We start from the raw sequence: 144179 nt of genomic DNA, 5'->3' as shown, positions 1-144179 counted from the left end.
GATGGCTAGCTTCTTCCACAACAAATGCGCTTTTAAGGAGCAGTTTGCAGAGCTGCAAATGGGCCACTAACATAATTTACAGTGACATAATCATTGTGTTTACCGTCACCCCGGGCTAAATGAGTTTACAGTGATGCATGTTAAAAAAAAAGACATGTGAACTGCCACTAATGGTGGTATTCTTTCCTGATTGTCTCACTTAGGCTTAGATTTTAGATTGCCAGGAGAAGCACAGATGTGTGCAGTGATCAGAAGTAGAGCAAGCCACCACAGGGGGAGAGGGAGGGAATCGCACGTGACTGGTAGACTGCAGAGTATGTCTGCAAAGTCATCTGAGGTCGGTCAGTCTGTGTGATGAGATAAATGACGCAGAGTTAGGGCCCAGGCTGAGTACAACACAGTGATGCATAGGCCAAGGATTTGCGCTTTGCATAGCAGAACAGATAACAATTGAACCTTGGCTCTGTTTACAGACAAGAAAGCCACACAGAGAGTTTAAAGTGAGAAAGAAAAACTGGATTTATATCACTGCATTAAGCTACACAATTAGGCTACAGTACTGGCGGAGCTTCCACCTGGAGTCTGTAAGTGATAGAAATGACTTCTTGTGTTTCCCATACACATTTCTCGAGTCAGTGGAATCTATTCAGATAAAAAAATTGGGGTAAAAGTTGTGCCTCTGGCAAAGCCATTACTCCAACTTTCTTCTCCCCACCATCACCATGTAAGAATATATATATATATATATATATATATATATATATATATATATATATATATATATATATATATAGCTCAGGTAAGTAGTGGCACGACAGAAACTCGGAAAAAGGCTCAGATAGGTGATGACACTGACGAGTGTTACACAATAATCCAGCGAGGAAGCACTCTCAGCAGCCGCCTTAAGAAGTGAGTGAGGTGATTGTTTGCAGGTGTCCGAGCCAGGGGCTGGAGCCGTCATGACTCCGCCCCGGTAGAGCGCAGTGCGCGGAAGGGGAGAGAAGGAGATGCAGCACAACAAAAACACTTGTAGCCATACAGAGTCAGCCGAGAAGGCACAGGGTCATGACAGGGTACCATGCTTTTCCTGTCAGGGTCCTGGGACTAGGCGACCCAGGACCCCTGGGCAGTCATGGACCTGTGTTATTATTATGTATTGTTGGTGTTGCTTCCCCTTCTCTGTGCTTGTACATATGTGTGTGTGTGGGTGGCTGTGTGTCTGAGTACTTGTTTATAGGCGCCGTCAGGCCTGGGGGGTGTGGCCCTGCTAGGGGACTGGCCACACCCGAAGCCACACACCTGCTGCTGATCAGGCCTCGTCGGGGGAGCTACTTAAGAGAGTCTTGGAGCTCCCACCGACGTGGGATCATTGCTTGGGACTCCACGTTAGTTACCCAGTTTAGGTTTTGGTCGTGTCGTGTCGTGTCGTGTCGTGTCGTGTCGTGTCGTGTCGTGTCGTGTCGTGTCGTGTCGTGTCGTGTCGTGTCGTGTCGTGTCGTGTCGTGTCGTGTCGTGTATGCCTGCCATTGCTCAGTGTCCTGACTGCTGCCGCTATTGTTTCCCGCAGGAGGAGCGTGGAAGGCTTAAGGAGCAGCGAGCACCGGGAGTGCAGACACGGGAGCAGAGAACACTTGGAGGACACGACACGGGAGTCTGGGGAAAAACACGGGGATTTATTGTTGTTTGATATCACCCTCTGTAAATAAACGCACTGCTTGAACTTTGAGCTCCGCGCCTGGGTCCTCCTTCCCCACACCCCCACGGTTTGCCATGCCATACCGTGACAGAATGATCCCGCCAACCACCATGGACCCAGCAAACTCAGGAGTTGCCACGGAGGAGAGATCGCTCGCGCAGCTATGGGATTACTGCCGGAGCGTAGTCCAGGCCGTAAATCCACACAGGAGACACATACAGGTAGTGTTCCTTGACAATCACCTCACATCCACTACCTTCACCACGAACATTCTGGACATTAACAAACTTAGGCACCTGGTCACTAGTTTAAGGGAGAGCTCGAGTTTTGAACTATTTGGCTTGGGTGGTCCGAGAATGGACAGTTCGGCTGCTCTCCTAGAGACTCTAGCCGCTTGGTTTTTCACGCGTCGGCGGAGGGCTTTCCCGTCGCGGCACAATCGTTTGATCCGCCATTACAGAAGGCATGCCGCACTCAACACCACCATTCCATTACGCCTCAACCCACTCCTGCGGTTTCAGCCCGGTCAGCTGGCAACGGACCGACAGCGCTCATTACCGCAGTGAGTAAACCCGAATCATTTTTGTCTATTAATCATGTCATTGAAAATCAAAACCCAGATGAACAGCAGAAGACTGTTTCCTTACACCCGGCCCCGCCTTCACGGAGGAGAAGGCGTCCTCGCAAGCAGCGTTCAACCACATCTACACTCACTCCTGTGCTGGTCGAAGACTCAGGACCAGCGGCTCTGGACGCCACAGTGAGTAAAATGGACTCTGCCGGTGTTATAAATTCCCTTCCTGTAAACATGAAAATAGAAACTGTTTGCTGTACCTCCAAAGACTCAGAAAATATTCCCTCTGGGACTGTAAGCTGGGAGCTAGGGAGTTCTGAGCATACAGACCCAAATGACTTTTTGGCTCAGTCTGGCCGCATGGAGACTGAGGTTCTCCCCAGGGCTTCCCCAGAGACCGAACTGGAGGTCTCAGTTGCCTCTGGACCCCTGGAATTTGTTGAGCCAGCTGTAACATTTTCATCCTCTCCACCCTTCATAGTAGCCATCTCACCCTCACCTCAGCCTGCTGCCCAGCTGGTAGCTCAGTCTTCAGTCCAGTCAGCCTCTCACCTTCATCCTCAGTTGGAGGTCGATATGCCGGCCGGACCACCTCTGCCATCATTTCACCCATCTGTCCCTGCATCGCTGTCCAGTCTACCGGGAGTAGCTGCCACACCATCGTCGCCTCCGGATCATCCATCTGTGGCTGAAGCGCAGCCGTCAACTCATCCGCCTGCAGTCGCCCCTCAGCCGTCTTCTTCACCGGCCGCTACGTCGCCACCCGCACCTGCCCTGCCCGTGCGGGAGCTCGCGCTGCCGGAGCAGGAGCCCGGCGAGCCGGAGGAGCTCGCGCTGCCGGAGCAGGAGCCCGGCGAGCCGGAGGAGCTCGCGCTGCCGGAGCAGGAGCCCGGCGAGCCGGAGGAGCTCGCGCTGCCAGCCGAGGAGGAGCTCAGCGAGCCGGAGCTCAGCGAGCCGCCAGCCGAGGAGGAGCTCAGCGAGCGGGAGCCGGTGCTCAGCGGACCTCCACGTCTAGCGCGGCCTCCACGCGATCTACGTCCAGTGCGTCCACGTCAGCGACCGGCGCGTCATAGACCATGTGCCACGCCTCGCTGTTGCTCACCGGAGCAGCGACGTTGCCATCGGACCCGGGGCAGGCCGCCGGAGCCGTTCCGCCGCCGCCACCGGACTCGTGGCAGGCCGCCGGAGGAGCAGCGCCGCCGCCGCCACCGGACCCGTGGCAGGCCACCGGAACCGTTCCGCTGCCGCCACTGGACCCGTGGCAGGCTGCCGGAGCAGCAGTGCCGCCCCAACTGGAGCAGTGGCAGGCCCCCAGAACTGTTTTGCTGCTGCTGCCGGACCCGTGGCCGTCCGCCGGAGCTGCGACGTCGGTGGTTTTTGCTTGTTTTGGTTCCACTCTCCTGGAGGACTATGATGTTGAGAGCTCTGCCTGCCGCCTACACTGCTGCTCTAGTGAGGTGGGGACACTGGTTCATAACAAAACCCAACTCTTTCCACAGCTCACTAGCATCGGAGTTCTCACCTGCCTGGTCCTGGAGCTGTGCTGAAACAAAGGAGAAAGGTATGTTTGAACAGAAAATGTCCTCATCCTCGTCCAAAGCGAGATGTTCCAACCTCCCTCAGAGGATTTGCTGAGTAACTCCTTATTAGCCTTGAGTGAATCAGATATCACAGCTTTGCAGTTGATAGCTATGGTGAGCTAGGATGACTTGGCTAGTATGGTGGCTAGCGCTTGTGCTACTTGGCTTGGTGACTGTGTGTAACTAAGACAGTTAGCTTGGTCTGCTAGCTGTTATGCTAGGTGAGTGGTGGAAGCTCACAGTCTCCAACCTGCTTAAGCTAGCACTCACATTAGCAGTCAGAAGTGGCGCTGTCACTTGGTGCTCGCTCGCTCGCTCTACGGTAGAGTATCACTTCCTGTTCCTGCTCAAACACAGTGGTGTTTCTGAGTAGCTTATTTGCTTAGCAATTTAATTAACAACTTTTAAATACATTCTTCTTTCATAGTATAATCTTCACGTCCTTCACCCGAAGCACACTTTCTGTGTACACACTACCTAATTTATAGCCAAAGTATTCACTCACTGTCTCTGTACTGTTTCGCTAGCTTAGCTTAGCTCATAGCCGACTCGTTAGCACCATGGCTACTTCACCTGTCCCTCCTGCACTTTCTTGCTCATTGTGTCAGATGTTTAGTTACTCCTCGGCCTCCTTTAGCAGTAATGATATCTGTAACAAATGTAGCATATTTGCAGCTCTGGAGGCCAGGATTACTGAATTGGAGACTCGGCTTCGCACCCTTCATTCACCCGTAGCTAGCCGGGCCCCTGTAGCTGGTGCAGCTGAAGATAGCGTAGGTCCCCGGCAGACCCCAAGCAGCTGGGGAAAGAGGGCGGCTGGGTCACGGTGAGGAGGAAGCATAGTCCTAAACAGAAGCCCCAGGTACACCACCAACCCGTTCATGTGTCTAACCGTTTTTCCCCACTCGGCGACACACCCGCCGGGGGTCAAACTCTGGTAATTGGCGATTCTGTTCTCAGACATGTGAAGCTAGAGACACCGGCAACCATAGTCAATTGTCTTCCAGGGGCCAGAGCAGGCGACATTGAAGGAAATTTAAAACTGCTGGCTAAGGGTAAACGTAAATTCAGTAAAATCATAATTCACGTCGGCAGTAATGACACCCGGTTACGCCAATCGGAGGTCACTAAAATCAATATTGAATCGGTGTGCAACTTTGCCAAAACAATGTCGGACTCTGTAGTTTTCTCTGGTCCCCCTCCCCAATCAGACCAGGAGTGACATGTTTAGCCGCATGTTCTCCTTAAATTGCTGGCTGTCTGAGTGGTGTCCCAGAAACAATGTGGGCTTCATAGATAATTGGCAAACCTTCTGGAGGAAACCTGGTCTTGTTAGGAGAGACGGCATCCATCCCACTTTGGATGGAGCAGCTCTCATTTCTAGAAATATGGACAAATTTATTAAACCCCCCAAAATATGACTATCCAGAGTTGGGACCAGGAAGCAGAGTTGCAGTCTTAATGCCTCTCTGCAGCTTCTCTCCTCCTGCTACCCCCCCAAAAACCCATCTCCATAGAGACTGTGTCAGCTTCCAAAAAGACAAAAAACAAACTAAAAACCAGCAACAAACACCTTAAACATAAACAATTACAAAGAAAGAACAATACAGTATCCACATCTGAACCAAAGAGTAGAACAGTGAAATGTGGATTATTGAATATTAGGTCTCTCTCCTCCAAGTCTCTGTTAGTACATGACTTAATAATTGATCAACAAATTGATTTACTCTGCCTTACAGAAACCTGGTTGCAGCAGGATTATTATGTTAGTTTAAATGAATCAACACCCCCGAGTCATTCTAACTACCAGAAATCTCGAAGCACAGGCCGAGGGGGCGGTGTGGCAGCAATTTTTCACACCAGCCTATTAATTAATGAAAGACCAAGACAGACTTTTAATTCATTTGAAAGCCTGATGCTTAACATTGTCCACTCCAGCTGTGAAACTCAGAAACCAGTCTTACTTGTTATCATCTATCGTCCACCTGGGCCTTACACAGAGTTTCTGTCTGATTTCTCAGACTTTATATCTAATTTAGTTCTGAGCTCAGATAAAATAATTATTGTAGGTGATTTTAACATCCATGTAGATGCTAAAAATAACAGCCTCAACATGGCATTTAGTCTGTTATTAGACTCAATTGGTTTCTCTCAAAATGTAAAAGAACCCACCCACCACTTTAATCACACTCTAGACCTTGTTTTAACATATGGCATAGAAACTGAACATTTAACAGTGTTTCCTGAAAACCCTCTCCTGTCTGATCATTTCCTGATAACATTTACATTTACAATAATTGATTACACAGCGGTGGAGAGTAGACTTTATCAAAGTAGATGTCTTTCTGAAAGCGCTGTAACTAAGTTTAAGAATATAATCCACCCACTGTTATCATCTCCAATGCCCTGTACCAACACAGAGCAGAGCAGCTATCTGAACGCTACCCCAACAGAGGTCGATTATCTTGTTAATAATTTCACCTCCTCACTACGTACGACTCTGGATACTGTAGCTCCAGTGAAAACTAAGGTCTCTAATCAGAAGTACCTGACTCTGTGGTATAATTCTCAAACACGTACCCTAAAGCAGATGACTCGTAATCTGGAGAGGAAATGGCGTGTTACAAATTTAGAGGATCATCATTTAGCCTGGAGAAATAGTTTGCTGCTTTATAAGAAAGCCCTCCGCAAAGCCAGAACATCTTACTATTCATCACTGATTGAAGAAAATAAGAACAACCCCAGGTTTCTCTTCAGCACTGTAGCCAGGCTGACAAAAAGTCAGAGCTCTTTTGAGCCAACCATCCCCTTAACATTAACTAGTAATGACTTCATGAACTTCTTCACAAATAAAATGTTTATCATTAGAGAAAAAATTACCAGTAATCATCCCACAGATGTAATATTATCTACAGTTACTCTTAGTACCATTGATATTAAGTTAGACTCTTTGTCTCTAATTGATCTTTCTGAGTTAACTTCAATAATTACTTCCTCCAAGCCATCAACGTGTCTTTTAGACTCCATTCCTACAAAACTGCTCAAGGAAGTCCTACCATTAATTAATTCTTCGATCTTAAATATGATCAACCTATCTCTAATAATCGGCTATGTACCACAGGCCTTCAAGCTGGCTGTAGTTAAACCTTTACTCAAAAAGCCATCTCTAGACCCAGCAGTCTTAGCTAATTATAGGCCAATCTCCAACCTTCCTTTCATATCAAAAATCCTTGAAAGAGTAGTTGTCAAACAGCTAACAGATCATCTGCAGAGGAATGGTTTATTTGAAGAGTTTCAGTCAGGTTTCAGAGCTCATCACAGCACAGAAACAGCTTTAGTGAAGGTTACAAATGATCTTCTTATGGCCTCTCACAGTGGACTCATCTCTGTGCTTGTCCTGCTAGACCTTAGTGCAGCATTCGATACTGTCGACCATAATATCCTATTAGAGCGATTAGAACATGCTGTAGGTATTACAGGTACTGCACTGCAGTGGTTTGTATCATATCTATCTAATAGACTCCAATTTGTGCATGTAAATGGGGAGTCCTCTTCACACACTGAGGTTAATTATGGAGTTCCACAGGGTTCAGTGCTAGGACCAATTCTGTTTACATGCTTCCCTTAGGCAGCATCATTAGAAGACATAGCATACATTTTCACTGCTATGCTGATGACACCCAGCTCTATCTGTCCATGAAGCCAGATAACACACACCAATTAGTTAAACTGCAGGAATGTCTTAAAGACATAAAGACCTGGATGGCCGCTAACTTTCTGCTTCTTAATTCAGATAAAACTGAGGTTATTGTACTCGGCCCTGAAAATCTTAGAAATATGATATCTAACCAGATTCTTACTCTGGATGGCATTACCTTGGCCTCCAGTAACGCTGTGAGGAACCTTGGAGTCATTTTTGACCAGGACATGTCCTTCAACGCACATATTAAACAAATATGTAAGACTGCTTTCTTCCATTTGCGCAACATCTCTAAAATTAGAAATATCCTGTCTCAGAGTGACGCTGAAAAACTAGTTCATGCATTTATTACTTCCAGGCTGGACTACTGTAATTCATTATTATCAGGATGTCCAAAAAACTCACTGAAAAGCCTTCAGCTAATCCAAAATGCTGCAGCAAGAGTACTGACAGGGACTAGAAAGAGAGAGCATATTTCTCCTGTTTTGGCTTCCCTTCATTGGCTTCCTGTTAAATCCAGAATTGAATTCAAAATCCTGCTCCTCACATACAAGGTCTTAAATAATCAGTCCCCATCTTATCTTAATGATCTTGTAGTACCATATCACCCTATTAGAGCACTTCGCTCTCGCTCTGCAGGCCTACTTGTTGTTCCTAGAGTATTTAAAAGTAGAATGGGAGGCAGAGCCTTCAGTTTTCAGGCCCCTCTTCTGTGGAACCAGCTTCCAGTTTGGATTCGGGAGACAGACACTATCTCTACTTTTAAGATTAGGCTTAAAACTTTCCTTTTTGCTAAAGCATATAGTTAGGGCTGGACCAGGTGACCCTGAATCCTCCCTTAGTTTTTCCTTTCCAGTCACCTTTCTCACTCACTATGTATTAACAGACCTCTCTGCATTGAATCATATCTGTTATTAACCTCTGTCGCTCTTCCACAGCATGTCTTTTATCCCGTCTTCCTTCTCTCACCCCAACCGGTCGCAGCAGATGGCTGCCCCTCCCTATGCCTGGTTCTGCCGGAGGTTTCTTCCTGTTAAAAGGGAGTTTTTCCTTGCCACTGTCGCCAAAGTGCTTGCTCATAGGGGGGTCATATGATTGTTGGGTTTTTCTCTGTATCTATGAAGCGCCTTGAGGTGATTTATGTTGTGATTTGGCGCTATATAAATAAAATTGAACTGAATTGAATGGAAGACTCAAGGTTTCTAAGAAGCAAGAAGAGGAATGTGAATGATGGGTGATGCTGCGTCACACCCTTTTATAGGGAGGAAGGTGGCCCCTCCTTGAAGCAGGCATCATGCTGGCAGCCAGTAATGGCTGGAGTAATAATATAGAGGCTTCTGTGGACAAAGAGAGTGTGAGAGAGTGTTCCCCAAACCAACACACCGAAGGGAATGTTTAAAAGAAAGCATCATTATCTGCTTTGTTTTATTTTGCACAAACATACACACACAAACACACTCTCAGTGGCGGTCCTAGCCTGTTTGGCGCCCCCGGGCGCACAGAAGCACGTTCAGTGAGAGACTGAGATTACCCATGATGCACCACTGACCTATCTTCCATTGGTTTTAATTTTGCACTCCAGTATGAACACCCATCCCTTTCGACAGGTTGTGTGAGACTTTAAATTATCAAACTGTAAATTATAAATTTTAAATTGTTATTGATCCCTTTACCCCTAGTCCTAAAATGTATATTTATTTTCTTACTCTTCTTATATTTATTGTTTGTTTACTTGCACTGCTGTAACTGGAGCCTCGTCGTCTTGTCTCTCTATATACTGGACTGTATGTAGCGGAGATGACAATAAAGTTTACAGCAGCAAGCAGGCGCACCGAGGGCTCTCGCACTCACTTTTCGCATACAGAATTTCGAAAAAACATTGGTGCAAATTATAACTCTGTATCATAATGTCTGGTGTTTTCGTGTTTGTTGGTTTTTTATTTTGTTTTATTTTGCAAGTTGGTTATTAGATGCTGCTCCAGCCAGTCAGTGACTCCCCCGCCGCCCCGCCCTCTCCTCCCTGTGCTGCAAGCAGCAGGCGCACTTCACAAACGGAGGGCGCCCTTACTCCCGGCAAATGTGTGATAGAAAGCCGATCGGTGCCTATGCCATTCACAAAATGCGCTGGCTGACGTCGGGGCAGCATGAGTACGAGCAAAAAAAATTTTTTTGCCGATGCCCGTGATGCCGCCTCCCACCACAATGCCGCCCGGGGCAACAGCCCGTGTCACCTGTATCAAAAACCGCTACTGAACACACTTATTAAATGAGAAATAAGAAATGAAAGATGGCCTTTCCATCCCCACAGGATAAAACAGTAACCTTTAATCTGGACCACAACCCTGTCTGTTTCTACTGGCGACCAGACATGTCCTCTGGTATCAGCTTAGTCGGGAATGTTCTCCCAAAACAACTCAACCAATCACTTATTACTGGTCTGACTGCTCTTCCTGAAGTTACTGAGCTTTCTCTAAATCAAGTGAATTTAGTCTTTAAGTAGATAGTGGTTACCAACAAGGCCCCATGCACACTAATATTTTTAGTTTACCTCACCTTTAAAAACCTCTTGACTTCACTGAGACAATGTAGCTGCATTTTCAAGGACAGTGGGTTCTCAGCAGAGGCTGAAGCCTCCACAGGCTAAATCGAACACATTGTAATTACAGCATGCCCTTCATATTGCACTTTTTTTTTAAAAATGGCCTTGCTGCTGACATTATTTCATGGTTGCACTTCCTTCACAGAGAGAATGCCCTTCACAGAGAAACATGCTTTGGTTTTTCCCAGTGTAATGATTTCTATGCTCAAGATATCTCTTAAGTAACTGTAATTAGGATTAATATTAACGGTAATGACTACAAGCATTACTGCTGTAAGGTAAATTGCAATGTTTTTCATATAAGAATATAATTCTTTTTTAAATGTCTGTTGCAGATCTGAAAATTAGGTAAAAACTCCAAATGAACAACACATAGCACATTAGACTGTGGCATTATTTTATCAAAATTGAGCTAGAATGCAAAAACAGTGCATGAAAAATAAATTACACCCTCACTGATCCCAAAAGAAATAAATTTTCTTGATGAATTGATTCTCAGCAAGTGTAAGTACCTTTGTGAAAGTAGAAGTTTTGCAGTTTGCTCATTTGGAGCAACTAGGTGTGTGTTAAGACAATGCCAAGGTGGTAAGTCATTTGCAATGATCTTAAAGCAATTGCTGCTGCCCATCAAGCTGCCCATCAAGGGTTATAATTGCATTTCCAAACAATATGAAGTCTAATCTATGAGAGTTTATTCACAAGTAGAAAACATTTAGAGAGTTGCCAATTTTCCCAGGACTGTCATTTTCGGTTAAGTCATCCTAAGGCCAGAATCTGCAATGCTCAGAAAAAAATTATATGTCTCAGACACTACAGGCCTCAGCTAGTACTTTAACGCGTTAAATGTTAAAGTTCAAGACTGAACAAATACAGCTTGTCTCGAAGGGTTGCCAGTATAAATAAAATTTAAAAAAACCTCTTCTCTTTAAATTAAAAAAAACATGAAAGCATGATTTATGTTTGCAAGGCTGCATCTAAACAAATGAAAACAATGTGCTTAGACGAGACCAAAGTGGAGCTACATGGCATGTTTGCCAAAAAGCAAACACAGCTCACCCGAAACCCTGGCTGATTGTGACCCACACCCGTTTTCACACCTTGGTTCATGTGATTAGGTAGAGGATCATCATGGGGTCCTTTTGTCCATCTTTGGGGGGATACTCCCACGCCGACTCTCCACCATTTGACCCTAGAACTGAAGAAGCTTCTCAGATGAGAGGTGAAATGTCTTCAAGCAACCTAAAGAAGTCCAGACCCTTTTCTTTCCAAGTTCCTTAGACAGCATATCAGGACAAACACCCCATGCCAACTCTCAGCATGGTGGTGGAGGAGTGATGATTTGTGCTTGTTTTACACGGGACATTGGCACTTTGCAGTCAATGAATCAAACTCGCCTGTATACCAAAGTATTCTTGAGTCAAACGTGAAGCCATCTGATCAAATCTGGGTCATCCAACAAGACAATGATCCCAAGCACAGCAGCGATTCAACAACAGAATGGCTGAAAAAGAAAAGAATCAAGTTTGTGCCCGAGTCCAAGTGCAGACCTCCCCCTGATTGAAATGCTCTCTTTTTAATGACTGTAGTTATTACCTTAAAGGAATTGTTTATTTATTTATTTTTAGTTTAATGAACTAAGATTGCTTTCTTACTAAGACTTAACCAAGAAGGTCAAGAGCATTCTCACAACTTTTGACTTGAAGCAAGGGGCAACTTCAACCCTATAATTTTGCTCAGGGACTAGTACTTTAGAGCTCACTAAGCCACAAAGATCTTAGTTATAGTGCTTGTAGACATATTTTTGAACTTGGATACAGCCAAGCCAGCTTTTGCCCCTTCCTGCTTTTGCTAAATTAGTTAAATTGCATCCAGGCCTCCTGACTTCAGTTTCCTGCTAAATAAACAGCCATTAAAGTGGCATCAATCTTCTTATTTGGTCTCATCAAGACAGCAGATCAAAAAAATTTAAAGTATTATTTAATGCCGCAATAACTTTAAGTTCAATTTTTTTTTAAAAACACAGTAAATTACAAAAGGTGCGGTTTTCATTTCGCTCTAATAAATGTGAAAAAACATACTTGTATGCGTTGAATTACTTTTAAGGCAGCTTGATTTAGAAACTGTGGCAAGTAATGTTACAGCTGAAGAGGATTTTCAAGTGTCTTGAGAGCTGAAGAACGTGTTCTCTCAACGTCATTTTTTCATTTTTATTTTTGGCACAATGGCCAAATGTGCTAATTATCTTTTTCTACCATCAGAGGAGGTTAGGCAAAGACCAGAAGAGGGATGATGGCTTAGATAACATCATTCTCACTCTAAAGATCTTGATAGGGGGCTTTTTTAGGGGAAATTGTGGCTACTTTCCCTTTTTTTGTAAAAATGGTGACCACTTCATGCCTCACTTGTCATAGTCAGAGAGTGAGGAATAAAAAGTGTGAAATTCATTGCACAAAACCCCACCGATCACACTTAAAGCCACACTAATTAGTAAATCATGCCCCATTACCATGTAATTACCCACAATATTGTGGTTACTCCTTTATTACTTCACTACATGCTGCTGTTTTAAACTCAGCTCATCACCACTGCCTGTACTTAAGCACACACACACACACACACACACACACACACACACACACAAACACAAACTTATATCAGCAGGTTAATTAGAATGATTGATATCATCATAGGTATGACAGAAGGTTTATTTGCATGGGAAATGAGGGAAATGTAGCCTTTATTAAAAGTCTACATCTTTGCCACAGGAGGCCTCCTAATTGCTGTCTGAGACATACTGCAATTTCCACCCAATTTACTTCTGGCAGGCATAGTGTATAGGGCACTCTTTGCTGCATGCCCACAATGCCAAGCAGCCTGCTCTATTTCATGTCACTGTAGCATAAAACTGTATAATGTACAGTGTCATTGAATCTTGTTTAGTGCCTGACAGTAAAACAATAAGCACTACAGTACCTCGTGTGTTCTTAATTATATACAGATGTGAACAGAAGTTTGCATACACTCATGTGTCACAGTAATTTGGGGCTTTTAATGATTTCTTTGAACTGTTGTTTTTCCAGGGAGGAATGACTTAATGACTTCAAAAGAAAACAAGAATTGGGCGCACGAGTGTGTGTGTGTGTGTGTGTGTGTGTGTGTGTGTGTGTGTGTGTGTGTGTGTGTGTGTGTGTGTGTGTGTGTGTGTGTGTGCATGTGTGTGTGCATGTTTTGTGTGTAAAATAAAGACTTGGTATTATGTAGCTGTCCTCTCTGACTCAAAGGAATACTCTGTCTCCAAGGTGACACTTTTACATTGTAGTCATGGACACAACCATCTGTCATTCTATGCATGACATGCTGAGAAATCAACAAACCAAAGAGGTGTTGCATGTTAGTATGGAACAAGCCAAACTATGTCCAAACGCAGCATGGCACAAAGACAATGATGGCAACTCTTATATGAAAAAAGTTAAAAACCTAGTGTCCGGTGGAAAAAAAAGTTGCTGACTGACTAAATATCCCTGCGCTTAAATGGCTTGACATCTGCTGTGGAAGTTGTGTTATTGTTTTTTATTTTATCAATGGGAACCACGGGCCCCTTGTAGAAATTTATTCTATGGTTCTGGCTCTAGAAGGCCACATGGTGCATGGTGTGAGGTGAATGATAAGCATGTCCCCTTGGCTTGATGATATGATATTCCCAGCTGGGTCGCCACAGTTTTGCTTCGTCCTTCTTACAGCTCTGACTGCGAGTTATTGAGCTTGGGCCCTCCAGCTGTTTAGAGTGCTATATTTCAAGTAATTGAGTCATGGGATACGAGAGCTGCAAAGTAAGAGAGAGTGAGCGAGTGTTTGTGTAGTAGATGTTTTGACTGACATGTCAAAGGTAATTGAGTCATAGGTAAGAGGGAGTGAAGCTGCCAGCTGTCAGTCTCTTACAGGCTGAAAGCAGCACTCACCATCACCTAAAGAGACAAGGTGTAGGTGTGTACGTGCGTGTGTGCGTGCATTTGTGTATGTGTGTGCACTCATCCACTATGCATTCTGCTGCATAGATACAATAAGCACCTCTAGCAGGTAGGGTCAATGCCAATGACATGGCTACTACACTAGTTAGATTCTGGTGTAGTAGATTTCCCTTTTTATTATTCAGTCTGAATAATGAATGGAGTTTGAACATGGTCATAATCTTAAAGTCAATCTGTTCAAGCTGGGGAAAAAAACAGTTTCTCATTTGTAAGTCTGGACGATTCAGTTCAAAGAGCACTTTCCTTTGTAAATCCTTATTTAAAAATGAGCACAGCATTTTACTAAGGAAAAAATGAAATAAAAAAATACTAAACACAAATGTTTTTAATTTTTATATGTTGCTCATTGTTATGACATAAATAACACTACAGCAACAAACCAACTAATCCATCCATAAATTCAAAGAAACTGCTGACTTGCAGAACAGGTCATGGGCAGTTACACAGCATGTGGACACTACTTCACAACCATTTTCTCCTCAACAGCCTCCACAGTGCGACTTTAAAGTTTCAGCAAATACTTGTGTCAGCACCTCTTACTCCAGTAATAATTAATACACTGTAATCGACAATGAGCTTTCATGTGCTGGCTGTATTTTTGGTGTATTCTTTTATGAGAAGATTTGCATAGCTTATGAAGCCGCTGCTGACTCGAACAACACGGAATCAAATCAGCAAACCCCAAGGAGAGAGGTGAACAGCCTACAGCTGTGCTGGTCTGCACATAATCTGTCTCCTCCAAGGTCACACTGAGTATCACCAACGAATCAATACCAATGGGCAACTCAGAATGGAAATATTAACATATACTATTAAAATTAGAAACCCCTTTGCAGCACAACTTCCACTGTGTTTGTATTTTCTAATTAGTTTTATAGATCACCATGAAATTTGAAAGTCACAAGCACGTATGACATGCAACATCACCAAGGTCCAAGTCAAATTCTCAGTTATTTTAACTTTTGTTGTTTTGTTGGCTTTAACTAAAAAAGCAGCTTAAGGCAGCAAGGTTGAGCTGTTCTTTCTTTGAGGGATTTTTTTTCAAGGACAGTCCCTTCAGCAGCCACAGCAGTGTTATGTTTCTCACACCTACAAGTGACCCATTTTTCGAAGCTTTGAGATGTGTCAGTTTTGACTCCACCAACACATAAAAACTGTTCTTTATAGTCTGCTGTTGAGATCACAGCAGTAGGCTCTCATACATTTTCAAGTTATAAGAGACTCGTTCTTGGGAACTGAATAGATTAAAACAATCTGTAACTTTGAGATCATGTTTTAAAAGAATGTAACTTGTTAGTGGATAGCCTATATCACGGTCTAAAATATGCATAGAAATTATAATTTCCTGCAATAGTTTTGTGTCATTAATGAAAAGCAAGTCACAATACTCTGCCATTTTGTGAATCTGAGGTTATTTTATTTCAATCTAACGAGTCAGTCAATAGTAATCGTTTTTCTTTCTTCTTCTTTTCTTTCTGTCTGCTCCCTTTAGTGGTCATCACAGTGGATCATCTGCCTCCATCTCATCTATCCCTAACTGCTAACAAGGAAAACCTTAGCATCTCCGTCTCCTTTCTTCAAATTATATATCATAGCAGGCCTCACTACCATCTTGTAAACCTTCCCTCTGACTCTTGCTGTTATTCTTCTGACACAAATCACCCCAAGCAATGGTCTCGGTCAGCTCTACCCTGCCTAGATTCTCTTCTTCACTGCTCTTGTGCACTGTATGTTGCTTTGGATGGTTGAACCCAGGCATCTGAAATTGTTCACCCTCACTAGTCCCTGCAACATCACTATTACGCGATCTCCTCTTATTCACACACAAGTATTCTGACTTGATTCTACTGACTTTCATTAATCTTCTCTTCAAAGGATACCTCCACTTCTCCAAGTAATCTTCCAGACGTTTCCTACTCTCATTACTGATCACAGTGTCATCAGCAAACATCATAGTCCACAGAGACTCCTGCCTGTCCTCATCTGTCGACCTGTAAATACCATGGCAAACAAGAACAGGCTCTGTTGTCCCACCCCTCACCCTGAACTCAACTCTAACTCCTACCACATACCTTACAACTATTTCACTATTCTCATACATGACTTTATTCTCTGTCACTTCTGACTTCGTTTTTATTACTATTAGTAGTAGTAGTAATAATAATAATAATAATAATAATAATAATAATAATAATAAAAACTAAAATTAAAAATGTAAATAAAGTAAACAAGTAACAACGCTGCATCGGTCATTGAAGTTTGCTTTTAGGCCCTGGGACGCTGTATATTCTATCTAATAGCAACACCTGGTGGGTGAAAATTAAATAGCACACGCAGAGGCGTGAGCTCGGCCAATACATCGTATTTAATATTCTGCACGTCCTTACTACGGCGGCGTGCCATACATTACACGCTTTAAGTATCACCTGATCGATGCTTAAATTAGCACTTGAAATACTTTAGTGCTTTGTCACGCTGAAACGCAGTTTATTTTGATGTGTGAGGACTGCAGCTTTACAGGAACCCATTTTCTTATTCTAAGCTCTACACGGAACTGAAAAAGGTTACACCAGTAATGCTAACCAGCTGTGCAGCTAGTGTCACCGGTGTTGTCGCTGACAGCCTGTCACTCACCTTGCTGCTGTAACTATAATCTTGTTAGTAGATACAGAGTTGAATGACAGTGGCTGTGTTGCCTGTGCGTTAGTGTTTTACTAAAATTTCGTGGAGCTGAGACGCTGAAAATGAGAGAAGGGTAAGTAGATGGCTCCGTAGCTAACATTGACGAGTTAGCTAGGTGGCTAACTTAAAAAGCTACATATAAGACTGCTAACAGCACTAGCAAGGTAAGGACAGCTTAGTAGTTAGCATTTCAGTTACTCATCTAACTCGGCTGCAGTGAGTGGTCATTTAATGGGGTTAAACTCGTTTGTATAGCCAGCAAATTCAAAGCATGGTGTGTCAGTCGTGACTGATTTGACAGCTTCTTTTGACAGGCCAAAAAAATACTGAGTGATGACTGGCTGCTCTTAACGATCGACGATCAGTTAAATTAGATACCAACTGCCAAAGCCCTGCTAACACCAGTCGTATGAGCTTTTCACCAGGCTGACAGCAGCTGTCAACGCTTTTCCTTGTGGGTGGGGTCGAGATATTTTTTTTCCCTTCGTAAGATTTCCATCTTCATCTTTTCAGCATACATTACCTTAATTTCCCGTACTAACCTCAGCAGTGCACACATCTTACCGCCACCTGATAAGCCAGTATATTCACCAGGGTTTGGTTCCCATCACCTTTCGGTTGGCTGAGCACACCCGATTCCTCCTATAGGTTGCTGATATAGCAGGAGGCGGAAAACAGACCCACTGCAGTCAAACACATTATCCAGTGATGTTTTACTATTACTGTTATTATAAAAACGATACAGTCCTGGTTTAAGTATATGAATGTTTTTAGACAGAATACATAGGGGTCCTTCCATGTCAACTAACCAAATGGCACGAGCTTTGACTTATGATAGTGAAATAAAATTGTGATAAAATGTATTTTCATCATGTTTTGTGCTTCATTATTTCTAAAGCTCAAGACTGTAGTTCATACATATTTTAGCCTTGTGCATGAGACACACAATGTTGATTAAAATATCGGAATATATGGTTGCTGTTGTAGGGACACGTGTCCTTTTTTATTTGTAACCCTTCTTTTAATGCTTAATTTAATTGATTGTCTGATTTCAAAATTTTTTTTGTACAGAATAGGTTTTTGAACAAAGCTTCATGAATGCCTGCAATAATTTAATGAACACTAACTGGTGTTTAATTCTTTTATTAGGTGGGATAACATAGTCTTCATTACTTCCCAGTATTGGTACATGAGCAGTCTGTTCAGTTTTGCATCAGTATTTTTTTATGAAGTAGGCTGATAACTGTTATGGATATTGTGCATGATTATATACTGATGCAAGAACTTCTGTATTTGATGCAAGAACTTCTGTATTTGATGCAAGAACTTCTGTATTTGATGCAATTACCTGCCAAATCATCTTTGGTTCCCTGTGTTTTTTGGTTGTTTCATTAATGTTTTTGTTTGGTTTTTATTGGTTTGTTGCAGAGTGTGTGGCCTGTGATTCAGCTCTTGTGTAGCCATGGAGAAGCCGTGGAGGTTGTGGGGGGCAATGGAGCGTTGCACCCTCACTCTGGTGTCCTGGTCCTGGGGTGCCTGTCGTGTCTCCCTTTTGGCCCTTATCCTCACCTTCCATCTATATGGAGGATTTTTTCTCCTCGCTCTCATCTTAGCATCTGTGGCAGGCATCCTCTACAAATTTCAGGATGTTCTCCTCTATTTTCCTGACCAGCCTTCCTCCTCTCGCCTTTATGTTCCCATGCCAACAGGAATCCCACATGAGAATGTGTATATTCGTACTAAGGACGGTGTCAAGCTCAACCTCATCCTGCTTCGTTACACAGGAGGGGACACATCTCCTGGAGTCACTGCTGGAAATCAAAGCTGCCCCACTTCTTCTGCTCCCCCTACGATCCTTTATTTCCATGGTAATGCAGGTAATATTGGTCACAGGGTGCCAAACGCCCTGTTAATGTTGGTCAATCTGAAAGCTAACGTGGTGCTGGTGGACTACCGTGGTTATGGAAAAAGTGAGGGTGAGCCCAGCGAGGATGGGCTCTACCTTGATGCCGAGGCCACGTTGGACTATGTCATGACCCGCCCTGATCTAGACAAAACAAAGGTGGTACTCTTTGGTCGCTCACTAGGAGGTGCCGTGGCTGTTCGATTGGCATCAGTCAACCCTCATAGAGTAGCAGCCATTATTGTTGAAAACACCTTCCTCAGCATCCCCCATATGGCAGCAACGCTCTTCTCCTTCTTGCCCATGCGCCTGCTCCCCTTGTGGTGCTATAGGAATAAGTTCCTGTCCTATAGACAGGTGGCGCTGTGCCGCATGCCTTCGCTGTTTGTGTCTGGTCTGTCTGATCAGCTCATCCCACCAGTTATGATGAAACAACTGTACGAGCTGTCTCCTGCACGGACTAAGCGCCTGGCTATCTTTCCAGAGGGCACGCACAACGACACGTGGCAGTGTCAGGGCTATTTTGCTGCTTTGGAGCAGTTCATTAAAGACCTGCTGAAGAGCCATGCCCACGAGGAGAGCGCTCAGCCTTCAGCTAGCGTCACCATTATCTAAAAAAGAAAAAAAAAAGTCAGGGACTGACTGTTCATGGGCTTGAGTGGACTGATTGGGAAAGCTTCACTGATTATTTGGAAGAATGTACATTTTTTTAATCCTTTTGTGTGGGGTTTTATTTTATTTCACTCTTTTTACCTTTCTGTAAATTTAACATGTCAAAATATTTTCACTGTTTCAAGGTTCTAAGAGAGGGTAAGAATGTCCTCCTGAGTTTGTTTGCACATATGTATGCATGTATTTTTGACATTTTTTAACGAATGAAGCCAGATCATACATGTCACAACACAGAAGACTTTGCTCTAGTAAGTCTGCTCGAATGAATTAAAGTCAGTGAAACAGCTTCTCTTGTTACTGCGTCCATATAGGGGCCTATGGTGTTTCAGTGAAAACTGATTGTTACTGCAGTTAAAATTTCAGTTCATCTGATAAACTGAGCTAGGCCTGATAATGCAGTCTAGGCCTTCAGTGTAAATATATTTAATTTTCTAAATTGCACTTTTCTTTTTAAACTTACCCAAGTGTTTAATTATATGAGCTAACATCTTCTGAGCAATACTTTGAGCAGTGTACTTTTTTCCTCTCCCTCTTTAAGCGTTAATCTGATGTATGTGCAACAGATTGGCATAGAAGGATATTGTTGTGATTACTGTCTATACACATACACCCTTTGAACTTTACTTTTAAAAGTAGCAGAAAGCTTCCTGTTGAATAATTATATTCAGCCACAAGTGTTTGCTGAGATGAAGTGGTCAGGAAGATGAAATGACATGTTTGATACTTCTGCCTGTCAAAAATAACTTATGGACCTCTTATTTCCTGTCTAGCTGCTTCTGTTTCATTGTGATTAAGATAATCTACACGCTGTTCTCCCTGGTTAAAATGTAATGCGCACACAAGAAAAGGTCTTTGTTTTTAATTGGGCTTTAGGGGTTATTATGCAACATTGGCTTCTATAGTTTATGGTAAGAACCTTTTACAGCAAGTTACATTAGTGTGTTATATATCTGTGCACCGAAGGAGTCATCGGTTGGTGTAATGGTCTTGCCCCTGCTGACCGCTGGAACACAATAGGGAAAAATTACATAGTTCTCATTTTGTGCAAAAAAGTATTCAGAAGATTTGCAGATATTATGAGTCCTCAGTAGTCTAAGCAAGAGAAATTTAGTGTGTAATTTCCCAAAGTTAATACTGCAAATCAACAAGAAACTGCAGTCCAGCAAATTCTAATAGGGGGATTTTGAGGGCAGAAATTAACTTTTGAAGATTAATGAAATTCTAAGAATTATTTTTTAACAAAGACTGAGGAATGTGAACTTGCCCTATACCTCTCACCCTTTAGTCACACCATGTGAGATTTCTGGGAGGCATTACAGACATGACGAATGATTACCAAGAAAGATAGTTCCTAAAAATTTACTGTACAGCATTTGGCCATTTGAATACTGAATTGAAATCATTTTAGGGAGCAAAAAACAAACCAAAACACAGAAACTGTTTTTTAAAGAAGAGGTGTATTTAGGAATGAGGTGTAAGCTTTTTTCTTAGCTTTTATCATCAGCATTGTAATTGTTAATTGGAAGATTCTGTCACCCCATGCTTATTTGCAAAACGGCTTTACTCACTTGGAGGGCTTTTAATGAGCTAATTAACCTTTCCTGCATGTCTTCCATGGGATGGAGCGGAGCTCGACAATTAAAACGCTATTATCAGCTCTTGCTTTCTAAATGCAGCACGCGGCAGTGCAGTGGTATCAAAGCCATTTGAACAAGCTCAACAGATCTCCTTAGCCATATTTAATACTGTTTGAGACGTATGCTAAACAAAATCTGACAATGCCAGAAGACCAAATTTGTGCATCACTGTAACTTGACAAATGATCGAAATCCTACTATGAATGTAAATGGTGGTCTTAAGTGAACATGCTTTATAGAAATCGTGTATTGCTGGTCTTTTCTTCCTTTTTCTTTGACTTATTTTACTGGCGGCACTGAACATTTTGGGACATTTTTGTATTATATCAAATCCATATGCTGAGTTAATGCACATTGTGCATACAACCATGTGAGTATACACTCTTTTGGCTCCACTAGCTTTGTTTTACACTTCTGCTGTGACTTAGAATTGCACCATCCCATCATTCGAGAGAAGATTGCGGAACTTGTTGTCATTCACTTGATTTACCATTTTGTAGCCTGGTAGGAAGCAAATTTAATAATAAATGGGATATTGAGTCTTCATCCTAGCCAAATGTGCTTTTACAGTCTAACACCCTGTGGATGAAAACAAATAAAATTGAATGTCTTTTAAGTTTTTATAGAAAATCATTGGCCGATCAGATGCGACAGTGCACTGTGGGACTTTTTTTTTTTTCTTTATGTGAATCTATTCGGAAGAAATGCTGGCGAAAATGTTGCCATAACTCAGAATTGGTACGTTGCATTTTAAAGCTGGCATGTAATAACATCGAGTCTTGGCAAATTTGTGTGGAAATGAACATGCACAGTCTCGACATACTTTGTGTATATCTGCCACAACCGCTCCGCTTCTGTATGCTCTGAAGAAAAACTGATGATTTACAGACAAACATCTGAATGAGTCATCTTTTGACTTCTGAGTACAGGGCGGTCAGTTTGAGCAATTTTTTCCATTTTCCAGTTGTTTCTTTACGATTTTTAAACAATGTCGACAACTTCTTTTGTAAGCACACATTTTCACTTTCTATTTTCTGTACTGTAACATGCAATAAATTGATACATTAAAATCTTTTTTGTGGTTTGAGTTGGAGTTTGTGTGTGTCTGCGTGTGTGTGTGCTTTGTTATTCAGGGTGCTAAAACAAGTAACTTCACACTTCTGAGAATAACAGTTTTGTATGTTTTGCCATCTTGTGTTGCTGTTCACAGATGAATTTATTCACTTCCTTATTTTAGTGTGCATCTAATTCTGAAATAACGGTGGCATTATACGGTATTATTTTCACTTCTCAGTCTTAAATCACTTTACCTGTTTCGCACCTTGGCTGTTTTCCATTTTGCTGCCAGGTTCCATTCTTGTGCCCACTCGCGTGTCAATTTTTATTGTGTGGAAGAAGACGTGTGTTTTGTGATGTGAAAACCGAGGAGTGAGAGAGAGATTTGTCAAGGCTTCTGGTCAGGCAGGAAGCTGAGTGTGGTTAGCTTAGCGGAACAATAGAGGGGAAGCTCTTTACCATTTTTTTTGTAAAGTATTTATCCTGCGTAGTCCCTCAGACTGCACTGGATCTGGCTTCTTAAGGACAAAAGTGAGAGTTAAGGAAATCAATCTTGCTTGCAGACGGGAGTTACAGTACTACTGGAGATACTAGAGAACATTTGATAACAAAAGCAAACATCCGCCATTCCAAATACAGTAAGAAGAGAGGGAGAGGATAGTTCAGGCGTGAAACTGGTCATGTGGCAAGTGTGAGCTCGCTCTGGAGATTGTATGGGTCCTGCAATGGCAGTTTTGGCAGGTCTTAAGCCTGGCTCTGGACAAGGGGATAGTGAAAGAATGCTGTCCTGGCCAGTTTTCCTGTTGATGCTGGCCGCTCTCAGCTCATCTTTTCTTTCAGCTTTGTCTCTGTACCAGCTGGTAGCCCTCAGAGCTGAAATAGAGCAACTTCAATCAGATGTCTCTTGTGGGAGAGAAGAGGGACAACCCAGCGCAGACAGATTGCAGGTGAGAGAACACTAGTCCACCCCCCACATGGGAACGACAGCAAGCACCCCACCTGCACAAGGTTACGAAGATGTGCAAAATATTGTATTTTAATTGCAGTTACTGTTTTTCTAAGAGCTATATCATGTCTGTGCAGGTGGAGATTCCAAACAACATCAAAGATGTTGCTCGTCAGCCCGAGTGTCCACCTGCCTTCATCCAAAGACGACGAAGGAGAACGGTGTCTGGAGCAGAAGTGTTAAGTAAGACATAGAGGGTGCACTTGAGACTTACAGTTATTGTTCACGCATGAGATATTTGCAAAAATGTACGTTTTGTTTTTTCAACTCTGTTGCCTGATTAGAAAAAAGAAAAATAACACACACTTTTATTACTGGTACTATGCGTAGTGTATAATTTTCTGTACCATTGTTAACCCGTGTTTAATTGTGCATAGAGGTTTCTTTCTTTCTTTTTTTTTGGTGGGCAGGGGGGTGGAGGGTGTTAAATCCCGCCACACTAAGTTCCCCAGACACACTGTTTACTTTAACATACCAATGACCACGTTTTCTTAACAATCCCAAAAAATCTCATGTGGTCAGATATTGCTGTTAGTTGATTAATGTGCATAGTATAAGGCCAAATTTATTGAGCTGTTGGGCACCGGTGATGCACTTTTGCCCAAAAATGGGAGAGAAAAAAATGAAGGATAAGAACGAACAAGAGTAACGGTTAAGGAACAAGCTTTGTTGAGACAGAAAAGAAACAACTTTTAAAAATAGTTTCCTCTTGTGTTTGCTCGCAGTTTCTCAGTCTTTCCTGCAGATGCTGGCAAACGACAGCAGAAAAAACTACGTGAAAGGTACAAGATGTTAGACCATAACTGTGACATTTTGTTTTGATTTGTCTGTTTATTTAACTTACCTCTGGTTTGTATTTACCTCTTGTTTCATATTGAGATCTTTTGGTCTTTGCAAACTAATCAGAGCCATTGTTACAAAGTCAGAATTTAGACTTAAGCTGTATGAGGTCTACAGTAACTAAGTGACTCACAAATATGGTGACTGTTACAAAAGATGTATCTTTATGTGCTGTGGGGCATTTTCCATAATGATGTTATGTTTTGGTTTAGAAATTTTAAGAGATACGTACACAGGCATCCCTTGGCAGCCTGGGTTAAAGAGAGGCACTGCCCTGGAGGCCGAAGGTGACCGCATTTTAGTCCGAGAGGAGGGCTTCTATTATGTGTACAGTCAGGTATGTCCTTTTTTGAAATTGTCATTCCATGATTTTGCCACAGGGGGGTGCTGCCAGTCCGTTTCCAAATCATCAGATATTATTTTCCCCCTTACAAACGGTGCAGAAAAAAGGGTGTGCTCAATCTAAACATGCAGCTGGTTGAGAGACCTTGAACAAAGGTCAGATAAAGAAGAGAATATATAAATTATGCGTGCATAATAAATTAGGCGGTGCTGTAGCACCAATGCCCCCACCACACCCCGTGGTTTTAACCTGGTGGTTCTGATGTGCACAGGTCTTCTACAGGGACAACACCTTTGCAATGGGTCACGTGGTGTTCCGGTGGAAGGCAAATGTTGTTGGAAACGAGCCTCAGTATGTGTCCCTGTTCCGCTGCATCCAAAACATGAACCCTGTCCAATCGTTCAACACCTGCTACACAGGAGGTGAATCTGTGTTATTGTATTTGCCCAGATATGTTCTTCCTTTAAACAACAGTTCTTGTGGAGGTTAATCAACCCACTTCCTCTTTTGTCAAGCTGTCAAGCATTTGTTTGTGTGTTTGTGTATGCATGTTGGTGCTTCAGTTTAAGGAGTGCGTAATAATGGAAAATACCAATTCAAGGTCTGATGCAGACATTTACATCCCTCAGGTATTGTGAAACTGGAGGCTGGGGACTACTTGGAGCTTCTGATCCCCCGGGCCACAGCAGATGTGTCCCTGAGTGGAGATTCCACCTTTCTGGGTGCTCTCAAACTGGCTTAAACTGTGCCACCTCACATCGGACCCAAGGGGAGACGTTAAAGCCATGAAGTGCCAGAGATGGGGGAATGGCAGCAACATGCTACATTTCTTGGTGACCTTGACTGACTTGGTGTTGTGACAAAAACACAGGAAGCAGCCATTTCACCACTGGCTGAATGATGTACTGTGCAACTTCTAGCTTGTTAAGCCTGAGCAGACACAAGAGAGACAGAGGGTTAAGGGTTAAGGTCTGTCCTTTTTATTATGTTCATGCATTATATTCATTTGTGCCATACATATATACATTGTAAGAAACTGTTAGAATCAAGTAAGCTTTCTTCAGATAGTCGCACACGTGGCAAGGACCAAATATTAATCACATAATCTTTCATTTAGCAGCAGCCACATTACTGCATAACTCAGATGGTTCTTCTTATATGCTTTATTAGTCCAGATATAAAGACATAAGCCAGCATGACTCACTTGATATGAATATTCAGATGCAATAAAGTGACAATTCTTTCACAAGACATTCTGAGTGGAGGCTGATGTTCCATCAATAACCACAAGAAGGAAAGAGTTGTGTATGTGTGTGTGTGTGTGTGTGTGTGTGTGTGTGTGTGTGTGTGTGTGTGTGTGTGTGTGTGTGTGTGTGTCAGAACAAAAGCAAAGAGAGAAATAAGGTTGATCAGGAGCAGCAATACCCTATTTTTAGCCTGAGGCAAAACTCTAGGCAGATGATGTCTTCATTTTCAAAGGAAGTGATCAATGAATTTGCCATGCACGAATGCATGAAAGCCCAGGAGAAAATAGTGACACTTTTTCAGTGTATTCTTCAGTCTAGATTTTGTATAAGCTAGAGATGGAGTGAACGTTATACCCGAGAGTGTGTTCTTATATATTCTGGACAATATTAATACATTCGCAGTTTTAATTACAGTACATTATGTGAATTTTTTATGCCATAAATCATGCAGTATTATCAGTACTTTACACACTGTATAGGATCAGAGGGATTGTTTAGTTTTAATCTTTACTGACTGTCAGTGGTTTTGTATTATAATTGTCATATCAAAGGTAAAAAATAAACAATTAGTCACAAAAAAGGTTTTCTCTTACATGAGTTTTTCGTGCAATATAACATATCAGGAAAACACAGATTTGTACACGGGAAAGGAAAATGTTAAGCAAAACGCCACACAACTTAACATGATTTTGCCATGACATGATATGATATAAAATTATAACATATAGCTCAAGTATTTCCCACAATTTCCTTGTATTCAAAACACAATTCATTAACAGGAAAATCTGGCTTCTATCTGGCTGCCAGGAAACCCATATGAAAACAGTGACAGTCAAAAAAATGTTTTTGTTCCACAACTATTTAATGGTAAGCCCAGTTTAAGTAAACTATTTAAACTGTTGATTTTAGACAAGACACACACCACTGTTTACATTGGTTGCTGAGCGGAGCAGGCAAACAGTTCAGCTTCCTGGGTTTCAGGATGTATGGTTACCAGGGTTCCCTGGTAACCATACACCTCTCCCTGCGGTGAATAAATCTGAGAAATGACTCAGATTAATGTAACCAGCTAACTTGGAACGTTATAATTCTGGTGATAATAAATTTACTAAGGGAGGTGAAAGGCCTGAGTCTGGAAGTGTGGTCAGAGGGTGATTAAAACCGCCAAGGACATCATTTGCACCGGTCTGCAGAGCATCAGCAATACTGAACCCAACCACAGCTTTTTCACCTGCTGCCACCTGGGAAGCACCGTAGATGTAGCCACTGCAGGACATTTTATTTTCTCATCTTCATACTTCTCTTTAATACTTTGCTATTTATTAAATACAGTTAATATTTTTAATGACTAAATTATTATTCATGTTTATTTTATGTGTTTTGCCAATACCATAAATGGTAAATGGACAGGTATTCATATAGTGCTTTTTACGACAAGCCTCATTCAGTCATACATACGTAAGCACCTTGTCCAGCATTACACAAATACTCACACAGATGCATTTGAATGTGAATGTGTGAATGCTAATGTGTTGACATGCAGACTAGAGTAGCCAGGGACTGAACAATCGACCCGACCCGCTCTACCTCCTCAGCCAGAGCTGCCTCAAATAAAGGGCCTGCATCTTCTACCTTGTTTTAAAACCTCCTGACATAATGGCAGTTAAAATGAAATATGAATCTTCAAACTGTAGAGGTTGATTTTTTTTAGTATTTTGGATTTCTCTTTATCTGCGATATTCTTTCTATGTAAACTGGCCATCTGTCAGTCGTGGCAAAGAGTAAGACAAAGCCCAGTGGGTGGTCACTTCTTCAACAGGCATTCTGCCCTTGGAGCCCGTTTGACAAGCACTGAAATCAAAAGTGGGGGAGGGAAGAAGTCTAAAATAGAAGTCTTGAGACGCTGGATGTTAAATTCACTCAAAGATCCCAAATATGTATCACTGCAAGAGTACATGGAAGAGAGACCTTGAAGTTGAAATGCACAAGGAGAGTGGGTCAGGTCAGAGAACCGGAGCCATTGAAGTCAGAGAAGCTCTTTGATGATGCGGTAAACAGAGCGGGCGGCTGGGCAAACATCAATTGAGAAAAAGAGGGGGGGGGGTTAGAGAAGAGGGAAGAGTGGAGCAAAGACCTCTGCTATAAATGTGTCAAGCATGATGCTCCTCCCTCTGGGTCAAAAATGTCTTCGTGCGGTGCCATGGTGACGAATTGTGTCTTGGCGGAAACTGATGTCATTTTGGGCTCCGCTTTCAAAAGAGAAACCAGTGTCTGACCGGAGAATGAGGAAATGAGACCTGCTGTGCGCTCATGCTGGCACTGTGTGTAGTTCACACACCCGTGCACTCACGGTGCGTGTATACAGTGTTTAAAGATGCACAAAGCAGATATTCCGAAACGTCTGTAAAATCATATTTTAAAGAGCGTCTTAAAGAAATAAAGATGAAAAACAGCTCTACAAATGACCTTTTTACCTGTTCTGCTTTATTCAACAGCTATAAGGCACATTATCTACTCTGACAGAGAAGTAAGATTACTTAAAGGAGCGCTGTTATACTAACAGTGGGTAAATTCCAAGAAGTCTTCAGTTTCAATTCATTTATTTTCTCATTTCTCCAATTCTATCCCTTGTGGGTTTCACTATCTCTTTGTTCCCATCTGTACTTCCCTTGCTTTCCTTCTCTCTCTCTCCCTGTTTGGTACCTTTGGGACAGGTGAGACAGATGACAGGGAGTAAAGGTGATCCCTGAATCCTGATTATAAAACCGAGCATGCCTCGTTTCACTAACATGCTTGCACAGGCATCAGAGTTTGCAGACAGACATTCACTTTTGCAGAGCATTGACTCTCACTGTGTACATATGTAGATCTGTTGCCCTCCCACAAATACTAATGAAATGTGCACTGCTCATATTAGCTCACAGCAGCTAAATGTGCTATATGTTTGTTTCGTGTACATACTTATGTAGAATTTGGAGATTACTTCGATCTGCTGCTGTCAGCCCAGAGTAATCAGGCTGATCCAGAGCCCTCCAGCTGAACTGGCAGAGGCAGTGCATGGATTTGCATGGATTTGGTTTATCAACAAACAGGATTGCACCATCCGTTACTCTACATCCTAAACACCGTGCTCTGTGCTCGCCATTCAATATAGTTTGGGGGTTTTTTGGATTCAGTTAGATGTCAATTGTTTCTGATTTGAAAAACGTGACTGACCAAGCCGAATAAGAGGTTTATCTGTTTTTAACATTGCAAACATGTGATTGGGTTTAAAAATGCTCTCCCTCTCTCCCCTGTCCACATGAGATCTGCAAATATAAGCTGATCTATAATTCATATATTCCTGCCGAAAAATCAAACCATCACAAAACAGCAATCTGCATGGGTACAAGGCAAGTTTGAGCAGATTTGAAAGTTGTCTCCGTTCAAGCTCTTCCTATTGAATCTTTTATTTTTCCAGGCATTTTTCTCAGGGACATGAGCTTATTGCAGAAGAGAGCAAAGCACATCAGATGGATGATGAGAAAGGGGGAGAAAGATTATGGCTTGCCACAACTCTGCTGCTTCCCCCTCTCTCTTTCCTTCTTTCTCCATCTTCTTCACCGCTCCAAGCCCGGGCTTTGGATGACACACAGCCCGCAACATTTGTTTAAACACACACACACACACACACACACACACACACACACACACACACACACACACACACACACACACACACACACACACTTAGAAGCTATTGGACAAAAAGGAATAATTTGTATATACTGTAAATAAAAAATATTTGCTAATTTTACCTGAATACACCATCAGTTCAACAGTTGATATAAGAGAATAACTGACTTTACAATTAGTCATTTATTTATTTATTTTTACACTTTTTTTGTTCCCTCACTTTCTCGTGGCTTCTGGGGGCTTGGCTTTATTTCACCAATTCTTGGTATTATACTGTTTACATGTTTTTGAGTCTGCCAGTAGTTGCAAGTACTTTTATTTTGTTGTGATTGATTTTCAGTAGCAGGCACAATGTTAAATATTTTCACCATCTTGGTTAGTGATTCAGCGTGAGATCATTTTCTAATTTGCACCGCAGACCGCTCAGCATTGTTTGTTCTTGTTTATTAACCAAAGTCCTGGAGAAATACTGAAATTTTGACCTGATGATAGAAAAATAGAACACAAGTATGTATTTCATGAAATCCATCCGATGCGTGTGGAGATTCATTCTAGTACTCATTCTGGTGCTGATGAGGAAGAGCAACAGGCACTGATACCCTGTGAGAAAAAGGCGACGTTAGGTGAGAAGGCACATACTATTTACGAGCTGTCCTCATTGTTAGGCATATGTGCTTACGTTCCTTTTTGGCATGCAAACACACACACATACATACACATGCACAAGCAAAAGACGGGCGTAACGGAGTGGTGTGTACAAAGTCCACTGTCACCCATTCCTACCATCTGCTCATGGGCTTGTGATAAGCAGTTGTAATTAGAGATTTAAACTCCTGTCTTCCTCTCTTTCTGTTTTCCCTCTCTTACACAAAACCAAACTCATAAATCTCTCCCTTTCACTCTCTCTCCCTGACTTATGCTCACTCTCCCTTTCAGTTTTTCCCCTATATTCACCCAAGCAAGCACCCCCCCCCCCCCCCCCCCCATCCACCCGCTCTCCTTTTAACTCTCTCTCCCCCTCTCTCACTCAGATGGGATGTGAGTGGAGGATTTTAGCCTATTGGTGTAGATGTAGAGAGAGATGGGAGTTGAGTTCTCTCTGGCTTTCTCTCGCTGAGTGTTTCAGATCTCTGCAGCTGAGACCAAATTGTCTCTGGATTTTATTTGCTATCTGCACAGAACCACAGGGAGAAGCTACACTGAGGTACAGCGCTAAATGTCTATTGCTTTTCGTGTGTTGTGTTGTTTAGTGACTTCAGAGCTCCTCTGTCTCGGTCGGTCACATAAGGCCCGATGGCATACTGTTGGGTCACCGGCAAATATTTGGATGAATCAAAACTATGATTGTGAATAATTTGCCCTTTGCATGAATGGAATTTCCTAAGCGTACAAGTAATCTACAAAGGGTAAAATGCCTGCTATAGTTTGATTTGACTTAGATGTTTATACATATTTTGAGTTTCTTTTTGCTTGTAGGTATTGCCTTTGTTTGCTGTCTGTAGATCGGCCTTTGTTTCTATTCATTTTTTTTTTTGTCCCTCTTGTATGCTGTTGTTTGCCTGGAGATGTTCCATGTGTGCTAACTGACAGAGCAGAAAAAGGGAAACAGGTTTGTTGGCTTGTCAGCTGCAAACACAAACACGCAGCCCTCCAAAAAACCTTTAGGGTACTGAATGTCAACTGGGGATTGCCCCAGTTTCAGATGACCTTGGGCGACTTTCACCTAAGCTCTATGTGGTTGTGTGATGTGTACAATCAGAGCCTCTGTGTAAATATTTACAGAAAGTGAGGAAAAAAATCAGGAAAGAAAAGAGGACTATAGAGGACTGGACAGCCAGGAAAAATAGGGGTGACAATGGGTGGTGAATAGATTTTATGGAGTGTAAAGCCTTTTCTTGGTGTGACATAAGATAGCTCAGTATCCGACAAGATGATGACTCTGGCTGTGTAGAATAAAAAAACTGCTTTTGTTTCTCTGGAGCTCACAGATGGTCTTATTCAGACTGAGAGTCTACACACCCCAGTGTGTGTGTGTGTGTGTGTGTGTGTTTGTGAGAGAGAGAGAGAGAGAGAGAGAGAGAGAGAGAGAGAGAGAGAGAGAGAGAGAGAGAGAAAGAGAAAAGACTGAGTGCATGCGGGTTAAACTTGTTGGTGTTAAACCCTTGGGATGATATGATTCAGAGCTGTTACTAATAAACACAGTGTAAGAAAATCACTCGTGATGTACAAGGAGGTCCACTTGTTTTAGTCACAGCGTCCCTTTCAACAAGCTGTATCTGTGTCTGTGTGCTATTCCCATCTGTCCTGTTGCTCAGCCAGACTGTGGGCCTCTCTGTCTGGCAGTATCAGAGGTATCATTCTCTTTAAACTCAAAAGACTGTCTCCACCACGTTACTTTAACAGTACCATTTTTCCAGCAGTTATATTCCAGACTCTCTTTTTTTGCTGCTTCTTTTCTTTTCTCTGTGGAGCATTACTAAATGCTGTGTAATCCGCACAAGGGCGCCCAGTTGCCTGTCCTGTGGTCAGCTGTTGAGCCACATGGTCTCAAGACTTAGTCACCACCCTCCCTGATAATTATAGGTTGATTTATGAGCTCGAGGAGGATGATGATGAAGAGCAGGAGAGGGTGGTGGCTGAGCAAAGACCTTTTGCTGCAAGCGAGGTTTTTGATGGATTTGCTGCTATCAGAACTCCAGTGGTGCTCAAAGAATATACAAACCACCAACTGTTTCACTCATGTAAAGTAGCCCACCAGCTGTGTTGCAATGCTGAAGCCCCATGGCTTTGACAAGATTTAAATGACACCTTTTTTGTATGATTAAGGGGCGAACCACCTTTCAAGAGAGCTCTAGGAGAGAGTGTCTGGTTCTGAAAGTCAACGTTATATAAAATGGAGAAAGGTAAAGGTAAAAGATGATGCCACCACTTAGATATCTTTTTCCTCCATCTAATAAATGAATTCAGAACTAGAGAGTCTCACTATTTCCTCACAGCACGAAGGCCCTGAGTTTGACTCCACCAAGGAGGTGGGGCCTTTTTGTGTGGAACTGACAACAACTGTTCCCTCTGAGTCTGCACGGATTCTCTCCATGTCCCAACTTCCTCCCACAGTCCAAAGACATGCATGGGGTTAGGTTGACCAAAGCCTGAATGGGAGCTTGAATGGTTGTTTGTCTTTCCATGTTAGCCCTGCAACAGACTGGTTATCTGTTTAGGGTCTGCTTGGCCTCTTGTCCTGTAACAGCTGGCGTAGGCTCCGGCACAAATTTGACCCTTGAACTGGATAAGTGAGAAGGGATGGATGGATAGATGGATGGAAGGATGGATGAGTGAAACTCTGTCTTTCAACACCTCCAACTGTGAGATGGGATGATTAAACATCTTTGTCTATATTTTTTGTGCCTGTCCACCAGCTGATATCTTCATAGTTTGGAACTGCACGGTTATCACGCTCACTGAAATTCCTTGGCGTTACTCTGACAGAAAGCCTCCAAGCCTCCTTTTGAAAAACAAACAAACAAAAAAAAAAATCTTCACAGACATTGAATAGATAGATGAATTTCATGCGCCTGAGGTCAGAGGAAAGAAGGCTGACTGGGCAGGCAAAAGAGGGGGTAGAGGGGGTTCATCTGGGAATGCCATGGATTAAATTGGACTGCTGCCAGCTGTAATCCAGAGCAACTGCGCTATTTATTTGAATTATGAGTTGAGATGGAAATGTGCAATATTAGGAGTGTGCTGTAAAGAAAAGGACTGTTGACTAACATTATCAGGATTGAAAAGATTCCTGATCTATGATAATTATTTCATTATTTGTTTGTTTCTTTTGTTTGAACAACAGTAAATTCACCAAATTCCTGTATTTTCAGATTAATGACAGTTAAAAAAAAGAAATAGAGTTATTGCCCTCTCCCTTGCCAAAGCTTTACTCCAGCTATGAAACCTTGGTTGTATTCGGGTGTGCTATAATAATAGCAGCTAATAAATCCAATCAGAAATCACATTTTTCATGTTTTTGGTACTCGGCACAAATTTCCTAAAGAATTGGAAGCAAAATTTTTGGGGAAAAGTGCTTTATTCTTCATCTTATAGATCATGAGCCTGAATTGGAAAATAAGCTTGAGAATGGGATGAAACCGTCTGAAAACTGCTATTCTTATGATTAAAACCCATGGGATTGGACAGCTGCTTCAAACAGCAGCTAAAGTTAATGACAGGTGGTGAAAAGCACTCGTGGCATCAGCAGCAGCAAAAGCGTGTTTTTAGGAGAGGAATTCCTGCAGCAAGCTTTGGATTGGATCCAAACCTTTTGTCTGAGATTTTCCCCCATCTGATGAAACAATATCATCAAAGCAGTCTGCATGGGTTCAATGCTAAACAGGTGCAGCAGCTGACACAAAGGTTGACTAAGCCCTAAGGAGATGGAGGCTGTCCTCTATGTGATCTCACTTTATATAGAAGACTTCCTCACAGTAACACATGCTGCTGGTATGTGACTGGTGGCCTTGCAGACTTTGTTTCACTTCCTATAATTGGACACTGTGTCATAAAGGGACATCAGTGTCAGGGTCGATGTCTGGGCTTGCCAGGACTTGCTTTTGCTACATGTATTTATGAATTGCCTTTCATCAGCTGATCGAGTGATGAGGGTAGGATAGCTTTATCTTATGTGAAAACCACAGTTAACACTGCTGGATTCCCCCCCCCACAGAGAGAAAAGAACAACACATAAGTAGCCTGCAGATACTTTAATGTTATGAAGGTAATTTAGGAATGGGAGCTGAGATCGCTCGATTGTGTAACATGGCTTGGATGGTGCAGAGGGAGGATGATGAATGCATTTCTCAGCAGGAAGAAACAAGTAGGATGGAAAGAGAGGCTGCGAGAACAGCTCATGAAGTAGCTGTTTCGCTCGCCTGTCTGAAAATTGTTTGAAGGCAGGTGCGTAAAATGTGGCTACTCCATTTCTGCCATCATATGGACAAGTGGACCCTCTGCCGTTGCACATAAATAATTGTCCACCTACCAGGTTCTTTTGCCTGTAGCTACAGTGGCTGATATTAGAGCGCTGAGTGTGAGTGCATCAGCAGAGCCATGCTAATGATTTGAACAGGATTGGTTAAGTATTCCCTTTAAAAACGCCGCTTTGATCTATTCAAGGAGCCATGGGGGGAGTTTTTGCTGAGATGAAAGATAATGTCTAGCTGTGATGTTTGCGTGTCTGATTTCAAACATGTCATCACTCACATTTAACCTTAATCAAATTAAGGCATTAGCTAATGAGGCATGATGCCCCATTTGACAATGCTACAATACACTCCTACTTCCATCACGCTGATCTCCTGAAGATCCTCGTTAGACTGTTGTCCACAGAATGAAAGATCGAGGATTATCGACAGAAGTGAGGCAAAAGAAGTGAGGCAAAAAGCAGAGTGTGTGACCTAAATTCTTGAGAAAAAGGATCACTTACAGCAAAGCTGGAGTGAAATGAAGGAGAGAGGATTTGAGGTGAAGGATAATGTGTTTGGTAAAAAGAAAGTGTGGAGGAAAGGGTGATAAAAGATCCCAGTTAGTGTTATCATAATATCTGTTCATTTCTGCAGGTACAGATAAGAGGTCTGAAATGAAGGAAAACGTCTCTGTAAAGCAATGTCTCATACCATAATGTGGAAGAAATTGCTTCGGGATCATGCACATACTCCCAGAGTGTTTGTGTTAGTGCGTGTGTGTTTTAAAAGTGTGTTTTTTTATTTTTTATTTTATTGATCTTGTAATTGCATCCCTTTGTATAACTACCAATCCAAAATGTAACAACCTCTAAATCGTTCCCACCTGCCTTCTTTGTTTTTACTTTGTCTCCATGTTATAACTCCCTTACTCTCTCTTACATTTTCCAGTTGACCTTACACCAGACTACAGAGTGTGTAATTTAATTAAAGCCATAGTCGTACACGATCTGTGGCAGGAGGTGATAATAGGTAGTGCAATAAAGGATTTTAAGTACAAGCTAAGTGTTAGAAGTTCATATCATTGCCTATGTAGCCTTAGACTGAACAGCACAGGCTGGTATAGGGAAGTGATAACATTTTGTGATCACTGAGACAGTGGAATATTAAAAAGAAAACATTTCAGAGAGACTGATTAGAGGAACATTTTGCGACTTTGTGAGGGTGTCTAATCTTGTCACATGAAACACATGATAACTATTAATTAAGTAAATTAATTAAATCAGCTCATTTTTCTTGTCCCTGTTTAAGCAGTTCATTATGAAAAAAGAAATGGATTCAAATCCCTGCAAGAAAAGTCTATCTGTCACACAGCACTTGCATTCAAAGGTGTTGACCTTTATAGTAATTGGAAAACAAACTAAAATCATGTAGTCACGCTTTATGTATTACTAAAATTAGGGATAATTAAAAATAGGATTTGTTTAAATCTTTCTTCAGATAAGTCATATGGTCTAATTTCAAATCAGCATTTAAGACTTTCAAGCTACATTACATTACAGACATATGTAGCATAAGCTAATAATAACACCATTGTTAAAACTACTATGATGGAGAAAAATTGCTATGCCTTTTTATGCCATTAGCATAAAAAAATCTTTATATTGCTTTAGTCATTGGTTGCTTACTTTAGACTTTAGATTCAAGATTTTTCAAATGTTCATTGGAAATAGTGCTAACTAGCTAATTGCATGAACAACCACAATATTGGAGGTTTGCTATTTTTCTAAAACTTCCTGAGATGTTGTTTATCCAAAATACTTAATTTGCAGCTTCTTGGGCTTTCAGCATCACAACCTCAGAACAATTACATTTATAAGTGAAAACAAGTGTGGTCATGACTACAATTTTTTAATTTTTGTTAAGGTAAGGCAACTGGAACATTTATAATACCATGGCATCACTTGTAGCTAGGTGCTAACTTTGTCAACATAGCTAAATTCATTCTTTACCATTAAATTAGGAGTGATGGGATGTAACTGGGTGATAATGAAGTTAAACAGCAGTTTTTTTGTCTTTGTGCTAAAACTTCTGTACTGTTATTAACAAAGTCTTGGGATGATTGACAATATTGCTCTAAAAAGACAGCTAGCTTTCTAGCCTTACTTAGCCAGTTTGAGGAAATATTAAATTGGATCAACAGCAATGAGTTGTTGTGCAATATGTAAACCTTCATTTTAATGTCTTGCCCTCACTTAATGTAGGCTTATAGTATGCTTTCTGCATATGTATGTGTAAAATACAAATTCTTATTGTGCCACCTCTCAGGGTAATGGATCAGTCAATTTGTAATTTAGGTTAATTATGACAATAATTACTTTAATAAGCTCAAACAGTAGGTACTGTATTGGTGTTTGGGTAAGACCCCCATTAATTATATGAGCAGCGACTCAGAGATTAAGAGTGACAGACTAGGACTGATGCTGACAGATGGAGAGATTATCCAGGAGGAAAGCACAGGAAGCTAATTAAAAACAGCTGATGTGTGAAGATATGCAACAAAGTGGAGATCTCCCCTTTCAGAGGTACCCTCCTCTCTCTGTATCTACTTTAAGCTTTTCTATTTTTCTTGGTATTATAATTACTTTTCCCCATGTTGCTGTCTGCTTTGTCTTTCTCATGATTACAGCCTTTTCAGTGACTGTAGATGTATGATTTTTTTTTTAACCATTACTGTCTCTGACTTTTAACTCCTTCCTTCTTATATGTGTTGTTGTTACATACCTTTCAGTGGCTCTCCCAGTTCTGCAGGTGAGAATTAAAGCATGTGTGCTTGGAGATGAAGGAAGATAGATTTAGAATATTAAATCAGCAGCATGGTGGGTAGGTGAGTAGAACCTAACAGTGAAATGGCTAAAATAAGGCTGTAATGGACATGTGGAAATTGTGAAAAGATGCTTTGAGAAAAAAACAAATGTTAACAAGGGGAAAATCCAAGGTCACTGTGGGGATTATTGCCAGTGCAGCTCTGTAGTAATGATGGTGATAGCCCTTAACTATTCATCACCACCACATTACAGGACTAAGTGTTTGGGTTTATGTGTGTGAGCACATTAAGGGGTTTCAGACACACCTGTGTGTGAGCATTTAACCTCCATTATATTTTTTCGGTGTGTCTGGCTCCAAAAACACAGCTCATGTCGTTCTGTTTTGTCTCCTTTGTCTGGCAGTTGGCTTTGTAGCCGGTTTCTGTCTTTATGGGTCTCCTTGGCAAACTATCCCTGTTTGGCCACAAACTCATCGGGGCACACTACATGAAGCAAATCCAGGCGCCTCCCCTCTCCTTGTCCCTCCTCCTCATTTGTCAGAGCAGCATAGTGGGGAATAGAAAGAAGGGGTGGATGATTGTGAGGCTAGGGGTGTAACTGCACCCCTCAGATGGAGTGAGTGGGCTGGGCTCAGCGAGGTCTGGAGAGGGGGAGGGACACAGAGGGAGATAGAAAGACAGATGTAAAAGAATGATCAGCTCCAAGCGGCATAGTTACCATGGCTACGGGGAAGGGGAAGAGGATGAATGAATGACATCACAGTGGCGGGGAGGTGAGAGAGTGTGAAATTGATTTGGAGCACGGGCAGGCTGCTCTCGTAGGGTTTTCGTCAGGCGGACACATTTCTCTCGCCTGCGTGCCGTGGTGTCTCCTGTGGACGAGCTCTCACTGGTGAGACTCTGCTTTTTCTCTCCTTCTAACACTTCTTGTTCATGAGCCTGATGGTGAGTGTGATTTTTGTTTTGATAACAGTATTCAGGTACTACAGCACAGAATGAGAACACGCATGCATGCGTTAAGGAGCATGGGTGTCATGTGTGTCTTTGGGAATGAAAGGAAATGCATATGGTGTGCCATGCAGTTGTCGTGGGTCTAAATATACCACGAGACACTTAGTTTAGTGTGTTATTATGGCTGGGAATGAACAGCTGATTGTGCAAGAAAGATTTCAGTGTAGCGTAAGATTTCCGTGCTGTCATGAGATCTATTTGATTACAGATTTTCACACTTTAAAGCTGTTGAGACTGCATCTGTTGTCATCTTGTTGCTGATGCTTTCAGCTGTTATGTCATTTTCATTTAGTTCCTTAAGGTCACTTCTTTGTTGCCTCTGTTTTTAGCAGCGTGAACGAGATGTTCAGAAGCCAAACCTGGTTTCTGTTCAGAAAGCACCTCAGCGACGGAGCTGTGGAGCTTTTCCACCAATGGAGAGTGAACTTGACTCTTAATTTATGGGTGGTCTTTCTTAGCAGTGCACCAATGTGCTGCGAGTCCGTTGGCAAAGCTGGCTTTGTGATTAATGAGGAAGTTGACCTGTATTGACCCCTGAGAGACAAACAGACAGAGTTGAAGGGCAGGGGCTGGAGGTCACAGTAAAGTCAATCAAAGTCCTTGCTCAGTTTCTCTTCCTGTTGGTCAGCATCCAGAATGGTGACATATAACAGATTACATTAGTGATCAAAGGATCAACATTAAGTGATTTTGAAAGCATAATCCATTATCCACGCACACTGGTCCACAATTTTGTTGTAATATGCGTAGTCCAGATGGTTTGTTTCACATCTTTTCAGCTGTTACGTGTGTGCTGTCTATTCTTGTCTGGAGAGAATATGCAAAGAGGTACAGTGCATTAGCAATGATCCTTAACAGATAGTATTGTATAATTCAGCCACTGAATGTAATAGTTTAGAAGCAAAAGGAAGAATACTGTACTTAGTTATAAAAACAGCAGGAAAGGCTGAATTCCCCAGACAATATGCCTGTCCGGCATCAGCACTGTTGTTAGGCTCAGGGCATCAATTATGAATAAAGAGAGGATGAATATACATGAGGCTCTTTCAGACAGTTTAATGTGAAACTGATAAAACTGTCACTGGGATATGCAGACAACTATACCGTAGATGTGGGTCACACTGTGTTTCTATGTGTTAAAGATGAAATGATATAAACATTTCAAATCACAGTTATAGTGACCAAAAGGATCGTGGTTATTAACGCAGTCACGGTGTGGTTTGAATGTGTCGGATAAGTTTAATGTTTTTTACGAAACCAAAAAGTTTCCTCGGTTCAGGTCTGTGCAGTTTATTTTGTGTATTTTGTGTCATTCTGTAGGACATCTGAAAGTGCGAGATGGACCCTTCAGCCCATTTATTCAAAATCTATTTTTAACAAAAGAAACAACTGAGCAACCACAGAACAAAAGAGCAAAGCAAACAAAACAAACACTTCTCTAAATCAAAACATGGAAATCCATACGCTTCAAAAACATGTTTTCATAAAGAGAAAAAAGAGAATCGCATGTGTGAAAGCCACATCGTCTTTTACAGTGTTGCAGTCTGCCTTTGCCTTCATGCCAAATTCCTTTGATGTTTTTACAAACACAGCGAGACAGTGTTTTTTAGCCTCTTATAGAATATGAACCTTTATTGTTTTCCATTTATTTTTTATTTTCTTTAGCATGTGCATTAACACCATCTACGCTTTTACATAAAGAGTTGTTAAGACACACACTGTAGGTAAATGATGGATGTAGCTTGTGCATCTAAAAAGTCAAGGTACTGAGGATACAGCTTAAACCTTCATACTTTCTAAAGGCCAGCAGGTGGCATCTCTGCTAACTGGAAAAAGAAGACAGAATCAATCAAGATTGTGAGGATCTAAAATGTTGGGCTCAAATGAATGGGTGACATCATGGTGACTAGATGGACCTCATTTATATACAGTCTATAGGCTCACCGGATGGGAGTAGCTAGTATGGATGTTAAGGTGCTCCACTGCAGACAGTATACAGTTGTGCTGTCAGTCTCTTTTAGGTCATTTTAAAAGTTCACCTGAGTGAGTGTGAGGCTGCCGGCATTCTGGAAAGCATCACCTGAGACAGAATGCTTGCCCATGAAGGATGTCCAATCACTCGCTCTGAACACAAAACTGCCCGGTAGCAAAACAGTACCTAAGATAGTGCTTTTGTTTCAGTGTTGTGAGCAGATAATCTGAAGTCAGATCTAGGCCATCCCACTCTGTTACTGCATGTTTTCTTGTGTCACTTACACAGTGTCTTTAGGTTTTTTTCAATACCTTGCTCCTAACTTTGGGTCTTCTCTGTTTATGACTACTACAAAGAAGTAAGAGTATGGTGGTTGCTTAGCAACATGAAGAGTTGTGCCTATACTGTACCTGGGTGATATAAGCATATTTATTGTGTAGCCTGCAGTCTACAGTTCCTCGTTGGGTTTAGCTTTGGAGAGAAATCAGATTACTGGATAACTCTGACATATTGTTAGTTTATGTTGTGGGAAGCTGCAGATGACTGACTGCTGACAGTAATCCTGGAACCTACACAGTGAGCTTAAAATAAAATTACACCTACAAACTTGGTAATGCAGTATTAGCTTATCAGCATGGTGGTGGCATGTCTCCATAATAATATTAGAAATAATAATAAGTTATCATGTCATCATTTAAAATATGATTGATTTATTAGATATATGATGCTTCTTCTTGCATTCATTTTACTTGGATAGCGGCAAAAGCAGCAAAGTTGGTGGGATTTGGTTCTTTCACAGGATTCTGTGTAGTGCAGCGGAGCTGTTTGTGCAATGAAAACAGACAATTTCTTGATCAAAATGTAATTTTTTGTGTGTGTGTCTTTTTTGTTTATCCTTAATGACAAAAAGTGAATCAACCAGTACTTTTTCTTTATCGTCTTTACTGACAGAATTACAGTATGTAACGCTATTGTGTTGTGTCGGCTGATCGGTTAACAGAGACAAATAACGAGTTTTTGTGGAGCATCATGATTGCTGCAGCATATTTATGTGATCATACTGACATATTTACATAGTGACTTGGACAGTTCTCTTATAAACTGACTCACTCTGTCTCTCTCTTTGTCATATAATCTCTGTTCCACACATTTGTATGTTCCACACAAAAGGCCTGTTCACTGCAGGAGCTTCTGTAAAAGCTCCTGCAGTGAACAGGCCTTTTGTGTTCTTCTCAAGATTTACAAAGATTTGAATACTACTGTATTTAATCCATCTCAGTTGGCTACTCTAACTTGTGTGTGAATGGGTGTGTTAGAAGCACAACACACAAATATAGCTGCACAGATTTCTTCTCATTACTTTTATGGTAGACTTACAGCTTCCATTTAAGCTGTTTTGCAAGAGTAGAGTGAAATGCAAAATTTGTTAACAAACATGGAAATGGTTCAAGAAGCAACTTGATTAGATTTGCATTAAACTGGTGAAGCTTCCGGACTATAATTATGCTGTGGTTGTTAATAGTGCAATCACACTAGGGGAAACAGTGGTTGGAGAATGCAGTAAGACCCAACTTTTTGAAGCTGTGAGCCATGAACTTGCTGCCTCTGAAATGGTTGCTTCAAAGATCTGTGGACGCTCACAGTCAGCTGCAATAAAACGACAACAAGCTATGGTATCATTGTGCTATCAGTTAGAGATGAGTTACATGCAATCTGTATGCAATACAGGCAAAACAGGTCGCCTTCCAACAGCTGACCTGTGTGATCGCTCAGAGTTTGTGTATGTCACATGTTCAGCCTCTGGGTGACCAGCTGGTCAACGCAACTACCTGTAATCGGTCACCAATACCAAAAACGTTTGATGCAATCAGGCAACCATTGATTTTCCTTATATACAAGAAGGTTGCTGTCCTATTTACAATCTATTTTCCTATTGTGCCTGCAACACAATAGTATCCATGTTATTATTCCCTGTATTTCATTGGAATCACAGCTGTCTTTTTCCATCTCCTTTTTTTACTTCTACACTCCTGCTGTCAGTTTAAAGTCAGTTACGTAACATGAAATTATGATATAATTATAAAAGACTTCAACTGGAGTGAACAAAAGGTGCGGTCTTTTTAGAAATGGACTCCTTTCCTTCAATCTGATCGCATCTCAAAGTGACAGCCTGTCACTTTTTCAGTAAAAGTCTGTTTTGTAAAATGTGTTTGTTTACTTAAAGTAGTCGCATGATGCATGTGATGTAGCGTCGGCCAGTGCGTTAATATATATCCTGGAGGTTTGTGTGTGTAGCCCTACCCGCTCTGTATCATTGCCAAAAAACAGCTGGTCAAGCGTTGTTGTGCATGCGCAGTAGAGTGTGCACAGTGTGTGTGTTTGTGCACATTCGCTCAGATACACAGCAGGCATCTTATGGAACATTAGTACTTCAATTTAAACAGCTGTGTGTAGCATGATAACATAAAGCTGAATGGTGATGTAGATTAGTAGATGAAGCCAACTGCGCGTGAGTCACTGTGAGTCACTCACACAGTGTTGTGTGTAAGACGCCAGTCACTCATTCAGCTGGGAAAGATTGAGAGCAGGTGAGAGTAGGATGCTGTTTCTTCACTAAGTGCTGCTTGACTTGGAGCTGTTCACATGTTTGCTTGTACTTTTCTTTTATTTGTCTGGTTATTGATTGTCTCTTGCCGAAGCTTTGTGTTCCCGCGTTTGTTTGTTGTGCCAGCTGCTTGGCGCTGGGAGGATAAACAAAGTCAGAGCGAGAACTGGACTCTCTTCCAGTTTTAGGGATTGCGTAGTGGGGGAGAGGAGGGAAAGGGAGGGATTTAGAGAGAGACTCATAATTACAGGCAGAAAGCGAAGCCTGCACGAGAGGAGAGAATCTAACTCATAAGTTATTAATTGTTATAGCTCTCATCTGTCTCTGCCTTTGTCATGTACTAATTTATGTAATTTGTCTTTCAAGTCCTCCTCACTCTGACAGTTTTTTCCCTCGCCTTTCTCATGTTTCTCTCTCGTTCTTTCTTTCTTCTTCTGGCCAGCAGTGATAATGAACTGTATCAGTCTTTCAGCAATCAACGGACTAGATGATGCTGAAGTGATTACTGCAGTCTTTTGTCATTTGTTGACTCTTAAACTGTGAAATTACAAACAATCCTGTTTACATGGCTGCCACTTTAGTCCAGCCAACCTATGCCTCAACGTCAAAATGAAAAATAGCTGCATGAATCTTCATCAACCACTTAATCAGAATTTTCTTTTGTCTTGATTGTCAGTTTCTTTGGCGAGAGAATTACACTTTCAGAGTGGGGAGCTTTTTACCATATTTGAGGGCGTATCGAGCTGACTGATCTCCCAAACAGATCGTGTTTGTCTTTATAACTGCCTACAGTCACGATACAACTGTAGCTGAATAATAAATTAATTGGGATGACACACGTGATTGGCAGGGAGCTCCAAAGCAGATTGCAGGTCTTGTCACACTGGTGGGTGACCGTTTCAGATCTTTGAAACAAACAAGTCGTCATACGGGTTTGAACATTACTATAAACATTTTATTTAATGGCTGATTCATGTAATCACTCAGAAAATGCCTGAATTTTGGTGTTGACAGCAAAGCAAAGCATTTTTATGTGCCTTCCTTTGAAGAAAAAAATTGCTTTTTGCTTTTTATTTTTATTTTTTTACAAAAAATGTTTCCATTTTCAAAACTGTTTCATCTATGATTTCTTTTCTTTCTGGCAAAAAATAAGTTGCTCTTCTATACAAAACCAGCTGATTAGTCACTAGCAGGTGAAAATCAAAAGGTTTGTTATTTTGCATCGTATACCTGTGTGTTCATAAAATACTCCAGCAAAACAATTCAGAAAACAAGATTCAGCATAGTGTGATCCAGCAACTGAACACAACAGGCATTATTTTGTTTGTGCTTGTTAGTTTAAAAATGAATGGGTCAAAGATGAAATTGCCTGCCATGTCTGAAGCCCATAAATCTGATTTATAAGAACATGCAATTCTGCAGTTGTGACTGTTAGGTCAGTGCCTGGGAGCTGCTGAAGCTCACAGGCTCAGCATAGCTTGTTAACACCTGTCTGTTATTGAGTCACCCTGGCATAGCTGACTGGTACTGGGACTGATACCATTTTACCTTCATCTGTTCGACCTCTGTTCATCATTGTATATTCAATTTGTTTTCCACTAATGCACTGTGACAGGCCGCAATGTCCTTGAAATAATTGATGCAACCTTTTATTTCACTGATGCATAGTAACAAACTATCCAATGAAACAAAGTGGTGCTTTAGTAAGACTAGTAACAGGACAAATGAGAGAGGATAATGCTGTTTGACCTCTTTTCTGTATTTATAGGTAGTTTCTCTGTGATCTGCAGCATTGTGCAGAGAAATGCTTAAATCTTCCCCCTGCAGGCAGCAATCCACCTTAGAATTAACTAACATTGATGCTATGTTATTAACTGGTATTAAGAATATTAGATAGTCTGCCATTTAATTTAAACCTGGCTTGAGCTGCTACTGTGTAATGATCAGATTGCACAATTATTCAGTTTAGAAGGTGATTCAAAAAGATTTAACACATAATGTGTGTGGCTTAGGAAATATTAGTGTAGTTATTAGTTCAGTAATTTGTCAGTTGTATTAGTGTAGCTGTTTGCATTGCCAATGAATATACGTTGACCTTTTTGATTACATTTGAGTGTAAATTGGCATGTACTCTGTCAACACCAATATTGATACTAATACTAATCTTACCATAAAACCTGCATAAAAAATATAATTCTGACAGCAGATTGTAAGAGTACACACAGAATACAGAGAGAAAAATATAGAAAGCTTGGGCAGTATGTTAAAAATTGTCTACTGGCCACCATCAACAACAGACAGTTGCAGTTTTTTGATACATGTGCAGTGCCACCCACTCCCGCATGCATGCACATGCATGAATGAGCTTGCCGCAAAAAAATAAATAAAAATAAACTCACATACTTGGGATTATTTTTGTATTAGACCACACAAACGTGATAGACTGAGGCACCAGATGGTAAACCCTGACAACATTTGGTCGCTGAAGAGAAAAGTGTGAAAAATGTGTACTCCCAGATTGGCTGGCCAGAAGTTACTGGAAGTTGCTGGTTGATGCTGAGTAAAATCAGTCACAGAGAGGGTCCTGCACCAAAAACTTCTTTGTGATTGCTTTGGCCACTAGCAGAATGCTCGAGTCACCTGTAATTTGCTGGGAAGAGGCCAACTTGTCCACAAACACTTTCTAACTGAGTAGAAGTGAAACTTGAAAAAAACGGTTACCGGAAAAAGAGCCTTTTCACTTTCAAAGGAAAGGTTGCACCTATTGAAACATGCTGGCTTTAGCAGTAAGCAGCTCTAAATTTGAAGGTAGAAATTCTCAGATTCCAGTTTGTGACACACTTTCTCAGGTTTCGCTACCTCTTTGTGGTGGTTGTAGACAGATCTTCCGTTAAAACTATGGGTGACTACAGCAGTCTGTTAGCAAGCAAAGCAGTGGGGAGTATAGCAACCACTCACAACTAGTGGGGAATAATTGTTTTTCCCTAGGGACCAGTGGTTGCCAGGAGGTCACCAACCAGTCTCTAGGAACTAGATGAAGAACACCTTGAAGCTTCTGAATGAACAAACAGATGGGGTTAACAAATATCATTAAGCTAATGGTGATGCGCACCAAGTTAGCAGCTAGCTTGTCTATTATGGATTGAGCTAGCTTCTTAGCTCAATCCATAATAGTCTCAATCAGTGTCTCCACTGTCGTTCTCCACAACCTAAAGGAAGAATCTTGCTCCAGTATTCATCAATTGTGCTCTACAAGTTAATTATTTTTCATGCCCTCACAGCACAAGTCGGCAATGGGCTCGACCAATTGTCATGAACAATTATGACCAAACCTAATATAGAGGATTTTAAATTGAATCCTGAATGAAGAAAGTACTGTCAGTAGCACAATTACCATAAATTAAAAATGATACCAATGTAAGAAAAACAGGACAGATTAGCAAAATGATAATAACACTTTGTGCAGTGAAAAAAATCAACAAAACAGAACAAAAAAATATGATTGCAAGGTGTTAAACAGATCATTTAAAAAAATACACGAAATAGCAAATTATGTTTGGTGTATGTTTACTTGAGCACCTTGTGTCAATAGCATGATACAATATATGGGATTGTAAGTAGCTGGAACGGATTTACACAAATAAATCTATCAAATGGAAATGAGAAATACTGAATTCACAGTCTCCTTTAATATATAATACCTCAAGTGCTAAGTGCCTTTGGCTTTGCCTTTATTAGGAACCTTTCCTGCACCTTGGATCCGTCACCACTGAACTCAGTTGAAGAGATCACACTTAAGAACAAATGTACTCACTCTCTAGGATGTCAAGCACAAAATTCATGGTGGTAACACAGTTGCAGCATTGATTGACAGCTGAGGGTGATGATGGCAGAGTGACCGCTGTGTCAAAGTGAATGAAATTTATGATCTGTGCATCAAACGCTGCCTTAGTGAAAACCTGTCAGTGCTGCACAGAAGAAGAAGAGAGCCTCAGTCTCTACCAGAAACAGCATGTGCTACACTGTGAGTGACTTTGAAACAATAAAGACATAGATAGTGCCAAGAAAACAGATTGTGGATAGTTACACAAGTGACTGCAGCCGTGCTTTCCTTTGACAGAGATTTAGATGGCTGTTATATACAATGGAGTCCTTACATCTGTTGTTTTTATCTCTTTTCTTCACTCTATCTCGCTGCTTACTTGTGGCTGCAGAGAGATAGAAATTATCATTACGTGTCAACAATTTATTGTCCTGTCTCTGTTGCCACAGACTTCCCTTCTAGGGTGATGTCTCACTTTGAAACTCTGTTTTACAGTACCTCATGTTCCAGTTTTCCAGCAAGCCACCGCTTTCTGATATGGCATCTTAAGTCTCTATTACTGCAGGCGCAGATAACATGCGCCATTAATGCTTAAAGACATTTAGATGGGAACGCATGACATTCCCCTGTCAGAATGTACTGTTGTGCGATCTCCATTTCAAAAGTGATAATGGGATAGTCATTGTGTTATCCCAAAAACACTTTACTACTTGACTTGCAAGTGCAGTAAAGATGTGAATTTGTCTGTTGTCTCTGTGTTTGTGTGCAAACACATGTAGCAGTACGATTGAATTACTCTGCATAGTGCAGTCTTTGCACACACTTGAACACAGGCACCTGATTTTACTCCGGTAGTTGTTGTAGTAGTTGCTCAAGCTGTACTTTGCATACGATGCAGCGAGCAGTTGCTTTGACCTGATTTCCTATGACAGGAATTACTCGAGTATCCAGTCTGACACACATACACACAAATCTAACTCCCAGTGTGTCTTTTCTTTTCCCCCAGTCTCTTTCAAGTTTGCTCTGTTACTCCTCACTGTTCGCCACCAACGCGGAGTGAACCTCACCTGCTTCTCACGTGCTTTAATCCCATCTCTGCTCGCTCATATTTGACAGCGATTGTGCCTCAAAATCTCACACGGGAAAATCAGCATGCTATTCAGGCTGTAGATGTGTAAGCGCCACGCCACAGATTTCTAAAACGTGCGTCGCAATCCAGATTGATTCACACACTGCACACCCTGTTAACCTCTACTACTATCATCCATTTTTTTTTAAGTGTGTTTCAGCTTCTCTCTGTTCTTGTTCTCGCTGTGTCTCTTCTTCCTCCTTCTTTCTCACATTCCCATCCTGCACAAATCCCTTTTTAACACAAAGCTTAGTAAATGCAAATCAGCCTTAAAGGACAAAATCATAGAGATCGCCCTACAGACACACATAGTTCATATTGCACCATGCCCTGTGGTTTGTTGCTGCATGATAAGTGCATTATAGTGGCGTCTAAACGTACTGCGCTCAAGCTCCAACGTTCTATAAACTATCTTTATCGGTAGTAAATTTGAGGCTAGTTTAAGACCGCTGATGAACACTTAACCTGTCACCACACCAAAAGCCGCACTGCAGCAGCTTCGCCTCTCTTTCTCTCTATGTCTTTAGCTGTCCTATCAAATTTAACACTCCCCTCTCTTTTTGCCTCTTGCTTATTTTTCTTTCTCTTGCTCCCCCTGCTGTGTCTGCAATTCTTCAGTTTAATCAAACAGCCCTCCTCACAATCTGTCTGTCTCGCTCTCTCTGCGTTATATCTATAATATAGCTCAATGGATCCTTTCTTGCCGCCTTTTTTTTTTTTTTTTTGGGCTGAGAAGGTAGAGGATAGTCCAAAGAAGCGTGCATCTGTATGAGTCACTGCATATGTGTGTGTGTGAAGAAAACCAGGAGGGGGGTGTGTAAGGAGGCGAAGAGCATTGCGTCATTGGGGGTGTGTTGAACAGGAGGTGGGCTGAGCCGGCTGCCAGTCAGTGACGCCAGTGGAGCACGTGTGTTGGCTATGGCTGGGAAGACGTTGTGCAGTGGTTATCCGGCTGTAGGCGAGAAGAGCTAGAACCAGCCGCAGCTCCGTGTTGCCGAAGGGGTGACCGAGAGAGTGCATGTCTGTGTGTGTGTGTGTGTGTGTGTGAGAGTGTGTGTGAGAAAGCGAGAGATGAACTGTATGCATGTAGATGCTGCATGAGCTGCAACCGGAGCTGCTACTGGTGGTGGTGAATAATGCAGACAGGGGAACAGAGTTTGGATAGCATGCAGTGAGCCAGATTAATAATGTATCGTGCCGGTTATGAGCTCTGCTTTAGTTAGTTTTTCTGGAACCTGTAGCTGCCTACCATCTGCCTGCTTTCCTCACTCACTGACTCCCCCGCATACCTTTCTGCCTGCCTGCCTTCCTACCTGACTGTTGGACTGTCTGACTTGCTCAGAAAATGTCTCACTACCATTTCATCAAATGTTGTAAGTAGCCATTCAGCAGTTCTATATTTATGCATGCAAGTAGACTTGTCAGCCATGGGTGTGTGTCTGTTGCATTAGCACTTACTGTATGTTCAAGCTGCCATACTGTATGAGTTCACATGCTTAAGAATTCTGGTCATTTGCTGCAGACGCAGCAGCGGTGTGGTCTAAACTTCAAATGGGTATTTGTGCCCCCCCGTGTGTGTGTGTGTGTGTGTGTGTGTGTGTGTTCGTGCAGTAAGTGGGTGTGTGAGCTTGCTGCAGAGAGCTGCTGCAGATGAGTGAAGTTGACCAGTGAATGCGGCAGGTAGCAGCAAAACGAAGGAAAGGAAGATGAAGTAAAGCCACAAAGATGCAGCTCCCACGAGTGTCTGGCATATTCACATCACACTAACAGACTCACAGAGAGAAAGTGGTTTCAAGGAGAGAAAGACAGATGGAGAGAAAACTGATGGTGGTTTAGAGGAGCACGGGAGAGAGGGAGGGGATGGCATTATTGGGAAATGGATGGAAGGAGTGACATAAGGAATGTGGCCAAATTTTGAGTGATAGATGCAAATATTTGAGAGGCAACAGCAATGAAGACCGGAAAAAGGGAGAATATAGGAGGAAAGATAATTGAGTGCTATGATAGAGGTGATGCAGGCTGTCAAAGTCTCTCCTTCACTCTAAGAACCCACCTCACCTCTTAATCATCCACATCCCCTCTCCTACATATCCTGCATATTTATGGTGTCTGCAGCTTATAGACACCATAAATGTGAGTTTGTGTGCATTTAACTGTATATGTGTATGTGTGGTATTTTGCAATTTACAACCTCCTGCAATGGTGTTTGTGTTATTAGCCAAAGCCTGCTGGAGCCTGCATGGGATGCTCTACATTTAATCAATAACTGATAGCTTGGAGATGGGATGGCAGAAGAAGAAAGCTCGCGCTTTCTTTCCCTGTCTCTCTCTCTCTCTCTCTCTGCATATCCACTTAATCCATATCCCAGATTCATTCAGACCCATTTCCGATTAGTCCTTTCCTGGTCTGATGTATTTGTCCACAACCATTCATCACATAGTAGCAAGAGTCAGTGTATCTTGTTATTTTGACCACTTAGTGCAGAAGTTATGTCCTAATATTTGAAAATAAATTGCAGGTTATTAAAAGGTGATGTGATGTGCATGAAATTTTATGTGGAAAGTGAGGTGCACCTTACTAGAAGCTGAACAAAAATGTTCAGTTTCTAGTGATATACTCTCCTCGTATTTAGCCTATTTTTATACCCATCTATCTTACATGCTTTGTACACCTACAGTTCATGTGTGGGCTGTCTGCCCTAATATGTCATCTTATTTGTTGTCTGTCATGGACTGGGAGTTTATGGATTTGTGTGACTGTAACCTTGAATGTATGCTTAATAGATGATGTATTGGGGTGACAAAGAGTGTGGACAAAGAGGATACAACCAAGGAACAAGCAGTAGGAACAGTGAGGACAGAGACTGAGGCAAGAAACAGTCAGCTGATCAGAAAACGATAATCTATATTATTGGGGGGGGGTATTAAAAAGTTCAAGTTATTGAACAAAATATCAGTATGATCTAGATGTGACTGTTGCTGCATTTGTTTTTATTTTACGTAAAAATGATTAATTGTTGTAATCAAGGAAATAACATGCCACTTCTTCTCCTGGGTTTGGACTGAAAAGTATTCTGAGGTGTGCGCATGTGTATGTGCAGGTGTGATGCACTACACGTGTCTGGTCTTGATGGTCTGTTTCATCTTTTTCTTCTTCTTTTTGATCTTCAACTCTGCAGTGAATGAAATAGATACGATGACACAATACACACCAGTCAAATTAAAGGAAAAAACCCTTAATCCTTGAACGCCTACAGCAAGGTCATCCTCTGATATGTCGTAGGAGGTATTTTGATGACACTGTTAAGATTCACGTGTATCTTTCCTGGGTAGAGTCACTATAAATTAATGCAAGATTGCTCAAATTGATCCCTTTTAACCTATCATGAAGCATTCCTTTCCTGATGGTAGTGGTCTCTCTCAAAATTATAATGCCCCCCCTTCCGTAGATCATGAAGGATCACTGATTGGAGAAATAAGTATAAAGTTAATATGAATCACATACTGTCTTCACAGCCAATACCTCTCAGCCAAATTGAAGATCTATGTGAGACTTTAGATGAACGACCATCATGTGAGGGGATATCCTTTGGCAGAGTGATGTTTAATTCCCCACGGAAGAGATATAGAGACTCACTGAATTAATGTCATGTTGCAATTAAGCTCCTCTGTAGGCATGTGGTAACCCAACACCTTATTAAAACAATTTATGATGGTTTTTCCTTTAATTTGTCACGTGTGCATATAAGAACAGGAGAAAAATAAGGCAACAACTGTGGGACTGAGAATGCAAGACTGTGGAGACACATTGTCGTATATTATTAGAAAAAGCAGTAGGTTGAGTGTGTTTCTGTGTTTCAACCGTTAGCCAAGTTCCCAAAATAAAATACAGTTGAAGCACCTGGCATGAGCAGTATAATAATGACCCCCACCCACCACTCCCGTCTGGAACTTGAATACAAAAGAACGCTTTTTTTACATGTCTGTCCAGAGCAGATGGCACTGATGTATTGTGAAGGAAGTGTGTGTGTGTGTGTGTGTGTGGGGGGGGGGGGGGGGGGGGGGGGGGGGGCAGGTGTTCAAATGAATGTGTAGATGTATATCAAACAAAAACAAACAAAAAAAGCACACAGAAGCATCTTTTTGTCTGCTAGGACGTCTTTGTTTCTGCCTGATAAAAATCCGAACACACCCCAGCCCCTTCAAATGACAGCTTCTGGTATACTCTAAAAAGTAACAGCAATGTACTTACGCCTCGACAGTTAAGGACTTCTTTTATTGTTAGGTTGCTTTTCACTGTTGAAAGAAAAGCCCCAGTTTACAGTCTCAGAAAGTTGGCTCTAGTGCCAAGATTCTCAGGTGGTAGTGCAAGTGCTGGACTGGGGAACAAATGTGCATAGCTCTTATGCATATTACACTTATATGAGATAACTTGCAACACTCTCTAATGTGTAAAAACAATGGAAAACTAACATCACAGATACAAAGTAAGAAACAGACAGAAAACACCCTGGGACAGAAATAAACAATAATGTGTGTCTGATACTGTTATTTCCTCTGACGGTAAAGTGTGACCAGTCACAGTCTGGAGCTCTGGAAAAATAAGATATTTAAGACCTGATAAAGTTGTGACAAAGAAACAGAAGGTGTTGGAAAGCATGCAGTGCTTTAAAAGTGCCCTGCTAACAGTATTTTTCACCTGCTGAAAACACTGATGTGTGCTCAGTCACCCTAAAAGAGAAGCAGACAGATGACGGAGAAAAAGAGTGCTACATCAGTGAACAGACAAAAATACTCAAAGTAAGAGAGAACTAAATCAAAAGTGGGCAAAGAAGAAAAAAAAACAAGCACAATAAAAGAAGAGCAGTTTGAGAAATGTAAGGAGTGGGATATAACATGCCCAAAGAGACATAAGTTAGTGAGTCATTGTCTGTGCAAAGACTATCTTGTCTTCATGTTTTGCTTGTCCTCTGGGCTGACTATGACCTGAATTTGTCATATTATCAGTGCTGTCATGACAGTTCGTCTTCTGTTTGCACTTTAACTTACTTTGTAACAAATTATTATTCCTAAAAGTGTTAGCATCTTTTGATTTTTTATATTTCTACATGAGCTCTTTTGGTCTTCCAAGGCTTGGCCCTCCTGCTGTAGAGTCCCACTACTTTACATCACCCAAGCAGACCAGAATAAGTTTCGCAGCTGCCTTGTGATGAGATCTGTTTGGCTACGTTCCACTGAGAGGCAGATAGATTATGCACAGTCAGAAGAATTGATACACTCTGTTAGGACAGAAAAAAAACAACACATAAAATATTGTGGTGTCTCACACAACCCACCCCAGGGCTAAACAATGAGCAAATATCCTTCACAGCTGGGATGCTAAACGACTGCCTGCACACAACTGGGCAAAATGCTGACACAAACAAAAAAGGATGCAGCTTGGTTTAAAAAAATGTTTTTAACAGCGTAAATCAAGATGCCATCATTCCCAAATTATTAAAACTGTTAACTAACTGAAAATTACCTGAGAAAATCATGTAGTCATTAAATGCCCGCAAAGGTCAGGGCAGGAAGATTGGAAAGGTCGTGTAATGAAAACAAATAAAAGAAATTAGACTAATTAGTAAAATGATTGGCTATAAAAAGAAAGCGCATCCCAGAGAGGCTGATAGTTTCAGAAGTAACGACTGGGAGGCTTTTACCACTTTGTGAAAGAGTGAGTGGGAAAATTGTTCAGCAATTTCAGAATACTTTTTTAAATTTAAAATCAGCAAAGAATTTATTCTTTTATGTGCAAAGTTTAGAGCTGTACTAAACAAAATAATCACACTTGCTCTGCACTAATTGTTTGGTGTATGGAGTGCAGCATATTTTCTAGAATTATTGTCCTCAGTGAATTATAAATAAGCATAAAAAGCAGCTCTTGATTTGTTTCTTACATTTTATTTTTGCTTTTGTGCCTTAAGGCAAAGCTTCACAGATCTTTTTTATGTTTTTCTCTTCTTTGTTAAGCACATTAAGTTTACATAATAAAATGTGCTTTATAAATAAAATTGCTATAAAAAGCTGATATTTAGAGAACACATTACCGCTTCAACACACCTGAGGACATGGATGCTTCTTATCTGAGACATGTTTAATAAATGAATAAATAAGATCTCAGTGTGCTAACTACTTTTTTTTTTTTTTTTTTTTAAATGTAAGGCATTCTGGATAATAACTTTCTTCAAATTTATTCTGAACAAGTAAAATTCATAAGAGAACATCTGTGATGTTTGGAAGTGAAATGTTTTGAATCTCCATTCACCCTCATTACTTTTTAAAGGGTGTGTTTGTGGTTTAACTTTCCTCTCGCTGGGGTGTTGATGATTTCTCCAAAATGATTGAGTAGCAAAGTAAGCTAAGACCAAAATACACATATTTAATGTAGGGCACAATTTTCTTTGGTTCACTATCTTGGTGAACAAAGCTGAAGAACTCAGCTGACACTGTTTTGTTGCTGTGAGTATTTACAGTTATTACATGAAGATATCCTCCACTATGACCCAATGCTATCGCGTTACATCTCTTTAAGCTCATTATGTTAGACTGAAAACAAGATCACAGGCCAGATCCGATCACTGAGCACCTGCCCATATTCATGTGTTATCCAAAAATAGAACTACATCAGCTGGTGATTCAGCATAAGAGCTGCTGAGGAAACAAGCAATAAAGCAATAACAAATTCTGCTATTCCCCCTGTGATATCACTTTCCCTTCCAATGAGGGAGACAGCTTGGTCTGTGTAGCAGCTGCTACTGATAGACACTGGAGTTTGTACAGCTGTGGCCGGATGAACGTGTCAAAAAAAGGAAAAAAAAAAAGATTACTAGAACAAATCAAGGTGAAAATATGACAGTTGAAAAATGACAGTTCTGCTGCACACTGATGATATGTTCATACTTTTCAGCGATGAACTGTGAAAAGGTTTATACTTGACATTTTGGCCGAAAACGCACCCACACAGAGTGCTTCTTTGACATGATATGATTGAGTCAGCGTACACTCTTTGCTAAAGCTGAACAAATGTAAACATTGCATACGTTTGACCTAGCAGTCTATATCGAGCTGGCCAAGTACAAAGCTGTGAAGCCGTGTGGGTGATAAATCCTCGACTGCTTTTGATAAAGTGTTGTCTCCTTATCTGAGTAACACCGGCTATTTTCTGACCAAGGCTCGTTTGCATATCATCCAAAAAAATCAACAAGTCGAGCCTGAGACCACAGACCTAATAATAAATCTGGGTATCCACGCAAATCTCTGCTTGTCAGGAACAAGACTTAAAGTAAATGACATGTACGGCTGCATCTTTAGGTAAATTTGTTTCTGTTTTTAATCAGAGAGCATTTTCTTATTTACTGTGTAAACTATCATGGCAGACTTACCAATGTGGGGCCCATGTGGGCACTTTTGTGTGGGGTGTCTGGGGCCCTCCACAGTGGGCCCACACCAGCACCAATAGGACATGTTTAGCGGGATAGTGTTTTCACTCATTCACCAGGTTGTCCTCCTCACTGAAGCATGGACAGCTTGCATTCAAAACTTGAATAAAAACAAATCTTATGTAAAAAAAAAGACAAATGACACAACATAATTTTTTTGAGATAAAACATTACTAATGTTATTTTGCTGTTTCTGGCTTTCTCTCTTTGTCTCTAGGTTGCTTCCAGCTATGTAACGTCTTTCGCCAGAACATGGAGATAGACCAGTGTCTGCTGGAGTCTCTTCCCATTGGCCAGCGCCAAAGGCTGGTCAGGAGGATGCGCTGTGAACAAATAAGGGCGTACTATGAGAGAGAAAAGAGCCTTCAGCGCCAGCAAGGTGGAGTCAAGGTTCGAGCCCTGCCCACGCACCGCAAGAAGCACCACGTTCGCTTCAGGCCTGCCGATATTATACAGGATGCCATCATTCATCATAACGACAAAGAAGGTGTGTGTTCGGATTTTTCTGCGAGTGGGCGTGTCTGCTTCTGGTTAACACGAGGGTGACAAGAGGGTAGCAGAGATGGCAATACCTGATTTTGAGAGCAAAGTGTTGAAAACAATCCCACCTACATATGCTGTTCAGTGACACTGACAGAGAGCTAGATGACATAAGAATGTTCTTCAACAGATAAAGAAAGAACATGTGATACGGCTGTTTGATTGGCTGATAGTTAATAGTCCATTAAAGCATTTAAAAATGGTTAAAAACACTTTCTTGTGTTCTTCACAATGAACACACCCGAAACTCCGGCTGATTGGGACCCACGCCCAGTTTCCCACCTTGGCTCAGGCGATTAGAGGATCATCAGGGGGTCCTTTTGTCCCTCTGTGGGGGGTCACTCCCACTAGGTTTATATCTGGGACTCTCCACCATTTGACCTTAGAACTGAAGAAGCTTCTCGGATGAGAGGTGAAACGTCTTCAAGCAACTTAAAGAAGTCCAGACGCTTTTCTTTGCAAGCTCCTTTGACTACGATGACCTGGATGACTGAGAACCTTCACAGACTTTCTTGTGGCTTCAGAATGACTGTGATTTTACTGATGTCGGCGAAAAGCGCCGTTGTCTGCCCTCCTGTGTCGGTTTCTATGTCTGAGAATGTTTCTTTGTTCCTGTCTGTGTGTGTGTTTATTTATCTGTTACCAGCCAGAGAAAAAGGAGTCTGCAAGCTTTCCTCAGACAATAAAAACACACTAACTTCTGATGCTGACATCATTCTGTCACAAAACAAGCCTCTTGAAATTTAAAGGGTATTCACATTTTACTCCAAAAGGCACATCTTTTTGTCCAACCTTACCATTTTTCTTTTTGTCTATGACAGTCACTTGCCAGTCACCGACACATCTGTCTGAGCATATCTCCGTCAGTCCTTCCGGCAGACTTTGCAGGTCACTGTGTTAATCTCTGCTCCCTGGCTGCCAGTAAGATTCAGCTGGGGTATGTGGGAGCAGCTGGTGTGCCACTGCTAAAGCCAACCTGAAAACAGGGTTCACTGGCTTGGCATGGATCGCATACTCCTCTGCCTAATCACCTAAGCCCCACCATGATGCTCAAGCGGTACCAGGCCGCCGTTTGTCTTGCTATGTGAGGGCTTTGTGACCATTTGGTGCTCAAAACAAGAACTGGCTCCAAATGAAACAAAATAGTAGATTCATGCAGAGGCGTCTGTAGATAAGGGAACACTTCATATCTTTATCTTTGAAGAAAAATACTGCCTTAAAGATTCATCAGCTGTTCTTTTTATGCTAGCTTGTCTGGTTCTTTTGGGTCAGTGCCTCTGCGTAAGGATCTGTCCAAACCACTTAGAGTTTACACTTGGAAGTTGGATCCATCAGCACTCAGTACTGTATATCCTGACAATGCCTCTTCTTTAGTATTCTTCAGTGGTGCTGGTGCTCGAAGTGATACGTTTTTCTCACTATCTCTGCTCGTGTTAGCCTTTTTTGTAAAGAGAGATAGGATTTGCTTCTGGCCAGGACTGTCCCAGAGTAATGTGGGAACATATTTGGCACTGGCAAACTTAAACTTAGGGTTAGAAATTAGCAATAGCTATGAACTCTGTGTGCCGCACATCAGTTTCATGCTCTATACTGGAACTATGGCTATGTGTATCATGCCTGGCTGATTTCCAAAAAGCTGTTGTTGGGGTTTAAACACAGTCACTATTTAAGCAGTAGATCATATACTGTATGACTTCCAAAAAGAGCCAATATTTTAATTATGTTATGCTTTCAGCATTACGATTAAGCTATCATTTCATGGATCCCTTCTAGAGTAAGCTCAAGTGATATACTTGTTAAAGATACACTTGTATCTTTAAAATGTCTGTTATCTTGAATACATTTAAATATCTCAACTTAATTTGTCAGCGCCGTCTGCTTCAGACGGTGATGATTATTGAAAAATAATTAAAGATGTTTAGGTGGCTCTTTAAGAAGCTGTGACTGAAAAAGACACAAAAAGAGAGATTAACAAATAAGACTCAGCCTTAACTAAAAAATAAAATTAAAAAAATCGAGGCACGAGGTGCTGAAACTTTGTCTGCTGACACGACAGCCAGATAATAAGAGATGCACACACAGTCTACACACACGCAGTCACAAAAGGATTTTGTTTTTCTTATCATTCGTCTTGTACAGGAAGTAAGATGAGGGAGAGAGAAGAGGGAAGGGCAAACACACTGAGAAAAGGGAACATTGGAAAATGGATGAAGCTAAATAACAGCAGCAAAGATGCTTTTGGATTACGAAGGATATCGCAGGGTTAAGGTTAGATATAGCACGGACACACAGCTCTAGCTGTAGATCTGAGAATACTGCACGTCATCTTCGTTCACGGGTTTATCTGTCATATGCAAACATCTGGCTCGCTTGTGTTTTGACATTTGGTGAAACTGCTTCTTTTTTTTTTAAACCAATCATCAGAATGTGAAGCTGTTGCTCTCGTAACCATGGAACCTACTATTAATATTTACCATGTCTTAACTCTCCAAAAATGCTATTTAATGACATTTTGTGCTGGTTTCTCCAACTTTGGTTATCAAATCTTGAGAGGTTTTTGGTACCTCTTTTTGATTGGTACAATTCCAAAACTCATCTTAAGACACCTGTGGACTGTATCCGCATCTTTCTTTGAAGCACTTTCTTTAAAAACCGAAATCTCATGAGCTCCAGTTTTGCACTGTGCACCCCATTCATATATCAGATCTTACACAGAAAATCACCAGTACTTTGTTGTGTTAGAACAATTTGCTGTTTTCTAATGATTATTGTTGTTTTGCATGCATGTGTATGTGTGAAGCCTGCAGCTCTGCTTTAGAACATCCATTCTTTAGACCAGTACTGTTTAATGGCTTGTCATTTAAGACATTCATAGCCTCATGATCCTTTAGTGTCTCTTGTATCCTGGCCTTTTTAGCTGCCGCAGACCTCGGGTCAAACCTACTTTTCTCCTGCTGGCAGTAAAGATTACCTGTATTATGCAACCGTATGCATTCACAGTCCCCTCAGTGGGGACTCCAACTCAAGTCAGAAATATTGTTATTTGGATCGGTCTCTGCACCAGTGGGCGAGCGTGTTTCCCCTGTGCCTGTGCTGCGTGTCTGTTCAGTGTGCACTATATGGAAGTGTAATTACTGTGTGAAGTGTGTCTGAATGGCCATCTTTCATTACTGATCAATGTGTATAGATCCATCCTGCAGGCACAGCACAGGGACTCATAGTGCAATCACTTCTCCACAGTGAGGAAGTCGGGAAAGTGGAGGTAATAAAAGCTTCCAGTCATGTGGAGTGTTTTGGAGCACTCCTTAGAAACATATCACACCTAAAGTACTAAACACCATGCGTTTATATCAGTGAAGCAAAAGCTTCAATACAAAGTTTAAGGAATCCACTTGACACTGCCCACGAAATACATTTTAACTCAAAGGAATTCTCTGTTATATCCATAATCATAACTATATCCATCTGTTATCATTAGATACTGTGTGGCGGATGTGCTGGACCACAGTTGAAGTCACTGTGATGTGTAGTGTAGTCTTATGGGAAGTTTCAGACACTTAGCTCTGTTCTGTTAGCCTTCCATCTATATATACTCTCCCCTAGGTGGTGAAACTTAACCAAAGGGGAAGAAAAATAAGTAAATATGTTAGGGATGGTAGGGAACATCACTTGATATCTCCCTCAGTGCACCACACTGGGATTAAAAGGGTGTCAGACATCTGTCATGTTTTTGACAGAACAAGGCCTAGGCCCACAGAGCTGATAGAAAAAGAAGCCCTTTTTTTGCCATCCTTCATAAATGTGCTTTAATGACAACTTTTGTCATATTGCAATGAAACTTTACACTGGAATTCATACTTCTCCGACCTTCTAATATTAAATGTATACTTCATTTGATGAGTCATGAGTGTCCAGACAGGTAAAATGAGCAAAGGATGTGAATGTTATGAAGTCATTTCTTACAGTTGTGCTCGGTTTGAAGATGGAATTTAATTTAGATGTTTTTTTTCTACGTTTGAGTATTTTAATTAAAATTACACAAAGGAAGAGAAGTACACATAATGACAGTTTCCCCTAAAATGGCCGGCTGTAAAACCGGATTAAAATGCATTCACATTCAATTTGCGGTCCCACTTTCCCTTTCCTGTCACAAATAAGCAATTTCAGTTTTTCTTTTTTTTCTTTTTGCAGGCATGATTTTACGAGGAGAATTCCAGTGCTTCATTGTAGAAAAAAGAAAGCGAGATAAAATATGCACCAGCACCATTTGTCTGAGAGTTGTCTTTTAGAGTAATGTGTTTCTTTCACTGGAGGACGCAACTTAAACAAAGTTGCAAGTCAACATTTATGGAGGGGTTTTGTCTATTAAATACTTCAAATACTGTGAGCGTGCATTGCCCCCCTTTGGTGGCATTTATTACATGGTTACAGAAGCTGAATTCCATTACATGGCCTTTTCTGGGGATAAGTAGGCAGTGGTTCCCTGTTCCCTCTTACAAGACTCATTATCTATTTGAAAACTCTACACTTGTGTTTTTCCATCATGAATGAAACAAAGGAGGAATGAAAAACTCATTTCAAAAACATGGGGCAGTGAGGTGAGACGGCCCCCCGTTTGTGATCATGACTCTGTGATAAGGACCCAAGAGACAGACGCATTTATAAGAGTAAGGGATTTGAACGTAATCTCATATAGGGCTGCCAAGGAATGATAGTTTACATGAGAAGAATGTGTCTGGTTGCCATACGAAGAAAATTGGCAATGCTGATGTAAGTGGCACATTATGGAGCGCACATTACAGAGATTTGATCAGATTCATAGAATGTCAGGGTACAGCAAGAGAAAGAAGAGCCACAGAATTGAAAAGAGAGCCATGAGAAAAGTACATCCAACCTTGCACTGTATCTGCACAACAGTCAGCGTGGGGCATTGTATCTATTTCAAGCAGTTCCAGTTCAACAATATGTAAATCTAATTTTCCTGAGTGGAGAACTGCTTTTTTAACAGTGAACTGCACATACTTTGCAATATACTGTGTAGGCAAAAGGTCCTGAAGGTGCTGAACACAAGCATGAGTTAATATCTAAATGAAAGCATGGATTTTCAGGAGAGTTACTGATTAACTTCATGTACAGTTTTATGTATTGGATGTAGCTGTATTTATAATATCTTACTGTAGGGATGTAACTGTGAAGTATTTTTTCCATGGAAGAAGAAGAAGGCCAATAAGATGTCACAGGTTTGGCTTTTAAGAATCTGAGTAGTTATCAAGGTCATAATGCTCTATTCATGTCCACCTGTCAATCTGTAGCTAATTTAGATTTCTCTCTCATCTTTCTCTTCTCTCTCCGTCGTGCTTACTCTTTTTCTATCAGGTCCTATGTGGTTGCCATGGAAACTGCACATACGTCTTGAACAGCTGTTTTGTGGTTGTCCAGAAAAGATAGTTGACTTTAGTTTTTGCGCACTCTTCATTTCACTGCCTGATTGAAGGGTGGCACACTTACATACACCGACTCACATATAAAAATTAATAAATATATAAAGACAGTTAATGTTGTGGCTGTGCTGTGAGATAAATATATAGCTGCCACAACTCCAGGGTTCCTTTTGCATTTTAGTTACGTGATAATGTGGCATCACCTCATAATGTAAAACAGCTCGTCGTTAGTAGCTTTAAGACAAACAGTGTCATGCATCCCTTTTGCTATTGACTTGACAAATGGCTTTCTCCTTTTGTAGTTGAAATCCCATTACCTTATTGGGATTATAGAGTTATCAAGAACTAATTTAGTCTGTCAAGCCATGATTTAAACTATGGATTCACACTGTTTCATCTTTCTTCAATAAACTTTGCTTGTGTTAATCGTTACTTCTGTGTATGCAGGACTTTGACAGATCCTTTGTAAAGATGATTCCATAGGAACAAACAGGGGATAAAATTCAATACATTCAGGTTTTTTTGGAAGCTCATGGTATTAAATTTGACTTTCCCCTGCCTACTGTTTCTGCACTTAGTTATTGTAAAGACTTAGTGACACAAAGAGGGAATGTTGCACTAAAAAGACTCAAACTTTGGGTGACACCTACCTGAGCTGTCTAAATCAGGCTTCTGAAGTTCTGTATAAACTTTATCTGAACTTTGGATTATACCATGTTTATGCTGAGAACAAAGTCTTGGGATTTTGTTTGCTATTGTCTTCCATTATTTGACGTACGTTAGACAGGGATAATTGGATGCCCCTAGTTTGACTTGACAGGAATATTGCCTACAGGAAGCAAAACTTGTTTCAGTGTTCATAGATAGATAGATAGATACTTTATTGATCCTACAAGGGAAATTGTTGTGTTACAGCAGCATTATAAAGTATAAAGTATAAAAATAGTACAGTCTGCAATAAACATCAGTTAAGTTAAAGTGCCAAAGGCACCTGGTAAGAGCCTTATGCTATGGAGATAAATACAGCAATGATCAAAAGCAAAAAAAATGTACAAATGAAGTTAGTTAAAAAAAAACAGCGAAAGTAAGACTGACATTGTAAGAAAGCAGTGCAAATTACAATAATAAATAATAACTGTTATCTTAATCTAAGCTACATAAAGGTATAATACAAAATATGTTTGGGATCATAAGACACACAAAGCATTTTTAAATGAAAGCCTTCAATATTAGTGATATTTAGCATAGCTGGCAGCTTTACTACTAATGCACACAACAGATGGACACGCGTGCAACAGTACTATTGATTCCCGATGGCCATATTGTCAGACAAACATTTTTTCCCCATTTGCTACTTGATGACATTATGAACCACTTGACCCTTGACCTGTCTGCAGCTGTGGGCCATAAAATCCAGGCAGGTTGAATGAAAGCTCCTTACTAACTAACTCCATCAGTTGGGTCATTTTAAAACCCGAGTTTATCCTAACCAGGAAAATATACCAACCTTCAATATACCAACTTTTACCATTTGTGAATCACAAGATGCTTTACATTCTTAAAAACTGCCCTTCTGAGTTCACTGATGAGTTGTGATATATTGTTTAATAGACAAGAAAGCAGGAACATTATCAATTCCCCCGTAACTAATTCAGCTTTAGATGTACTTTAATTGATGTTTTACAGTCTTGTGTCTCCACAGCATATGGAGACTTGAGGAGATAATTATGCTGATTGGATCCAGCACTGGTCTGTTTATTACTCATCCACCACTTAAATGCTATTAAGCACTGCAGCCATGAGAAGAATGGAAAAACATTCTTTGTATAATGTCTGGCTTGCTTGATATGTGTGCATGTGCCTCTACAATGATAGGCCAACCAAGTGATTAGTGAATATCCTCTTCTTCCATCTCACCCTTTCCCCTTTCTTATACCAACACATGAACCCTCTGCACACCAACCCCCTGCATGTCCTCCTGCGTTACATCCATCAACCTTTCCTGCAGTCGTCTTTTCCTCCTTTCTGACGACTCCATGGGCAAAATGCTTTTCTCAATATATCCACTATCCCTGCTCTGTATGTGTCCCAAATGATCTCAGCCTTTAACTTTGTCTTCAAACTGCTCAGCCTAAGTTGTCACTCTCATATACTCATTTCTAATCTTGTTTTCAGGTCTGCCATGTCCAAACCATACATCATATTACGTTAGATTGATAAATGTTTAAATTATTGAGATTTTTTTTTACTTTGCTTAATATCTGAAGATAATTCTGAATTTTTATTGCCAACCAGCTCATTGTTAATTGTTCCCTGATTTCTGATGTGGTGTTTTAGTTCGTTAACATATACTGTAGTTGTGGATGGTGTGTAAATGCACGATGCACACTTCAAACAGTTATCTGTGTTTATAAAATACACATATTTATTGCAGGTGAATCCATTTGCAATGCTAGTAAATTTTAAGACAGTAATGTTTAACAGATCCTTTCCTTTAGATTTTAGCAAAAACTTTAAAGTGTAATATTTTGCCATGGCTCTGTGTGGATGTTCATGTATGTGCTAATGCAACAGACTGTATGCGTTTGTGTATGTGGCATATGTGGTGGGATTGTGTGACAGTGTTGGTATAAGGTCTTCCTCGGTTCAGTCAGCAGCCGTCTAGTGCTGTCAGTGTCACTGAATTCACATGTGTCCAAACTACAGCGCTCCACCTGCCTTTCTTTTTGACTATCAGTCTCTATTCATCTGTCGCACACCCCAGTGTCCTGTCGCTCTCGCTCTGTCACTGTGTGCTGCTACGTTCACATTTATTTCTTTAAAAACACATCAAATTTATAGCAAAATCTTAGGACCCTGCTTATCTGTGTTAACCATGTCTGCTTATCTGTTTATGTCTGACTGTGTCAGCTTGTTTGTAATGGTTTATGTTTCCTTTAGTCGATCTGTGTCAGTGTGTTATTGGGTTGCGTGGCTCGCTGTTGCCCCAGCAGCAGGTCAGAAAACAGGGGTTACCAAACATGCACGCACAACTTAACACTGATCCGCACTGACGTAACAAGGACAGTCAGAGGACACTCACTCGACACACATCGGTTTTGATAGTGATGCCTGTGTTTGCGTATGTGTCTACTGTGCTTGCCTTAAGCACGCTGCCTGTCCTCGCAAACAGCAGGTGCTAACATATGGATGTTTGGTGTGTTGCAGTGTTGCGCCTCCTGAAAGAAGGTGTTGACCCCAACACTCCCATTTCCTCTGGGGGATCCTTGCTACACTTGGTAAGATATGTCCCTAACAGGAAGTGGCATTTTTTACACTCACATTCATCTTCCCTGGAATTCCTGCATTTCTAATGCACAGATTTAAAAAATCAGGACATTGTTATGTGTCCTCACAGAATGATATTGTCACTCATATAAATGTAACATGTTTATACTTATAACCGTTGTCCATGCCTTTATTTTTGCAAAAATGTATTACATTCCTCCGTGACAGTGGCAAAATTTTATTTACTACTGCTGGACATTTTTCCATATTTACAACTTATTAGTGTATGTGCACTGAACCACTCCTGTGGTTCCAATAAATCTAACAATACAGGGAGTGCAGAATTATTAGGCAAGTTGTATTTTTGAGGAATAATGTTATTATTGAACAACAACCATGTTCTCAATGAACCCAAAAACTCATTAATATCAAAGCTGAATGTTTTTGGAAGTAGTTTTTAGTTTGTTTTTAGTTTTAGCTATTTTAGGGGGATATCTGTGTGTGCAGGTGACTATTACTGTGCATAATTATTAGGCAACTTAACAAAAAACAAATATATACCCATTTCAATTATTGATTTTTACCAGTGAAACCAATATAACATCTCCACATTCACAAATATACATTTCTGACATTCAAAAACAAAACAAAAACCAATCAGCGACCAATATAGCCACCTTTCTTTGCAAGGACACTCAAAAGCCTGCCATCCATGGATTCTGTCGGTGTTTTGATCTGTTCACCATCAACATTGCATGCAGCAGCAACCACAGCCTCCCAGACACTGTTCAGAGAGGTGTACTGTTTTCCCTCCTTGTAAATCTCACATTTGATGATGGACCACAGGTTCTCAATGGGGTTCAGATCAGGTGAACAAGGAGGCCATGTCATTAGTTTTTCTTCTTTTATACCCTTTCTTGCCAGCCACGCTGTGGAGTACTTGGACGCGTGTGATGGAGCATTGTCCTGCATGAAAATCATGTTTTTCTTGAAGGATGCAAACTTCTTCCTGTACCACTGCTTGAAGAAGGTGTCTTCCAGAAACTGGCAGTAGGACTGGGAGTTGAGCTTGACTCCATCCTCAACCTGAAAAGGCCCCACAAGCTCATCTTTGATGATACCAGCCCAAACCAGTACTCCACCTCCACCTTGCTGGCGTCTGAGTCGGACTGGAGCTCTCTGCCCTTTACCTTAGAAAAATCAGTCTTGAGATATTTCTTGGCCCAGTCTTGACGTTTCAGCTTGTGTGTCTTGTTCAGTGGTGGTCGTCTTTCAGCCTTTCTTACCATGGCCATGTCTCTGAGTATTGCACACCTTGTGCTTTTGGGCACTCCAGTGATGTTGCAGCTCTGAAATATGGCCAAACTGGTGGCATCTTGGCAGCTGCACGCTTGACTTTTCTCAGTTCATGGGCAGTTATTTTGCGCCTTGGTTTTTCCACACGCTTCTTGCGACCCTGTTGACTATTTTGAATGAAACGCTTGATTGTTCGATGATCACGCTTCAGAAGCTTTGTAATTTTGAGACTGCTGCATCCCTCTGCAAGATATCTCACTATTTGTGACTTTTCTGAGCCTGTCAAGTCCTTCTTTTGACCCATTTTGCCAAAGGAAAGGACGTTGCCTAATAATTATGCACACCTGATATAGGGTGTTGATGTCATTAGACCACACCCCTTCTCATTACAGAGATGCACATCACCTAATATGCTTAATTGGTAGTAGGCTTTCGAGCCTATACAGCTTGGAGTAAGACAACATGCATGAAGAGGATGATGTGGACAAAATACTCATTTGCCTAATAATTCTGCACTCCCTGTACTGTAATTTCCTTCTTTTTGCATTCTGCAGTGTGCCCGCCATGACAATGTCTTTGCAGCAGAACTTCTGATTGAACGAGGCTTGAGCGTCAACCTGCAGGACGAAGACCTGTGGACAGCCCTACATGTAGCCTGTGTGTGTGACCATGCTGATATGGTGCTGCTGCTGCTGGTGGTGAGAAACACACATTAAAACATGACCATGCAGTATATTGGAAGGAAAAAAGAAAACATACAGAGACATTCAAGGACACACGTTTTGGCTGTAGTTGTAATTTTCTGGTTGATCTTTGCAATTCCAAGTGTGTCAGCTACAAATTAGATTAGTGTGTTGGACCTGGTTGGTACTCACGCTTCATTTAGAAGTAGCTTTGAACTACTGGCTCACATTAGTCATCAAGAATTTTCTGTCCAAGTGGAGCATCTTCCATTGATGAGGGGTTTTGTGTGGCTGAGGATCTGAAACAGAGCTTTTTATTCTTTCACAAATCCAGTTGAATCTCCGAAAATTAGGATATTTGGAATTCGGCATTTGCATCATATCAAAGAGAGACTATTCTGTGGAGAATGTCTTGACAAGAGCCCTGGTTGTACTGATTAGGTCCATAATGAGAGCAGTGCCAGCTGTAAGGGAGGGCATGCACATGAAGCCCAGTCACTGAGTGGGCTGAGTTTGCTGCGCTGGTGTTGATTAGACGCAGAGAGGGTTGCATGTGGTGTAGAACTGTGTAGAATCCAGTGGATTCTGGTTCTGCTGATTGGGTCCTGAGTGATTGGTGTTTCCTGTCTGTGGGAAAGGGAAGAGATTTTCCTGGGAGGAATGTATACGTTTGAAGTATTTCCCAGGAAAAAAGAATACAGATAATTAATAGTGTTTGTGTATTTGCGTGCATTTAATATCCCTACAAGCATGTGGGGTGCCTAGTTTGCTTAGGGAGGGTGTCCTGTATGTATCTCAAATGCACTTTAATGCAGTGACTTGTGTTTTCGGGGGCTTTCATGATGGGCAATGCCATGGGAGAGAAAGAGAGAGAGACAGAGATTGATTCTGTACTTTTCCCGTTCGCTATCAGGAAAGAACTAGTTCCTCATAAATTGGGCCATATTGACGCATAACTCTGCTCTGTTGGAAGAGAACAGGGGAAGAGGGAAGAAAAAGGAAGAACATTTGTTAGAAATTAAAAACTATGAGAAGTTCAGACATTTTTACAGCTTACCAACACAAAGTACAGTAAAGACTTGAGCCGTCCCTCATTTCTTTATATTTTGCTCGGAAAATGGGTGCAGAAATTTATTGAAATATTAAGACACAAGGGATCACAGTAAATTAAACAAACATTGACTTTGTGTGATTTTAGCTTGAGCATTATTATTTGGTGTTATGTGTATTTTGTTCTTGTAAATTTCTTTGTCAGGTCTTTTCTGGAATTCTTAAGTGCATTCAGACACTGTTCATCTGCTGCAGACTGGTTTTTAGACCTGCAACCTATTTTGTCCTCAACTTGTCCTCTGATTTTTTTAATTTATCACTGGTTAAAAAATACTATTTTATGCTCTTCAAATGTTGTTATATTTGAAATTTTTTGTAGATTCAGTTAAAGAAACAGGAATAAACGATGTTGTTTTTGCAACAGGTTTCTAGTAATAAAGTATATAATAATAATAATATTTAAAATGAGTTCTTTGGTAAGCTGTCTGTTATGTGTAGACACATGAGTTAGGTTGCTTTTTATGCTTAGTAGTGTTAAGTGGTGTAATAAGCCAGAAAAAAAACATTCCTCTGAAAATGGTACAAGGATTGGGCTGAAATTGAGTGAAAAAGCAGCCAATGTCCAAAGAAAAACCTTGAAAGACCTTCAGAAAACCTGGAGAAATGCTCAGGACCACTGGAACCCAAAGAAGAAATGAGGGCTAGCTCAAGACTTTTGCACAGTACTGTATTTGGCTTTGCTTGTGCTTTCTGTGAGTGTTTCCCTGCGCATGCTCGTGACAACATTTGGGTGAAAGGAAGAAAACACTTTCCAACATTTGAGTTTTCAAAATGGTGCAAATTTCCTTGGGGTGAATTTTTCACTTCATAGTAAGACAAACGCTCGAGTTTCTTTTTTCTGCTATGAACAGCAAGGGAGTATAATTTCTGAAAGGAGAACCCAAGCTCTTTCAGTCTACCATGGCAAAAATAGCTTTAGTCCAACAGTATTTCCGATAGAGATCCAATATCCCTTTTCTTCTGTTTATTCATTTTGACACCCAACTCCTTCACCGCAGACTCTTGCCAATTTCCAGTCTTTCTGCTCTGTTGTCAGGCTGTTCCCTCGTCAGAGCTCTAATTGCAAGCTCTTCCCTGTGAATGTAACGGCTTTATTTAACAATGGCCTCACTCGAGGAGCTCGACTGGCACCCTTATCTTTGATTGGCACAAGAAGGAATAATGTTGCTAGTATATACTAATCTATTGTCTCCACTCCATCATCTCTTTTGCTATTTCCCTCCTTTTGTCCTCTGTTTCCCTGTCCTTGATTTCCAGTTCCTTCTCAGAGCAACAGAGTGCTTTTTTTGCTGACAGAGATGTTACCAAGCTTGTCATGTGGAAAAGTAGAGGGATGGGGGGAATGATTAGAAATATGAGTGAATTCCTTTTCTGCATCCGGATTGGCAGTAATGTTAATTCTCTTATCTCCTCCCTCCAAACAGCAGGAGAGCGAGCGATTTCTAAGCTCTGTCATTCCCAGCCCATTTCCAAACCCCTTCCAGAAACCATTGACACTCCAGTTCTGGTAAATGTTTGTTATTGACACCCTAGTAGGATTAACTCGCAGTTCAGAGTGGAAAATGCTACAGCTATATTTCCCAAAATGTATAAAATGGGAATAAAGATTCAAATATTTGCAGATCTTTAAAACCCTTTGTTTAATTGTAAATAGGACAGAGGCTAAAATTCATATTTCAGTTGCTCAGCAGTTTAGAGGCTTCTTTTTTGCACTTTTTGTTCCATCCCAACCAAATGTTTTCAGCAAGTAACAGGAGTTGATTGCAGGCAGGTCCTTTTAGAACCCAAGCTCTTTAACTATGAAGCCATGTGACTGGTATACATTTAGACAGGCCTGTCCTGACACAGGTGTCGTCGAGATGGCAGCATCTGTGAAAGCACGATTGGTGCCTTCACAGACATGCAACATACACTAACACACCCCCAGTGTCACTGGAAATGTTGGAATTTCTGTGAAAGTCAGATTGTTCCTCTTGTCTTTAGTCTGGAGGCTCTGTTTTGGTTCCTGTCAAAGTTTCTACCTTTTGAAACAAAACCACTTCTGTTTTTTTTTCCTTTTATTTTCTCATTTTCTGTGAAATGCTACACAGCAAAATCTCCAGTGTTAATTTAACACTGGAGATTTTGCTGTGTAGCTTTCAGTCTTGTGCTAGGAGAGGAATGGAATCACGTGATCGACTGGAAGCAGTTTCTCTTGCAAAATGTAATTTCCTGTCTTACTGCTCAAAATCCAGCACGGGTACAGTCGTTGAATTAACCCACTTTCCATGCTTGTAAATAATGAATTTAGAACTTGTGAACTCCGAGTCCTTTGAAGTCAGACGTTTAACAGCAAGCCTCTGGCTGCACTGAACTTCACTTGACATCAGTTGAAATCACTCTCTCTGCCTCTCTGCTAATAATGCAGTGTCTAGGCTACATAAATTGTCAGAAGAACAGCTGTAGACAGCTGTATTGATTAAGACAGAAGCTTACTGGTCTGTCAGACATACGTTGGACTGATGCCTCATCGTATGCGAGCTGTCAGTGCTGGTTAGCTTTTCACACCGAAGGTGTCCAGCTCAGCAGTAACTACCCCAGGGACAGCTTTCAACACACATTTACTAGTTGTTATTGATTTTTAGCAGTCACTGTGTTTAACAACTGCCATTATGAACCACAGGGAGTTTGGCATTAACAGATTTCCATCTCTGGGATGTCTTTGGTGGATCCATCATAATGGTGCTGGCTTGTGTGGGGCTCACAACTCAACTTTATAACTCCTTTGCACTACGCTTGACTGCCAGACAACACAAACCCATTTATATCTGTCAGCAATTATCATGTGTGATTTATGTCACTGGATTGGTGGTGCCTAGTGCTCCTGCTTCATAATCTGTGTCTGTTGGCTGAGGTCTGTGTGCCATAATACCTTTTTTTGTTCCTAAATGACAGTTGGTTGTTATTGTTAGAACTTGTACAGCTAAACCAGCATTTTTACATTCATACAATGAGTTTCTCTGCTGATTTCCTTCTTGTGATTGTTTCACTCTCGGATGAAAAGCCCTGTCTTATAACAGTATCAGGTGCAGGATTATGTCCTGCTTGTGCAGTTTTAACCTTCTCAGAATGGGCAGCAACATATTTCCACAATTTTGTTGTACATGTACAGTGACAGTAAAGGGCTGTTCTATTCTCTTATTCTATATGTTTAAATGTTTTTTCTGGATGCTTTTTGTAGAGGTGTATAGGTGTGGATGTTTAGAGAGGACATAATGTATCTGTCTGTCAGGTAATAACTTCATTCTGCTGCACATCTATTTACCGCTACTGAATCTTGATGGTAAACGTGTGGATTAGCACACTTCTCCTCCCACTGTGTAATACTCACATGCATGCTAAGAGAGGCACCATGAGAACTCCTTTCAGGTTTATTAGGACGTTTTGCAGATTACCACTGGGTGCAAAGCACCATAAGTGTTTGAGGGAGTGAGGGTGGAGTGTGTGTTTGTGTAGTTGCTGTGTGGGTTTGGCAGAGGGGGGATAATTGTGCCCCCTTAATGCGCACTCCCACTCTGACTTACTCGTCATCATCTCATATCTTGCTCTTCTCAAGCTGTGTTTCACATTGTGATAAGGCTTTTTTTTTTCATGAATAGTCATGAAGCACCAGCTGATAGTTAATGTTAATTAATTCTCTTTGTTAACCCCCAGCTCACCCTCATAAGTGAGCAAAAAGAGCTCCCACTGGACAGCACAGATGGATGCACAATGAAGCTGTGGATCTCACTGGAACACATTTCAGATCAGTCAAAACTGAATTCAGTGTCCCTGAATCAGAAATGTTCCCTTTTCATTTTATTTATTTCTTTTAATAAAATACGTCTGTTATTTGTAAGACAACTGGACAGATAAAGTTTATTTCGAAGTTTGTTTTTTCTCATGATTTTGCTGATTGGTTTTCAGAGCACTAAGGTTAACAGCTTTCGTGCAGTTCAGTAAGCTTGCTCCCTCTTTGCATTTTCAGTTTTCTTTTCTTTCCCCAGCCCCTCCATCGCTGCCTGCCTGAGGACTAGACCATAAATCTCTTTGCCACACTCCAAACAGGTCGTTAGAAATCTATTAACTATAAATATTAAACAAGGACCGTCAGTTAGTCTCTCATCCCTATTGTCAGATCTCGTCCTTCTCTGAGAGCTACATTGACTTGCTTTTTTATGTTTTAGTCAAACAGCAGGAAGCATTTTATGGTTGGATGCTGACAACTGGCAATTACTAAAAAAAAAAAAGAAAAGAAGACAGCGGGAAGGCCCTGTCAGCGTCACTGTAACTAGAGTACATATTGCTCAGCTTGCACACCTTTGTGGTTTACAGGTTAAGAGGTGCATTTTTGGTGGGGAATTTCCTTTCAAGAGAAACAATAAACCATAGAGTGAACACTGATTGTTGACGACTGTCATCAGGCAATCATTAAAGGTTCCAGAGGGAGGCCTCTTGTGTTATCTTATGCTCTGACAGCATCCCTGTTGAATGAACACATATTAATCTTGTCACACACACACACTGACCTGTGTGATCCCAGGCAGTGTTAACCAATGCACCCACTTTTTACTGCCCCCCCAGGCAGTGATTTAATAATGGCTTTAATTCAGTGTATTGTCTGTTAGCATCTCCATGGCGCTGCTCAGGTATATCCCTCTGGGAAGCCAAGATAATTACTCCCAATTTATCATCTCTTCAAGTCTGATGAATGGCTCAGGGTACATGCTTAAACAGAGTTTGCTCGTAAATTATTTTTCTTGTCTTTTTTCTGTCCTGCGTTTGGAAGGCTGGAGTGAACGTTTTGCTTCAGGACATCAATGGAAACATTCCTCTGGACTACGCCATTGAGGGGACGGAGACCAGCTACATCCTCCGAAAACACTTGGAGGAAAACGGTAAAGTTGGTATTTAATGTGTGTTAACTCTTCCCAAACAAATCCAAAGGCTCACTTCTGTTATGTCACACCCTTTTTTCAAAGAGAAAAAAAAATCCTAATGACTACATTTGTCTTGCTTGGGACGTATTTGGATGTTATGTTATACCTGCAGCTAAACATGAGTTGCTCTGTGTGTGTACTTGTGCATGAAGGTGAGGCACACCCACAGGCATAATTGTGGTATATCGTGAATGGGGCACTAGTCTCTTAAAAAAGGTGAAGGTTAACAGCAAAGTAGGAAATGAAAGAGACAGAGGCGCAGGGAGAGGAAAGCGGTATAGGCAGAGACGCATGAGGGCAGAAGGAGAAGAAAATATATAGAAAAAAATATCGAGAGACATGCAGAGAATGAAGAACGGGAATCATGCTGACAAAGCTGGATAGAAACAGATGATGACAATGATTGAGGGTTTTCCCTCACCCATCTGCCACACATGAGGCTGCGCTGAATAACATGACAAATGCAAGCTTGTGAGTGGAGACGGCGAACTCATCGAGCTCAGACCACCCTGCACATGGGCGCACATCCAGCCTCTGAGTCTTTTGAGTCTGCTTCTGTCTGTCAGCCCCTGTGGTGATCCCCCCCCCCCCACCGCGCCAACCTGCAGCACCTCTGACCCTCCCCCATCAACCCAACCCGCCACCACCCATCCACCACACCACACCGCCCAATCGCATTTGGTTTTGCCACCATAAAACATACTTTTTCTCACACAGCCTCGCTCAGCCTCTGTTGCTATAGCAACCTGGCTGCATGCGCTCTCACCCCATCAAGTTTGCGTGGTTATAGGAGAACGACAGACTTTCCGTGTGTGTCTGCATCAGGATATTTTTTGTACTCCGCCATGCCATCGGTTTCTTTAAAAATCGTCTAGCTCATTCTCACTGTTCTCGTTAAGTCACTGACGGTTTAATCCACCACTGGATTCCCACAGTTTCTGGCAAGCTGTGGATTTTTTTTACTATCAGTATGTCTTAAAGGCCTCCACACCCAGAGGCTCTAATTTGTTTGGAAACACAGTACTATTGATTACCTGATTTAATCACGGCTGTTTGGAAAAGTCCTATTAGTTAGTGCCCTCAAGCTTATCGCACTGAAATATAGATTGACTGACAATCAATCTACATTATTACAGCAACCAAAGTAAGGTGTGCAGTGTGTATTTAATTATGAAAAGATACATAGATCTTCATTGTTTGGGATAGATGCGCTTGTAAACCTCTGTTTGTCTTTGATGGCCCTGTTACAGAGGTCACAGGGTGGAGCAAGTGTCGGTATTTTAATTTTCATTGTTGAGCGCAGGGCCAGCTCTCTCCTTATATGATGTCGTTCACAACTGCTAATATAAAACAACGCGTGAATCTCAGATTTAGTCCCGTAAACAGTTTAGCTCTGCAGGAGTGTAGGAATGAGCTACAACCAAGTAGCTCATTCCTTTAGACTGCAAAAGTCAGTAAACCACTTTGTTTTAAGCAGTTTAGTCTAGTAAGTTTAAAAGAATATGTATCTGGCTTTGATTTATTGCTGCAGTTAAAAGGTCAAAAATTGTCTGGGATCAAACTACATCAAAACTGTTTCTTTTATGTTAACATTTTTGCACAGAATAAGTAAAACAAGTAATGGCTCTTTCCAGACAAGCTTAGCTGTAGACTCAAACCCTTTGTCAGCCAAGAGCTTTATTGAATATTTCTCTTAGTCTAGGGCAAGGCATGTCTGGGAAACTAGCTTACAGTGCATTTGTCAGTGAGATGTAGGCTTTTCCCCTTTGTTGCGTTAGCTGCTTCAACCTTCATGCAATGCTGAGTTAACCATTTCCTGGTTCCAGCGTTATCCACTGAAATATGAGTTTTATCAACATTCCCGTTCAATTCTTTGCAAGATAATGAGTCAGATTATTTGGAACTATTCCTTTAAGCATGCCAACTAAAGACTTACTGTAACACAAGTTTCTCAGTTATGGTGGTGTTTTTTTTAGGTGTGGATGTGTCATCCATGCATGCCATGAAGATTCAGCGACCCAGCACCATGCTCTCTGATGTTAGACAGCTTGTAGCCTCAGGGGGAAGCCTCAATCAGCCCAATGAAGAAGGAATTACTCTGGTATGTAAAAGCACACATGTGTTAGGATGTAAAAGCTTTCTGTTGCACTTAAACTTACAATTTCTCTTTGCTGCTCTCTCTCTCTCTGAAGCTCCACATTGCATGTGCGAGTGGTTACAGAGAAGTGGTGTCTGTGCTACTGCAGAGCGGTGTAGATCCTCATCCTGCTGACAACAACTTTTGGACCCCTCTCCACCTGGCTGCTAAATATGGACAGGTAACCCACAGCTGCACAGAAAGCCAGCATGTTATGGACGTTGATTAAATAGTCCCCTAAGTTAAACTCAGTAATGAAAAGATGAGAAAAATTTGTGATAGATTATTCCAGAGAGAAGCGCGCCTCCCGTTACCTTATACACACTCTGATAAGCTGTTCTTCTTCGTTCAGTCGATCAGAAACAGGCACACAGGAGGACTCTGTGTATGAATTTGTTACAACAAATGCATACAGCACTCTAGATTAGCAGTTTAATGGCTTCTCTCAGAAGAGAGGAGATTGATTTCCAGATGAGATGGTGGAACAGGAAGGGAATAGGATCTGCTGGTTTGGGAGGGTTCCAGCTTTGAAGAGAGGAGACTGATCACATTCAGATCTTGCTGACCCAACTAGTTATTTAATTACATTCTGGGCTGTGTGCTTGGCTGCTGACAAAGAGATTTTATTCATTTGGTGTGTTGAGTCGTTCTGTCTTTGGTTTATCTGTTCTCACGCTATGTTTTTTTCCTGTGTGTTTTAAAAATATTTTTCTTTATCTCTGTGCCTTTTAGCCTTTCCCAGTTTCATTCACAGGGATCTTCTGATTTAGTTTTCTCTCTCCCCTCTTACTGAATTCCTCTCTGTAGTTGCTTCATGATCAGATTATAGCTATTCAGTAAGCTTAAATGTATAACTCCACATAATTCTCTTTTTAAATTGAATTTTAACCTTCTTCCATGTCTTTGTTTTTACAAAAGCCATGCTGTGTGTGTTTGTAAGTGTTCTATGTAATATGTAAGTATATTTGACTTAAGAGTGTCAGTGTGGAGGATTGGAAAATCGATTAGGTTTCCCTCGCAGTGCGTAATATCCTTAGCCATCAGCTCTTTACTGGTGCCAGTGCTTTCTTTCCTGCATACAAACTACTCCCAGAGCCTGCTTAACATTTACCTTCTGGTGTCTTCTTCTTATACTGGTTAGTGTGGCTGGGACGAGACTTTATGGCTGCAAATGTGTGCAAGTATCCAGCTAAGTAAATCGTTAGTTCTGCTAGTAAGAAGTTCTTCTGACACGAGTCCCAAGCAGACGATTTCTTTGTAAAGACTCGCTGGAAACTGTAACACCGACCGGTGCATTAGACCTAAAAACCCCATGTGGAGTGTGGTATTCACACTAGACTGACCCTTTAAGAAGATGTATGACCTTATTACTGTAGCTAATTAAGCTTACCTCTCTCGGTCTTGTGATAAGTTAGACCCTGGCTCTTGGCTTCCCTGATTTGACTCAGGGCTTTTCAACTTGTGTTCTCTCGAGGGAGACATTTTTAAATACTTTTGTGTTGGATTTTGCAACTAAGTGACAGGGTATTAAAATGCGGCGCTGCAGGGATTTGGATTAATTTATTCAGTTTTATAATGAAGTTACACGTGAAGGCTGTGGAAATATAGCACCATCATGATTTTATATAACAGGTTCATTTTTCTGAAGGACTTTAATGTTAATGTCAGGTTTTGCATTGTGTGACAAATATTAAAGGGACATGTGGGCTTTTCCCCAAAACTACTCTGTCTGTGGGAATCTACATCACCACTGAGTTTGCCTTGTCCCTGCTGAACCGCCGTGTACTGATAGCCATTTCGTAGTGCTCCTTTAATCTTTGACCCACTCAGGAGTTCAGATCTCGTGGTGCTGCTGACGAGCTGTCAGTATTTATAGAGCGCGAGTGTCGCTGACGGCATTTGTGTACAGTAGAGACGCTGTAAACTGATTGCTGAACAGCTGTTGACATGGGTCAGAGCAAGTCTACAGAATGTGCTGAGTCACTCCCCCATGTACTTTGATGATGCCTTGTTGCTATGCAGTACTTCAAAGAATCTGAAATGTGAACTGTGACTTACAGAAAAGTATGTTGGTACATTTGGTATTGGAGATGCATGAAGTTGGGCAGTAGTATTGAATAAAATGATAAACATCAGCACTCCAGAGACCAAGATATCCTGACCTTTGGTAAATCGCAATTTGATTGTGTCATTTGTCAGACTCTTTTCACATTGTTGTTCCCAGGACAATCCCCAGACTTGGAAACCTCCTCTGGCCCTGCAGGAAACAAAACACAACTGCATTTATAAGCTCACAAAACTAACCTTGATGTGTAAAATCTATGGAGGGCCTTGTTATTGATTTCTTTTCTTTTCTTTACAAAGTAGAGGTCTAAAAGTTTCAACACTGTGCAAAATGTACAGAAGAGCAAAATGGGAAGACATTCACAGATCAATAAAAAATGTGTCTTCAAATTGTGGAACAATTTCAGAGTAATGTTCCTCAATGTAAAATTGTAGAGACTCATAATTGTCTCATGAATATCTCATAATCTACAGTACATAATATCATCAGAGGATTTAGAGGATTTGGAGAAAGCTCTGGGTGCAAGGAACAAGGCTGTAAATCAGTATTGGATGCCCGTGATCTTCAGCCCCTCAGACTGCACAGCATTAAAAACAGGCACGATTCTGTAATGGTAATCTCAGGGCTTCAGGAACAGTCTGTGAACACTGTTCAAAGTGCTATCCACAAATGCAGGTTAAAGCCCTATCATTGCGAAGAAGAAACCAAATGTGAGCGTGATTCAGAAACACTGATGTCTTCTCTGGGCCAAAGCTCATTTAAAGGCTTTACATTTTCTCACTTAAACATTTGATATTATTCTAAGCCTCTATTATCTATCTGTGGGTTTATGAGTCTTATAAATCATTCAGTTTTTATTTGTATTTTACACAGCATCCCAAGATTTTTTGGAATTGGAACATTTAAATATTTTGTTCTCACTGAAGGACACTTTCTGTTTATTGGTAGTTTTGCTGGATGGTAACCTTTAGTTAGAACATTATTACAGTTATTGCTGCATAAAAATGTAAAGTGCTCTCTTTTAACAGCGCTTGTTATGTTAGAGTTAAATGGAGCTGTCCTTAAACTCATTGCATCTCTCCCACGTTGTAGTTAAAATCCTTCTTTCCAGTAATTTGAGTCCCACTAAAAATACCTGCTGTATACTAATCCACAATACTTTATCCATATCAAGCTGTGCATCACACTTTGTGAGCAAAGACGGGTGGTGAAAGAGACAGTCGCTCTGTGCAGAAATGATAGTAGACAGCTATGGGGTTCTTTCACTGTGACATGTAATGGGAGATGGGCTCATTATTAAAGGAGCTCTTCGGTCAGAGGCAACACTTGTGTAGACTTGTGATGTGTGACATATGCCGTGTGTAACATCTGCGAGTTGCTAGTACGGTTTGTCTCGGTAAACCGTACTACATTTTTGCATACCCACTCTTCTCTTCACGGTAACTATAAATGTAGGTATAACCGCCTCATCTCCCGTGACCTTGTACAGGAGGATGTACAGACCTGCAATGACATGTTTTTGTAGGTTTTAATGGAAAATGGTTGTGTTTGTCCCATCTCTTACAGACAAGCATTGTTAGCCAGCTCCTAAGGCATGGCGCGAACCCGACTCTGCTGAACTGCAACCAAGACAAGCCCTACGGTAACGTATTTCACACAAATATACACGTGTGCCTAGAAACACACACAGACGTGGCAGCGGGAATGGGCAAACACATTTGAGAGAGTGGGAGGTAATGATGCGAAAAGAAGTAGGGGCATAAATTTTGTCTTATTCAACTCAGCCCATTCAAAAGCATTAACAGTCACTGTGATGATATAAAACAAAGAGGCATGCACAAAAAGAAAACAATAACACCCTGTGCTAAACACAAACACATTTTTGTCCTGATTAAATTTGGTTGGTAGCAGTAATTATATACCACCGGTGGAAATCATTTGCTAATGGGCATAGAGGTAGCATATTATTACCAAAAGCATGTTTTGTTTGTTTGTTTTTTGTCTTTTCAGCACTAAAAGAATAATTGGGTGTTAGCATGCTGCAGTAATAATAGAATCAACAGAGACAATTAACCGTTGAGCACATTTGGTTCACTACTATAGAAGTGAACATTTCCTGGGTGACAATTCTCCATCCACAGGGGAAGAGGCGTCACGCAGTGGTTTAATGATGAGCTTGAAAACAATGCGACTCATTTGCTATGGTCGTCTAGCTCACCAAAATCTGATGAATTTTGTTGTCATGTTACATCTGATCTTTCCTACGAAGGAATGGTAAATGGTAAATGGCCTGCATTTGTATAGCGCTTTTCTAGTCCATAGGACCCCAAAGCGCTTTACACTACATTCAGTCATTCACCCATTCACACACTCATTCACACACTGGCGATGGCAAGCTACATTGTAGCCACAGCTGCTCTGGTGAGGTGAGGTGAGGCTGCCGGACACTGGCGCCACCGGGCCCTCTAACCACCACCAGTAGGCAAACATGGGGTTAGTATCTTGCCCAAGGATATTTGGCATGCAGCCAGGATGCAGCCTGGGATCGAACCACCAACCTTCTGATTAGTGGCTGACCTGCTCTGCCACCTGAGCTACAGCCACCCAGTTTTGACGTTTGCTCTTGAAGTTGTGTCCTGGAATCCAAATCTAACCGTGCTGAATAAACAGCTCGCTGTCAGTGCGTAGGCCTCAGTCAAACAGGCCTGTTGGCAACCATCGAACAGTGGTTTGACTCAGTCGCCAGTAGTGCGCATGGAAGATGTTGGCTTTCCGTGTGAAAAGTGGGGTGCAAACTGGAAACGGACAACATTCACCTTCAAAGTAAAAGTTGTACTTTTATAAATGTGTTGGTTATAGCTGTGAGGTTCAACTTTTATTTTGAAAATGGATTTTCTCCATTTCTGGTTTCCCTCCCACTATTTCGAAGAGTAAATAGTGAATGTTTCCATGCAAGCATGTTACCAAGCAATCACAATGAGGTGTTGGATGCAGGACCCATATTTCCGATTTCACCCAGTGAGAGTCAGCCACTACTAGCAACCACTTGCCAACTGGTTGGGGAATAAGAATTTTTGTCAGGAGATGACTAACCGGCCTTTGGGCCTGTGAGATTGAGGCCTTACATTAAAAAACCTGTCATTTTAGAGTTGAAGCCATTACTAGCTAATGATCCAGATCAATGTTCCTAATGCTGTTGAAGAGCAAAGAACCACTGGGATACTATCCTGTGAGAGTGTTTAGAAATCTTAATAGTTCGTTGTGTCGTAGTGATGATATGTTTTTTGTATGTGGACTTTGGATTTACCTCCTAACCGCTAAATTGTGGGATAAAATGTCATTTCTGCCTCTTACCACTTACTCCCATCGTGTAATCACTACTCTGACTGCCTCACTTGGGTCTTAGTCGATACCCCTTCTAGCATGCAGTCTTAGAAAAGAAGTGAGACAAGCCCTTAGAGACTGAGACTCAGAGTCCAGAGCCCCACACCCGTCCAAATGACGAAAGAAAGTCAGAACAAGAGATGAGTGCCTACACAGAAATAAAAAGACAGCTTCAAGCCATTCCAATCCCTCGTGCCCTCTTAGATCTCATTACAAAAAACCGATCTTAACTCCTTCATCTGAAGCACGGTTGCATTGATCCACAGAGTGTATTCTCCACCAGTGACCACTCATTCGCACAAATTTTAAAGGAGGTTTAAGCTTGGGAAGAGAACAAAAAGGTGTACCTGTGGAGTGGTGTGACCCTTACAGTCTTTTGAACAACATCATTACACTCTCAGTATCTTTAGATGATAGAACTAGATCGTACAAATCTGACATTTTAAAATTTGTATCTCTATCGAATTAAACATGCCTCTGTGAATTTCAGATTCCCAAATAATTTATCTCATATTTTATATCATGTCATTAGATATTGCAGTGTCAGAGCCCATAGCAGATATGCTGCTGAATGCAGAAGAGAGCTGGCAACAGAGGCTGAAGGACCCCTCTGCTCCTCTGCCCTCCACTGACCAGCGCTATGATAGTGGTTCACATGACCTCAACACCCCTGTCAAGAACTTGTGGGTTCACATTTTTCAAAATCACAAAAATTGTCACATATTATAAACCTTTTTTTTTCTCTTTTGCTCTAGTTCACCTTATTGCCTAACCATCTTCTATGCCACCCTATACAGGAACCCCCTGGGTATCCCAATCGCTAAGCGGGACAGTCTGCTGGAGAAATGTGCCATGTTCAGAGAGGCAGCTGGAGCACTGAGGCGACAACCCTCTCAGGATAATGGCCTAGATAGCCCCTTTGGCTCTGGAGCCAGCAAACTGGAGCAGGTACCTTGTCATGTTACATGCTGCAAAAATCTGAGTAAGACGGTAAGTACACAGAAAATCCCAAAAAGTCCAGAGGGGTTTACGCAAGACAGAAGAAAGAAAGTTCCATAAAGACAGTTTATTTGTCCTCAAGGAGAAGAAAAATATAAACAAATAAAGCATACAGACTTGTACATAGTTATATGAAACACAGGGTTTACTTGCATGTTGTTTACAAAACTCTGAAATTTGACATCATGACGTTGCATGTGTCACATTATGTTTTTCTTTTCAAATTTCAAATAAAACAGTCACAAATAAATACATTTCAAACATTATCCATCCTCTCTGTTGTCTATTCACACCATTTTAAGAATAGATAGCTCCAAAATTAAGCATTTGAGACCCATGGCCATTGTAAATCCTCAAGTTATCTTTTCAGCCCTTTCATCCTTTCTGAGAACACTGTGAGAGTTTGCATTAAACTAAGTGTATTTTCTTCAGGTGAAACTGATGCCTCCGGCACCCAATGACGATCTGGCGTCCCTCAGTGAGCTGACTGACAGCAGCCTTCTCTACGAGATGCAGAAACGTTTTGGCAACGACCAAATCTACGTAAGACTCGTCTGTCCTTGTGCTACTTAAGAATGAATTCCACTCAACATTAAACATTCATTAGAGCCCAGAGCACACAGAGAGCACTGACAAACACATGTTCTCATGGGCTTAACAATGACATCTAGTTGTTTATTTGTTGAGTGTGTTTTATACCCTGGTAATTTTCTAGGTGTTTGGATCACATCACTCATTTTTTATACCCGTGGGCTCTACAGTCACCTTCCCTTAAGCATATATGCATGTACAGTAAACACATATAAACACCATGCACAGTGCATCACAGATTCTGAGCACTATAATGTAGATTATATTATGTTTTTTATATTCTGTATTCATTTTTACAAATTCAGAGAAGAACAAAACCAACAAATATTGCTGTATAGTCAAAGCATAACGATATTTTCTGTAATTTTCTACAGTCAATGTCTAACAGTCAAAAACTGCTAAAACTTGAAGTGAACGGTTTTGATTCACTGTGCTCACTGCATAAAACAAAGGAAAACCAACTATACCATCTTAATGCTGTGACACCAGTATACAGGACTGGTAAATTCATTTGAATTCACAGTTTGTAAACTCGGACCTACAAATCAGAATCAGAATCAGAATCAGAATACTTTATTGATCCCTGGGGGAAATTATTTTTTGTTACAGTGCTCCATTATAAACCAACATTAAGACAAGACAGACAATATGCTAACTAAGAATAGTACAATATATACATATATATACATACATACATACATAAGTCACTTATAAATAAATATTTGGAAAAGAAACATGTGTAGTTGTAGCAGCAAACAGTGTGTTAAGTGGATGCGTTGTACAGGGAGATGGCCACAGGCAGGAATGATTTCCTGTGTCGTTCAGTGGTGCTTTTCGGTAATCTCAGTCTCTCACTGAACGAGCTCCTGTGACTGACCAACATGTCATGGAGTGGGTGGGAGGTGTTATCCAACATTGTCTTTATCTTGGACAGCATCCGCCTCTCCGACACCACCTTGAGGGAGTCCAGCTCCATCCCCACAACATTGCTGGCCTTACGGATCAGTTTATTAAGTCTGTTGGCATCTGCGACCCTCAGCCTGCTCCCCCAGCATGCAACAGCATAGAGGATCGCACTGGCCACCACAGACTCATAGAAAATCCTCAGCATTTTCTGGCAGATGTTGAAGGACCTCAGCCGCCTCAAAAAATAGAGACGACTCTGGCCCTTCCTGTAAAGTGCTGTGGTGTTTTTAGCCCAGTCCAGTTTATTGTCAATGTGTACTCCAAGGTATTTATAGTCCTCCACAATGTCAACACTGACCCCCTGGATTGAAACAGGGGTCAAGTGTTTCCTGGTCTTCCTGAAGTCCACGATCAGTTCCTTGGTCTTTGCCACGTTGAGCTGCAGATGATTCTGCTCACACCACGTGACAAAGGAGTCGACCACAGCCCGGTACTCTGTCTCGTCATCCCTGCTGATGCATCCAATGCACTTAAACTTCTGTTTTAAATGCTTAAAAGTGGGGAATGATCAGTAGAGTTTAAATGATCTAAAACATTGCTGGATTTTATCTTTAAATAATAAACACGGTTCTTGAGCCACCTCTCATTTCTTTATATTTTGCATTGAAAATGGGAAATAGGTTCAGACTTTCAGACACTTTGCATCGGTTGTAGATTGTTTTTTAGGACTGACACTTCGTAATATAGATATTAATCTGAAAATGGAATGAAAACAAGTGGAAAAAGCTGGCTAATGTCAAAAGAAAAACTCTGAAAAACCTTCAGAGAACTATTGTTCAAGATCACTTGAAGACATTACAAGAATATCTGGCTCCTTCGAAGCAAAATATAAAGAAATGAGGAGTTGTTCAAGACTTTTGCACAGTAAGTGTCGTATCCCATTCCAACACAAATACTGAGACACATGACAACTGCGAAATCGATACCATTTAGATCGATTGGGAGAAAAAAATTAGAAGTAAAATGCCTTCATCTCCAACAATTGGTCCATTTTGTATCTCTGTTTTATAGCCCTTTCCTTTAAAACTCCACTCCAGCTCCACAGGGATGGAGCTCTATAAAGACTGGAACCAGATCAATGTGGAGCTATCAGTGCGCTCTCTTCTCTGTGAAGAGGCAGTGATAGTCTGTTATTATCGAAACCCAGATGGGCCACAGACATTAGGGTTAGTCACAGCGGGAGACGAGGATGAGGAGATGACAGTGAAAGGGAGTGCAAGCGGTGGATGAAGAAAAGAGAAACGATTGGAATTCAGAATATTGAAAGCTGGGTACAGGAGGTGCCCTAGATTTAAATGAAGACACTGAAATGTGCAACTATCACAATAATATGGGAGCATACCTATGTTAATATTGTAGAGTTGCACAAGAAACAGTCATTCATTGTGTTTCTTTTTATATGCAGCTAAGATATTCTTAAACCCCTCAAGGAAGCAAACGCTAGCTTGACTGGCTTTAAACATAAAGTTTGCAACAAGACGTTGATGAGAAAAATAAGAGACGTTTTATTCCCGTTCATTATATTTCGTCCGTATGCACTTGATATTATGTGCGAAGTAGTTTGAGTTTTTAGAAAGAAGGTGAAACCAGCCGAGATATGATGAAGGCAAGAACAAAGGCACCGAGGGCTCCATATGTGCCTAGCAGGGTGGTCAGAGATGGGGCTTTGATGAGCTGTCACTGCCTTCTGCCATTCCACCGCTAAACCCCCGATGAGAGTGGCAAGGAACTGAAGAAATACAGAACAGAAGACTCTGATTATTGACAAGCATGTCATGAGATTAAACAACAGAGTTAGATGGTAAAAAAAAACTATGGAAAGTTTTAAACACTTAATGAAAAAACACATGAAGAACATATTGTAAATTTTGCTCTGTGTCTTCAAGAATTGGGAATGTGTTCAAGTCATTAAACTGAAGCCATGTTCTTAGGTCAGAGCAGCATGTTACACAATGTTAGCCCGTACTCTATTAGGGAACAACAGAGTCTTAGCTTTCAAACAGCCTCCAGGACTCTTTGTCTGGAACAGAGGGTTAGCAGTTTAGTGGAAGGGGTCAGAAATTTGGAGCTGGTGTTTTTTTTTATCTAGATAGCTTCAGGGTTTGCCTGTGAGAGAACAGATTTGTTGTCTTTATTAGAGAAAGGTCATTACGGGGGTTATTGCTGGAGGTCCCTGCTTGACCTTTCTCTTCCACGACATTAACATTACCTTATAGCAATGGAAAATGCCCACACAGTTAATGTAGCTGGTAAGGACAGAGTGGGACAGCACTTTTATTTCTAGGTCAGTGTTGGCTTTAGGCAGGTTGAGAGTAATTTTAAGCGGTGTCAGCCTATTTGTGTCAAAATGGTCCATCAGAGATATATTTTATAACACTGAATGAACTTGTTGCTTTAGTGAAGATGACTTAGGTGTATTTTCTGCTCTTTTCTAGACTTACATTGGCCACATCCTTCTGCTGGTCAATCCAAACAAGGAGCTGCCCATCTATTCCACTTTGGTAAGAATGCATTTGAGTGAACTTACAGGTATGTGCACATATTTGGCCTCACGCTTGAAATTCATGACTTTATATTTGACAAACTACATACTATGCTTATGGAAGTTTATGATAAATGGGGCATGTATGCGGTACAATAAGCAGGGAATAAGCAGTTGAAATGGACCTTGTAGTTGATAAATAATGCAGTCTTCCTGTCAGTTACCCTGCGTAAGGCTGACTCTGCATCAGCCACGGAAGACAGAAGCACTCAGGCACATACATACACGCTACCTCTCACCTTAAAAAAATAGCATATTTACGATAAACCAGTAGAGAAGCCTGTCAGTAACGGGTCTTTAGTTCTTTATTAACATGTGAGCCCAATCATAATAAAGAGGGTTTTGGTTTATTTTAAATAGGACTTAGCTCATTTTGAAATAGCTCACTTTTTGGCAGGTAGAGGCTTGCCCATGTGGATCCCAGGAGGGGTTTCATGGATCTTCTGCTACCCTGACAGAATGAAGCCAAGCCCCTCTCTGGCTGTCCCATTCCTGCCTCTGTCTGGATTCACTCCAGGCATCTATACCCAGCTGAGAGGATGTGAGGGGGCAGGGAGGAGCTAGTGTAAGAAGGACATATGTCACAACATGTGTGATCTGCTGGCCGTCTGTCACCTCCTCTGGTCTGGTGGTCCAAAAACCATCCCCCTTTGCCACAGCCACTAACACTGGCACAGGGCACACATTGTGACATTACAGTCGACTCACAGTTTAATAGGACAGATACTCTCAGAGACAAGTTTTCTTATTTATCCCTCTTGGATTTTTTTCAATTTTTCATTTTGGTTTTGATAAATATTATTGTAGTGTAAAACTACAGATTCTAATGACTTAAACAGGATGGTAAAAGACCGCTTCTTTGTGAAGTTGATACACAATTACAGTGACACACAGAAGGTGATACCCAGTATGGTTTCTCTGTTTTGGTGAAACTGAATCCTTATCTCTTAGCTAGGCCATGTTTGTGTCCGTTTTATGTAACATCTTCTCTTCCTCAGGTCAGTCAGTTGTACCTGAGCTCCACGGGTCGCCTTTGCTCTTCTCTGCCGCCTCACATCTTCTCCTCAGCAGAGAGAGCTTATCACATGATGCAGCAGGAGAAACGCCCGCAGTGTTTCATCTTGAGGTACACCTGCTGCTCATTCATTTGTACAGTCACTGAATGGTCTGCTTCAGGATAATGTAACATAAAAAGTCCCTAAAGTTGAATGACTGCGGGAATAATAGTGAGTGAAAGTTAAGGTGGCCACCTGGTTGTATGCACCCCTCTGCCACGCACCTGTTTAGCACTCCCTGAGAGGTTAATAGCTCTCAGCCTGAGCTGAGCTGTAGGCTTGTTCAGTGTTCACACTACGATGTATGTTTACTGGGAGCAATGCGGCGTCTTGTTCTTTGTCCTCGACTGGACTCAGGCAGCTCCCTGATTGCAATTAAATCCTGTTCCGACTCTCCAGTGACATTCCCGCTGAGTTGTAACCAATCTGGCAGAGACTTAATGCACCCTCGCCATAGGCTATCCATCTCACTAACATGCACACCCCCACACACACGGAGCCGTGGAAACTTTGCACTGTTCACATGTACACGCATCCTTTGTCCCCTCAGTCCTTTCCTTTATCATTTCTCCTCTTGTTTTGCTTTTGTTCAAGCTTTCTGTTTCACTGTGGTTCTTCTCGTTTCTTGAAGTACACACATGCACGCACACGCTCCGAAGCACAGACACACTTATACACATTTATTGGCAATCAGTCTCCAAGATCCCCCGAGGCAAGTGTTCTAACAAAATGCCCTTGAAATCTAATAAAAACTGGTAAATGAAAAGACAAGCGAAAAGACCGTTGGACTTAACACTCAGCAGGGTTGTTAGTAGGAAATAAAGCGACGCACGTACACATAGACAAACTGTAATACAGCACACTGCGGTCATTAGTACAAGCTTCTGACCTTCTCGAGCCATCTGCTTGGTGTTACTATGTGGGTCGCAACTCTCTGCATGTCGGAGAGTGTCAGTGCATGTACTGTAGAGGTACCTTATGCCAGACTTAATATCCACTCAACAGAAAATTAAAAACAGGACCTCACTGCCAGATAAGTTGTGGCCTTAGTGGTGCGAAAAGGGGCACTCAGTGGAGCAACGTTATTGAAAGAACAGATTATGAATTTAATGGGAGGGAATCCCTAAAGGGATGACGTCAATAGGTAGAAATTTGATGACTAATAAGTCACACTTAGTCTTCCAAGGCACATATACAGCAGTGTATCACAAAGTTTAAGTTGCTCCCATTACTCTTTCTGTTTTCATTTGTTGTAAAAAAAGAAAAGAAAGAAAATCCCATTTAAATACACCCGTGTCACTCGACCAGAATTACTGCCAGACTTTTTGAATCAAGAAATCACTTAAATAAATGCTAAAGTGAAGAAGGCTAAAAGATGTCAAAAAATAACACATAATGACACAATCTAAAGAAACTCAAGGACAGATGAGAAGCAGTCATTGACATCTATCAGTCTGGAAAGAGTTGCAAAGCTATTTCTAAGGCTTTGGGACTCCAGTGAAACACGGTGAGAGCCATTATTTACAAATGGAGAGAAGCTCAAACAGCAGCGAACCTTCCCAGGAGTAGACAGCCTAACAAAATTATTCTAAGAGTGCATCAACGACTCATCCAGGAGGTCACAAAAGAACAAGAACAATATCTAAAGAACTGCAGGCCTCACTTGTCAAGAGTTCATGAATGAACAATAAGAAAGAGACTGGGCAAAAATGGCATCCATGGGAGAGTTCATGGGAGGCTCGTCTCACATATTTTCACATTTTTGGAAAATATTCTGTGGACGGAAGACATGAAAGTAAGAAAGTAGCAGCATTTAATAAAAAGAACATCATCCAAACATGGTGGTGGTAGTGTGATGATCTGGGGATGCTTTGCTGCTTCATGAACTGGATGACCTGCTGTAAATGATGGAACCACAAAGTCTGCTCTCTGCTAGAAAGCCCTGAAGGAGTATGTCCAGCCATCAGCTTGTGCCCTGAAAAACAGTAATAATATTAATCCACAAGGATGTCAAAGACTCACTCATAGTTATTACAGATGCTTGATTGCAGTTTTTTCTGCCAAGGGTGGTAAAACCAGTAACTATGTGTAGGGGATAATTGGATAACTTGTTTTCCCCTTAATAAATGAAATCAAAATTTAAAACCTGCATTCACTCAGATTATTATTTAAGTGCAACAAATGTGCAAAGAAATCAGGAAGGGGGGAAATTCTTTTTCACGGCTCTGTAGACTGATGGATAGATTTGTAAGCACAGCAATGCATGTTCATTGTACTGAAGATTGAAGAGTTGAGGCTGAAGCAGTATAAAATGCTGCAGCATTAGAACTTGAAACAGTAAGGGCAAAGGCATGTGAAACAATTTATGTACCACCAGAGATATAAATTACTTTAAATCTGCATCTTTTGTCTCTCCCTTTGTTTCCATAGTGGCGAGAGTGGCTCTGGAAAAACAGAGGCGTGCAAGCACATAGTGAGACACCTGACAGCCCGCTCCAGCACCAAAGGCTTTATGCTGGAGCCCAGAATGAAACATGTAAGTTAGGACTTATCTGTCTACAAGCTGTTCTTTTATTTTACACTTCAGTCAGTCAGTGGGTTGGGTGTCCTGCAGCCTGTCATAACTAAGGACCATGTGCTGCATGTGTGACTAAGCACTCATGTATCATTTGTTATTCGCAACGGCAAAATGCTGCAATACTAATCCACTGACAAACTTAATGTTTGTGCGTTTTCCTGATGCTTATGTCTCACTGTGCTTATTACTTCTTTTTCCTGCAGTCCCTGTGATTAAAAAAACTCCTCCAAAATAACATAGCACACAGCGAAGCAGTGCTCATAACTGTGTGAATATATCCTACTGTTCCTCTGTCGCTGTGGCAGGGGAAATAATAAATGTATGGATTAGCATACCACAGTACTGTAGTCTTTTCTTCTCTGCTTGTTAGCTCTTCATTTGTCAGATAAACCATTTGCGCATTAATAAACTGTTTGATGGCATCATAAACACTTACAGCCTGAAGAGGGATTGTTAAAAAAAAAGACTGTAGAGCACTAATGATCACATGCCCTTAATAGGATATGTTCTTGTGAATCTGGAGAGGCTACAGCTAAGAACGCCAAAGAAGAGATAAGACAGATAGACATAAAACATATATGGACTGAAGTTTTTTTTTTTTTTTTACTGAAACATAAAAGCTTCTTAGCAAGTTCAGGAATTAAGTGTCCTGAAAGGCGAAAGCCTTCACCTCGTGAAGGATTCAGATTCTTGTTGTGTTTCCAGTTGCTGTGGTTCAGATTTGTTGAAAGCGTTTAAAACGTGAGGCACCTGCGCTGCACTCACTCCGTCTTCCAGTTAGTTTGTCAGTCATGTAACTATGTGTAACAAAACAACATGTAGCCTGGGTTTGGATGAAGTCATCGTTATGCAGTTAATATCTGGGTCAGCTTGCTCTTATAATTCTGGTAGCATGCTGTTTTGAGTGCTCAAATAATGGATGTACACTGACATCTAGTGGTAGAAAGTGGAAGCAGGGCTCCATTTTTGCAAGGCATGTATGAGAGATGCTTTAAGTAATAGAAATATATAGATAATAAAGGAATTCTGAGAGACCATAATGTCATATGATTGATGGGAAATGCAGGTCAACTGTGTACTGGAAGCCTTTGGCCACGCTAAGACCCAGAGGAACAGCAACTCAAGCCGCTTTATCAAGCTGCTGACGATCCAATACTGTGATAAGAGGAGGACACCACTCAGAGGTAACCTGCATTTCACGCAACCATAGCGCTGGATGTGACTCTGTTGCACGGATCAAAACAAAAAACTTCAATCAGAATGTCTCTGTTCTGATTCGATTCACACAAAATAAAATATTTACCATTTTTGTTCCACACATTTTATTCTTGAATATTAAAATCATTGTCAGAATAACAGAGTAAATTTCACATTCTCAGCCACTGTATTTGTGATTAAGATACTCTACTATTAAATCCACTTTCTTCAAGATCAGTTGCACACCAGCAGAGGGCAGCAAAATCCTATATGTCTGTTTCTTTTTATGTGAATCACCTTTTTTTTTTCTTTTACTCCAGTTTATTTGATACCTGTCGACTGGTCTTTCAGTAGTGGCCACAGATTTACATTTTTCACAACTGCCATTGTTAAAACGTGATTTGGACTCCCCTGTTACTGAATTATGATCACATTTTAATGTTTAAGCCCATGTATACACCTATATGCTGGAGAAGTCCCGTCTAGTCCACCTGCCTGCTCAACAACACAGCTTCAAAATCTTCTATTTGATGGCTGAGGGCCTTTCAGCTGAGGAGAAGAGTGCACTTTACCTCAACAACGTCTTGGCTCATAGGTATGCGGCTGTCATGGGCTTTATATGTTCTATATTACTAAATGATTTAATACGTTTTAAAAATGACTGTCGGTTATGTTGCTGCTGAAAATTTAGATCTCACAAGCTACAGTTCACACAAGCCTTGATATAATACACGCATATATGGTGTCCTGTCCATAAAGATAATATGTGTCACTTATTAAAAAATAGCTTTATTTTATGAGTATCCTTCACTATAGGTTGTGTTTTTCCATCCGTACTGCAGGTATATTAGCGGAAGACTTCCAGGGGAGAACCCTCCAGTAGCTACAGCCTCTACCCAGAGTAGAGAACATCTTGCGGCAGTCAAACAAGCCCTGCGAGCCCTCAGCTTCAACAAGCAGGTATTGATTTGCACAGCTGCACAGCACGGTGTTGAGCCAAAGGTTACTGACAGCAGGGAGAAATAAACGTTGTCGTGTCACAGGCCTTGAAGTCACAAGTCACACAGGTCACTGATGAGATATTACATCAGATTTTCTTTTCTGAGATTGCAGCTGCCTGAAACCAGGCGATGGAACTCCAAGGGCTTTAGGCGGACCTAAAACTGTAGGCTGAACCTTCCGGTTTATCATACTTTGCGAGTAGAATTAACCGTCTGGCTTTGGTTCATCTGTAAGGTGAAATATTTCAAACAGATATCCTGTTATTCCTGTTAAATAATGACAAAGATACAGGTAGCTTCTCTTGATTGCATGAAATAATGAATTGAGGGATAAAGAGGGCACCAAGAATTTGTGTATTCACAGTTAAATTTCTTGAAAATTTTCATGAAGCATCTGTCTACAGAAAGCATACCCCATTCTGTCATAGCAGATGGCTGCCCCTCCCTGAGCCTGTATCTGACAGAGGTTTCTTCTTATAAAAATCAAGTTTTTCCTTTCCACCTTTGCAAACTGCCTGTTAATAGAGGGTCATTGGGGTTTTCTATTGTGGGGTCTCTGCCTCTCAGTATCAAGCACCTTGAGATGACTGTTGTTGTGTTTTGGCGCTATATAAATAAAGCTGGATTGAATAGAATTGAATAGTCGAGGAGACATTGATTTATGCTTACAGTGTGCGTGCAGTGATCACTGGTACAGTCCGTCCTGTCCACCACCAGCTGTGCTCCCACTCCATTATCAGGTTCTATACTTAGATTCCAGTCAGCATCTATCAGCACTGAGTGACCATCATCTCACCTTTTAATCCAGTAGCAGTCACAGACAAGGCATAAGGGACAGAGGGATAGAGCAATAGATAGTGGTATTATCAGAGGGCATTACTGTCCTCTGGATAAGCGAAGGACCAAGGGACAGAAGAAGGGGTGGGGTAGTAGGGGGGAAGTGATAGACCCCCCATTGGTCTCTGTCTAAGCTCTCATCAGGGGATGGCTCCTAGTCCAGAACCAAAGGTCAACTGTCATTAACGCTCCCCGCAGCGCCTTTTCTCTCCCCTGCTCTTTCTTCTGCTCCCTAAGCGGAAGGGTCTCTCCATGTATAGAGTGTCAGACAGAGACTAATGCTTGTTTATCTCAGAGATATCAGCTCCAATATCCTGCCTGGAAAGAGTACACTCGCAGACATATTCGCATGTACACAAGCACACATCCTCAAACTCAGACATCCCCCTCTCAGAGATTCAGTGCATGGTTTAATGGGGTATTCCATTAAGCGTCCTCTACTCAAGGGCACAGAGGAAGAGAGGGTGAGAAGAGAAGCGGGTGAATCGAGTTAGGAGGACCTGTGAATCATAACTGTTGAATTTCCTGATATTTGTGCTGTTTATTTGCATTTTGCGTGTTAGCAAAAAAGAGACAACGATAATGAAAACAGCGTATAGGCCAGTCTTTTTATATCTCCCAAATATTACCCATACTCTCAGCTCTATCATTGCTGCTAAAAGAAAATAAACATTAAAAAAAGCAAAATTATTTCAAAACTCCAGGATTCCATTTCAAACCACAACCACACATGTTCTAATATGTTTAAATTAAATTAAAATAAAAACATTTTAAAATGAAAGTGGTTTCCATTAAGGCAAGTGCTTCAGGAACAACCTCTCTGTGTACTAACATGCCTGTAAACACATATCTATACATGACTATACATGCACACTCAGTATCTGTTGGCATAAACAGGAGTCACACGTTGCTTGCTTATATAAGACTCTAATGAAGAAGAAGAGAAAGTAAAACCAGATATTTCTTTGGAGGACGATCGTGTGAACACATGAGTAGCAGCTGAGCAGTTTTAAAGGAGCGCTCACGTGAGACAGACAGAATTAAAGTGCTTCTTGGCTTACGTTTTGTGACGTGATTCAATACGGTGTTCTGTCACATCAACATACATTGTCATATCGGCATACGTGTAGCACAAAGTGAGCGATATTTGTTAGACAACCATATGCTGTGAGACCAGCAGTAACCCTAACCATAACCATAATCATACATCAGTAAAATAACCATCTTTTACTTGCCGTTTATCATCATGTGCATGTGAATTAACGCAATGTATTCTACTTTGATTTGCATGCTGAAATGACTGAACACTGGAAGTGAATGTAGGTGTCTGCATCATTTCCAAAATCTCCATGCTGCTCCAGTCAGTCCAGACAATCAGCAGCATTTTTCAAAGTCAGAGAGTGATTCAGAGAGTGACTCATAACTGTAGCAAGAGGTGGATGCTTTAAATCTAAAATACGTTGGTATTGCCCTCAGGCTGGACAGGTAGACGTTGAAACTTTTGGAAACAATCGTGCATTGACAGTTTGTGTTGTTCGCTCATTTGTCACACAGCCGTCAACCTTGATTATAAACGCTTACTTCAGGGAAAATGACAGACATTGCTACCCTTTTTTTCTATGCTGCCAGATCGCTATCCAGTCAAATTCTATATTTGATCATACGCCAACTGCCTACATGTATAAATGGTCATGTGATACACATTTTCAGGCGCTTCGTTAAGGATAGAGATTACTTTTTAACTGGTGATGATATGCTGATCTGAAAAGAGATTGTTTGTGTTTTAAAATGAGTGTGGTGTGCTGCATGAAACTGTTTGAAGTGGGGCTGAAGCTAGAGGACACACAGCACAGATATAACAGGATCTGCGCTTAATTTAAGGGCAGCGTTTTTAAGCTGTTGATTTATGCATACATTAAAATAAAATAAAAAACTAGCATGTTTATTCCACACTATCTTCACTGCCAGGGATCAAGATAATGAGCGAACCTGGCCACTGAATTATAGAAGTGAGATTAATTGGAGGTCTGGGGCAAAGAGGACTGAACTTAATAAGGCTTTGGCTCCATGGGCTTGTTAGAAGGATCACTAGGATCATGAAGTTGACATCGAATAAAGACTCATGTCCCTATGAAAAAGGTTGGATTTGATAACCGTTTCATATAGTTCCATTTTTAATTAGTAGTTAAAGATTATAGTTAATATCATATTCTCTCAACTTTCTCCTGTCTCTCTCTCTCTTTCGCTGCTAGGAGGTTGACTCAGTATTTACGCTGCTCTCTGCTGTGCTCCATATCGGGGACCTGCGTTTCACAGCACTGACAGATGCTGACACAGCCTTCCCTTCCGACCTGCAGCTGCTGGAGAGAGGTCAGTGCTTATGCCACCACCAGGGCCACATTTCCACCCTTAGAGGAAGTGGAACTAGGCAATGGAGGAGGGGTGGATCTCACTAACTCATTCTATTTACCTTGCTGTCAGAGCGCCTCCCTCATCCTCCCTTAGAGTAGTCTTCTTGGCAGCTTGCCAGCAATAGCTGAAGGCCAGGCAGTTACCTGTTTGGTATCCACACTGAAAACAACATGTACATGTACAGACTTTTCCGTCATCAGGGACAGCCTTATTTTCCTGTCTCTCAGTCTAATTCGCTCATTATGCAGCTAGCACATGTTTGATGTAAACAAATCACATCAGCACCTGATCGGGAAGGAGACATTGTTACCTTGGAGATGTATTGTTACGACTAGTGATGTCAGCGAAGGGTTGCTGTCACCTGTTTTTGCTGTTTGTTGATGGGTTCTGCTCAGAAATCCAATGATGACTAATTGCTGCCAGCTTCATCGATCAGTTAAACGGGAATGAGCTTTAGCAGAGTTCAGGCTGTTATGCTGTCAGTGTGATATCATCATCAGAGCAGTGGGCTCTGGGATGTTATCGTCCCTATCTTTCTGATGCTCGGTTAACATTTAATGGCGTTATTTTGATGCTTTTTTAACCTGTCACTGTCATTTACTCTGCCTCTTCCTTGCTCCCTCTCTCTTTTTCTTCCTTGCAACAGTTGCTGGATTATTGCAGGTATCCTCCAGTGACTTAAGCACCGCCCTCACCTCTGATGTTCAGTATTTCAAAGGTATTGCTTTATCAGCCTTTTCGTGTTCACCATTTGCATTATTTTCATCCAACCTTTCAGTGAGCCGTGGTACCATATGGATAAGGGGCATTGTCATCCTTGAAGAGACCATGTTCATCATGATGCTTCAGCGCACAATCAAATAATCACCCAGAATAATTTTACTATGGCTTTACAATGGTCCTTCCCCCAAAGGGATAAATGGACCCAGACCATGCTTGGGAAATACCCCTTACAGAATATCCCTTATGTAGGCGTCAAATTTGAAGGGTTTTCTGTTAATATGTCAAAAATCTGTATATCTCTTCTATCCTGGGACTGTCTTTGGAGCCCTCAAGAGAGAGAGCATAGAGAGATAAGTAGTATTTAGTGGTGATCAAAAATCTCACGGTTCGGATCGGATCATGGTTTTAAGTCAGGGATCGGATCAATTTTCGGATCAGTAAAAAAAGAAAAAAGATTTAAAAAAAATTATGGTACAATATAGGGCAGTAAAGGGCTTTGTATCTACCACTCAATTCAATTCAATTTTATTTGTAAAGCGCCAAATCACAACAACAGTCGCCTCAAGGCGCTTTATATTGTAAGGTAGACCCTACAATAATACACCGCTCATTATATCGCACTCTGCTGCGATATAATGAGCGGTCACGGTCACATAGCTTTCCGTTGCCCTGGAGCTCCACCCATTTGTAGTAGTTAGGGCAACAGAAGATGCCTGGGACAGTTCAGCCATAACTTAAATCTTTTCCTGCTCATACGTGCTTGGAACGATCTTGCCACTAAACTGGACGCGCAACAAGATATCATAGCGTGGCTCAAGCATCATAGTTTAAACCCCTTGTTTTGCACAGCGGGATACGGCCTCCCGTCTGCAGCTAAACACCCCAACAGCTTTTGTAATAGTTTTAGCCTGGTCGGATTGGGCAGCAAAGGGCTGCTTAAATACCGCAAGCTCCTCTGCTCCTCCACTTGGACCGCTAGCACTGGCCATAACTATCTCTTGACAGACCCACCACGCCACCATACGCATACTTTTTTTCCTTTTTTTTCGAATCTTCGGATCACGTGCGTGCCGAACCGTGAGTGGGATCGGTTTGGATTACGAATCAACCGTGATCCGTTGCACCACTAGTAGTATTCATAGCCCTAAGGAGATTTAACCTTTTAAAGAAAGAAAAGTGTAAAAACCCCATCTGTCGAATACCGGAAACTGTATTTTGTGCCTTTGTGCAGGTGATGTGATCACTCGGCGCCACACAGTAGAGATGTCAGAGCAGTACAGGGACCAGCTTGCCAAAGCCATCTACGGGCGCCTCTTCAGTTATCTGGTCAACAATATCAACGACTACCTTCAGGGACAAGATGACACCATCAGGTATAGTGGTGTGTGGTGTCTGTGTCTAGATGTGTTTCCGCGACACACCACAATAAAAACCTTTGAAATGACAGATTTCCAAAAGCAATCACTCATTTGTGTAAACTGGAGTGACTAACACTAATACTGTAAAGTAATCCTTTAGTTTAGAGCAGAGATAAACATTTAAATAAACTTGTGGACTAAAATCTGTGTATTGAACAACAGGTTAGAGATGGAGGACACATCCAAGGCTTTTTTTTTTTTAATGGAGGCCTCAGATACACACAAAAAACAACTTATGTTCACACACACCCAGGTGAAGGACATAGGATCCTTGGTGTTGTTGATGTTGTGAAGCCTTATCACACTCTGATAACCTGCGCTAGATCTTCTGGAATGTGTTTGTGAGCTGCCTTGTTTACACACCAGCCACAGAATGTAATAAATTTGTCAACCACACATTCGTGGCACACCCCTTTCAGATTTTATTGCACACACACGCGCACACACAATAGAATCAAATGTCTCATTAGTGACATAAGCAACACTTTTCTCATGTTGACTCAGGAAAAATAAAAGTGGCTATTTAATAAGTAACATTCATTTCTTTGTTCCAGTGATCCTGCTTGGGAGATTGGGATCTTGGACATATTTGGGTTTGAAGAATTTCAGAAGAATGGATTTGAGCAGGTGGGACAGTGCTTTCTGTTTTAAAATTCAGCCAAAAAACCAAAACATTGCTATTATGTTCCTCGTCCCTTTACGCTGTGTGATTATTCCGCCTAATTGAGCCAAATGCCTCCCCTGTGGCCGTTCTCTGCTATTGAAATATCTCTGAATGGTACTGTATGTGATCCTAATCAAATTTTTTAAATATTTGGAGTTCTTATCTGTTTTAGCCCAGGCATTTTTGTCTGTAATTGTAATGAATGTGGTGAGGTCTGTGGCTGACTGTGGCGTGATTTTCATCTGTCCTCCAATGAACCAACGGCTGACACAGTGTCTGTCTCTGTGCAACATGTTAGTGTAATAGGCAGCCTCAAACCACCATGTGGGTGTGTGTGTGTGTATGAGGAATACAAAACCTGTTTTTAATAAAATACAACTTTATATATTTGGCATTACATTACTTGCCAGTACAGGCTATTGAATCAAGTTGATCTTAGTCCAGAATAGTTGATCCCATTTATTTTTCATTTTTGCACCCAGATATGGCTACATTAGTAACAGGCAGTGTAATTATTGCTCACTACCAGAAACATTAGTAAATAATAAGTGCATGACTTTTAGTTTTGGTTCATGAGTAAAGTTTATATTTAATATTAAGAAGTCTATCTATGAAGACAAGCAGATTTGCTTAGTGTGTAACAGTGGTGTACCTGAAACTGGCACATAAACTACTCCTTTTTTAAAAACCGGGTTTTTAAAGTCCTGCATCTCATGTTTGAGACATCACTATATTATTTATTTTTAATGTTTCTATGTATCTGATGTATTGTGGTTCCTATAGTATAGTAGTTAACATAAGGTTGCTTCAGAAATGCCCTTTGAGACTGTGTCAGGAAACATATCTGGTTTAAAATTCATCCATCCATCCATCCATCCATCCATCCATCCATCCATCCATTTTCATCCGCTTTGTCCGGGGCCGGGTCGCGGGGGCAGCAGCCTAAGCAAAGAGGCCCAGACCTCCCTCTCCCCAGCCACCTCCTCCAGCTTATCCGGGGGAATACCAAGGCGTTCCCAGGCCAGCCGAGAGATATAATCTCTCCAGCGTGTCCTGGGTCTGCCCCGGGGCCTCCTCCCGGTGGGACATGCCTGGAACACCTCACCCAGGAGGCGCCCAGGGGGCATCCTTGTCAGATGCCCGAACCACCTCAGCTGGCTCCTTTCGATGTGGAGCAGCAGCTGCTCTACTCTGAGCCCCTCCCGGATGGCCGAACTTCTCACCCTATCTCTAAGGGAGAGGCCAGCCACCCTTCGGAGGTGTCAATGGAAAATTGTATTTAGTAGTCAGTATAATCTTTTAGTGATATAAGTTTGCATATGGTAGAATACTGCATGTAGTTATTTGTATTAGAAAATATTCAACCATGTATACTTAGAGGCATATAATTAATTGTGTGTGATCTCTAACAGGCTGCAGGCTTGGGGTGCATCCCAGGAATGCACCCCCACGTCTGGGAGCATGAGAGCTCATACCTTGTTTTATTGTTTTATGGCAGGATTAACGTAGTTACATTTGTTTTAGTTTAAGTGCTTCTTTACATATAGATGAACTGCTGGACTTCCTCACCATGTTATCTAGGGTGGGGGAGACTACCCCCTTTCCTGACCAAGGATGTACCTTTTGTGCTCTCATGACCCTTTGATCAGCAGTAACACACACACACACACACACACACACACACTGAAGTATAAATAAAGACCGGGGCAGTTTCTTAGTGCGAGTCTCTCAGTAGGGAGCTGCCCTTGCTAGCAAGAACTCTGTGTGTTTCTCTTCTCTGAGTCTTTACTGAAGAAGTGTTTTAGAATATTTTCCCTAACAGGAGGAAGCTCATTTCCGCCGCTTGTATCCGCGATCTCGTTCTTTCGGTCACTACCCACAGCTCGTGGCCATAGGTGAGGGTAGGGACGTAGATCGACCGGTAAATTGAGAGCTTCGCTTTTACACTCAGCTCCCTCTTCACCACGACGGACTGGTGCAGCGTCCGCATTACTGCAGCTGCAGCCCCAATCCGTCTGTCGATCTCCGGCTCCCTTCTCCCATCACTCGCGAACAAGACCCCGAGATACTTGAACTCCTCCACTTGGGGCAGGAACTCATCCCCGACCCGGAGTGGGCACTCCACCCTTTTCCGGCTGAGAACCATGGCCTCAGATTTGGAGGTGCTGATCCTCATTCCCGCTGCTTCACACTCGGCTGCGAACCGCTCCAGTGCGAGCTGGAGGCCCTCACCCGATGAAGCCAACAGAACCACATCATCTGCAAAAATCAGAGATGAGATTCTGAGGCCACCAAAGCGAAAGCCCTCCGCCACTTGGCTGCGCCTAGAAATCCTGTCCATAAAAATTATGAACAGAACCGGAGACAAAGGGCAGCCCTGGCGGAGCCCATCACCCACCGGGAACGAGTCCGACTTATTGCTGGCAATGCGAACCAAGCTCTTGCAACGGTTGTATAGGGATCGAATGGCCCGTAGCAATGGGCCAGACACCCCATATTCCCGCAACACCTCCCACAGGACACCCCGAGGGACACGGTCGAATGCCTTCTCCAAGTCCACAAAACACATGTAGACTGGTTGGGCAAACTCCCATGCACCCTCAAGTATCCTGGAGAGGATAAAGAGCTGGTCCAGTGTTCCGCGACCAGGACGAAAACCGCATTGTTCCTCCTGTATCCGAGGTTCGACTAACGGACGAACTCTCCGGTTTAAAATTCAGCCAAATGAAACACATGGAGCTACCTGCTGTGGCAAGGAAGTTTTGGAATACATGTTTGTATATATACATACATTTGCATCCACAGGTTGCTCAGCATGTCTGCCATCTTTGGTTCTATAGATTGTGAAGTGCAACATGTGCCGCTGTATACAGCTCACCTGCTATAGGCTGTAAATCTGCCATGTTCTCATCAGGCATGCACTGTTAATAGACTACTCAGTTGTAAGATCAGCAGGGATCAGACAGACAAGACAAGTTTCTGTGTGTGTGTGTGTGTGTGTGTGTGTGTGTGTGTGTGTGTGTGTGTGTGTGTGTGTGTGTGTGTATCCGGAGCCTCAGAGTGTAATTCATAGTGCTCAAGAGGCTAAGTGCTTATTCCTGCTACTGAAAGCTCACACTTCCTCCCTGTGGAGCTACTAGTTTTTCACAGCTTTCATTAAGAGAGTGTCTGTTTGTATTTGCTTTGTATGAGTGTGTGTGTCTGTCACTAAGATAACAGTGGCCTAGCCCATCTGGATTTTTTTCCAGTCCAAATGGAGGTGAGAGATTATTTCACCTTTTCTATTTAAGTCATAGAAAGTGCCAGAAGAGAAAAGAAAGTAACAGGATAAGAAAATCTAAAAAAAAAAAAAAAAAGCGAGAGGAAAAACTACTGTGTCTGGCACTGCATGCTTTCTTTCATCAGACACTAAACCCACAGAAGAGGGAAGAGGAGGGGCAACTTCCGGATAAACACAATGACCTCGTACAGTAGACGTGGCACTTCAGTGACAAACAAGCTCTGACATGTTTGTACACACATGTGCACGCATATGCAGCAGCGTACCCGAGCACGCTCCACATGCGCACAAGGATCGGGGTCATTAGAACTTGTTAATTAGAACTGTGTTTGCAGGGATGTGTTGTACCTGCTCAACACTTTGCTAATGAGCTAACTCAATCAACCACCTGCTGGGGCTAAGCTGTTAATGGACTAAACTAGCTTGGAGTAAAAGAATAGACTGAAGATGGGACCGCCTGCACTATGAAAAATATATTACGCCTGTTAGTTAATGATTACCATGCATTCAGCAAATCAGATTTTATCCTAATATCCTATAATTATTGTGATATTTTACTTCTGCTGTATTGGAGCAGTTTCTGCCTTGGACTAGTCCAGTTATAGTACACTGCCAACCCAGAGAAACTATAGAAAGGAGAGTTGATGTGACACTTTGCACTGCAGGTTGACCACTCTATCCTGCTTCTCATTACTCCTATTAAAAGGGCAAGCTATGACAGTATGTAGCTGGCCCTGAGTGCCTTTGAGTGGTCTGTACTTATTGAAATTGCGGCTATGGCAGTGAGTGCTGCTCGGACTTTAACTGCATTTGTTATTGAATTTACGATGCTATGGATATGTCTCTGGTTACTCTAGTGCTCCTATTAACAGTAGCCATCAATAGGGCACAGATGATTTGCATCTGCAGTGCTTCTGTTCGATATGACAGTTGCATTGTTCAGGAATACAGTCGCATCATAATCGTGCTCAGTAAGGTCAACCAAGACCTGCATATAATTAGTGTTACACATGTTTTATAGATGTTTATAGATGTTTCACAATCTCTTTCAATCTTTTTTGTCATGTGTTTACAATAAACTGCAAAGTGTTTTTATTTTCTGGGATTCCTGGGAAAATTCATCTTCAGTTTTCCCAGGAATCCTGGGAATTAAACATGTTTCTTTTTAATAACTTCAGCTAAACTCTGATCATTTAAAGCAGCTCTAATACACCACGGAGAATCGGGCATGCATGTGTTCACAATGACATTTTCTACGTGTTTTTCTGCTTATTATTAAGGCAAAATAGACAATTAATGTATAGTGGTGTTACCAAAATATAACTATAATATATAAATCAGATGGACCAATCATAATTAAAATAGATTCTGAGTTTCCCCGATTAAAGCAAAAATGAACTTGCAACAACAGGCATCATTTATTTTAGTCACATTTGTTCATTTTGCACTCACTTTTTTCCTTCTTCTGGATGTGTGCATAAACAAGGCCACACCATACAAAATGTGTTACCGTGGAAATGCAATCCCACAGTGTCAACTCAGAAGTTGGAACATGTGCTATTGACCCCAAATGCTTTGTATTCATTAACAGGCTACATTTTTTAATAAACAGCACTCAAGTTAATTTTTTCTCTGTCTTTACATTTCCCAGGAACTGGGGAAATAATCTTGCTAGGATTTCCCAGGAATCCCATTTCCTGGCATTAAACCCTAGTCTACACCAAGGTGTCAGACATTTGTAATAGTTTACTGGTCCACTGTTACAAGAGAAGTCAGCTCATTTATGCCCCCGACAGCCGATTGTGTCCAGCATTGTTAACATTTTTGTTCTTTAAACATAAGCATTCAGCAGCATCTCTCTGATGAACGTCAGCCATGCGTGCTGAAGAGTGTTTACATGCTGGTGTGTGTGCGCTCTGTGCATTCCAGCTGTGTGTGAACATGACCAATGAGCGGCTGAGGCAGTACGTCTCTGAGGTGCTATTCCAGCAGGAGCAGGCTGAGTGTCTGCAGGAGGGCATCGCCATGGAGAACGCACGCTCTCCCAGAAACCACCCAGCCATTCTGGACTTCTTTTTTCAGGTACTGTATGCTTCTAGTTTGGACCAGTCCAGTCCAGTTTGATCTGACATTATGTAATGCAACAATCCCAACCACACTTTCCCAACCTAACTTTTGGAATCACAATTATTCAGTTTTCTAATGTACACAGTTAAAGTCTTGACGTTTTAATTGAGACAAAAGGCAAAAACATAACATGTTCAAAAAGTCTATATAAACATAACTGCTAATGCCCCTCTAAGCCAACTGTCTGCCTCTGTTGTAATTGGTGCGAGAAATCTCTAAATCAAATAATATCACTGAATCTCCTTCATGTCACACGAAAAAAAAAAATGTGGCTCTCTGGAAGTGTCACAAAATATGGATTACTGTTATTGCTTAGTGCTTGTAAATATCTCCTAAATAAATGATAATGTGAACATCTGTTTGTTCCTCCTCTAGAAGCCCCAGGGGCTGTTGTGCGTGTTAGATGAGGAGAGCCAGAGCCTGCGGCCATTAGAGCAGACCTTGTACAAGAGGCTCTCTGCCCAGTTGGACTCCAACCAAATTCATGGGCTGTCTCTCACTACCAAGGATGGCAATGGGAACCCCCCACCGAAAGACCAAGGCCCAGCCTTTATTGTCAGCCACTATGCAGGACAGGTCTGTGTGTGTATGGCAATTTTATTTCAGTAGATTTTGCAAAGGATTAATGAGGATGAAGTGAGGCCAGCTATAAAGAGCATGAATGTTAGAAACGCAGTTAGTCCAGATGACATACTTGTGGAGGTGTGGCGATGTCTAGGATGTCTTTTTGAGCACATTGTTTTATACAGTGTGAGGAGATTGAGAGTGAGAGGATGCCTGAGGAAGATGTGTGTGAGAAGAGAAATGTACTGGTGTCAGTTTTCAAGCATAAGGGTGATGTGCAGAATTTACAGAGGGAAAGAGGTGATGACTCATACCAAGACATAGGAAAGAGTTGCTGAAGCTAGGTGAAGACGAGAGATGATGATCAGTGAGCAGCAGTATGGCTTCATGCCAAGAAAGAAAACTATAAATGTGATGTTTGCTTTGAGAGTGTTGATGGAGACGTATGCAGAATAAATTTGTGAATCTAGTGAAAGCATGTGAAAGAGTGCCAAGTGAGAAACTATAGTACTGCATGAGAAAGTCTGGAGTGGCACAAGAAGTATGTGAGGGAGGTGCAGGACATGTATGAGGACAGCGGTAAAGTGGTATGGTGTGCAGTAGTAGTGACAGATGGGTTTAAGATGGGGGTGGGATTACACCAGGGGTCGGCACTGAGCCCCGTGTTGTTTGTGATGGTGATGGACAGGCTGACAGATGAGGTCACGCGGGAGTGTGGACTGCGATGTTTGCAGACAACATTGTGATCTGTGATGAGAGTTGGGAGCAGATGGAAGAGAGACTAAAGGTGAAAGTATGCTCTGGAGAGAAGAGGAATGGAAGTCAATAGAAGCAAAGCAGAACACATGTGTTAATGAAGCAGGTGTGACAGTGAGCAAGCAAGGAGAGAGGTAGTGAGGAGTTTAAATACCTGGGGTCAACCATCCAAAGCAACAGCCAGTGCACAAGAGAGCTAATGAAGATAGCGCAGGTAGGATGGAGTTGATTGAGATGAGTGTCAGATTTGTGACATAAAGATGGCAACAAGAGTAAAAGGTTAGGTTGGTAGCAAGACCAGCTCAGTTCTCATCATGGAGATGGTGGCACTGAAAAAAAGACAGGAGGCCAAGCTGGAAACGGTGAATCTTAGAAATGAGTACATCGATAGAACTTATTGAGGCAAGGCTGAGATGGTTTGGACATTTGCAGGTGGTTATATTGGACCACACAGAAGGTTCATGGATGCAATAAAGGAGGATTGGCCCGACAGAAGGAGAATGCTAGAGAAAGGGCGATATTGAGGCAGATGATCCACTATGGCGACCACTAAAGGACCAGCCAGTTACTGGGCCTGTTTGTATTGCATCTGTATCTGTGGTTCATAGCACATTTGCGAGATATGAACTGATAGAATAAATATAATGGAATATTTTTTTTATACTAGTATATATTTCTTGATTTGTATTTATTTGTTTTTTTTCTGCCAGATTTCATACAACCTCACAGGATCGCTCACAAAAAACAAGGACTCTCTTCCTCAGAATCTCCTGTTTACGATTAAGTGTAAGTACCCAATGAATAACAGACATGCGTGCACATTGTGGTGTCAGCACGCGCTTCATTACAAAGACGCACTCTTGTGTAAACAAACAGTACACAAAACCACTCGTTGTCCAAATGTGGTTGTGTTTTTATATGTGCGTTTCATCCCCTGTGCAGCAGACAGCACCGTCTGTGTGTATATTGTCTATAGAAAGTGCCAGATGTGAGGTGTTGTGGTTAGCAGGACACAGGGACTCGCTGTGTGACTGCCAGGCTAGCCTCGTGTCCAGAAGCCTAATTGCTATAATTTCCATGATGAGGCTAATCTTCTAAAGGCTAGCTCGTCTCTCAGACTTGGCTGTTATCCCTCCGTCTGACAGGTCGATGCATCACTGCCTTTCATCCACACCGAGACATAAACAATGTGGTTTTTTTCTTTTAGGTGGCATCCCCTCGTCACTTCTTGTTTAGGGCTTGAAGTTAAAAGGACCAAAGTGTCTGCTATGTGCATTATTACATGAAATTGTAGGCTGTGGATATAGGGTGAAGATGATCTAAAAATAATGCCCTGAATGTTTTTATAATCAGTTTACCTGAAAAAAATGCAAGATTTATTCCTTGTTTTTCTCACTGTTGCTGTAGAGAGCTCTTTATGTTTGTTGTTCTTATTGCTCTTTGACTCAAAACCAAAACAGTGTGCCCAAAATGTTCGTAGTGTAGTTCAGTATTCTGAATCCATGTAGCTTATCTCCATTTTTCAAACAAAACACCAACTGAAAGAATAAGATAATGTTTGTAACAGCATTTTAAAGGTGGAAATTATGACTTTTTACATATAATTTTGTTCTTAAAATTGAATTGGGTATTTAAAAAAAAGTTACATAATTTGGATACATGTTTAATGTTCGAACCGTTCCATTTCGCAGATATGTCTTATGAGATTTCATTACAAAGATGGTAGGTTGATTAAGCTAATTTAGGGTCTGTGTCCATGCGAGTGTTTGCACACAAAGACTCTTTATTATTATCTTCCCTTGTTTATAATTCTGCAGGATGCTCAGACATTTTGCAGTATACTGTTTCATGTTTCTGGCTAGCTATTCACTTAACCTTTGTTTGCTCTTCACAGAAGCACTCACTTAAGGGTTTAGCCCCTCTTAGTGGGGGCAACAGCTCTTGTTCTTGTAATTTTACATGCACTATACCACGGTTTGGAAAACAGGAGCACAGCAGTGTTGAAAAAGGTTACTCATGAAATGTAATAGGCTATAAATTGCTAGTTACGCTGTTAACATTTAAAAAAGTTATTTTAATTAGTTTTTCAAAGTATAAAAGTCAAAGTGGTTAACAATCTTTATACTTTACAGCAGCACTAGAGTTATGGTTTACTTTCAGAAGGAAAAGAATGAATTTTATGCACTGCCGGTGTTCTTGTGCTACAACATGATCATCTGCTCCTGCGGCAGTCATGGCAGACTCAGGTCACTTCGAGCAAAGTGCACTGATTTCTTTGGCAGACAAGAGGCAGTTTAAATTCAAACAAGAGAGCCAATAAAAAACAAGAGTAGAGATTTAAGTGCAAACTGCCAAGTGAATGAAGTCTATCTAGACAGCTCCTGTTAATCTACCCAACCCTTGATGATGTGTCCATAAATGTGATAAAACTAAACACCCCTGCATATTTTTTTTAATATAGCGTTTGAGCTGTTTATAAAAAATGATACATTTGAATATAATCATCGTCATTGGTTAGTAATTGTGTCATTGTCTTTCATTTTATACCAAAAATGAAACAAAAAAAAAGCAATCCTGGTGTCTGTTTTGTGTCACCAACTGCTCTGATTTATATTTTTCTTTAAAATGAGTGAAAAAAACCTTTAGTTAAGAACAAAAAACTGTTTCCAGATTTTTCTTTCAAAATAGATTATTGATCGAGACAAAGCTACATGGATTATTCAGATGATCGAAGTGATTGCCATGAATAAAAAGGCAATTAGCTCGGAGCTTTTAGTATTTAAGTCCTGAAAGAAGTCTTGTTTTTTATTTGCTTAACTGCCACCATCCTTTACCACCTCTCCTTCGCTCTCTCTTTCCTTTTTTTCTGTGTCTTTCTCAGCCTTTCAGATTAGAGCCACACACCCACGTTCACACACATGTTGTTTGGCTTTCTGAATGAGCTCATTGTTGTTGCGAACCGCTCCACGTGTTATAGAGTGACATGGTCCACCCCCTCTTGTTGCCTAACTGATTGTTGTTTACATGCAGATTGATTTTATGCGTCCTCCCTGCTTACACTCCTCCACTGATATTTCTCTCTGTCCTTGTTCATTTTTCTATCTTTCTTTCTTTCTCACCTCTCCATATTCGCTTCCACCCACTTTTTCAACCAATGCTATTGCTTCTCTTACCCTTATGTTTTCCTCCCTCTCTGCATGTATGTGCTTTGTGCCCGGCAGCCAGTGAGAGTGTGTTGCTGCAGCAGCTCTTCCAGTCCAAGCTGACTCAGACTGGTTCCTTGGTGCCAGCAGCCCGGAGCTGCATAGGGCTGAGGGGGCCTAAAGCTGCCTTGTTGCTCCACAGGATACCATCAGTCTCCCTTGTCAGTGCCAGCTCAATCCCCCAACAGCCCCGGAGGTACCATGATCTTACTAAGGTACGGTACCTTGCACACAGTAGGATGAGTCCACTACTGTGGCTACACCCTACACTTGAGCCAATACACTGACATCAATTCACCTTTATAGTATTTTTAGTGCGTGACCACTAGATTTAAGTAAACTAAAATATTACATGGCCACTCCCATTTCAACTGCATATTAGAAAATAGGACTTGGTGACATGTTTACCCAGAAAGCTCTGCTGTAAAGTGACCACTAAAATCAATCGATGGAAAAACTGGGGTGGTATTTTTCAGGAACAAAAAAAGAAAAGGTTAATTTAGGCTTCTTCCCACCACACTGCTATATATAAACATCTGGGAATTAGATTTGTTTGTGCAGCCCTGCAAGAGATAAAAGCTCCGCAAGAATGTATGCACGTGCACATGAACTGGGGGCATTAGTGTGCTTATACATTTTTCTCAAAACACGAAAAAGCACACCTGAAAACGATAGTGTCCCAAGTCTCTTCGTTCAGCTGTTTTTCCCTCTTTATTTTATTTGTTTCAATGTTTTGAAAGTACAGTGTAGTGGTGCACATATGTGATTGCTGGTTGTATAACCTTCAGGAGGCCCTGTCTGCTGTTTCTGTGGCTCATTAGCCATCTAGAGCAAAGGCTTATACAAGGCCCCTTTAACCTCACTGATCTGTCCCAGCAGCCTTATACGGTAACACTAGGCAATATTGTTTTGCTGCTCGGTGTATAAGCCTGTAAATATAACAGTGAAGCACTGAACCTCTTCTTACATATGACAAATCATAACTGTGTCTGAATTCTAAATATGCTACATATTTAATCTGATTGCAAGAACCACACCAATTATCAAAGATATCAACATGGTTTTATTAAGGCTGCACAAATTTGATGATATGTGATGATAATGTTCCGTATTCATCAATGGCCCCTTCAAGAGGTTCATCTGTCTAATAAGTTCCTGTATTATCGCTTCCTGCTTCCAGATCTTGAAGAAAAAGGGCTCCAGCTCCTTCCTCCAGCGACTAGAGCGTTGTGGACCCACCACAGTGGCAGTCCAGCTAAGGGTATGATCTCGTCCCGTTACATAATTCTTCCAGTTGCAAGCGAATGAAATTTTACAGGAATAAGCAAAGGAATTTATGTCAATCTTGTGAATTACTGTGCATTTGCAACAATGCAAAACTAAGTTTAGAATTGGGTGCTGTGATTTCACAACTATATAAAGAAGCACAAATTTTCAGTTAGAGGAGAGCAGGGGAGAGCGGCTTCTTGGTGGTGACGCAAGAAGCCTAAAATGTGGTTGAGAGAAGCAGTACCTTTGGTTTGAATGAAACCAGTGTATTGCACAATCGGACTTGTGGACTTGTGGTCAACGAGTCCCTCTGGGAATGGCAGGGAAGGAGAGAGTGGGCTGAAGAATGATGCTGTACCAAGCCAAACATGAAGCCCTCCACATGAATGAATGAACAATGAACAAAAACCACTGTGTTCTGTGGGCACGTATTTGAGTGTGTGCATACGCATGTTTGGAGGGAAGACAGTTATGTGAATGCTGCTAGTGGCATCCAAAGATGAGGGGTGAGGTATTGAGCACTGAAACCTAAGGGTATGCAGTGCATAGACTGACGTTAGTTTGACGAATGGCAAAAACACAGATGTAAGTGTTTATGGGTCTATGTGACCTTGAATGGAGCATCTTTGAATTCAGGGATTGAAGAAAAGCTCTTTCTCCCGTTCTCCCTCACACACCCGTAGACAGAGCAAAGAGCTCTTTGTGCTTTTGTTTTCTCCAGAGGCAAAAACACACCCCAAAATCACACCACTTTGTCACAAACACATTGTAATTTTGCTCCAGTTTGTACAGCACACACGTCAAACATCAAATGAAGTCAGACAATCCTTCCTTCCTCTCTAAATTACTTTACATGTAAAAACAGCCACGAGGCTATTGTGATCGACTCGCTAAAAATGTGCAATTGAATGCATCTCCTCTGTGTTTTCTTTCTCTTCCAGAACACACTGTCAGAGTTGGTTAGCAAACTGCAGGCCTGCACTCCCCACTTCGTGGAGTGTGTGCGACCCAACTCTAGTTGTCAGCCAGACAATTTTGACAGCTTCCATGTGTCTACCCAGCTGCAGTACATCGGGGTGCTTGAGATGGTGCGCATGATCCGTTATGGTTACCCCGTGCGCCTGTCCTTTCCAGGCTTCCTCAGCAGGTCAGTGTTATAGCAGCGGATAAGAGTGCTGTAACTATCGAAACTTCTCCTCTTAATTTACTGTTTTGTCTCCGTATGCTGATCCACTTTATGACCACATCTTTCTTAGCTCTCAGATGCTACTTTTAGGGAAAGGTCTTAAATTTGACATATTGCACTGCTTCTTTGTCTCTCTGACTCATCTCAGTTATACCGAACCATTCCCAGCAGGTCACTGCGAAACTTCCCTTTATCTGTTACACATCCAGCAGGTGAAAGTAGACTTAAAGATTCAGAGCAAATGACTGCTAATGAATGCATGGGCATATACCCTACAGTACTGCGAGTTCACAGGCAGACCGACATATTTGAATTGAAAAGTCACTGCGACTCTTATTGTTACGAGTGCAGCGTGACCCAGAATGTCTTTTTTTAGGTATAATGGGAGACCATTGCTGCTAATGAGTACCACAGACATTTCCCATGTCAGCGTGACACACAGGCATTAACCAATTGTACGTAAGGTCATTTTGTCCTGCACTTGACGGTTATTTTTGACAGTTACTCCACATCACCTGACTTCCCTTACTATCTGCTACTACCCCTTTTTTAAAAAAACGCTTTGCCTTCATGTGTTACTCATTGTTCTTTTTTTGAGAAACAGAGAAAACAATGTGATTTTGACATTCCGTTTCTCCTCCATTTCTATGTCTCACTTCCTCAGCTTCAGTTAATTGTCTCAGTTTTTCCTGTCTTCTGATTCTGAGAACCAGTAAAATACTGAGAGGATTTACCTCTAAGTCCAACCACCTCCCCACCCCCTTTCCCTCTCTCTCTCTCATCCTCTGTTCTCTTAGCTTCTCTCTCTCTCTTTTTGAGGATAAAGGGATTAACATGAACATTCTTGGCAGATAATGAGAGACGACAAAGCTGGTCACATGACCCCCCTCAAAAGTTTCCACTACTTTGCTGTAAACATCACCCCCCCTGGACACACACACAATCCTCCTACCCACCACCTACACACACACATCTACACATATTCATACATACAAACTTGTGCAAACCAGCTCCTCACTTCCTTAACCTCAATTGAAAGAGTGGATGAATCAAAAACCTGTTCAGTATTTTCACTGCTAATGAGTTTGAAGCAACATTCTTGAAGTTGTCAAAACATAATTATGAGAAGTTAAAGAAAAGGAATGGCTGTGCCTCTTAATGTTTGGTTTTCTATTCAAAGTAACTCACTACTGTAATCACATTCAATTTCTCTGTAATGCTGTAATCTTAACACATTACTTAACAAATTCAGCTATGCCAGTTTTTTGTTACACATGTTGCAAGTTCTTCAATTATCTGCACACCGCACACTGAGCAGTTAGAAAGAAAAAACAAACATGCACTTTTGCACTTTCACTACATTCAGCTCAGTTTGGTTGGTGGGTTTAGTGGTTTTCTAGTGGACTAGAAAAAACACTTAACCGCTAAATGGATTTTGAAACAAGAAAAATGAAAGCAGTGAGTCAGACATCACATATTGTCCACATGATTGACGTTTGTAGATTTTACTGTACACATGAATCCATCACAGTTTTCAAATAGTGATAGGAACACTTAGATAAATATATTCCCTCAAAGTGTTTTAATGAAATCAGGAAATAGGTTTGTTGGTTTTGTGTGATACACAGAAACATGAGGCTTCAGAATTTTACAATGATCTTGTATTTTGACCTTGGGAATTTCAAACAACATTGGTTTTATTGTTTCCTGTTGCGCTATCTCTCTCTGGATTGTCTCAGGCACAGCCCAGCATATAACAGCCTGTACCTGCATAACAGCCTGCACCCCGGGTGGGGTCTTGCCTGGTATGGTAGACCCCAGCCTCCATGGATCTTGGGCTTGGAGCTTGCTCCTCTGCTGCCATGATTAGTGCCTTTCTGCTATCTTTCAGTCCAGTTTTGTCCAGCCATTGGCGAGATTTCTTGATATCAGCCATTTCTATCAGCAAGTGGTTCATGCTGTGCAGGGCCCTGTCCTTCCATTATGGTAACTCTTCTTGCTCCTCTTCTTTATCGGGTTTCTGCTACCTGAGGTATTCACTAAGCACACTATCTTTTGTGGCCATCTTCCTGATGTACTCATGGATCTTTGCTGTTTTTTTCTGGATAGTGGATTTGACACTCACTAGTCCTCTACCACGCTTAGTGGACAGTCTCAGGGTGCTGGCCTTGGAATGAAACCCTCCACGCATGGTAAGGCTTCCTTGTCTTGATGTTAGTGGCTTCTATCTTCTCCCTTGGCCACCTGATCTCAACAGGGTATCTGACAACTGGCAGTACATAGGTGTTGATTCTCCAGATCTTGTTCTTCCCATTCAGCTTAATTTCTGCAGTTATTTGGTATTTGCAGCTTTCCTAACAACATCTTCATGATTCCCATTTGCCTGTGGGATTCCCAGATACTTGTAACTTTCCTCACTGTCTGCAATGTTGCCTTCTGGTATTGCAGTTCCCTCGGTTCTGACTACCTTCCCTTTTTATTCACCATCTGACTACACTTCTCCAGTTCAAATGACATTGCAACGTCATTACTGTAGATTCTAGTGGTTTGGATCAGTGAATCAATATTTCGTTTACTCTACTCCATGTAGAGGAGGCGCCAAATGATTCCTCAATTCTGTAGTCAGTATCCATAGCCAGTCTTGTAGCAGAACAGCAGTGGGGACAGAGCATCTCCTTGGTAAATCCTGCACTTGATGGTTGTTCATTTGGCTTAAAGTTGGCCTCTAGTGTTGTTCGCCACATCCCCATTAACTTTCAGATGAAGGCTCTTAGGGTTCTGTCGATCTTGTTGTGTGTAAATAAAATATTTATCCTTAATTTTTTGATAGGTGTTCCACAGAGTTCCTAGTTTTATCAGAATTTAAATCAAGTTCATGTATGATAGTGTGGTGGACCACTAGAGGGCTCCACTCACACCCAGTGTATAGGAAGTGTGTTCCTGTGTTTTGTGGCGCGATATGAGCAGTTGATGTTGGAGACGAATAAAGAAGGAGTGAGAACTGAGAGCTGTGTCGTTGATGCTTACCTCCACATTGGTGACCCCTGACTCGAGCATGCAACGGGCCGTAGATAACGCACACTCCGCTATGGATGCATCAGCGGCCGCCGGACCTCCGCCTCCTGTTGCAGCTACGTTCGCTGTGGCGCTGAAACTGCCGGACTTTTGGCTCCATGACCCCCCGTCATGGTTCGTACACGTGGAGGCTCAGTTCGCCCTGCGCGGCATCTCGGCTGATGACACGAAGTATCACCATGTGGTGGCCTCGCTCGACCCGCTGGCCACCCGTCGCGCGATGGCGCTCCTCCGGGACCCACCCGCCCAAGGGAAATACGCCGCCCTCAAAGAGCTGCTTCTTCGGCGCTATGCCCTCTCCGACGCCGAACGAGCCGAAAAGCTCCTCAACCTGTCAGGCTTGGGTGGCGGTACCGCGCTCGAGCTCATGGAGAACCTGCTATCGTTGCTCGGGCCGGATGACGGTGGTTTCCTCTTCGTGCACCTCTTCCTCCGCCAACTACCGGCCGCCGTGAGAGCTGTCCTCGCGAACTCTCCGCTTCTGCCTGCGAAGGATTATCGCTCCCTGGCTGAAGAAGCGGATCGTATTCTCCTGGCTAGCCGCACTTTCGACGTTCACGCCCTGGCTACGGACACGCCGGCGGCACCTTCCACGCCTCCACCTGCCTCCCCCGGAGCATCCGCCCCCTTGCTGACGGCAGGGATTGCTACACGCCGGCACCGCGGAAAGAGCATCTGTTTCTACCATCAGCGTTTTGGCGACAGAGCGCGTCGCTGCCTGCCGCCTTGCGCTTTCACGGCCCAGGGAAACGGACCCGCCAGGGCGCCGTAGCAGCCGCGACCGCTGGCAATACAGAAAGGCTGCTCTTCATAGAGGACTCGCGCTCCGGGAGATGTTTTCTCGTGGACTCCGGCTCCCAGAAGAGCCTCCTTCCCCCTACCACTGCCGACGGACTAGCAGTGAACTGTGGGCCGCAGCTCATTGCAGCTAACGGCTCTCCCATCAAAACGTTTGGGGAAAGGTTGGTGACTGTTTGTTTTCATGGCCGGGATTTCCAGTGGAACTTTGTTGTTGCTGCTATCTCTGTACCTATTTTGGGTGCTGATTTCCTGTGTGCTCATGGACTACTTGTCGATGTCGCTAACAGACGTTTAATCGATGCTCTCTCGTTTTCTTCGCTACCCTGTTTTACTCGGGCCGCCGAGCCCCTGATTCGGGCTAATGTAGTGACCTCCGGGGATGCTTTTCAGCGTTTGCTTTTAGAGTTTCCATCGCTGTCTGTCCCTAATTTCTCTAGCACGGTAACGAAGCATGGGGTTGAGCATTATATTCCCACGGTCGGGCCCCCGGTGTTCGCGCGCGCGCGCCGCCTCGACCCCGCGAAACTGTCCGTCGCTCGGGAAGAGTTTGCAGCCATGGAGCGCCTTGGCATTGTACAGCGTTCGAACAGTGCATGGGCCTCTCCGCTTCACATGGTGCCCAAATCGGACGGTCGGTGGCGGCCATGCGGAGATTTCCGCCGTTTAAATAATGCCACGGAGAATGACCGTTACCCCATCCCCCACATTCAGGATTTTTCTGCCAATCTCGCCGGAACGTCGATTTTTTCTAAAATTGACTTGGTGTGGGGGTATCACCAGGTTCCCGTGTGCCCCGAAGACGTTCCTAAAACCGCTGTCATTACCCCCTTCGGCTTGTTCGAGTTTTTGCGCATGCCGTTTGGCCTGAAAGGTGCCGCCCAGACCTTTCAGCGGCTGATGGACTCCGTTTTGCGTGGGCTGCCGTTCGTTTTTGTTTATCTGGACGATATATTGGTGGCCAGCTGCTCAGCGAGCCAGCACGAGTCCCATCTGCGCCAGGTTTTCCAGCGTTTGGAAGCGCACGGCCTGATCATCAACCCTTCCAAGTGCCAGTTTGGGTTGCCTGTTCTGGATTTCCTCGGGCACCGCATTTCCGCTGAAGGTGTCCAGGCCGTTTCGGCTTTCCCGCGTCCCACGTCGGTTAAAGCGTTGCAGGAGTTCTTGGGGATGATAAATTTTTACAACCGCTTTCTCCCCAGAGCTGCCCACCTGCTACAGCCGCTCTATGCTGCCTTAAAAGGTAAAACAGCCAAAGATCCGGTTGACTGGCTGCCTGAACGCGTCCGTGCGTTTTCCGCAGCCAAGTCTGCGCTGGCTGACGCCGCCCTGCTGGCCCACCCGCTTCCGTCGGCGGAGATCGCGTTGACCACCGACGCCTCGGACGTGGCAGTGGGCGGAGTGTTGGAACAGCGGGTTTCAGGTCTCTGGCAACCGCTTGCCTTTTTCAGTCGTACGCTCCGGGATGCTGAACGCAAGTACAGTGTTTTTGACAGGGAGTTGCTGGCCCTGCACCTCGCAACACGGCATTTTCGTTTTTTCCTCGAGGGTCGCAACTTTACTGCGTACGTTGACCACAAACCTTTGACGTTTCCGATGTCCAAGGTCTCTGACCCATGGAGCGCACGCCAGCAGCGCCAGTTGGCGGCCATTTCTGAGTTTACCACAGACATTCAGCATGTGGCTGGTAAGTCCAATCACGTCGCTGACTGTCTCTCACGTGTGTTGGTTTCTCCGGTGTATGTCGGCATCGACTACGCTGCCATGGCCACCGAGCAACGTGCTGACCCGGACGTCCTTGCCCTTCAGTCAACAAAAACGGGCCTCGTGCTGGAGGACACCCCGGTGTGGGACGGCGGTCCGCACCTTCTTTGCGACGTTTCCACCGGCCGCCCCCGCCCGGTGGTTCCCCTTTCGTGGCGTCGTCGTGTTTTTCACTCGGTGCATGCCCTCTCTCATCCCGGCGTCCGGGCCTCGGTCAAGCTGGTCAGCGCCAGGTTTGTTTGGCCGGGCCTTCGCAAGACGGTGAAAGAATGGGCGGCAGTTTGTATCCCATGCCAACGCTCGAAAATCCACCGGCACACACAGGCACCCCTCGAACCTTTCCGTGTCCCGGGTAGGCGTTTCGATCACGTTCAAGTGGACCTGGTTGGTCCCTTGCCGCAGTCACAGGTTTTCACGCACCTTTTGACTGTGGTGGACCGCACAACCAGGTGGCCGGAGGCAGTACCCCTGGCGTCCACGACAGCGGCGACGGTGGCCAGGGCATTTTTGTCAACGTGGGTTTCACGTTTCGGCCCCCCTGCTGACATTACCTCGGACAGGGGCCCCCAGTTTGTTTCCGAGCTTTGGTCTGCTATGGCTGACGGCCTGGGAGTCAAGGTCCACCGCACCACAGCATACCACCCGCAAGCTAATGGGATGTGCGAACGGTTTCACCGGTCACTTAAGGCCGCGCTCTGTGCTTCCTTGACAAGTGGCGACTGGGTCGACCGTCTTCCGTGGGTTTTGCTGGGTTTGCGTAGCGCGGTTAAAGAAGACCTCGGGGTTTCCCCGGCTGAACTGGTCCTCGGCCAGCCTCTCCGGGTCCCCGGGGAATTCTTACCTGAGAGCCCTCCCCCATGTTTCGATACCTCTTTGTTGCCTTTTCGCCCCCCAAGAAACTCATTTCCTGTTCCTGGTCCTGTGCACCACTGCCTGCCTGACACCTTTGTTCCGAGTTCATTGGACTCTGTTCGTTTCGTTTTCGTCAGGCACGATGCCCATAGGACTCCGCTGCGTCCACCATATGACGGGCCATACAGGGTTCTTAAACCAGGCAACAAACATTTCGTTTTGGACTTTGGCGGTCGGCAGGAAGTTGTCTCTGTTGACAGACTTAAGCCTGCACATGTTATGCAAGAGGATCAGGTGGTCCCGGCCCAGGCCCCTCGCCGCGGCCGCCCACCTGCCACCGGGCTGATGGATTCTGTTTTTTCCCCCAGGAGCGACCCAAAATCAACGGAGTCCGAGTCGTCTTCAGCTTTTTCTGACCGCCAGTGCCAGCCTCGCTCCCGGGCTGGGTTGCCCTCTGTCAGTTCCCCACCCCCCCCAGTTCAGCCGCTCCGGCCGTTTGCTTAAGCCCCGGGTCCTGGACTAGTTCTGCTGGGTGTTCGGGGGGGGGGGGCATGTGTGGTGGACCACTAGAGGGCTCCACTCACACCCAGTGTATAGGAAGTGTGTTCCTGTGTTTTGTGGCGCGATAAGAGCAGTTGATGTTGGAGACGAATAAAGAAGGAGTGAGAACTGAGAGCTGTGTCGTTGATGCTTACCTCCACAATAGGACATTTCTGAAATTATAAAAAAAAAAGCAAAATGTAGATTTGTAATGGCAATGAATGGAATGCCAAGCAGCATATAAAATAGTATCATCTGCATAAAAATGTACATTACAGTTTTGGGTGGCGGAGGGTAAATTAAAGGGGTTTAAGAATAGATCTTTGTGGGACACCTGTCCAGATGGCAAGTGGACTTGAACTGAAAACCACTGGAGTCTCCTGAGATCTGTCAGAAAGACAACAATGAAAGCATTTAAGGGACTGTTTATCTAAACTGACTGAGAATTGTTTTTCTATTAAAATGATGTGATCTACTGAATTAAATGCTTTTGGTAGATGTGAAAAATGCATTACTAATGATTATCAAGGGCTTCAATAGCATTACTACATGCTACAATAACATTGTAGTACACATACTGCAGCTGTTGTTGTGCTTTGTATTTAACACATGACTTTTCTGACTATAAAATGTTTTGTTTTTTCCAGATACACTTTCCATTAGAAACTCAGAATTAGACCATTTTAAGACAGGGCGTCACTTACTTGAGTCACTTGGGTCACCACCTCTATGCAGTGGGCGCACCAGTGCACCCTTCCAGATTTTGGGAACTTTGCCAAAGAATATTAAGAATATAAGTTGCAGTTGGCTTAGCACTGATGTGAAGGAGGGATGGATTTAAATTGTCCTTCGATTTGTTTAAGCTTTAAGATAGTTTACTGTAGATCTCTTTGTGTTTTCAGAGTTACGATTCCAGCTTTTGTGAGTCGTCTCTGGCATTAAAAGCAAAAGACAAAAACTGTTGAATGCCTGTGTGGCAGTTTTTTTTTTTTTGTTGTTGTTGTTCATACAGTAAATGGTGTGTGTTCTGATGTGTGTGTGTTTTTGTAAATCAAAGCAATACCTGATTTAAGTGGTTGCCACTCACAAAACACCAGTCAATCCAGGCCATTTGCCATTCATCTCTCTCAGCTCCACTGGGTCCAGCGCACACAGTGCCAACCTATGATCACTGCTTGGACTGCTGATTTGGGGGTGGATTGCACTGCTGTTTTCCAGAGCTCTTTCTCACTTGATGTCTCATTCTTTCCTCACTTACTCTCTCTTCTGAACCACTGTTTGTATTTTTCCCTCATCATCACTACCTACTTTTGTCATGTCCACACAGTCATTCCAGTTTCGTACCATTTCTTTTTTTTTATTCCATCTTTTCCCTGCAATGTGTCTCTCAGTGGCGGCTGGCCCATAGGGGGCGCTCGGGCTCCGCCCCCCCAAATGTGGAGGAGTAAAAATATATATTTTTAAAAAATTCATCAATGATAGTTTTACTATGTGTGTGCCCATATACAGCCAGGCGTATTTTAACATTTTCACCAGCTGACTCATTAAAGTTCAACCAACAAACGGTGTTTTTCTTCTTCTGGGGCGCTCGTCAAAGCGCCCTTGATATGCAGCGAAATAGCCTATCATTAAATGGTTGCCAGGGGAAAATAATAAATATTTGACCTATCAGCGTCGCTGAATTAAATGGTTTGGGGGCGCTTAAAATTGCGCCCCTGCAGAAAACGCGCGAAGATTTGCTGTTCTAGAATTTTACCTCAGTCAGTAGCCTAAGTGAGCTATAAGGTCAGAGAGAGACGATGGCAGCGGTATTGTTAACGGTTGAGGCACAGCCTCCCCCAAATTCGGTTAGATCGCTTCTAACCTACCCTTTTGCCAGAAGGACAATGGCAGAAAAACTGCAAGTTAAAGAGTTGGGACCTGACAAGCCCGAAATTCAACTAACCCAGGCAACGAAGGAGAAGTCAAAAGCATACAACAGGACTTTTTGTCGGAGTTGGTTCCAGCGCAAGTCGTGGCTGACAGGCTGTGGAACAGCTAATGCACTTTTTTGTTTCCCGTGCATACTGTTCAAAAGTGACAAGTGTGATTTGACGTGGACACAATCTGGACAAACCGACTTAAAGCACCTCTCCGAACGAATCAAGAAACATGAAAGCTCACGAGTTCATATGGACAACAGTGTAAAGCTAGCTGTGCTAGGGAAAACTAGCATAGCGGCGCAGCTAGATGATGGACATCGGATTGCTTTAAGAAGGCACAACGAAGAGGTAGATAAAAACCGTCATATTTTATCTAAAATCATCGATTGTATTAAGTTTTGTGGTGCTTTTGAGCTAGCAATGCGGGGACGCATTTAGCCCACCCCCCCAATCAGTTTACAGTTGTTGTTTTCAATAGTTATTTTTCATTCATTCAAAAAAAAAAAAAAAAAATCTGTTCATGTTCATTTTTACAAATCTATACAAATGGCCAGAATATGGTTGTTCATTTTTACAAATCTATACAAATGGCCAGAATATGGTTGTTCATTTTAAATTTAAATTAAAATTGTGTTGTTTGATGTACTCATTAACCCTTTACAGCCGATCGGAGCGGGCACGCTCTGTTTTGCGTAACTATTTTTAAATCCCGGTAGCTCTGCAACCAAGTAAGCTAGCGCAATAATTTTTTTTGCATATGAAACTGGAGGAGTTGTACTTACATCTTATGCCATCAGCTTGTCCTCGGTCACAGTTTCCTTCCACATATAGCTTTGCAAAAACTGCATAAAAATCACTTGCAGCAACAAAAACATGATATTCCAGAAACACGCTTCGCCGATCCATCAGCTGTTTGTAACACTTCCTACGTCCATCAGCGCGAACTATCACATGACCGCATGACCTGCCCGAAACCGGAAGTGACGTCATTTTGCGGAAATGTAGTTTTTCACGATCGAGGCCTTATGAGCTTGTGTTTTACTTGTTATGTGTTTTAAAAAGTTATGTTTGACTTTATGACTTTCTGTGTCGTTTCTGGGATGCTTAAGACTCATATTGCACTGCTGGAAATAGTTTATTTTGATGCATATGCTGTTATTTTGCAAATTTGCACTATAATATTTATTTTTGTTTTTCCTGCAGTATATAAAAATTGGTGTATTTCAAAAATAAAACTATGAAGACACTCAAAATAAATTTCCTGTGGTGGGAAACTAGTTTGTGTAACTTTTTTGTATTTACAGTTTTGAGGGATAAGCCTCTTAAATTTCTCTAACTAGAAATATATGTTAAAAAAACAAAAACGATTTTCAATTTTTTTGTAGTTTATTGCACTTTTTTGCAATTTATGTAATTACTATGCACCTAATGCAGACATATTATTAAAGTTTGGGCTATAATGGTTGTATTGATGTATAGCAACTTGAAATGCTCCCAAAAATGGCTCCACAGCATGTAAAAATATAATATAAGCTCTGGCGAACTTGGTTCTATGGTAGGTCTTAAAGGGTTAAATGGGTCATTTTAGTCGATATCATAAAAATTGCCCCCCCTGAGATTTTTTTCAGGAGCCGCCACTGGTGTCTCTCCTTCAGAAATAATCCCAGGCTCTAGACTAATCAGAATGGCAGCCCATTAAATTACTCATTATCCTTGACTTTGCTGTAGTCTCATGAATACAAACAGAGCCATGCCTACACAGAAATACACACTGAAGCCTCGCAGGCCACTCGACTAAGTCAAAGTGGCAGCCTGAAGCAAATTACATTAGTGTCCTGGTAACCAGGGTGATTTACGATGAAATCTGTTTTACTGTTGCTTTTATTTGTCTTTTATGATACCATATGTGTTTTGTGGCCAGGTTTATTTTCTGCAAATGTGTGAGGTCAAATAGGACCATTTGAACCTTGTTTCTTCCAACCCCAGCCCTCGATGTGTGTTGTTCTTATCATTTATCCAAAATTGGATGTGAAAGATTTATAAGTATTTACAGAGCGAGGTACAAATGCAGTCCACAAGAATAAAAGTCATTTTTAAATATGATTTTTTTCCAAGTACATCTTCATTACCTTCCACTGATAGATAAAAATACAAATTTCTTGGTAGTACATAGAAAGTAATGTCGGCAGATATTATTGACTAAATGTTGCCACCATGAAATATGTCTAAGGAGCAGCTTCAGAAAGGAAGTAAGAGTTTAAATTACAAATGCACTGTCATTACCACCTTTGTGATGCTCAGTCAACGAGGTCAGTGACAGCCCTCTGGTCACAGTGAACCACGTTAGCGCAGTGTAACCCTCCATTTAAGCTTTTTTAAAAGGGTTATTTCACTTCTTTGACTCCACATGAAGCCCCCTTAGGTCTTGTTAAAGCAGGGACCATCGACGGTTTTCATATCCTCGTTGGAGAGGTCATGGATTTACAGAGTTCCTTTGTATTTTATGGGCCCACAGGGACAGTGTGTGCTGTCTGCAGAACTGGTATTACCATACAGAGAGAGGGTTAGGGAGAGTTCAGACATAGCCCTCTTCTGTAAATCAAACACATCCCATATCCATATACACTCGCATACTCGCTATTGACAGCGCAAGTGGTTTATGTTTCCAGCCATCTGCTTGTTATATATGTCTCGTCAGCAGAGTGGCATCATCAGCTAGTAATGTTTCCCATTGAGAACAGAAAAGACAGACTAGTGTACTGATAACAGATTTTTAATAAAAACAAATGTTCAAAAACCAGTGTCTGAAATAGTGTGTAAAGGAAGCTTTACTTACAGCATTTATGGAAAAAATAAAGATAGAAACCAGTGACAAATTCAGCATATTAATCTTTAGCTCTTTGGCCCCTAAAAATTTAAAGTATTTTGCATAAAACATGATTCCAAAATGTACATTGGAATATTTATTAGACGTATTATGTAAAATATAAAGTTTAATTATAAGATGTAATGATAATTGTAGTGTACATGGACACTTTTTTCCTGCCAAATATTGATTTTTTTTTAGCATTCTTATACTGTGTTTCTGTGACTGTCATGCCTTACTTCATACACTATTAGATTACTGACTCACTGTTATATATTATTATATTAATATAATATATTAAAATATATATTATAAGGTATATTACAATATATACTTTATATTGTATAAGTGACTGTGTTATTGCTGCTTGGGTGCTGTGCAAAAGCCTATAGCCATATCTTTAAGCAGTGTTGATACAGTCACTATTGTACCTCTGTCCTGACCTCCTCCATACATATTGATAATGACTAGAGATGGCACGATACCACTTTATTATGTCCGATACCGATATCATAAATTTGGATATCTGCCGATACCGATATGAATCCGATATAGTGTTTTTTAATCAATAAAACTGTTTTTTTTTATATATTGCAAGTTCATACTCAAGTTTAAATAAACAACAACACTAAAGCTATTCTGTTATACCTGTATGTTAAAAAAAAAAAAAAATACACTGCACCCAAAATATTTCATAGTTCAGCAATACTGATCAATCTAATAAATTTAAACCTACTCAATTCTTCCTATTCTGGTATTTTAAAGAGCACTTAGCAGAAATATTAAGCAATCTAACTAATAGGGTTGCAAACTCCCAGCAAAAAAAATAGGGAACCACCCCCCACCCTCCACCTCATGATGCTTAATCGACGTAATCAACTTTAATTTGATGCAGTGTGGGGGGAAAAATGCACAGAAATAAATTATTTTTCAAGAATAATTAAATAGATTCAACATCTTTCTTCAACAGAACTGCAGACTGCACAGATGGTACCTTCCCAAAGGAAAAAGTACTATAGCTTACTAGGGTATATTAGACTTAATAGTTACTATATACAGTAATGGACTTCTATATATTTTACATAAGATTAAAACTTTGGGTGTAAGATTCAGATAATTATTTATTAAAAGCTCAACATTTTAAATGAGAATAAGAAAGAAAAGTATGTCTTTGTGCCCCCCCCTTTTCCCTGTTCATGCCCTATCGGCCCCCCTGCATAACTTTGCTAGCTCCGCCCCTGCACAGTTACCAGCTGTCAGCTACGTAGAAAAATCTCCTGGTGTAGAAAGTAATATTAAATAAATTCTAACAACAGCTTATCAAGCTTAAACGTGCTGCTGTTATTCAGCCACTGGTTTCCTCTTTCTGGCGCGAAGTGGGCCAAAAACAAACAAGGGAGACAGACTAGCGACAGAAAAGCCGATCAGCTGATCATTAATCAGTTTCATGATTGAAGTAGCAGCAAAAAGAGGCAGTCGCTCCATATATCGGTTGTTAAGCTTAACGTGGGAATGCTTTACAAACATTCAGAGATGAACTTACACACTTGCTTTACTTCTCTCTGGGATCACTTCCTCGGAGATGAAATGCCGGTTTGGTAGCGAGGCTCCAAATACACACAGTTACGCCATGTCGCAAGTTTTGTGAGGTGCTTTTTTGATATTTAACAGATCGGATTACATTTTTTATTTCTCTCCGATATCCGATCCAGTAATTTACGTCAGTATCGGACCGATACCGATACTAAATATCGGATCGGTCCATCTCTAATAATGACTTGAACCCATAACTCCATAGGATCTGTTTTACACTGATTTCGAGTCCAGTTCTTGTGTAATTTGGCAAACCTTAGCCTTTTCTCCCTGCTTTCCTTCCTTAGAACTGGCTTTTTAACAGCGACCCTTCAGCTGAGACTATTTCTGATGAGGCTTCAGTGAACAGTAGATGGATAAACTGAAGGCTCACGTACAGCTGTCTGGTCCTGTATCGGGCCTTTGCTGGATTTATTTTATCCTATTTCTTCATGATTTTACAATACTGTTCATCTGCTGCAGATAGTTTTTTTTTTTTAGGATTTTTTTCCTCCACTTGTTCAATTTCCTCAATACGGGCTAATAGCTTTTCTGGAATCACCTTGTTTGTGCCAAAATACTATTTCATGTTTTGTCAAAGTATGTTTTTTGGGGGCATTTTTCACAGATTGAACTAAAGAAAAGGGAACAAATATGTGCTTTTACAACAGGTTGTAGTAACAAAGTGCCTGAAGATAGCTGTCTTTTATATGTTGACACAAAATTAGTTAACCCCTCGAGTTAGATTCCTTTTTATGTTTGGATGATTCATAGGCCAGTGTTAATGGGCTTAAAAAACAAACAAACAAAATATTCCTTTGAAAATGGTCAACTGCTAGACTAAAAATCTGGTAAAAATGAGTCAATGTCAAAGGAAAACTTTGAAAGACCCCTAAAAAGCCTGGAGATCTAAAGAACTTTAAAACATAGGAAGTATTTTATAGTGTATTTTATACTCGTGAAAAAACTGTGTTTTTGTTGAACAATACAACAATGAAAAATCACATAATGGTGTTAATTTGTAAGAAAGTTTAAAAAACACCTGAATTAAATATACTGTATTTGAGCAAAATCTGTTACATAGATAACAACCGTGAGTACTTGCTCGAGAACAGTTAAAAAATTTGAGGAAAGTCTGACTCCTTGGAAAGAAATGACTCAAGACTTTTGCACAGTAATGTTAGTCAAGTCAGAATTTCTGCACAGAATAAGCCTATTGTATTTACTGTATGCACCTCATGACATGACATACTTTCAGTTATATATTCTGTTAATGACACGTGCACCTTGTCCCGTAGTTTTATAAATATTGGGATGAGCTTTGTGAACCAGTTGTCCGTCACAGATGGTAATGCTGTAAGCTGTCGAAGATAAACAGCGCAGTTAGAATATTTACAGCTCATTCACATTGGTATGGCATCGGGTGTGGACCGGTGCGGTCCCCCAGTGTATAACAATCAGCTGTGTATATATAGATAAATACTTAATTCACAGGAAAAATTGCTTCTTTAATTTTTAATTCTGTATTTTTTTTTTTTCAGTTAAAGAGCTGGAAGCACTTCCTATTGTACAAAACAGTCTTTCCTCAATGAGAGTGCAGACTGCAAGCCTAAGTTTCTCTGCAGGGAATAAGGAAAAGTCAAACTGAATTCCCATTAAGCTGAAGGCTTTACTATAGGTTTAAGCTGAACCAATCACAGCAAGAAAAATCTTCATACCTTATTGAGTACATTTGTTGTACACTTATATTCACACCAACAAAGCATACGGTTGTCTTTAGGGATGTTGTGTTTTCAGTTCAGTCACATTTTTCTATGTGGTCAGTTTATTTCCTCCATAATTCATAATCATTCTTTCTTCTGTGTGTATTCAGAATTCAGAATATATAAAAACGTCTACTCTTATTACACATTAACAGTTATATTCACTTTTCTTACTTTCTGCTTCTCTCCACACCACCCAGTGCATAAACAAACCACTGACTCCATCCAGCTGACCATTCATAACAACGGTTGCCATGGACACTGCCAATAGGAACAGATGCTGTTTGGCTTGTCTTCTGAATGACCCTAATGACCCTTGAACCCATTGTTTCCAAAATAGGCTGCCTCCATGTCTTGTCTGGGTTTTTAGGTTCAGCGTGTTTATCCCTGGAGCTCTGATGTTTTGTGTTTTTCTTTGTCGTGTTACAGATATAAAGACCTTGTTGTCCCAACACTGGGAGACAAGAAGAAACTGTCTCCGGAGGAAAAATGTCGCTCAGTTCTGCAACAATCAAAACTCCAGGGATGGCAGGTGTGTTTGTGTCCAGTGTCCTTTTCTGTCTCCATCAATAATGAAAAATTTGCCAAATGACTTAATCCCTGACCCTCTGTTTCAAAGATCCCATGGAATCCTGACAACTTGTTCCAGCTGTCCCACCTCATCAGAATTCGACACACACACACACACGCACGCACACAGCAGCACGGACCCCTCCAACCCCCCTCTCTCCTGTCTGCTAGACTGCTGTTGTGTCTGAGCGTGTGACCCCACAGGTCACACATGCATACACACTCCTCCACAATAGCCCGCAGATACTTTTGATAAAACCCTGCCTTACTCACTCACTCAGTCACTCACACACAAACACACGCACACACAAACACACACACATTACTCCTACAAGTAGCTTGTGCTGGAATGAATAGGGGCTATCTGTGCAAGTATGTCACCCTCACAATTCCTTGCACCTGGTATAGCGTGACCTCTGTCACCTCTCAAAAGCTCTCTATGTCCAGGAAGTGAATACATTATCAGCATGCAAACCCACACCCTATCCACACTCCACACCCACTGATTATCATAAATTACTGCTACATCACCGGTCTCCCATCGCTCAACTAGCAGGTCACACTCTTCTGAGATTTCCAAAAGAAAACAGCTTCACAGGGTCCTCTAAGTGCTCCTTTTAGCTGATGAAAAAAAAAAAATAGATATATATGTGTATGTTTTATTAGATTTCTTGTTTCGTTGTCTGTGTAGATGGGCAGCAGTAAAGTGTTTCTGAGATACTGGCAGGCAGACCAGCTCAACGACCGCTGCCACCAGCTACATAAAAAGATCATCACCTGTCAGAAAGGTAATACTCAATACAACAATATCGTCTACCACCATCTTCTTTTCGAGCCATGACACCTGTGATGACTGTCTTCATCTCCACCCAATGTCTCAGTTGTTCGCGGCTGGCTAGCCAGGCAGCGGGTCAATCGCAGGTTATCGTTACAACACAAAGAGGAGTGCGGTGTGCAGCACTTCCTGCAGGGGGCAGAAGACATGGGACTGCGAACCTACGACCAGCTGGTTATCCAAAATGCCTCCGACATTGCAAGAGAAAACGACCGCCTGCGCTGCCATGGCAATAGCCTGCTCAACACCCTTGGCAGTAGTCCACCCCTTGGCGAAAGACCAGAGCCGGTGGGGAAGGAGGAAGATCAGCCAATCAGGAGGTAAATGAGCAGACACTAATACAGCGTACGCCCTTTTATTTAGATCAGAAAGCAAATATTTTGCTTGATCAAGGATAGAGTTCCGCTATTCTCCTGGTTAGAACTAATTTAAAATATGGATATTTCTTTTTTCATTTTCTCAGTGCACATCTTCGTAACCTTTAGCCATTTTCTGACATTTTATAGTCACTGCGATCAATCAAGACCATATTCTCACTAAGACAGAGCTTTCATTACTCACTATAATGTGATTCATATTATGAGGCACTGACCTCGTAGTAACTGTAGCGTCATTTAGCCCGGAGAAAAACAATCGTAGTCATTTACAGGATTTATGACTGTGTGAAGGAATCATTTGCCTTCATAATTGTGTGTGTTTATTCATCTGCGTGCTTGTGTGTGGCCATGCCAGCACAGCATGTGCTTTCTGATTAATGATGTCACTGTATACCTGTGTGCTGCAGACTTTTAATTGTGAGGTTCATGATGGATAGTCAGATAATGACTCGCGCTATCAGATTGTTTTCGTATTGTGTTGCTCCTATGGAATACAATCCTTATCTCCACCTCACCTCATTCTAATATACCAGTATATTACACTTGGAGGAAATTAAATAACTCTCTTGGAAAAAGTGTAAAAAAGCAATAAAAAGCTTTTTAGAGGTGGCGCTAAATGAAGGGCCTTCATAATAACTCAAGTGTGATTGGTATTTCAGCACTATTAAAGTCGTAAGTACGTACAGGTACTATATTCTTATGCTTTCTGCAGTATGCTTCATAAATATGTGCATTATTTCTATAAGTTCTTTTTTGCCTGCAGAGAAAGCAGTGCTATATCATTTCTATTGATTACTGCTGTTGTTGGAGGAAAAATACTTTTATTTCATTTTGATAAATACTGGTGGCTAAAATCCTGACAGGACAAAACATTTTGACAAAATAGCAAATTGTTCTACATTTATTTAGGTTTGAGTTGTTGTCACACATGCCTAAAAAAAGCACATTTCAATGTGCTTTTTAAACGTGAAAGGAGACCAGAGATCACAAATAATATAAGACACATGTTTTCTATAAACTCTGTGTCCTTGAGCATGTAACAGCTGATAACAGGTTTCACCTTTGTCCTGTAGAGGAGATAAAAATGTACTTACATCTACACATTCTCCCAGATTCCCCTACTGTAATCTCACTGCAGATTTTCAAAATGCCTCTCCTGAGTACCTCCACAAATGCTCACCCCCCACCTCTCACCCCCGACCGCATGCCTGCCTGCAATCAGGAAACTAACAGATGGCTCACCCAGATTAGCCAAGGAAATATCAAACTGGATGATATCAAATTACAGCAAGGACATTAGGTTTAATCTCTTTGGTTGTTTCCTCCTTTTGCCCAATTTATCTTAAACCTCTGAAGTGACATTTGAGGCAAGCGTATATTGAGTTTGATTAATTATAAAGTAAACTCACTCATCGCCTTTTAAACATAAATTCATTGTTCCTTATTTCCATTTGTAGAGTGGCAGAGAAAAGCACGAAAGTGCATGAAGGCCCTGCCAACGGCGGAAGTCGAGTCATTCGCCACTTTCGCTCCAGCTCGGTACCCACCCCGCTCGCCATTGAGAACATGGTCCATTCGTCTGCCAATCCACCCATCAAACCAGCCTTGCAGCAAGTTGTCCATATCAATGAGGACGGAGCAGGCGGGGGAGGTCTTTCCTCTCCTCGTAAGCAACCTCCTCCTAAACCAAAGAGGGACCCCAATACTCGTCTGAGTGCATCTTATGAAGCAGTTAGTGCAGGCCTGACGATGGCCGCCAAAGAGTGCTCCACTCCAGAGGGCTACGCTTCACCAGCTGGAAGCCCTCCTAAATCCCAGCTATCCCCCACAGACCCAGCAGGTAAATAATTTCTACTGGACTGTCAAAGATATAACAGATGGCGGTGCCTCATTGCTGTTACATATTGATTTAGCTTTCTTTGTTTTGTTTCTTCCTTAGCCTTGTCCAAACCCCGTCCCCATAGTGATGACTACACAACTATGAGAAAGGTACCACCCCCGAAACCCAAGCGCAGCCCCAACACTAAGCTGACTGGCTCATATGAGGAGATTAATGCTGTAGCACCCCAGCTCCATCAGCTACGCCCAGCTGATGTAAAGTTGGCCCTGCTTTCACGTGGCGGGGGATTTGGAGGCTTGATGCAGAGAGCAGCCTCCATAGATGCTCCACAAGGGGTTGCACTAAGTCTGTTCAAGGGCCAAGATGAAGAAGACATTTACATAGAGATGTTGGGATCCCAGCAGCGGGCACGAAGCCTCCAGGAGCCGCCTGATAGCCCAGAGCAAGCCGACTCGGAAGCTGTCTACGAGGAGATGAAGTATTACCCTTCTGAAGATGGTGGAGCTGCTGCCTCTGTCACCAAACCAGCCAAATTGGAGGCTCTAGGACTCAACTTATTAGGATTGGGGACATCCCCTCCTCAGAGTGCAGAGACTAAACGACTGGCATTGGGGGTGACTGCTGCTTTGGACATTGCTCACTCACATAGCACATCAAACAGTGGAGCTCCCAAAAGCCAGCATGGAAAAGATGGCAGCTGTGACATTCCTGCACCTTTTCCCAACTTGCTTCCCCACCGCCCTCCACTCCTTGTATTTCCGCCCTCCCCTGTCACCTGTTCTCCTGCTTCTGATGAGTCACCCCTAACCCCCCTAGAAGTAAAAAAGCTGCCGGTGTTTGAGACAAACCTCAATTATGCCACTGGGCCAGACAGCCCCCTGTCCCCACAGTACGCCCGCCAGAGGGCTGATTCCTCCCCAAGCCTCACTGTTCTAATGCCAGAGAAGAAGTCCACACCTCCACTCACTCCTCCACCTCCTCCTCCTAGTGCCCCACCTCCACCCTATAGACCTCCTTCACACTTCCCCTTCCCACCTGAGGCCAACTTCCTGGCTCTGACACGAGCAGCATCTGTCACCGGGAGCTCAGATTCCTCCAAAACGTCCTCACAAAGAACAGGCGGGGAGCCGCTGGGGAAGCCTCCTCCCTATTCCCCTGTGAAGGTGTCTCGTCCTGAGCCTCGAAGAGCTCACTCGTGCTCCTCGTCTCCACTGCTATTCAACCCAGCCAACGGCAGGCCCCTGACCAGCCCCCTGGATGAACTCAGCACCCTGTTCAGCTCTGGACGTAGCCTACTGAGGAAGTCTGGCCGCAAGATGAGAGATGGAGGTCTGTCAGTAGACACACACTCCTCGTGTACATACACATTATGAAGTACATGCACTTCCCCCTTTTTCCTTTAATTATTGCATATGTATTAATTTGCTTCCCAAACCACCAATATACGAACCTTTTTGCATTTTGTAAAGAGTTTCCCATTCATTCATTGAATGCACGTGTGTTTCTTGCTGTTGTCTGCCCACAGTTGTGAGGTTATGATCAAAATCCCATCCTGACCTAGGTCAGATGATTTATTGCATGCCATCTGATTACCTTCTGTACAGCAGGAGTAGTTTTACGTGCTTAAATAGGTAATAACAATATCTTTTGTCAATAAATCTGTCACAGATTTTGTTTTGTTTTCGAGTAGTAGAGAGGTAAGATGCGCTGTTATCCAGACCTACATTTGGAAACCCCTTACATTAGATCAGATGTTGTAACCAGCAACCCCCTTTGGCCTACTTGAGGCAACCCATTTGTTACAGCCTCCTGTGTAGTGCCCTTTGGCTGCTGCAGCTGCCTTCTAATATGTTAGGTAATGAGCCAGCTTGTGTAAATCACTTAGCATCACACTGCACTGTAATTATGTTTTAGCTTTGTTATTGTGTGCTATAGCTCTGCACGTATGTAAAGTACATAGAAACTGTGTGTAGTGATGAAAAAGCTGACCTTTACAAAAGAAGAACAAACAGTATTTGTCACACATAGTGAATGAAATGAACTCCGGTCCCTTAGGTCAAAGGTTTCAAACCCAGACAGAGAGAGCGTGAAAAGTAAACTTATCACTGATATTCCACCTTGAGAAACTGTCGCACCCTACTGTCTGAGGCTCTGTTTCCTCAAAGTGTATTAGTTGTGGCTGGGTTAATAATACATGAGCAGGAGAACCAAGAGGATAGCTATGAAATATTTAACAGCTCGCTCAGGTTCTACTGAAGGGAGCGAGACTGCCTCGCAGCATTGAACAGCACGTCCTGGACTATTATTTGCATATTCGAGAATTCAGGTGAAAGCATCAGCTAGACACCATGCTAGAGGCTGATTGTGAAGCTAGCTGAGCTGTGATCAAAGCTGTTGTCTCATAGTTCTATAAATACAATAAGTTCAGTGGTCAAAAAGTTGAACTCCTTATAAGAGACGGTATGAGGGCAAGTGAACATGCTTACGCATTTGAATCACATGACATCTTGCGTCTGACCCCTCGTCAGCACCTGCAACTGTACGGGAAAAGTGCTGGCGTCATGGAAACGGTGTGTGTGACAGGGAACCAAGCACTGGTGTATTTTGAGTGGGCAAAGCAAGGCGGCCCTCTTAGATCCATGCGTAGAGAGATGCCAGTGGGCTTAACAGAACGCTCTACTTCCGTTCCCTATCGGCTGTTAAATAACTGAATGTGATACCTGACGCTGTGGGACTGCCCAGGGGTTGCAGTTGCTATCCCGGACATGAAGTGCAGAGCAGCTGACGCTCTTTTCTCCACCCGCCTTTCCTCATCTTCAGGGAATGAGAAAACCACAGGAATGCAAGGGAAAGAGGGCAGGGGGTCTTGGCAGGCTTTAGGAAATCAGAGTCATGAGACACATCATACCTCAGCAGCACCATCCAAAATTTCCAATTTCATTTAGCTTTTATTATGGTCTTTGTGCCTGAATGACTCATCTTTCATAAGCATGAACACGCGCATGGGCTCTGTCTCACTGCATGGCCTTGTGTCCCTTGTAAAAACTCACCTATCCCATGGGATAGTACAGTTTGGTAACTTTATATTTAGGCATCTTGTGACCATGGATGGACCGGGAGGCAAACATTCTCTGTGTGGGACAGCAGCTGATGAATTCTCATTCACACTGCCACACACATATGCACCCACAGTTACTTACTCATGCAGTGTGTAGCATTTGAGCCCCAAGGAGCAGCAGAAGGGAGAAAGGCAGACAGATATTATGAAATATATAAAGAGAGGGTATTCTGATGATATTATGCATGATGGATATTACCGTTTGTAACATGCACCGATATGCAGTTGCATTTCCTCTTGTTATATTCCCACCAGGATTCAATTCTAATATCAATCTGCCAGGGAGGGAAGACTGTGGCTCTGCCCCCACCTCACCATCTCTCCAGCTACAAGACAAGAACGCCAACAACCACTCTCCCCACTCACAAAGCTCTGCCCCTGTAGAGAACGGGAACCAGATCTCAAACGGTAACAGCCCAATGTTGCACATTCACACTCACAATCTTAGGAAGATATTTTTAAATAGCAATGACCCGCTATATTCTTCAAGGTTACTTTGGTAAAGCTTGGCGCGGACTTGCTAGTGGTTTTTAAGCATGGCAAAAATTGAAATCCAAAGCTGTGCACATACAGTGCCTGGATTGAATCAAATAAGTTCTCCATATTTTATGAATGTCAAGGTTACAATGTGTTTTTGACAAATTTCAAGTGTGACATTAAGGAAAACTGACATGGCACCTTCATGACATTTCAGGTGATAAGCAAAGACACACTGAGTTTTTTTGTTTTGTTTTTACAACCTCTGTTATCATATATTAAGACCCTGCCAGCTTCACCACTGTCATGTTGGTACGTAACTATGCATCTAGAGATTAATGAGTGTCAGTCTACTTATAGTTTACAGTTAGTAAAAAGTAGTTAAAATGCCATGTGGTTGTAAATAAGAAATACAGTTCCACCGGCTCTACCTGTGGAGTGACAAAGTCATACACCAGGCCAGTCTTAGCTGCAAACTCTCCTTTTAGCCATTGTAATGCCAGATCCGCACAATCACTTCAATTCATTGTGGAGTGGACTGAAATAAAAGTAGTTGCAGGCTGGGAAGATTGGTAAGTGGAGTTAGAGTTACAAATAACGAGAGGGAAATTAAATGGTATAATCAGGTGACCTGAGAAACTGAGAAGGATTTACTGGAACCAGAGAGTGGTTACTTTATTCTTAAATACCCAGAGAGTTTTGCAACCAAACCATACTCTTGCCTTAACATTTTTCTTTGCATGAAAACAGTTTCTTAGCCCTCTCTAAGATTGCTTGTGTTTGAAAAACGGTGTGTCCTTCAGACTCTACCTGCCTGTGTGTGGAAAGACTTGAGAAGACAGATATCCGTGGTTTGTGAAACGCTTCTTTTTTTGTGTTCAGGGTCGCTGGAGGATGAGAGTCACAGCAAGTCAAACTCCTCCAGCACCCCCTCTTTGCACAGACACATGGATAGTCATCATACTCAGGTAACCACAAAGACAGGCACTTAAACACACAGACACACTTTTGGTGCCTTCATCAGAAGCTATGTACAGATGGCAACAGGTGCAGTTTTTTCTTTGCAACCTTACTCCCCAACACTTTACGTAACACACGGAAGTGCATCTGACCTTGGTGTGTTTAAAACTTGTCATGGGATGCATATATGTATACAGTTAAACACACACACACAGTTAGAGCACGACTATACAGGGAGTGCAGAATTATTAGGCAAATGAGTATTTTGTCCACATCATCCTCTTCATGCATGTTGTCTTACTCCAAGCTGTATAGGCTCGAAAGCCTACTACCAATGAAGCATATTAGGTGATGTGCATCTCTGTAATGAGAAGGGGTGTGGTCTAATGACATCAACACCCTATATCAGGTGTGCATAATTATTAGGCAACGTCCTTTCCTTTGGCAAAATGGGTCAAAAGAAGGACTTGACAGGCTCAGAAAAGTCACAAATAGTGAGATATCTTGCAGAGGGATGCAGCAGTCTCAAAATTGCAAAGCTTCTGAAGCGTGATCATCGAACAATCAAGCGTTTCATTCAAGATAGTCAACAGGGTCGCAAGAAGCGTGTGGAAAAATCAAGGCGCAAAATAACTGCCCATGAACTGAGAAAAGTCAAGCGTGCAGCTGCCAAGATGCCACTTGCCACCAGTTTGGCCATATTTCAGAGCTGCAACATCACTGGAGTGCCCAAAAGCACAAGGTGTGCAATACTCAGAGACATGGCCAAGGTAAGAAAGGCTGAAAGACGACCACCACTGAACAAGACACACAAGCTGAAACGTCAAGACTGGGCCAAGAAATATCTCAAGACTGGTTTTTCTAAGGTTTTATGGACTGATGAAATGAGAGTGAGTCTTGATGGGCCAGATGGATGGGCCCGTGGCTGGATTGGTAAAGGGCAGAGAGCTCCAGTCCGACTCAGACGCCAGCAAGGTGGAGGTGGAGTACTGGTTTGGGCTGGTATCATCAAAGATGAGCTTGTGGGGCCTTTTCGGGTTGAGGATGGAGTCAAGCTCAACTCCCAGTCCTACTGCCAGTTTCTGGAAGACACCTTCTTCAAGCAGTGGTACAGGAAGAAGTCTGCATCCTTCAAGAAAAACATGATTTTCATGCAGGACAATGCTCCATCACACGCGTCCAAGTACTCCACAGCGTGGCTGGCAAGAAAGGGTATAAAAGAAGAAAAACTAATGACATGGCCTCCTTGTTCACCTGATCTGAACCCCATTGAGAACCTGTGGTCCATCATCAAATGTTAGATTTACAAGGAGGGAAAACAGTACACCTCTCTGAACAGTGTCTGGGAGGCTGTGGTTGCTGCTGCACGCAATGTTGATGGTGAACAGATCAAAACACTTGGATGGCAGGCTTTTGAGTGTCCTTGCAAAGAAAGGTGGCTATATTGGTCGCTGATTTGTTTTTGTTTTGTTTTTGAATGTCAGAAATGTATATTTGTGAATGTGGAGATGTTATATTGGTTTCACTGGTAAAAATAAATAATTGAAATGGGTATATATTTGTTTTTTGTTAAGTTGCCTAATAATTATGCACAGTAATAGTCACCTGCACACACAGATATCCCCCTAAAATAGCTAAAACTAAAAACAAACTAAAAACTACTTCCAAAAACATTCAGCTTTGATATTAATGAGTTTTTTGGGTTCATTGAGAACATGGTTGTTGTTCAATAATAAAATTATTCCTCAAAAATACAACTTGCCTAATAATTCTGCACTCCCTGTATAAGGTTTCTGTTTGGGTTTGTTGACATTTTAAGTGGACAGGGAAGTGGCCTCTTTCAGTGGCATGCATCACTTGTGATGTGAGCTTTTTGTGCTTCCAAGGACAGGTGTATAATTACAGGATAAAATATTTTTGGTTTATATTTGTTTAGTTTTTTGCACTCATATGCTTACATGAATGCACATACTCTGAATCTCATTATGTTGAGCTCATTAACTACCGTATGGTTGTAGACAAACCTTTTGAAAACTGAGCCTTACCACTGACTGATGAATGTGTGTCATAGAAAGTCTAATTTTAACTTTTAAGATGATGCACACAGGTGGAGCACAGATGAAAAATTGGTTTTATTTTACATGTTTAAAAAAAAACCCCACATCATAGTTTGGGGCCTGTACCAAAGTTAGCAGGAAAGAACTCAACTGAATAAATAAAGCAACTTATCAAAATAACAAATAAAACCAATTTAAACTTCCAGAAAAAAAGTGACATAGCAGATGAGAGAAAAAAAGGGCAACAAATCAAATCAGTCCAAAACAAGCAACACCTATACCTATAGTTTTCGTTATGTCTGTGAAGGTTCTCAGTCATCCAGGTCATCGTAGTCTAAAGCTACATTCACACTGCAGGCGAAAGCGCATCAAATCCGACTTTTTTGACCCTATGCGACCCATATCCGATCATGGTGTGACAGTGTGAACGGCACAAATCCGATATTTTCAAATCCGATCTGGGTCACTTTCGTATGTGGTACTGAATCCGATGCATATCTGATGTTTCAGAAAGCGACAGTTGTTTGAACGGTCAGGTCGCATTAAATCCGTCTTTTACGTCACTGACACAAGACAGACGCCAATTATCAGCACCCGAGAAGACATCGTGAACGATTCCTGGCCATCCAGTGAAACTGTTGGGAAGACAGCGTTGGAGAAACGTGACTATTTTATTTGTACTGTATAATCTGCAGATTCTGACAGAAATCTGCAACTATCCTTTGAAGCACCGCTCCTCTCTGAAACAGCAATAAGGATCATTATTAGGCCATATGTAAATAACAAAATAACTTAAAGCAAAATTGGGAAACGTAAAATCCGAAACAAGTCTTTATATTAACGGCCATCAGTCAAACAAGACTGTTTGGTCTGGGTCTAAACAGAGCGCGTTGTGTGTGACGTCTTCTTTTTGCGCATGTTGGCCGCCTTGAGGGTTCACACTAGAGCACGTTTGCTGTCACATTTTATTTGTAGTGTGAAGAAGCAGACAAAAAATCTGATTTGATCAAAAAATTGGAATTGAGCATTAAGACCTGCAGTGTGAACGTAGCCTAAGAAGCTTGGAAAGAAAAGTGCCATCTGAGAAGCTTCTTCAGTTCTAAGAGCAATTGGTGGGACCCAGATTTAAGCCCTATAGGGAGTGTCCCTACGAGGGTCACTAATCACACGAGCCAAGATGTGAAAACGAGTGTGCGTCACAATCAGCCAAGGTTTTGGATGAACCCATTATGATGCTAAGTCGACTAATTCTTCTAAATTTGAAAATCCACACTGGAATGACTGAAAATGCTTACATTCCTGTATTGCGCATGCATGAAATGTAAGACGATTCGACCTGCTCATTTCCGGCTCTTTGAAATTTTGCAGCAAAATGTTGAGGAAAAGCACCGAGTTTTTTTAATGGACTAACAATGAGGTGGAGTTGTTGCTGCGAGTAACACAAAAGTACAAAGTTGCAAAAGCGAGTGAGAATTAAAGAATTTGAAGAAAAGCTATCTGGACCATGTACAGACTGATATTGATCTTTAAAAGGGCTGTCAAAATTGAGAGCAAACAAAACAATTGCTGCATAATGCGCTCCGCCATCTCAGTTTAACTGGTCACATGACTGCATCATATGACTAAAATGCGTCATCGTTTTAAAAAGTCTCAGTTTATGCAGTCTCCACTGCGCCGCAAAAACGCCGTTTTCAAATGTATCCGCTTTGGAGAGCGTTTTCAAAAAGCTCAATTTTCCTTGACCAAAAACGCTGTTTCAGTGTGAGCGGAAAGCCAAAGCGGAGAGAAAAAGATGCTTTTTCAAATAAAAACGTATTAGTGTGGACATGGCCTCAGAACATTATGTGACTTATTGTGATCAACTGACCCAAGGTGTGAGTGGGCGTTAATGCTCCTGGGTTGGGATCTCAAAACTGGATTGTAGATGGCAGACAGTTGGTGTCGTAAGCCACCGCCTCTGTTCAAATATGATCATTCACAGTGGACATAGATGGCTCTCATTCCTCTTTCAAACCATCTGTCTTTGTCCAAAATGTGAACACTGGCATCCTTGAAAGAGTGACCTTTGTCCTTTAGATGCAGGTGTACATCTGAGTCTTGTGCTGTCAAGGTGGCTCTTCTATGTTGCGTTTATCTCTCTTAGAACTGAAGAAGCTTCTTGGATGAGAGATGAAATGTCTTCAAGAACTTAAAGAATTCCAGATGCTTTTCTTTTGCTTTTTGCAGGAAGAGCCGCACAGGAAGAAAGAAACTTTGCACTTGAGAGAGTAGGGTTTAAATCCAATATCACACAAAAACTTAACACTGGCTTCTTTTTGGCTTCTTTCTTTTGAGTTGTTCTGTGTTTAATGCACAAAGAAGCAAAGGATGTTCTGTTCCACTCTCAGAAGAGTTCAGCGCACGCTATTCGTAGGTAAACTTCACTAGAGATGTAAAGGCACGCTGTGTACCCACTTGACAATCCTCAGGTTGATGAAATATTTTATCGCTCCATTCAGAATTGGATGAGTTCACCTTGTGCATTGAGTATCTGAAGCCTGTTTGTGATTGCTTAGTGCTCCTTTCTTACAGCATTTTAAAGTGTGAAGGACATGTAACCATCTACTTTGGACTAGGCTGTTGTCTTGTACATAAATGCCTGTTTTCTTTCTCTTTCTATGAATCTAATGAGCTTGGCTGTTATTCTCACTGCCTCCTATATTTTCCAGAGGGGTCATCTCAACTTTTCTCCATTCGGTGCGGGGGCTGCCCTCTAAAACAGCGAGGGGGGCACAGGGGGTGGGCTCGCTGTGAGCCCTCGTGCACATGTAGGGATGTGGTGAGTGTACGTCATGCCGTGCCCCTCTCTGCCCTTAATCGCAGTGTTTTTCATCAATCCAGTGTGCAGTCAAATCAGTAATGATTCATAAAACTTCCAGAAGGTTTGTCTGAGTCAAAATTAAAATGGCAAAAATGTGTTTATGGAGTAAGAAGGGAATTTATTGTTTTAGCTTTTATGGAAATCGGTGGCTGCGGTTACCTGAAATTAATTCTAGTTTAATATTACACAGGATGTGAAGTCTGAACTCATGGCTGAAAATAAGATGTAAAAATTCTAATCAGAATTTCTGGCAGTTGTCATAAAAAATCAAATCTTCTGAAAATATGGGTCACTGGAGAAGCATTTTTGAAAACCACTGCTGTTGCAGGACATCATCTCGGCTCTCAGGAGTCAGAGGAATCCTGAGTCGATGACATTTACGCTCTTCTTTTTTTATCCCTCATTTCTGGAAGGAAACTGCAGCTCACAGGTTAAATAGATCTGAATACCCACACATGTGGAGAAATCCTTAGGCAATTGCACTTGTTCCTTTTTGTTGCTGTCCTCCTCAGCACAAAAAGTCACTATACAGTGTTTTTCCTGAGAGTCTCAAGCTCGAGCTGCAGTTTTTATTGCTCTTCATCTGCTGGGATTTTTACGTTGCTGAATCCATCACTCGATTCCCTTTTAACCCTTCCTCAGACTCTCTCTGGCATCACTGCATCATCGCTGTTCACCGGTGTTTCGCTTTCTTGATCACCTTCATCACTGTGAGTTTATACACGATCGTGAGGTGGGAATAACTCTGTGCTAGACCGTTTTTATGTAGGTTTCTCAGAACTACTGGGATAAATAAAAAGGAAAGGATGAAGGAAGATGAATGGGCAGCTCATTTAAGAATGAATGGACTGGTTTGTTTGGGTCTTCGCCGTGAATAGCGAGCAGCAGTCTAGACTAATTATATAAAGACTTGACAGACTGCTAAATGATTGAATGGTACAAAGATTGATATTTTTGTTTATCCCTTCAGACAATGACTTGGCAGGGCATTTGAAATAGGAGTGGTCACATGTGCTACTCGGGAACATGTGACATGTGACACCTATTCTTAAAATGTATCGGACTAGACAGAGATCCTTACATGACTCCACAGGAACTATTCAGGGGAATATCAAAGGAAAACATCACACATAAGTCATCCCGAGATAGCAACATATCATCCTGTCTGCAGTTTCTTTTATTCTACTTGTTTTATTCTCTTTGATCGACCTGTCCTTGGCCACCCAGTTATAGAAATATTAGCTGTTTATTGACCTTTCTCTTTTTTTCTATCTGCTTTGACTAACACATAAAAGAAACTCTTTTGGAATTTCATGTGTTATTGTTTGTCAGATAATAAAAAATGCAATTTATATTCTGTGAAATCCTTTCTAAGTCATATCTAGTGCTGTGGGTACAAACAATCAGAGAACGCGGTGTTTTAGTTTTCTGTATCTGAGGGTGTATACACAGTAGCGTGCATGCAGTAGCTGTTTACACCTGGGAATGTGTGCGTTTTATGTGGAAAAGCTCTGAGCTTATTGGAATATTTTGTGGCCTCGGGATATCCTTCCTGTGAGTGACAGTTTGGAATGACTACTATCCCACATACCATGCTATTACCATAACAATCCATTCACATGTTGGTATGGATCTAAACCCATCCCCCCACCACTTCCCCCAACACAGAAGGGTGTGGTTTAGATTTCAGAGTGCTGTTATCTGGAGTAAAGTCGCCATCAGACAGCTTTGAAATGTCAAAAAGCGATTTTATTTTCTAAACTTAACTTTGTCATCTCGCCTCGATGTCATGATGACATTTTGAAGACAAGCATTAAACTGTTTTACATTTCAGACATCAAGGCCAGAAACCGTAAATGTTTCACAGTTATTAATTTGAAAAAAACTGTATCTGATGTTTACTGTGTGTGTGTGTCCATGAACAGTACAGTCATGCATTGCAGAGGGACACAGTGTTCCTACTTATTTTCTGTTCCAGTAGCCGGTGTTCCTCGCTGGCGCCAGTGCAAAGAATAGCCTGGCAGGGAGGTGTAAATTATGGATTAGCTTGTTGAGTATTGTGCTAGTGCAGGCAATCTATCTCAATGTATGTTTGAGCGTTTGGGTGTGCATGTATAGTAGGTATGTGCAGGTATGTTTGTCAGAGTATCCAATCGGTGCAATGTTTTTTCCCCGGTCTGTGTGTGTGTGTGGCATAGCCTATGACTCCCTCACTAAACACATGACATGTTTGGCAGTTGACTTGGAAAATGTTACATTATAGGTACTACTGAGCTGATTTAGCTCACTGCTCGTACTTCAGCAGAGTGGAAAAACTGATAGGTGTGAAGAGAAACAACTTTGTTAATAGTTGTTTCATAGGGCCCGTGGGAGCACTTAAAGGTGTTTTTGAAGCTTTACATCATCAGTAGCAAGCAGTAGGTTTAGGGTGCAGCAGTGGGGGTAAGGAAAGTTGAAATCACAGAGAGAGAGAGAGAGTGTTTTCATAGTATTTATTAAAATGAACAAAACAACAGTGGGATATTTGGATCTTTGTCTTAAAAGCGTTCACCTTTGAGCTCTTTTTTCTTAGGCCACCAGCTGCCAGCATAACACCCCTACCTCCCAGTTTCTAATCAGGTTTGGATGACCAGGCTGTTGTTGTTGTTTTTTTTGCCCTGTTAATGTTATTATTTTTATGATGCTTGTGCAGTCACTGTTTATCATCCCACCCCTCCGCTCCGATCATGGCTTGTCAATTGGACTTCCTGTCGTTAATCTTTTGGATTTTTCAGTGTGCTGCATCTCCTCAGCAAACCCTAGCCTCCTTTCCTAACCTTGTATTCTTCCTTCTGTGCCCCAGGTGTTCCAGCGGCTACGTCTGTCCAACGGGGATGAGAGCGCCGCCCTTGGAGAGCTTCTGCGATGGCGGCGATTGCAGTGTGAGGGGCGGAGTGACTGGAAGCGCCGCCCACCTAAGTCCCCACCCCTGCCCCCCACGCCCACCTAAGTCCCCACCCCTGCCCCCCACACTGCTCTGGACCAACAGGAAGGCCCCTCCATGATGGAGGTTTTCTGATAAAGTCACATACGTTGGCTATGAAGTTCCTCCCTCTTTCTTCAGCCACACTTCCACGAGCTTTTCAATTTTATTCATTTCCCTTTTTTTTGTTTGTTTTTGATCTGTTAACCTCTGTCCCCATTGACTAAGCTGAAGCTCCAAGAATGAGCCTAGTCCGTGGGGTGAAGGTCCTGCTTTTTCCCTTTGCACTCAACTGTGGGGGATTCCCTTACTTATGTGATAGAAACTCAGCACCATGTGACAGCTAACTGATACTAACTGATATCCATGAAAAATGACTGCAAAGCAGAAAAAGAATAGATGCGGGATAGTCTGTGATGACATATATGATCAAAAAGAGAAAAACACTGACTTGTCTATTTATTTTCAGCTCTTCTAAGATGAAATGACTGACGCTGATCAATAGGAGGCTTACAAGCAAAGTAGTTGACCTGGGGTTTAGATGCCGAATGGCCATCTGATTTGGATCGTATGGCCTCATAAGATGAGCTGCTGCATTAAAATGAGCTCCACTCTAAAACCCGGTGCTGATTATACTTGACGTGCTGTGATGTTCCCGTGTGATGCTTTCTCATATGTGCACACCTCAGAAAGTCTCAGAAAGTTTACAAGTCAACCAACGCCTCTGGAGACCTTCAGTTTTGAACAACACTTTACTGGCTTAGACATGGGACCTTTTTCAGGTACACAGCTCTCATTTAGCGTCTCATGTGTGGGCTCTAAGTGCTACTGCAGCCCTGGCAGCAAGGGGCCCGGGGTCAGGGTAACCTCAGTATTATCCCAAGGTGCACTTCTCTTCCCCCTTGTTACCACCAGCCTGTGAGAAAGCCCTCTGGCCAATCCTAAACTACTGCACTTACCTTTACTAGGAGACGGGGATCCAACTAATGAGCATACTTTGGCTTTATGTATAAAGGTAAAGCTGAGATTTTAAAAAAAGAAAAGAAAAAAAAAGCTTTAGCCGATAGGTATTTAGTTCATGTTCTGAACATGAAACTCTGTGCCAAAGTGATACAATGTGTGAAAGCTATATCTAAACTAACAAGTATAGTTATTAAAACTGATGCGTACGGTAGTCTCCTTATGCTTGTATACTGTATGTACAGACTGACAAATGACCAAATCATAGCTGTTGTTGCAGTTCACTGGTGATCCTGTGTGGACTAAAAACATTAAAAAGTGTTTAAAATGGGTATAAAACTGTTCACACTCTTAACGTGTCTCATCAGCATCTGAACAGGTTAATGCGTTTTTCAGGAGACCTCACGCACAGATGAACCTGATTATTGTACAGATCCCTACTTCGTTGTTGTGTCCTCGCAGGCGCCTATTTTTTACCTTCTCTGTCCTGTCCTCATCTTCTTTTCCTTTCCCGTACTTGACCCAAAACAAACAGACCCCCTTGCCCTTTCCCCTACTTGACCCACCCCACCTCCTCCAGTGGATCAAACCGGCTTTACGGGTGTTTCCATGGTAGCCACAGTGTAAATAGTGAATGGTGTCATATGTTTTAGCTTTTACTATAGAAGAAAAGCACGGCGGTTGACCTTGAAGATGAAAGACAAGGATGAGTATATAATACTGTGTATGGTGAAACTGAGATTGAAGAATGTCTCGGGTTAGATGCAATGCTGAGAGAAAGAGGTCTATTTTAAGATGTGAATATCTTTTCTTTTTTTTCTTTTTTTTAGAACGACTGTCTACGGTTATGAAAATTCGTTTATACTCTATTTAATGATTTGTTTATTCCCCTTCGACCCCATTGTTCTGCTCCCTGATGCAATGCAGATGTTCTAAATGTATATGGATGTTTTATTGCACAATGTTTATGTGGTGTTGTGTTGACCTCTGTAATGGGCTGGGTGTATCTAGACAAGGTGTTCGATCTTTAAAGATCCAGTCTGAATTGTTAGAGCCTCCAAGTATCAATAGCTCTAATAGATTTCTCATTCCCACTGATCACCCACAAGGCATTTAAATTGGTTCAGAATTGCAAATTAGCAGCGCCATCGCAGGATCGATTTCGGTTGTTGTCGGCGTGCGAAGGTGCACAAATATTCAAGAGCCCGTTGAAGGCGAACTTGCCCAGTTGTGTTTTGGTCTGACTGGCTGAATGTACAAATGCAAAATTTTTATTCCACCATCCTGTGCACATCTTTGAATCTCTTTGTATCTTATTACCGGAACATGCGCCTGAATCAAAACAGTGTACCTAACTGCTTAATGTGATTATTGTCTTCAGAAGTTGTGTATGCAGTTCATTTTTTTTCAAGCAAGTATAAGGTATTGATTTGCCCCATATATCACACCTTGTGCACTGTGATTTGGGGCTGCATGAGCACTGCAATGGAGAAATATATCAAACATTTTCACACAAGTAGTTGTGTGTTTCATCTGCGATCAAACAAAAGACAGGAACCAAGACTAAGCTCGTCAACCTTGCTAATGCCATTGAAAGAATTTCTAGCTTTGGTATTTATCCTTCAGTATAATCAGAGTTATGGTTGGTCGTGTGCAGTTTTGTGTATACTTATGTTTATGGAAGTCATGAAATGAGGACATTTTTAAATTGTATTTTAAAGCATATCAGTGGTTTTTACCTTGCATGACCACATGTTGGGTGTCCTCCCCGTATAACATGCTCGTGCAGAAAAGATAAAGGCTGTCTAATGTGAAGAACTGCTTCCCTCTGCACTGTGAATCACTCCACTGTCCCCCACTGTCTCGGCTAAACACATCATCCATCCATATCCACATAAACCCATCTGCTAATATGTCCACTTCATCACATACAAATCTTGATGAATTCGCTCACTCTGAAGTAAGCTCCGGCAGCCAAAATACTGCCAGTCATATTCGTTAGCCAGGAATCTATAAATCCTCTGCTCTGAGATCACCTCTCTGGTGCTACTGCCAGTGTACAATGGCCATCTATTGTCTCCAGTCCACTTATAGTTGTCCAGAGAGACATGATATTTCAGCACTGCCTTTCATATTGTTGTTGTTGTTGTTTTGTTTTTTTTTATTGTAATCTTTCTTTTGTACATGACATACAGTATATTTTAATCTGCATACATATGTGTTTGTGGAAAGAAAAAAATGATTGTGATATTTCAGAATTATTATGTTCCCAATTTTTTAAGTACTGTACTTGTACAGCAATAAAGCACAATTGTGTCAATGCGAGTCTGTGTGTGTGTGTGTGTGTGTGTGTGTGTGTGTCTATATTTAAGTAGCCACTGTGACATTACCCATTGTTTGTAAAACCTAATTGTGAACCCTCAGTTTTAGCATTGACCTTTTTTCAAACACTCACAATCAAATGCAGCAATACAACTGTTTTAAGATGCCAGATTTAAATCCCCCTTCTACTTGCATTATTTGGCCGGCCGTGTCACTTGAGCATCGGCACAAAATCAGTTTCAGGAAAGAATAAATAAAAGTTCAGATAAAGCATATTTCTAAAAATAAAAAGTCTGTTTTGACAAAAGATTTTTCCGCTTGCTACAAAGTGTAACCTGTTTTTTTTTTTAACCCACATCTGCAAGCCTCCAGACAGTTCCTCTCTTGTCAGCCCATTACTCCATCA

General features: G+C 41.9%; 4 protein-coding genes across 7 annotated transcripts; all 4 read left to right on the top strand.

Annotated features, from left to right (window-relative positions):
• The first annotated feature begins 855 nt into the window (after positions 1-855).
• LOC145420952 (uncharacterized) lies at positions 856-3905 on the top strand. Its single transcript, XM_080290455.1, has 2 exons — positions 856-1385; positions 1568-3905. Exon 2 carries the CDS (start codon positions 2466-2468, stop codon positions 3903-3905), a length of 1440 nt encoding a protein of 479 aa, XP_080146581.1. The 5' UTR covers positions 856-1385; positions 1568-2465.
• A 14416-nt stretch (positions 3906-18321) lies between these two features.
• abhd13 (abhydrolase domain containing 13) lies at positions 18322-19720 on the top strand. The gene has a single exon (XM_080290544.1). It carries the CDS (start codon positions 18322-18324, stop codon positions 19375-19377), a length of 1056 nt encoding a protein of 351 aa, XP_080146670.1. The 3' UTR covers positions 19378-19720.
• A 2884-nt stretch (positions 19721-22604) lies between these two features.
• On the top strand, positions 22605-25567 carry tnfsf13b (TNF superfamily member 13b). The gene is made up of 6 exons (XM_026145227.2): positions 22605-23074; positions 23211-23316; positions 23859-23915; positions 24186-24310; positions 24588-24738; positions 24946-25567. The coding sequence occupies exons 1-6, from the start codon at positions 22841-22843 to the stop codon at positions 25056-25058; spliced, it is 786 nt and encodes a 261-aa protein (XP_026001012.1). The 5' UTR covers positions 22605-22840; the 3' UTR covers positions 25059-25567.
• Positions 25568-37740: 12173 nt separating this feature from the next.
• Positions 37741-143776, top strand: myo16 (myosin XVI). 4 transcript variants are annotated; one of them, XR_003269904.2, is made up of 36 exons: positions 47760-48927; positions 55252-55521; positions 64223-64293; positions 66133-66276; positions 72179-72287; positions 74306-74430; positions 74522-74647; positions 78098-78173; positions 80448-80598; positions 80713-80863; positions 81347-81457; positions 84907-84972; positions 86012-86139; positions 88499-88604; positions 89713-89830; positions 90291-90438; positions 90686-90803; positions 93934-94051; positions 94740-94811; positions 96048-96189; positions 96789-96861; positions 102108-102260; positions 102681-102881; positions 104336-104411; positions 106847-107043; positions 108009-108089; positions 109039-109244; positions 124865-124967; positions 125697-125793; positions 125887-126160; positions 127675-128057; positions 128157-129386; positions 131431-131583; positions 132535-132620; positions 137378-137487; positions 140372-140511. XR_003269904.2 is itself a non-coding variant. In XM_026143916.2 (35 exons), the coding sequence occupies exons 2-35, from the start codon at positions 55287-55289 to the stop codon at positions 140516-140518; spliced, it is 5775 nt and encodes a 1924-aa protein (XP_025999701.2). In that variant the 5' UTR covers positions 37741-37906; positions 55252-55286; the 3' UTR covers positions 140519-143776. The 4 variants fall into 4 exon arrangements, 3 of the variants coding, with proteins under 3 accessions (XP_025999701.2, XP_025999700.2, XP_025999699.2); XM_026143916.2 differs by lacking the exons at positions 47760-48927; positions 137378-137487 and adding an exon at positions 37741-37906 and having other exon boundaries at positions 140372-143776; XM_026143915.2 differs by lacking the exon at positions 137378-137487 and having other exon boundaries at positions 131458-131583; positions 140372-143776.
• Positions 143777-144179: the final 403 nt, after the last annotated feature.

Source organism: Astatotilapia calliptera, chromosome 16 (genome assembly GCF_964374335.1).
Source record: "Astatotilapia calliptera chromosome 16, fAstCal68.1, whole genome shotgun sequence".
NCBI classification, from domain to species: Eukaryota; Metazoa; Chordata; class Actinopteri; order Cichliformes; family Cichlidae; genus Astatotilapia; species Astatotilapia calliptera.
The sequence above is the reverse complement of the archived record's forward strand: the minus strand, read 5'-3'. Positions and strand labels throughout refer to the sequence as shown.

Excerpts from the sequence above, each read along its gene's own strand:
- LOC145420952 (XM_080290455.1), top strand. The coding sequence starts at position 2,466 with ATGGACTCTGCCGGTGTTATAAATTCCCTTCCTGTAAACATGAAAATA.
- abhd13 (XM_080290544.1), top strand. The coding sequence starts at position 18,322 with ATGGAGAAGCCGTGGAGGTTGTGGGGGGCAATGGAGCGTTGCACCCTC.
- tnfsf13b (XM_026145227.2), top strand. The coding sequence starts at position 22,841 with ATGGGTCCTGCAATGGCAGTTTTGGCAGGTCTTAAGCCTGGCTCTGGA. Across the intron at positions 23,075-23,210 it reads CCAGCGCAGACAGATTGCAG|GTGGAGATTCCAAACAACAT; the intron begins GTGAGAGAACAC and ends ATGTCTGTGCAG. Across the intron at positions 24,311-24,587 it reads TCTATTATGTGTACAGTCAG|GTCTTCTACAGGGACAACAC; the intron begins GTATGTCCTTTT and ends TGATGTGCACAG.
- myo16 (XM_026143914.2), top strand. The coding sequence starts at position 48,900 with ATGTCTCACTACCATTTCATCAAATGTT. Across the intron at positions 78,174-80,447 it reads CAACCAAGACAAGCCCTACG|ATATTGCAGTGTCAGAGCCC; the intron begins GTAACGTATTTC and ends TCATGTCATTAG. Across the intron at positions 94,052-94,739 it reads CCTGCAGCTGCTGGAGAGAG|TTGCTGGATTATTGCAGGTA; the intron begins GTCAGTGCTTAT and ends TCCTTGCAACAG.